General features: G+C 41.0%; 2 protein-coding genes and 1 long non-coding RNA gene across 7 annotated transcripts; 1 reads left to right on the top strand and 2 right to left on the bottom strand.

Annotated features, from left to right (window-relative positions):
• Positions 1–2791: 2791 nt before the first annotated feature.
• On the bottom strand, positions 2792–42158 carry EPHX4 (epoxide hydrolase 4). 2 transcript variants are annotated; one of them, XM_062191728.1, is made up of 8 exons: positions 41915–42158; positions 39413–39498; positions 30319–30476; positions 27506–27634; positions 21534–21637; positions 17548–17696; positions 4038–4184; positions 2792–3184 (listed from the first exon to the last, which is right to left on the bottom strand). In XM_062191728.1, the coding sequence occupies exons 1-7, from the start codon at positions 42143–42145 to the stop codon at positions 4055–4057; spliced, it is 987 nt and encodes a 328-aa protein (XP_062047712.1). In that variant the 5' UTR covers positions 42146–42158; the 3' UTR covers positions 2792–3184; positions 4038–4054. The 2 variants fall into 2 exon arrangements, with proteins under 2 accessions (XP_062047712.1, XP_062047711.1); XM_062191727.1 differs by lacking the exons at positions 2792–3184; positions 4038–4184 and adding an exon at positions 7914–8588.
• Positions 42159–42357: 199 nt separating this feature from the next.
• LOC133760847 (uncharacterized) lies at positions 42358–80206 on the top strand. 2 transcript variants are annotated; one of them, XR_009866010.1, is made up of 3 exons: positions 42358–42454; positions 62002–62104; positions 79066–80206. It is a non-coding gene; the product is annotated as an uncharacterized LOC133760847 (long non-coding RNA). The 2 variants fall into 2 exon arrangements; XR_009866009.1 differs by having other exon boundaries at positions 61998–62104.
• Positions 59451–93419, bottom strand: BRDT (bromodomain testis associated). Of its 3 annotated transcripts, XM_062193436.1 has the most exons (19): positions 93187–93375; positions 92295–92432; positions 90420–90545; position 88364; positions 87547–87710; positions 85913–86266; positions 82507–82635; positions 81376–81564; positions 80301–80473; positions 79930–80219; positions 79732–79845; positions 79162–79320; positions 72471–72532; positions 71756–71809; positions 69181–69352; positions 64829–64929; positions 60471–60676; positions 59789–59969; positions 59451–59519 (listed from the first exon to the last, which is right to left on the bottom strand). In XM_062193436.1, the coding sequence occupies exons 1-19, from the start codon at positions 93373–93375 to the stop codon at positions 59451–59453; spliced, it is 2871 nt and encodes a 956-aa protein (XP_062049420.1). The 3 variants fall into 3 exon arrangements, with proteins under 3 accessions (XP_062049420.1, XP_062049422.1, XP_062049421.1); XM_062193438.1 differs by lacking the exon at position 88364 and having other exon boundaries at positions 90431–90545; positions 93187–93419; XM_062193437.1 differs by lacking the exons at position 88364; positions 92295–92432 and having other exon boundaries at positions 90431–90545.
• Positions 93420–106346: the final 12927 nt, after the last annotated feature.

The following is a 106346-nucleotide window of genomic DNA, read 5'->3' as shown; positions in this document are numbered from 1 at the left end:
TCATTTCAGGCATTTTGGGAATTCATCCACAAGGAAACTAAGTAAGGGGATATAGTAGTTTGGGTTAGTGAGCTATGTGTATTGGTTCGCACTCACTTCTACATCCATGTAAGTTGTTGCGTCCCGTCCTGATGTAGGAATGCTTCCCACGAATACTTTGCTGATTCATCCTACATGGTGGCAAGGAGGCAGGATAGAAATAGGACACGCAGGGGCCAGTGTCCTGGCAGAGGGGAGTAAGCTGCTGCTTGTAATGTCCAGCATCCCGTATCAGAGTGCTGGGTGGAGTCCCCTAGTTATTCCACTTCTGATCCAACTCCCTGCTAATGCTCCTGAGAAGGCAGTGAAAGATGCTTCCTCCCAACCATGTGTGAGTTCCAGATGGAGTTCAAGACTCCTGGCTTTGGCCTAGACCAGCCTCTGCCAATGAGGAGTAAACCAGCAGATGAAAGACCTCTCTCTCTGGGTCACTTAATCAAGGAGCATCTAGGCTAAGGGCAAAAGACTCCCTACGGCCTGTTGGGAACGCCCCAACCCCCACCTGTATGCATACCTAAAATACACCAGTGTGACCCGTATATAACCACCCTGCTAGAGGGCAGTAACACAGTCTGCCATTTTGAGTGTGTTGTGTGCAAAAGGAACTGTGCCTGTGCAGAACATCAAGCCAGGGGCAAACCAAATGCTGTGTGCCTTGGGGGTTGAGCCAGAATTCAGCAGGTTGCAGATCAAAGTTCCACGTGTGGTAGGAAACTGCCTCCCTCTCCACCCAATAAAAACCCCTCCCCAGCTCCCCTTCTTCAGCCAGTTGGTGGGAACTGTTTCCAATATACTATCTTCCTTGTGTTTGAGCATAGGCCCCTAAACTTCTTGTCTGGGTTGCACAGTGGCCTCTTGTCAATTTCTGCTTGTGAGGGAGCCAAAGAACCTAGAGTCAGTAACAACATGCAGGGGTGGGACCCAAAGTTTCGTCACTATATGAGATATTTTATAACAAGTGCTATTGGAAGTATGTGAGTAAGTAGAGGCTTCAGTTCTTATTGGTGCCTGCTCAAAAAATGAAAGGAATATTCTCAGCAATGAAGACTATGCAGTAATAAACATATTTTTGTGTGTTTCAATGAAAATTATGCAAAATAAAAGTGTCAGAGTCTTTGTTAATAGTCTGTTCATAATGTTAGTCAACTTCCCAAAAATTGTGATTATATGCTATTTTCTTTTTTTTTTTAAGATTTTATTATTTATTTATTTGAGAGGTAGAGTTACAGAAAGTGAGAGGGAGAGACAGCGAGAGAGGTCTTCCTCTGTTGGTTCACTCCCCAAATGGCCACAATGGTTGGAGCTGTGCCTATCCAGAGCCAGGAGCCAGGGGGTTCTTCTGGGTTTCCCATGTAGGTGCAGGGGTCCAAGGACTCGAGCCATCTTCTACTGCCTTCCTAGACCACAGCAGAGAGCTGGGTTGGAAGAGGAGCAGCCAGGACTAGAACTGGCACCCATACGGGATGCCGACGCCGCAGGCAGAGGATTAACCTACTGCGCCACGGCGCCAGCCCCTGATATTCTATTTTCTTATTCTAAATAACTACTTCAATACTTAAAAAGAGGAGGAGGCAATCATACCACATATAACTGTTTCATTGTGTTCCCAATACAGCATTTTACTGGGACATTTTACTTTTTTTATGGGTTAAGCTACCATCTGCCACGCTGGCATCCTAGGTGTGCTGGTTTGAGTCTTGGCTGCTCCACTTCCAATCCAGCTCCTTACTAAAGCACCTGGGAAAGCAGCAGAAGATGACCCAAGTGCTTGGGACCCTGCATCCATGTGGGAGAGCTGAAAAAAGCTCCTGACTCCTGGTTTCAGCCTGGCACAGCCCTGGACACTGTGGCCGTTTAGGGAGTGAACCAGTGGCTGGAAGATCTCGCTCTCCCACTCTGTGTCTCCTCTCTCTTTGTAACTCCTTCAAATAAATTTTTTTAAAAAATAAATCTTTTAAAAATAGAAAATTTAGGATAGTTTGTGAAGGAATAAAGAGGCATTTACCTATTAGATTCTATTGTGGAGGAAATGAAAATGGTAATTTAGTGAATTTTTTTATTTCAATGGAACTCTTTTTTTTTGTTTTTTTTTTTAAGTTTTTTTATTATTTATTTGAGAGGTAGAGTTACAGAAAGAGAGAAGGAGAGACAGAAAGGGGTTTTCTATCCTCTGGTTCATGCCCCAAATGGCTGCAATGATTGGAGCTGGGCTGATCCGAAGTCAAGAGTCAGGAGTTTCTTCTGGGTATCCCACCTGAGTGCAGGGGCCAAGGACTTGGGCCATCCTCCACTGCTTTCCCAGGCCATAGCAGAGAGCTGGATCAGAAGTGAAGCAGCCAAGACAAGAACTGGCGTCCACATGGGATGCCGGTGCCACAGGCGGGGGATTAACCTACTGGGCCACAGTGCTGGCCCCCTTTCAATGGAACTGTTGATGAGATATTTCTTGTGCAAAAGTGAGGGAAATGTAATAGGCCATAATGTTTCTCTGGCCTTACTTTAGCACTAAACAAAATAAAGAATTTGTGCTGAAAGAATAAGATTTATGATTAGATCATTTGTTCTTCCATATTTAGGACATATTGATAGAAATATTATTTTAAGAAGAAAAATAGGTACCAGAATATCCATTCAGCATATTCTTCAGGGATATTTAAAATATAATTAAATGCTCATGTCACTGATAGTAAAAACTATTTTTCCCTCAAAATATAATTTTTATTTCAGTAATAGTTTCTAACAAGAAGGTACTTCCAATGTTTTCAAGGCTGACTTGAACATTTGAATACAGTGGCTAAAACTATACTGCTTGTGGTAATGAATATATAGAGGATGCCTAGAGGTCTAGGTATGAATTAAATATCTTGGCGCAGGCTGGATGCTTCAGGGAGAATTTCCTAAACCTCTTGAACGAAACGTGTGAATTCCGTCCAGCTCTTTCCTGAAAGAGTCTGCAAACGGCAAGATCTGGCACTCCAAAAGCTGCCTGCGGAATAGCAGGGAATTGCTGTTCCATTATGAAACCACCTTCACCAAGATGACAAAGTTTAAATGGCATTTGCAGAATCTTTTCGTGCTGGCGGGATTGCACAGGACAGTCGGAGTCATCACATTCCCTCTGAAGTCTATGCAGCCATCATTATTCCTGCCAAAAAGGGCAAAAAGGTGTTGTAAGGGCTCTGAGACAGGGGGTTTTAAATAATCTGCAAATTTTCAATTCCCAGCTTCCCCCCTTTAGAGGCAACTGCAGTTGTGGCATGTTCATCCCAATGCTGATGCATATCATCCCAATTTGATTTCAATTTCTGGCTAATTCTGGGAAATTCTATAGATAGCTGAAAGTCACGGGCAGCAACCAGTGTGCAGTCTTCCTAAGTGTGTTCCGTCACAGGTAGCCCCAGAACGCTTGCCATGGTAATGCACTGTGCTGGCAAAAAGAAGGGGGTTGTCTTTTTTCCTTCATTTAGGATATAAATAAGCATACACTCAACTTGCATCCTGGTGAATAGTTGACTCAGTCATCATACAGGCTTGGAAGCCTGTAAACCCCTGCCAAGTCCAGGTCACTGGGTCCACCGTGCAGCCACGCGGGCTGCACAGGAATGTTGGGACAGGAATGCCGGGACAGGAGGCCCAAAGTTTAGGAGTGACCAGACAGGAGAGATTGGTGTACACTCCTTCCGGAAAAACCAGGATCTGTGGCCACTTCCAATGAGAGATCCTGTGCTTTGGGATTTCATTCCAGGTGTTCTTAACAGGGACAGGAATTTACCATTTCCCAGTCAGTGGGATCTTGGCATTTTGTCTGGTGGAGAGTACCGAGGATAATCTCACCACCTCAGGGGTGGTTGCTTCAAAGAAAACGGGAAGCAGTGCTCTCAGGTAGATGGAAGTCTCTCTCTCTGTATTTCTAATAATTAATTCATTAATAAAGAAACAGGATTCACAAATCACAGCTATACACACACACACACACACACACCCTGCCTCCCACTCACCCTCTTCCCTTTCATCTTCACAAACCCAGAGAAGAACATTGCCTGCAACAAGAATTTGAGGACTGGCTTCCTCGGCTTTCTCCTCCAGCTCCTGGATGGCTCGGCGGGGTGAGTGGGATGGCCAATGGTGGAAAGCCTCGCCACGGGCTAGAGGGAGATGAGGAAGAAGGTGACGCACGACATCCGCCTGGCACCAGCACGACCCTCAGGAGGACGATGCAGGCCCAGTGCCACGCACTGATGTGCATCTACTGCATGAAGGGGTGCAGGCCTCTGGGGACTGCTCAGCTCCTGGGCCACCCAGGACTCCCACAGCTCAGTCGCCATGAAGCCAGCTCATCTGTAGACTCAGGATGTGGACAGCCTGCATGGGGTAGGGGTGGCCCTCCCCACCCATGTGTACCCCTTATCCCATCCCTCCAAGTGCTCTTTCTATTTGCAAAGAATTAGAACTCTTACAGGCAATTGTGGGTTAATAGGAAATGATGTATTACTTTAAAACCAGAAAAATCAAAGATGTTAAATGATTTAACAGGAGAGTTAGAAGCACATTAACAAAACAACTTTTTTTCATTTTTTGCAAACCTCTTGCTTTTAACATAAATGCTTAAGAAATTATTTTCATATAATTTCTTATGTTCATATCATGCACATATTACATACCTACTAGAAACATATTAATTTGGATAGATGACTGTTAATTGCAACTTATTAATGTAAATGCCATTGCCAGTAAAGTTTACTTACTGGGAACTGCTTTGGCAGCTGGTAGGTCAAATTCATTTACTCTCCCTACAAATTGATTTCTACAGACACAGTAATATTTCTTTATCCTAAGAGGTTTAACTGATGGCATCCTTGAGCCTTTACATCTGTTACAGGCAGTTTCAGACATCCACTGAAAGTTTAGAGTACGTTCATTATCATAGGCCAGAATTGGCCATGGCACATTCAATTGATTCTTGATATTAGCCCACAGGAGCCAGCCAGCATTCCAAATTCACCAAAGTAACAACTATAAATCTTACTTTCACTTTTGTCTGTAACAAATCTTCATTAAAATAAGTCAAGATTACTTTATTAACACACACAATCAACTAGTCCTATTCTGGCCTTTGCTGCTGGCTTAGGAAGTGATCAACAAGAAAGTACAAAGTTGATATGAACAAGGCTTTCTTCTATGCCTTTTAGCATTTGCAACTCTGATGATGCTATGTATTCTTGGGTTTGCTAATTGCTAATTTGAATTCTTTTTCCAAAATTAAAAATCAAATCATAGGTTGCAGTAGATGCTTCTTTTCTTGAAGTACACTGAGTTACTACTACAGAATGTGTCTAAGTGGAAAGTGCACTGGCTTCACCCCCGGATGGATGTAGGTCAGGTCCTGGCTCCAGTGTTTTGAAGTGTAGGCATTGGCAAAGCTCTGTGTTAAATTTCATTTTCACATCTATAAATTGGTGACACTCCATACCTTCCAATATTGTTATGAGGCGCAGGATAAGGTATATGGAGAATTGGGCTTTTATTATAAATATGAGTTGCTATGATACAATTATGAAACTTCTTAGAGACAGTCCATTTTCTTCCGTCACTGTTAGAACTGTGTTCCTGAAGGAAATGTCCCTTTCACCATCATTGGGCTTATTTTGGAACACAGTGTATCTCTAAGGTGCCATGATTCAGCAACGTTACTAATTGTCTCCATGTCAAAGGAAAGCAACCAAGAGAATACCAAATGGTAATCCCTTGAGTTGGCATTGTTCTCTATGAAGTAACTCATTTCCCACTCTTCCTTGTGTTCACTTTTACTCTTAAACCCTTGCTTAACTGCAATCTGTGCGTGCTTTTTTTAGGGAAACTTTATGTCACTATGCTACCTTCCTTTTATGTTCCCCCACAATGCCCAGCAGTGGGTCTCATATATTCCAGTAGGCTCTCCTTGACTGTGGTTTTACTTTCAGTTGCCTGTGGTGGTCAATAACAGTTTTGAAAATATTAAATTTTCAGAAACAAACAATTCATACATTTTAAATTGCAAGTCATTCTGAGTAGTGTGATGAAATATCACACCATCTAGTTCCTTCCTGGGATATGAGTCATCCGTTTGTCCAGCTATTTAGTCTGTGTACACTAACTGCTCATTAGCCATCTCAATTATCAGATCAACTGTTGCTGTATCAAAGTGCTAGTGTTCAAGGAATCTTTATTTTACTTAATAATGGCCAAACCACAAGAGTAGTGATCTGCAGTTTGGCTACACCAAAAGAGAAGCCTCAAAGTGCTCCCTTTAAGTGAAAAGCAGAAGTTCTTGACAATAAAAAGAAAATTGTATGCTGAGGTAGTTAAGATCTACAGTAAAAACAAATCTTTTATCTGTGAAATTGGGAAGAACAAAAAAGAAATCCATGTTAGTTTTGCTATTACACCTCAAACTGCAAAAGTTCTAGCCATAGTGCTTAGTTAACATGGAAAAAGATATTGCTGTGTAAGGTTTTTTACCATCTGTGGGTTTCCAGCATCCACTAGGGTTTTAGAATGCATCCTTTGGGCCGGCGCCGTGGCTTAACAGGCTAATCCTCCGCCTTGCGGCGCCAGCACACCACTTTCTAGTCCCGGTTGGGGCACCGGATTCTATCCCGGTTGCCCCTCTTCCAAGCCAGCTCTCTGCTATGGCCGGGAAGGCAGTGGAGGATGGCCCAAGTCCTTGGGCCCTGCACCCGCATGGGAGACCAGGAGAAGCACCTGGCTCCTGGCTTCGGATCAGCATGATGTGCCGGCCGCAGCGGCCATTGGAGGGTGAACCAACGGCAAAAAGGAAGACCTTTCTCTCTGTCTCTCTCTCTCACTGTCTAACTCTGCCTGTCAAAAAAAAAAAAAAAAAAAAAAAAAAGAATGCATCCTTAAGAATGCATCCTTTGTGGATAAGGAGGAGGCTCCTGTATTTATTAGTTAAGCAAATACTTGAATGCTTACGATATATCAGGCCCTTATTTTAGACTTTGGGTATTTACCATTTAACAATACAATTAAAAATCGCTGCCACAGAGAGCACAGGTTCCAGTGCACACAGGAAATACAGTATTTCAATTCTTGTTGTGCAAATGAGACAAAAAGGCATTTTGATCCTTATCTGAAATCTCTGACCAATTCAGCTGGAGAATTAAGGCAAGTAATTTAATGAATCCGCTTCCATACTCTGCAGTTTTCAACCAATACAAACATACTTACACATGACATACATATAGGAATCTCTAGATCATCTCTTGGCTGTCAATTTTTTTGTTACTACTGTGATAATTATTACAAAAATCTGTTCCAGATATATATATATATATATGTGTGTGTGTGTGTGTGTGTATATATATACTGAAAATATTTTCTCTTGCAGTCTTGCTGAATATAAGTACAGTACTTTGGAGACACTGGAGGGATGTCAATTTAAAAAAAGTTAATTTTTCAGTATAAATAGTGTTTATGGGGCCAGCACTGTAACATATTGGTAAAGCCGCTGCTTGTGATGCCAGCATCCCATATGGGCACCAGTTTGTATCCTGGCTGTGCCACTTCTGATCCAGGTACCTGCTAATGGTCTGGGAAAAGCAGCTGGAAATGGCTCAAGTGTTTGGGCCCTATACCCATGTGGGAGACGCAGATGAAGCTCCTGTCTCGTGGTTTCTGTCTGACCCAGCCTTGGTCTTTGTGACCATCTGGGGAGTGAACCAGTGGATGGAAAACCTCTCTCTCTCTCTTTCTCTTTCTCTCCTCTCTCTGTAACTCTGACTTTCAAATAAATAAATAAAACTTTTTTAAAAAAAGTATTTATGTACCATTTTAAAAATGCATATTCACCAATAACATTAACCTTCAAACTAAGATATACTATAAATCTCAGATATTTGACAGTAGACTTTTTTAATGGTTAAAAAATGGTAAAAAGAATTTTTAAACAATAAAATGAAGAGTTATACCATTGCAGATTTGCCTCTTCAAATGGCACAGCTCATCTTTGACATACACTTGTAAAAGGCACCATAAGTTAACAGGGTAAAGACAGCAAGAAACCCAAACTGAGCCACTTTCCCCAACTTTCTTTTTGTACAAGTATATACATTTTAAGGCAGACACTTTTCTGTGCAAAATACAACAGATGAAAATCAACATATATTACATGTTTACACATTCTTGGATTTTCTCATTTATTCATGATAAAGAATATTAAAACAGTTTTCCCTAATAAAACATAAATAAGTTGGTGAATAAATTTTTAAAAATTATTTAGAGACTTCATTACAGACCCCTCATAGAAGATAAATAACAATCAATCTTTTTTTCTTGTTTCTTCTTTCAGAAATGTCCATATCAATTTGTTCACTATGTCAGGTTGGTCTTGCTGGAGCCAGTGACTGGCTTCTGACAAAATGGTTAGCCTGAAATAGTTTTTAACATAGATCTTCGTGACTTCGGCCATTTCAACGTCCATAAATGCGTCTTTCTCGCCCCACAGTAGTAGTGTTGGAGTGGTCACCATGTGATGTTTAAGGGGCAGGCAGCTACAAAAACAAAACACGCAGGCTTGGAATTCACGACCAAAGTTAGAATAACATAATGTTTTAGCAGGCCATGCATTCCCTAAGGGGGTAATATCACCTGCAAAAGGGTGAAAATTTCTTCTTGGGAGAGTGAAAAAGTCATACTTTTTATACATAGAGCATAGACATACATACTGTACAAAAGCATACATTAAACTTTCATGAGGTGAGGTGGGGCGATTAGGGAAAAAATGTCTTAGAAGTGCTCCCTGGGGAGGTGATAATGAAAAAAATGGTTGAGAAACACTGCATTAGGCAATCAGCCTATACAATGAAAAATTTAAAAGGCCATTCAAGAAAGGGTCCAATAAAATTTTAAATTGGATGAGGCTAGCAAAATTTATAAGGAAGGCTATAAATTAAATATGAAATTCATCACTATGAGGAATAATATGCTTTAAAGGATACGAGAATTTCTGAATAGTGTGATGAGGGATAGCTTTAAATTGTGTTAGTGTTTACTTACATTTTAAGCTATTCTTAGATAATCTGATGTATTTTATGTGAAAATTGGAGCTGAAAAATTAGCAAATGTATTTGGACTAAGCTTTAATATTATGTGATATTATATTTACAAGAAAGTTCATTTTTTGTATAGTTTCTTAAACACAGAAAAGTAGAAAGAATAAAAATAAAATCATGAGTAATTCCTACATCAAAAAATAATCTTTTGTTCATTTCTATGATTACAGTTGAGACCATACTGGAAAGACAATGTAATAAATATATTCAATCTACACAGAGTGTATGAATGTAAATTTAATATTTAATTTTATCTTAAGGACTTTCTCATTTCTGAACATTAAAAATTGTAAATTATATAAGGTATTATCTTATGGTATTACAACCCATAAATGACTAGATTATCCCTTTATAACTGAATATTTAGCTGCTGTGGTATTTTCCTTGTTTTAACTGATGCTATGTTGAGCATTTGGTGTCCAAATCTATGTTGGCGTTTCAAAAAATTTCCTTGGGCAAGAGCCCTGTAAGTGGAATTCCCGAGCTAACGGGTTCAAATATTTTTAAAGCTTTTGACACCTTCTGTTACACTGCTTTTTAGAAAGGTGACTGGTGTTAATTAGACTCCTTTTGACTAAGAATGAGAATGAACATCTAATTAGAAGCTGTCCAGCACTGAGTCACATTTTTGCTTGTTAATCAAAAAATCAGACTTGTGGCTACTTGAGTTGATAGAATGCTGCAGGAATATACAGGATATCACATATGTAAATCAAGGACTTAACATTTGATGCCCATATAAATGGCCATCATTTGGTTGTTAAAAGGCAGCTAAAATTAAGTTCCTTATTAACACATAAACTGACAGAAAAAATATACATTCTAGAGCACATAAAATGTCCAAACCTAAAACATTATCTGTACATTGTAGCAATATCTGTGCAAATGATAACTGAATTAGCAAGGTAAGGGGAATTTTAAAATTAGACAAAGAGAAATGCAAATTGTTCATCAGATCAAACTGGGGATAATACGGAGAAGTTCCCAGAAAAGTAAAAGACAAACATATTCTCTGGTCCTGAGGCCACAAACCGCTAAATTTCATGTGAAATATAAATTATATCTAAAATAAGGTAAAACATCACATATCTTAAGAGAATGGGTTGTCAGGATAAATAACTTATTGGGAAATACTAGATAAAATATTTCTGACTAAATGAGCAATCTTAGTATAAGAACAATTTGGAAAACCTAAAAAACTGAAGCAAGTAGTAGTGATTGTTGCTTCATATCGTTAATTGTTTAGCCTATCAAAATGCTTTTAACATGCTGATTTCAAATTTTTAGTGGCAATTTAACGTTATTCCTCCAAAGTCTTGAGTTATCAACTGATTTACAAGTATTTAGGCAGCAATTTACAGACTGTTACACACTTCAACATTACATTTTTATAAGAAAATATTTCATTACTTTAATTAAAAAGTAACATAAAAAATCATAACACCTACACACCCATCTCTCAGCTTAAGAAATACAGCACTGCAGATATAACTGCATCTTTTTTAAAAAATTTTTTTTTATAACTGCATCTTTCTCCTTACCTTACCCATTTCTTTTCTTCACCTCGCCCTAAAGCAGTGGTTCTTAAAGTGTGGCCTCATGACCAACAGCATCATCATCACCTGACACTTGTTAGAAATGCTGGTGGTTGGCTCCTCTACCAAATCTACTGAATTGGAAACTCTGGAAATGGGGCCCAGTTTGCATTTTAATAAGCCCTCCAGGTCAGTCCACCACACACTAGAATTTAAAGACCACTGCTCTAGGAGTCACGATAAGGCAGGAACTGGTTTCTTACCATCCACATGAAGGCTCTCTCTTTCTCTCTCTCTGTGCCTCTGCCTCTCTCTAACTCTGCCTTTCAAATAGGTAAATAAATCTTTAAAAAAAAAATGCTATGTCTGTCATAGCAAGTTCCCATATATGTGATTCTATTTTTGGGCTTTCTTCTCTATTTCATTAGTCAATGTGTCCATTATAAAGTGAATACCATATTTTATTTATTTTATAGCCTCATTATAAGTCTTGATATCTAATAGAGATAGACACCTACCTATTCTGTCTTCAAAATGACCTCGGCCATTTTGGGGTCTAACTTATTTCTGGTCCACTTCTATATCTTCCATTTCTAGATTACTAAGAGGTCTTTCGTGAGAGTGTGTCAAATTTTTATTACGTGCTTGTTAAAAAATTGAGATGATTCTCTTTTTCTCTTTAGTCTGTTACTGTGGTAAATTAAATTAATGGGTTATATATATATAATCTCATACATATGAGGCAAGGAGACAGAGAAACAAAGCATATCTTCTTTTTATAATACCTGAAAGAGCCTATTAACAGTGGGATTTTTCCATGGAAAAACTTACCTGTAAAACCATCTAAGTCTCTACATACAGGTGTGCATTTGTGTATGCCTGTGTTTTTTTGCATATATGCTTTAAATTAACTTCCCAATTTCTTTAATGACTATAAATCTATTCAGCTGTGTAGTTCTTCAAGAGTTAATTTTAGGTAAGTTTTTTCCTTCAAAACTATCATTTTGTCAATGTTCTTAGATTTGTTAACCTAAGATTTTATATTTTAATGTTTATTATATTTGTGTATGTTTATTTTATGTTTTCTGATGTCTAATACTGTTTATTTGTGCCTTCTGCTTTTTTCTTGACCAATCTTCCCTAAAGTTTATCTATCTTGATAGTCTTTTCAGAGAATATGCTTTTGCCAATTCTCTCCAATGTGTCTTTATTTTTTGTTGTATTATTGCTTTTCATTTAATTTAAATTATTTTCCTCCTAATTTATTTTTGTTTACATGTTCTTTTTCTAACTTCTTGAATTGGAATTTTGCTTATTAATTTTCAATCTTCTTTTCTAACATTAGCATGTAAAGATATATATTTCTTCCTAAGTATTGTTTTAATTGCATTCCACATGCTTTGATATTATCATTTCTCTAGGTTTCTACTAATTTCTGTTATGATTTTTTGATCCATGAGTTATTTAGTAATGTTTTTTTCAAATTTCTGAATATGTGGAATTTACCAAAACTTTTTTTTTTTTTTTTTGGACAGGCAGAGTTAGACAGTGAGAGAGAGAGATAGAAAGGTCTTCCTTTTCTGTTGGTTCACCCCCCTAAATGGCCGCTACGGCCGCATGCTGTGGCCGGTGCGCTGCGCTGACTGGAAGCTAGGAGCCAGGTGCTTCCCCCTGGTCTCCCATGCAGGTGCAGGGCCCAAGTACTTGGGCCATCCTCCACTGCCTTCCTGGGCCACAGCAGAGAGCTGGACTGAAAGAGGAGCAACTGGGACAAAATCCGGCACCCCAACCAGGACTAGAACCTGGGGTGCAGGCGCCGCAGACGGAAGATTAGCCAAGTGAGCTGCGGCGCTGGCATCAAAACTTTGTTTTTATTAATTTCTAATTTCTTTGTGTTCACAGACATAATCTGTATGATACTGATTCTTTGGTATTGGTTAGGACTTGCTGTGTAGTCCAATTTATAAACAATCTTTGTAAATATTTCTTATACCCTTGAAAATAATGTATATTTTTAAAAAGATTTATTTATTTGAAAGACAGATTATGTATATAGAGAGGGAGAGACAGAGAAAAAGGGCTTCCATCTACTGGTTCATTTTCCAAATGGTTGCAACAGCCAAGGATGGGCCAGACAGAAGCCAGGAGCTTCTTCCAGATCTCCCACATGGGTGCAGGGGCCCAAGCAAGTGGGTCATCTTCCACTGCTTTCCCAGGCACATTCGCAGGGAGCTGGATTAGAAATGGAGCAGCTGGGACTCAAACCAGAGCCCATATGGGATGCTGGCATGACAGGTGGTGAATTTACCTGCTATGCCATAATGCCAGCCTTGAAAATAACATGTGTTTTATAATTGCTGGATAGAGGGTTTTAGAATTTTTCAAGACAGAAAATATATTAATAGGGTTGTTCAAATCTTCTATATCCTAATCCTTTTTTTTTTTTTTTCTGTTTTATTGATCAGCTTCTGAGAGAGGTACATTAAATTTTCCCAAAGTCATTATGGATTTTGGCCATTTTTCCTTATAAATATGTTTTTCCTTTATTATTTGATGCTTAGTTAGAAGTTTATTTTTACAGTGTAGATTCAATAGCCAATGTGATTCCCAGTTCACTCTGGTTCCTCAGTTTCAAATTCTGGAGAGTTCTTAGAGGAGGCTGTGGTGCTAGGTAGGCTGGGATGACAAATGAGGACTATTTTCATGCCTGAGCACAAGAACTTCACCATATTTATAGTGCTATTATATATATATATACATGCATACATATATATATATATAATAATCCTGTTTTTAATTGTGTGCTTTGCTTACCCTACATAATGAACTGCTCATAGGGGTCAGTTGAGCTTTCAGAAGGTCTGAAGGGACCTTCAGCCAACTAGATTTAACCTATAACAATGCAGTTAGAGCTCTGTCTTTTGCCTTTATAAACTTGAGTGCTGACATTCACAGACCTGCTTTTCTCTCTCTCTCTCCTCCCCCAACCCTACCTCTGCTCATTAACATGCTCACTCTAAATGCTTACTCCTGGGAATGAAACTCCTAATGAATCTCAGAAAGATGAGAGTATTTTCCCTCTTTCTCCATAGCTACTGAAAGCATACTCCTCTGCATCTCAAAGATAGCACTGATAAAGGAATAAAATGGAACATTTTAAAAATTATCATTCTAGTCTCCTGTCCAAAATGGAGACTTGTCTAAAAATATATCATTCTTTTTGCAAATGTTATTTGTAAACATCAAACAACAAACAAGAAAACACGGACTTCAGTCATTATTGTTATATCCTATAAAATATAATGTACAGTTTCTGCAGTCATTTGTCTTGTTTGATAAATTGTTACCTGCATTTAAATTAACAGCCCTATATGCCCCCCTACAAACACACAAGGGGTCTTCAAAAAGTCCATGGAAAGTACTTATTATGAAAAACTGTACATGGATTTCAGTTTTTGCACTAACATAAGTATCTTTTTTTTTTTTAGAAATTTAATTTAATTTAATTTAATTAATTAATTTATTTTTTTTGACAGGCAGAGTGGACAGTGAGAAAGAGAGACAGAGAGAAAGGTCTTCCTTTTGCCGTTGGTTCACCCTCCAATGGCCGCCGCGGTAGCGCGCTGCGGCCGGCGCACCGCGCTGATCCGATGGCAGGAGCCAGGCGCCTCTCCTGGTCTCCCATGGGGTGCAGGGCCCAAGGACTTGGGCCATCCTCCACTGCACTCCCGGGCCACAGCAGAGAGCTGGCCTGGAAGAGGGGCAACCGGGACAGGATCGGTACCCCGACCGGGACTAGAACCCGGTGTGCCGGCGCCGCAAGGTGGAGGATTAGCCTAGTGAACCGCGGCGCCGGCCAACATAAGTATCTTTTAATTGCATTTCCCACGAACTTGTAGAAATACCTGTGGGGGGGGGGGGGCATGGCATTTGCGAGTTTGTTTCTGCTGTTATTAATCAGTAAAAGTTTGGATTTATTTCTTCTCCCCTTACTGATATGATTTAATGATGTCATGACTCCACTTGGATTCCATATTCAAAGAATTTGAGAGATTTTGTTTTATTTAAGCCAACATCTGCTAAAACTTTTTCCCATCCTCTTACTTTCAATCATTTTGTGTCATTATACTTTAAAATCTTTTTAAAAATTATTTTCAGTTTATTTAAAAGGCAGAAAGGGAGAGAGACAGAGACAGAGAAAGATCTTTCATTCACTGGTTTCCCATACAAAGGCCTACAACAGATGGGGCTGGGTCATGCCAAAGCCAGGAGCCCAGAACTTAATCTGGGTCCCATACATGGGTGGCAGGGACTCAAGTTCTTGAACCATCATCTGCTGCCTCCCAGGAAGGTGCATTAACAGGAAGCTGGCATTGGAAGCAGAACTGGGAAGCTGGCATTGGAAGCAGAACTGGGACTCAAATCCATGCACTCTCATTTGGGATGTGGGTATACCAAGTGGCATTTTAACTATTGGGCCAAATGCCCACCCCGTCCTATATTTGCCATCTCTTGTCTTCCCATCACATCTAACTCATTGCCAAGCCCTGTAGATTTTACCTCTTAAATCTACCCACTCTCTCCAACTCTGTTTTCAGGCTCATTCAAGCTATCATCTTCTGTAGCCCATACTGCTGTAGCTTCCCCACAATCACTCTGAATGTCTTTCAAAATATTCTGTACACCATGGCTTGAATCAACTTATTTAAAGACATTTGGATCTCTTCTGCTTTTCTGCTTGAACCTCTCATTCATTAGTTTCCAATTCATGGCTCTTTTTAAAAAAAAAATGTTTAGGCCGGCGCCGCGGCTCAATAGGGCTAATCCTCTGCCTGTGTCACCTGCACACCGGGTGCTAGTCCCAATCAGGGCGCCGTATTCTGTCCTGGTTGCCCCTCTTCCAGGCCAGCTCTCTGCTGTGGCCCGGGAAGGCAGTGGAGGATGGCCCAAGTCCTTGGGCCCTGCACCCGCATGGGAGACCAGGAGAAGCACCTGGCTCCTAGCTTCAGATCAGCACGGTGTGCCAGCCGCAGCGGCCATTGGAGGGTGAACCAACGGAAAAGGAAGACCTTTCCCTCTGTCTCTCTCTCTCACTGTCCACTCTGCCTGTCGAAAAAAAATGTTTATTTACTTTCTTATTTTGATCAATTTGAAAGGCAGAGAGAGAGAGAGAGAGAGAGAAAGAGACCTATAACAGCCAGAGCCATGACAGGCCAGAACACCATCTGGGTCTCCTACATGGCCAGTAGGGTCCCAAACATCTGAGCTACCATATACTGCTTCCCATAATACATTAGCAGGGAGCTTATTTAGAAGTAGAGCTGCTAGGTCTCCAACTGGTGCTCCAATATGGGATGCCAGTGTCCCAGACAGTGACCTCACCTGCGGCACTACAGTACCTGCTCCTCGTGACTCTTACAACTTTAATAATGTCTCCTTGGCTGTGTATGGCCAGCTGCTACCTACCTTGGGGACCTGTCTTCGTTCCACACTCTTTGTCTCACTCTTATTTTGTGCTCCAGCCACTTTGGCTCTAATTCTGTTACTTGAAGCCACAACCCTCTGTCTGCAAACACAGCTTTGGCAGCTGCCATTTCCTTTTTCTGAACTGCCAAGTGTCTCTGGCTTTGTCTAGTCAACACCTAAATCATCCTTTACTTCCTTGTTCAGACATCATCTCCTCAGTGCTCATCTCTTTCTTTCAAAGCCTTTCTTTTAGCTGATACTCATACACTCACCACTGTGGTTATTTTCTAAATGTCTGTTTCCCCCACTAGTTCAACTTCATCTAGTGTTGCTCATTACTGTATCCTGAATACTTACACAGCCTGGAAAAAAGAAAGTGCTTAATAAATATTTCTTTAATGAATAAATGTACATACAAAATATGACTAAAATAGAGGCCAGAGTTGTGATACATTGGGTTAAGCCACTGCCTGTGAGTCTGACATCCCACCGAGGGCCAGTTCAAGTCCCAGCTGCTCCACTTCTGATCCAGCTCCCTGCTAATACACTTTGTAAATCAGTGAAAGATGACCCAATTGGTTGGGCCACTGCCACCCATGAGGGAGACCTAGATGAAGTTCCAGGCTCCTGGCTTCAGCCTGGTCCAGACCTAGTCTCTGTGGCCAACTGGTGAGAGGACCAGCAGATAGAAAATCTCTCTCTTTTTTTTTTCTTTTGACAGGCAGAGTGGACAGTGAGAGAGAGAGACAGAGAGAAAGGTCTTCCTTTTTGCCGTTGGTTCACCCTCCAATGGCCGTTGCGGTAGGCGCGCTGCGGCCTGCGCACCGCGCTGATCCGATGGCAGGAGCCAGGTGCTTCTCTGGTCTCCCATGGGGTGCAGGGCCCAAGCACTTGGGCCATCCTCCACTGCACTCCCTGGCCACAGCAGAGAGCTGGCCTGGAAGAGGGGCAACCGGGACAGGATCGGTGCCCTGACCGGGACTAGAACCCGGTGTGCCAGCGCCGCAAGGCGGAGGATTAGCCTATTGAGCCGCGGCGCCGGCCAGAAAATCTCTCTTTCTCTCTCTCCCCTCTCTCTCTTTCTGACTCTGTCTCTCTCTGTAGCTCTGACTTTCAAATAAATAAATATTTTATATATACATATATATAACTAAAATAGAAATCTATTCAAAATAATCTAAAGGGAGAGAGAATTGAATAATTGTTAAAACAAGTGACATATGGGGGATCTATTACATTAGTTACTCTTCCATACATTCAAAATTTTCTGTGAAAAAAAATCAGAATGCCTTATTTCAGTCTTTGGATAAGTAGTGAACTTACTCTTAAAAATAAAGTATTATCTCTTTAGGGTCATATTGAAGTATTTTACTTAGCTAATAAGAAATCAGACTGACCTGAAGATATTTCGGTAATGATTAATTGGACCACTTAATGCTCCAGGCTGAGAAAAGACATAAAGATAAGCCTCAAGGTCTTCTGTTGTCAATCGACATCCTCTTCTTCCAATGCCAGTGCTGTGACTGGTAAACAGGTGTTTCAAAGCCTAATCGAAACGAAAAGAGAATAATCAGAACCTCTCAGTCACTGAGTAATCATCTGCCTCCTCAGCATTTAAACAGCCATGCTAGATACCTCACTATTATATACTTCTGCTTTTCTGGCTTTACTGTTTTTTTTTTTTTTTTTTTTTGACAGGTAGAGTTATAGACAGAGAGAGAGAGAGAAACAGAGAGAAAGGTCTTCCTCCCATTGGTTCACTCCCCAAATGGCCGCAATGGCCGGAGCTACACCTATTCAAAGCCAGCAGTCAGGTGCTTCTCCTGGTCTCCCATGCAGGTACAGGGCCCAAGCACGTGGGCCATCCTCCACTGCCCTCCCAGGCCACAGCAGAAAGCTGGACTGGAAAAGGAGCAACCAGGACTAGAACCCGGCACCTATATGGAATGCTGGTGCCGCAGGTGGAAGATTAACCAAGTGAGCCACGGCACCGGCCCCCCTGGCTTTACTTTTAATATTGCTCTCTTCTGCTCTCCTGTGCACACTTCACTCTTATGAAAAGCATTCTGTCTTCCTGGTGGCTGTTCATACACTACACAGCCCAATTCCAGCTATGCCTACTGACAACTAATTCTCCCCCTACAAACCCATGAAATTGTTCATATTTCTTGTTTTAACCATAATTTGGGATAATGAATACATTTTACATCACCACCCAATTCATATCAGTTTCATGTCTATTTGAAATATATGCTATACATATATATGTACAAAAGTTAAAAAAACAGTTCTTATTATAATGTACACTATTTTAATTCAATTCTATTCTACTTAATTTGTAAAAATTCTATTCACAAGTCACTAAATCAATTTCATGACTCCCTGAAAGGTCCCATTGATAATTTGAAAAACACTCTTCTATATCAGCATTGCTCAAAGTACAGATCTAAACCACATGCACCAGAATCACTGGGAAGCTTGTTGAAAATGCAGATACTGGGGCCAGAATTGTGGCACAATGGGTTAAACCACTGCCTGTGCTGACTGGCATCCCATGTGAACACTAGTTTGAGTCCAGGCTGCTCTGCTTCTGATTCAGCTCCCTGCTAATGTGCCTGGAAAGGCACATTATGATGGTCCAGGTGCTTGAGCCCCTGGACCCATGTGGGCTATCCAGATGGAGTTCCAGGCTCCCAGTTTTGACCTGACCCAGTCACGTTAACGAGAATTGATGAGAATTGTGTTATAGTAATTATCATGCACTTGCTTGACCCAGAGAATCTAATATATTAATAGACTCCTTAAAAAAAAAAGAAAAACTCTGTATGCTGATATGGAGTGATCTCCAGTTGTTAATGAAGAAAAAGAAAAGCAAGGGTAGAAAATCAATGTCATTTCATGCAGAGGATGGAGCAAACAGGCAGGCAAGACCTCTGTAAATATGCTTTGTTTTAAAGCTTTGACTTGGAACCATATAAATGCTTTATACAAAGTCACAGAAATAAGAAAAGGCTCTCTAGCCTTAAATTTCTTTTGGAAGCATAAGAACTTGCTATGGCTTGAGTATGATGTGAGTCCCAAATTCATGCAATTTATTCCCCAAAGTCTTACGTTAATGCTACTGAGAGCCACAGCATTTGTAGGCAGGGCCTTTTAAAGCAGATTGAATTAGGTTGTTTGGGTAAGACCCTCATGATTGAATCTTGGTGGCCTTACATGGATAGAGACATAGACGGGCATGCTCCCTGTCTCTTGTCATGTGATGCTTTGTGCTGCCTCAGGACTCGGTCAGCAAGAAAGTCACTACTAGCTGCTAAACCACTGGGATCCATCTAATCTTAGATTGTGAATCTCTGGAACCATGAGCCAAAGTAAGCCACTTTTCTTAATAACATTAGACTATCTCAGATATTTTGTTATAGTAATAAAAAAACTGAACAATACACAATGCATGATTTATTTATTCTTTCTAAAAAAAAGTGTGTCCAAATCCTGTCCAATGGAAAGATCTAGAAGCAATGAAAACCCAATTATAAAGATCACCTTGACACTCAGGCTGCAGTCACTAAATATCAATTCCTACTAAAAGGAACTACATGACTGATTCCACACTGGGAGCAGAAAGTAAAAGATAAACTCAGGACATAAAGAAAGCAAGCTACCCTTAATTTAAGGGATTATGTCATAAGGAGTCAACCTGAAGGGTTGCCTAATATGGGACAATCCAAGCATCAAAAAGAATAATGATTGTAACTGCATGGTAATATCACCCATGTTTTCATTACTCTGAAAACACTTCAGTAAAGAATGAAACATTTATCCTGCCATTCTTATGCGAACTGTATTTCAAAATAAGCAAAGTAAATGTGGGAAAATTCTTCTTTGTAGAATTCCAGTTAATAAAAGCAGAAAGAATGACAGAATTAGAAAATCACCATTTTGTACACATTAACGTGATGATAGGTCTAGCCCATGAATTAAAACTCAGTCTAATTGAGCTTCTAGATCAGCAGCACCATGAAGTGGTAAAAACAAGGATCAGAGGAAGAAGTGGAATACCATCTCAACAAAGCAATCAGCCAACTCTCAGGACAAATGGCCAAATCTGCTCAATAGGTAAGTGGCATTAAACAGAGTGAAGGAAGTGTTCTAGATTTTACAAGCCTTGACAACAAATACGATATGTGGACCTTATTTGGTTCCTGAATCCAACTAGTGAAGTATACCAAGGCAGTGAGACAGTTAAGGAAATTTGAATCTGTATTAAATATTAAGTTATTATGTATTTGTTAGTTTGATAGTGGCATTAGGTTATGTAAACAAACAAATTCCTCATCTGTCAGACATATGAGGGGTCTTCCAGGGAAATGTATATTATGAGAAAACGATAAACAAATTTCAAAAACTCTTTGAACCAAAGTATCTTTTAATTCCATTTCCTATGAACTTTTTGAAGTACACTTGTGGATGCAGAATTATTTCCAAGTAAAATGATATTATGTCAGGGCCAGCGCTGCGGTATAGTGGATGAAGCCGCTGCCTGCAGTGCCAGCATCCCATATGGGCACTGGTTTGAATCCTGGTTGCTCCACTTCTGATCCAGTTCTCTGCTATGGCCTGGGAAAGCAGTGGAAGATGGCCCAAGTCCTTGGGTCCTTGCACTCACATGGGAGACCCAGAAGAAGCTCCTGGATCCTGGCTTCAGATTGGCCCAGCTCCAGCTGTTGTGGCTATCTGGGGAGTGATCCAGCAGATAGAAGACCTCTCTCTCTCTCTCTCTCTCTCTCTCTCTCTCTCTGCCTCTCCCTCTCTGTAACTCAACCTTTCAACTAAATAAATACATCTCTAAAAAATTAAAAATTAAAAAAATCTAAAAACTTTAAAATGATATCATGTCTTTTTTAACCTTCTCCAAATGTCTAATAACAAGAAGCATTCAATAATCTTCTAAGATACTTGTGTATGACTCCTGGTGTCAGGTACACCAGTGCCTGCACGCTTGCTTTGTGTAGTGGTTTAGTTTCCTCCCAAGAACTTTTCCACCTCTGCTGCTGTGCAGCTCTCATGTGGTATTCCTGTTCCTTCATCTCCCTGTGAGATGTTCTCTAAAAAGAGGTATTCCCATAGGGACACAAGTGCTCACACAAAAATTGAACAGCAAGGCAGGCATTCTTATATGTAAACAGAAGCTATAAAAATAAATAAGTCCTTAGAAACATTTATTAACCTTTAACATTTTTCTTTTATTTTTACTTTTTTGTAAAAATAGATTTTAGTTAAAAATATTTTTCTATCCCCTAAATATGTACAATGATTATTATCAATTAAAGTTTTCAGAAAACTTTTTTGTTAATCATAACAACACTTTATTTATTTCACTTACCTTGAAGTCATTTATTGAGAACATAAATTCTGGGAACCGAGGTATTTGGAAGAAGTAGTAATAGCTGGATTTGAACATCTGGGCAGGGTGTCGTAAAATATATTCTGAAATTAAAATGCTGTGTTAGTCTTTTCCAAGTGACATAAAGCACTTACCATTGAAAGAACTTCTTTTTAGGAAAATTACACCTTAAAGAAAACCCATAAAAGAATAAAATAAACAAATAAACTTCTGTACATTTCTCTTTGGACCAATTTTCATGTTATTAAATTTTGTTACAGGTATTTCTAGTATTTTGAACGTTTATAACACTTTAAATAAAACGGAAATTCCAGTTTATGAAATCTTGACTCAGAAGGGAACTAGAAGCCCAAACAACACTGTTTTTCCTTCAAACTCATTATCAGTGACCTAATATTTTTCTTAGAAATACATGATGATGTCATTTCTTGTTTAAAATGATTCTTCCTTACAGATTATATGATTTGAATACCTTATTCATTTGGCCTCAAAAGGCACTGAAGTGTTTCAAATAAATGCACTCATATGTCTAGAAAAGTTATTCATTCAAAAAATATTTGAGTATCTACTGTGTGTCAGGGGATTTAGCAATAGAGAAGACAGACCAGGCCCTCAGGAACAAGGAACTTACACATAAATAAGTAACAGATATTTAAGTGATCACTTTAGAAAGTAATAATGCCGGGGCCGGCATTGTGGCATAGAGGGTAAAGCTGCCACCTGCAGTGCTGGCATTCCATATGGACCCTGCTTTGAGTCCCAGCTGCTCCACTTCCGATCCAGCTCCCTGCTATGGCCTGGGAAAACAGAAGATGGCCCAAGTCCTTGGGCCCCTGCACCTGCATGGGAGACCCGGAAGAGGCTCCTGGCTCCTGGCTTTGAATCAGCCCATCTTTGGGTGTTGTAGCCATTTGGGGAGTGAAGCGGCAGTTGAAAGACCTCTTTCTGCTTCTGTCTTTGCTTCTCCGTAACTCTGCCTTTCAAACAAATAAATAAATAATAAAGCAAGCAAGCAAGCCATGAAGAAATAAAGCAAGGCAGTCTGACTGTCAGTGATGGGGGGAGGGACTCCTATTTAACAGAGGTGGTCAGAAGAGGCCCCTCTGAGGATATTACATGTGGGCCGAGTCCTGGGTGGTAACAGGGAGACAGTCACACAAAAATATAAAAAGAGCAGCATCCAGGGACAGCAAGTAGGTCCTGGGCTGGGACACTCAAGAACCAGAAAGAAGACTAATGTGGCTGATGTGTAGAGTGAGGGGGAGATAATGTGAAATGAGTCCAAAAGAAAAGCAGAAGCCTGATCACATAAAACCAAAATGGTAAGGATTTTATTTTAGGCAGTTTGGGAAGACACTGAATTCATAACCTGGGGAGTAACATGATCATATACATCAGACATGTATCCGAGGTTACTTCAAAAATTCACGGAAAACCAAAAGATAAATTTTGGTGCAAAAAAATTTTGTAATCTATCAGAGGGTTGGGTGTTTAGCATTAAGATGGATGAGTCCCTATCAGAGTACCTAGGTTTGCTACTCAGTGTTGGCTCCTAACTCCAGCTTCCTGTTAAAGCGGACCCTGGGAGGCAGAGGTGATGGCTCAAGTGACGGGGTTGCTGCCCAGTCCCACCCACTTGAGCCACCTGGATTGAGTCACCATTCCTGGCTTCTCTATAGCTCAGCCTGGCAACTGCAGGCATTTGGGGGAATGAATCAGCAGTTAGGACCTGTATCTGCCTCTCAAATAAATTAATTGATGACATTTAGATTAGTTAATTAAAATTTTTTATAAAGTTCATGAAAAAGTTATGAAAAAACTATGTGTGGGTTTTAAAAAATTTTTGTACCAAAATAATCCCACATTTTAATTTTATTTTCCACAAACTTTTAAAAAATATTTATTTATTTATTTGAAAAGTACATCAACAGAGAGGGAGTTGCTGCTTTACTCACTCCCCAAATGGTCACAACAGCCAGATCTGGATCAGGCTGAAGCCAGGAGCCAGGAACTCTATCCAGGTCTCCCACGTGGGTGCCAAGGCCCCAAGTACTTAGGTCATCTTCTGCTGTCCTCCCAGGCACATTAGCAGGAGACTGCATTGGAGGTGAAGCAGCTGAGTTTTGAACTGGTGCTCAAGCTATGGGATGCTAATGTGAGCGGCAGCTTAACCTGTTATGCCAAAACACTAGACTCTTCCCATAAACCGTTTTTCTTTTTCTTTTTTAAGATTTATTTATTTCTTTAAAAGAGTCACAAAGAAGGGATGAAAAAGAGAGATCTTCCATCCTACTGGTTCACTCCCCAGATGGACACAACGAGCAGGGTTGGGTCAGGCTGAAGCCAAGAGCTTCATCTGGGTCTCATGGGCAGCAGAAGCTCAAGCATTTGGGTCATCTTCTGCTGCCTTTTCCAAGCCATTAGTAGGGATCTGGATAGGAAGTGGAGCAGCCCGGACACAAACCGGCACCCATATGGGATGGTGGTGGCTTTACTGCTATGCCACAACACCCGTCTCTGCCCATAAATTTTTTGAAGCATCCTTGCATTTGTGTATTGTGCACTACACTCTTATTTTCCTTGCTACAGAGGCTGTTTATTATTATTATCTCTCATTTTATAACTATATTCACCATGGTTGGAGTTTTTAGAAATATAACTTTTAGGTAATGTATCATTGTTTATGCTGCATTTTTTATGAAATCATCAGTGAATAAGATTATTCACTCCTGCATTGAGATACCAATACTGTTAAGGGAAAATTATAGTATGTTACTCAAAAACCTCATATTAACCTAAGAAGGTCAAAACTATTATTGACCTTAGTTCCAGGAGGGGCCAGTGCTGTGGTATAGTGGGTTAAATAAATCTTTATTAAAAAAATTAGTTCTAGCGGGCCATCAAAGAAGGAGTTACCTTTCTCTGAATGGAGGAGAGAACTTCCACTTTGACTATGACCTATGACCTATGGCTCAGGCCCTTGGGCCCCTGCATCCATGTGGGAGACCTGGAAGAAGCTCCTGGCTCCTGGCTTTGGATCGGCGCAGCTCCAGCTGTTGCAGCCACTTGGGGAGTGAACCAGCGGATGAAAGACCTTTTTGTATCTCTTTGTCTATCTCTCTCTGTAACTCTGCCTTTCAAATAAATAAAATAAATCTTAAAAAAAGGAAAAATACAAGAAAATAACATTATTTATTAAAAAAGAGAGTTCCCACTACCAACAACAACAAAAACAATAAAATTTAAAAAAAATAAGAACTCCCACTAAAGCAGAAGTTCTCAAGGAACAGCCAGTGTGGATCCCTGGGGATCCCCAATGTGATTTTAAGGTATCCTGATGGTCACAACTGTTTTATAAAAAGACATTATTTGCTTTTTTTCACTGTGTTGATATCTGTACTGATGACACAAAAGCAATAGTGGATAAAGCTGCAGGTGCCTTAGCACAAATCAAACACTAAACCAGACTGTAGTCATTGTATTATTCACCACTGCACACTTGTGGCAGATCAATCAGCCAGCCCATTAATTTAATAAGTGCCAGCATCACTTAACAATGTCCTTGATATAATGGCAGAAATTACTAATTTTCATAAATCTTGGTCTTTGAGCACATATCTTTTTAATATTCTGTGTGGTAAAACAGAAAGTAGATATACAGCAGTTCCGTTGCACATGCAAATATAATGGTTGTCTGAAGAAAAAGGACTTTCGCAATTGTTGGAGTTGATGGATCGAATTAGCTGCATTTTAATGGAACACCATTTTTATTTGAAAGAATGACTAATAAACTCTCTTCAGTCAGACAAGTGTATTTTGCAGATAATCTCTTGTAAATGAAGAAAGTTTGTGCCTGCATTGTGGTGTTGCAGGTAAAGCCACTGCCTGAAACACCAGCTGCTCCACTTCCAATGTGGTTCCTTGCTAATAGCCTGGGAAAAGCAGCAGTAGACCACCCAATTGTTTTGCCCCCACCACCCACATGGGAGACTGAAAGAAGCTCCTGGCTCCCAGCTTTGGCCTGGCCCAGCTCCAGTGAGAATTTGGGGAGTGAACCAGCAGATGGAAGATGAAAGATCTGTCTCTTCCTCTCTCTCTGTAACTCTTTCAAATAAACAAATAAATCTTAAAAAAAAAAAAAATGAACAAAGTCAGTCTGTCACTTTAAGGAAAAAAATCAACAGTATTTTTTGCCATTGATAAAATTTAAGCTTTCAAATGAAAATTAGAATTTTGGAAGACTTGTATTTGGTACTGTGAAATGACAGCTTTGCAACTCTTAAAGGTTCTTCTTATTAGATTGAGGTGATGTAAGTGAGTGTAATTGCTGTATAATGAAATATGTCAACTTATGGAAAGCTGCATAACTTAGTAAACCAATAACTTCCAATGTATTCATGATGATACAAAATTGTGCATGGATAACAGATCCATTCAAAATGTTAGGGAGCCAATGGATTTCAACGCAACAAAGTATGGAAAGTTCATTTATATGATATCACACTCCATATTGTTACTAAGCTTTAAGAAACCATCAATTTTTGAGTAAAGTATTAAGGAAGAAAATCCAGAGTTAATGGAAAAGGTTATTAAAATAATCCTCCCTTTTCCAATTGCAAATCTGTGTGAGGCCATATTTCTTCATCTACTTCAATTCAACAACATATGGCAACAGACTGGATGCAGAAGCAGCTATGAGAACCCAGCTGTTTTCTATTATGCCAAAAGTTAAAGAGATTTACGAAAGTGTAAAATAATGACATTCTTTTCATTAAAACTTTGTCTTGGAAGATGCAGTTAGTTTTCATTAAAAATGTGTTATTTGTGTTAACAGATAATGGATTTTTTTTTAATGAATCAGTACATAGATTCTTTTCTTTTTTTTTTTTTTTTTTTTGACAGGCAGAGTGGACAGTGAGAGAGAGATAGAGAGAAAGGTCTTCCTTTGCCGTTGGTTCACCCTCCAATGGCCACCGCGGTAGCGCGCTGCGGCCGGCGCACCGCGCTGTTCCGATGGCAGGAGCCAGGTGTTTATCCTGGTCCCCCATGGGGTGCAGGGCCCAAGCACTTGGGCCATCCTCCACTGCACTCCCTGGCCACAGCAGAGAGTAAAATATGTCTCAGTTTTAGTTCCCTATACAGTGAATATTTAAATATAAAACTCCTATAAACAGGAGTTCATTGGAGGACCCCAGTGCTGTGGAGTAGTGGTAAGGCTGCAGCCTGTGGCATTGGCATCCCATTTGGGCACAGGTTCAAGTTCTGGCTGTTCCACTTCTGACCCAGTTCCCTGCTAATGCACCTGGGAAGACAGTGGAGGATGGACCAAGTGCTTGGGCCCCTGCACCTACATGGGAGATCTGGAAGAAGCTCCTGGCTTTGGATTAGCCCAGCTCTGGCCATTGTAGCCATTTGGGGAGTGAACCAGTGGATGGAAGACCTGTCTGTCTGTCTGTCTCTCTCTCCCTCTCTCCAACTCTGCCTTTCAAATAAATAAATCTTTTTTTTTTTTAAAGAGTTCATTGGAGGCTTTAATTGTTTTAATTTAAGAAGTCTGGAGACCAAAAGTTTGAGAACTGCTACTTTAAAGAGCACTGCTATTCCTGATAGGTAAAGCAGTCAGGAAGGAGGGGGATTTACTTCTAGGCTGTCAGGATTCATTACTGTCAAAGTAATGTCACTGCATTTTCTCCTTTATTCCTCCCCAAGTTAACAGTCAAATATTTTTTTAAAAAGAATAAAATCTGCAAGTAAACACGAAGCAGTATTTCCTTAGGCTCTAAGAAGATTTAAAACCAAGGTATCTGGCTTTCTCATGTGCTATCATGGTTTAGTCATTTAATTTTTAAAAGACTATGCTAACCGAATGTCAAAACTTTTAATCCAAAACGTCAGCGATAACAGTGAATTGCCACATTAGCAGAGATTTTTAATGAAAACTTAAAACCAACCTGTAAATACATTTGGATGAGGGAAGTTAATAACAATAAGCTTCATCACCATTTCAGGATAACAGATGGCAATTAGCCAGGCAATCATGCCCCCCCAGTCATGGCCAATTAGAACACATTTGCTATACCCTGTAATGGAGAAATAAATGTTGACATCACTGAAGACAAACAGACAGGCACATCATTACCTCATATAAAATAGTTACACATCTCAAATTCCTCTTTGTGTTATCTTACCCTATATAAATGTACTCCCAGAAGTTCACAAAAACAGAATTGAAAGATAAATTTATTTTGCTGCAAAAATGTTTGGAGATTCATGCATAGTTTTTCATACTTCATATTTTTCATGAAATTTTTGAAGACCCTTTATATACCCCAAAATTAATACATTGTACAAATACACTGAGTCCACTGGTTCTAAAACTTGTCTCTGTATCTGAATCATTAGACAGCTTTTTAGAAAATTTAGATGCCCAGGTCCATTGTAGACCTATTGAGTCATAATCTCTCTCAGGAATTCTTCCTTGTTTTTTTCTAACATGAAATAGCCAGCTCACCTCTTGTCACATGGACCTGAGTTTAGAAACCATGGCAAAGACTGCTCATAATTAGGTCATAAGTAAGATTATTTAGAATATTTTCTGAGAAATTTCTACTTAAAGTAAAAAATGCTCCTTCTATGCCCAACTTGTAAATCTGTATTTCCAAGAAGCATTAATTTTTCTTCCTAATATTACAAATCTAATGTTACTCTCAGTACAATAAAACATTACTAATTTGGATGCCAGTGTTGTGGCTCAGCAGGTTAAGCTGCTGCCTGCAATGCTGGCATCCCAAATGAGCATCAGTTCAAGTCCTAGCTGTTCCACTTCCGATCCAGCTCCCTGCCAATGTGCATGGGAAAGTGGCAGAAATTGGTCCAAATACTTGTGTCCCTGCCATTCACATGGGAGACCCTGATGGAAGATCCAGGCTCCTGACTTTTGCAAGGTCTTGTAGGCATTTGGGGAGTGAACCAGCAGATGTAAGATCTCTCTGTCTCTTCCTCTTTCTCTGTAACTCCACCTTTCAAATAAATAAGTATTATAAGAAACCACTAATTTGGAATGACATCAAACTGAATTAGTGAAAAGTCTTAATTGTTGTACCAAAGATATACAAGCTTTATTTCAAGCAATCATTATAGTAATTCGAATTAGGCTAAAACATTGATTACTAGAGATTTCTACAGAATCTATTTAGTATAGATGGATAAGATTCATTTGAACTTACTCTTGTAGTACTCAAAAATAATTTTTTCAAGTATTATTCACCATCATTCTCTACCACTATACTAACACACACAGGCACACTGTGTTTACACTATTGATTTGTCTAGAAAATTTTATAATGGCAAATTTAGGCCAGGTTGGACTAAATTATCACAAGATCTGAATGAAATACAGCTGTTCAAAATAAGTGAGTCTGTTTTACTCAAACAACACTAAATGACAATATTGTGTGTTGACACTTCCAAACCCCATCTAATTTTTTCTCCTTTAAAACTATTAGCCTTGGGGCCGGCACCATGGTGTAGCAGGTGGAACTGATGCTTGTGAAGCCAGCATCCCAAAAGGGCATCAGTTCGAGTCCTGGCTACTCCACTTCTGATCCAGCTCCCTGCTAATGCCCTGGGAAAAGCAGTGGAAGATGGCCTAAGTGTTTGGGCCTCTGTCACCGACGTGGGAGACCTGAGGAGGCTTCTGGCTCCTGGCTTTTGCCTGGCCCAGCCCTGGCTATTGTGGCCATTTGGGGAGTAAACCACTGGATGAAAGGCCTCTCCCTCTATCTCTCTCTACTCCCCCCCTTCTCTCTGCAATTCTGCCTTTCAAATAAATAAAATAAATCTGTATAAAGGCAAATATACTGATAGCATCAGCTAGGTTCTAGTTGAAGAAGTTGTAGCCAGGTTCTAGTCAAAGAGATTGTAGTAGATTAGATTATTGTTAAAAATATTTACTCTCCCTTTCCCCACTGCCATAGAAGGAGTAAACTTTGTGGTGATGTTAGATATCACCATGTGATTTGCTTTGGTCTCATGTTGGATGACTTTTGGCTGCTCCATAAGATTTGCCTTGGCCAATGGGCTGCTAGTAGAAACTTATGGAGCTTATCTTTGCTCTTGTCAATTCTGCCATCAGCAGAAGAGCTCCCCTCAATCCCATGGCTACACCCCTTTAGCTTGGCCTCCAGTCCAATTCACAGTGAGAGGCCAATTCCAGCAGGACATGAGCCTGAGGCAAAGATACAGAGGGACCCAGCCTACAGGTGACCTGCAAGTCCATGAACATATTAATAAATGGTTGGGACTGTATGTCACTGAGTTTGGGGTAGTTTCTTAAGAGAATGATTTGGGCACTAGCTGACAGACACAAGAGGGATAATGCAAGTGCTTTTGCATCTTAAAAAATGAATTTTAAGGGTGATATTTTAAGTCACATTTTAAAATGAATATTTAAGGGTGGATTCTGAAGAAATTAAGTTTCTTTATGCAAGAATCAAATTTTCAGTAATTCTGAAAATAATAAGCGCATACATTAGGTCTATTTTTAAAAGCAAAAGTCCCTATTGGCTGGGGGCTGAATGGTTACTCCAGATGCATTATTTTAAATTTCCTGTCTAAATAGTTCAGCCTGTATCCTGATGACAGGATTCAGAGAATGCTCTGCTGGGTGAAAAATGCAGACTCTCCCAAAAGAAGCCATCATTTCAGTATGGCGAATGTTAGTTCCTTAAAAAGAATTAATATATATTTAAAAAAACTAACCTACCTAGAGAATCTAGAATATCCTTTATGTCAGTAATTAGACAGTCTAATTTATAACTTCCTTGGTGAATAGGGGCGTCTGTTTCTCCATAGCCTCTTAAGTCCAAAGCCACAACACGATATTCACTTTTAAACTCCCTCAGTTGATGACGCCAAGAGTACCTGCAAGAGAAAAATTAAATAGAAGAAATACCATATAGCCATCACAAAGAATAACATTACAGAAACTTTAAGAAGTAACTTATTTAGAAATATTACATGGTTGCATGTCGGCAGGAAAAAGAGACCTATTTGAAAAGGAAACATGGACATTCTCTGTTAGAATTGTTTTATCTCTTTTTAAACATCTATCAATTCTTTGTGTTGGAAACATTCTGGTTTTTTTTTAAAATATTTATTTATTTATGGCCGGCGCCGTGGCTTAACAGGCTAATCCTCCGCCTTGCGGCGCCGGCACACCAGGTTCTAGTCCCGGTGGGGGCACCGGATTCTATCCCGGTTGCTCCTCTTCCAGGCCAGCTCTCTGCTATGGCCCGGGAGTGCAATGGAGGATGGCCCAAGTGCTTGGGCCCTGCACCCGCATGGGAGACCAGGAGAAGCACCTGGCTCCTGGCTTCGGATCAGCGCGATGCGCTGGCTGCAGCGGCCATTGGAGGGTGAACCAACGGCAAAAAGGAAGACCTTTCTCTCTGTCTCTCTCTCTCTCACTATCCATTCTGCCTGTCAAAAATATATATATATATTAAAAAAAAATGCTGCAGATAATCAGCCACACCTGAAACCAGCATTTATTACCTAGGTGTTTAAAATATATATATATATATTTATTTATTTAAAAGGTAGAAATAGAGAGAAGGAGAGCAAGAGAGAGAGAGAGAAATCTTTCATCTGCTGGTTCACTCCCCAAATGGCCACAATGGCTGGCGTTGGGCCAGGCCAAAGCTGGAGCTGGAGCCAGGAGCTTCTTCCAGGTCTCCCACGTGGGTTCAAGGGCATAGGCACTTGGGCCATCTTCTGCTGCTGTGCCAGGCACATTAGCAGGGAGCTGAATAGGAAGTGGAACAGCTGGAACTTGAACCGGGGTTCACATGGGATGCTGACACTGCAGGCAGAGGCTTAACCTTGTACACAACAGTGCTGGCACAGGAAACATTCTTTTTAAAAAGTTTATTTATTTGGGGTGGGCACTGAAGCACAGTGGGCAAGGCCACCACTTTCTTTTTTTTTATTTTATTTATTTTTATTTTTTATTTTTATTTTTTTGACAGGCAGAGTGGACAGTGAGAGAGACAGAGAGAAAGGTCTTCCTTTTTGCTGTTGGTTCACCCTCCAATGGCCGCCGCGGTAGCGCGCTGCGGCCGGCGCACCGCGCTGTTCCGATGGCAGGAGCCAGGTGCTTCTCCTGGTCCCCCATGGGGTGCAGGGCCCAAGCACTTGGGCCATCCTCCACTGCACTCCCTGGCCACAGCAGAGAGCTGGCCTGGAAGAGGGGCAACTGGGACAGGATCGGTGCCCCCACCGGGACTAGAACCCGGTGTGCCGGCATCGCAAGGCGGAGGATTAGCTTAGTGAGCCGCAGCGCCAGCCAAGGCCACCACTTTCAATGCCCACTTCTATATCAGAGAGTTGATTTGAATGCTGGCTCCTCTGCTTTCCATCCAGTTTCTGGCTAATGCATCCTATGAGGCAGCAGATGATGGCCCAAGTGCTTGCAGTCCTGTCACCCTTGTGGGAGGTCTAGATAGAATTCTGGGCTCCTGGATTCATCCTGGCCCAATCCTGGCTGTTGGAGGCATTTGGGGAGTGATCCAGAGCATGGACAATCTCTGTTTCTGTCTCTCTGTCACTCTTCTTTTCAATTATTATTATTTTTTTACTTGAGAAGCAGAGAGACCAACAGATAGCTGTCATCATCCATTGGTTCATTCTTCAATTGCTTGTGACAACCAGGGGGCAAAAGCCATGGCCTGGAACCAATGCAGGTCTCCCACATGAGTGATAGGAACCTAATTACTTGAGCCATCACCACTGCCTCCCACTGTGAACATTAACAGGAAACTGGAGTTAGGAGCTGAAGCCAGGTAAAAAACCCAAATACTCAGATATGGAAAACAAGTGATTTAACTGGTGTCTCAACCACTAGGCCAAACACCCAGCTCTGCCTTAAATTTTTTGAAGATTTATTAATTGATATATTTGAAAGCTGAGAGAGAGCGAGGGATGGAGAGAGAGAGGGGGAACTTTCCATCTATTGGATCACTTCTCAAATGGTTGTAATGGCCAATGCTGGTCCTGACTAAAGCCAGGAGCATGGAGCTCCATTCTGGTCCATGTATGGCAGGAACCTAAGCTCTTGAGACATCTTCTGCTGCCTTCCCAGGTCAGAAGTGGAACAAGTGGGACTCAAACCAGCACTCCAATATAGGCTGCTGGTGTTGCAAGAGATGGCTTGGGCTGGCACTGTGGCATAGAGGATAAGCTGCCACCTGCAGTGCTGGCATCCTATATGGGCGCCGGTTCGAGTCCCGCTGCTCCACTTCCAATCCAGCTCTCTGCTATGGCCTGGGAAAGCAGTAGGAGATGGCCCAAGTCCTTGGGCCTTTGCACCCATGTGGGATACCTGGAAGAAGCTCCTGGATCCTGGCTTTGGATCGGCATAGCTCTAGCCATTGCAGCCATGTGGGGAGTGAACCAGCAGATGGAAGACTTCTCTCTCTTTTTCTCTCTCTCTCTCTCTGCCTCTCTGTAACTCGGCCTTTCAAATAAATACATAAATCTTTAAAAAAAAAGGGGGGGGGGGAGGGCTTAATTTGCTGGCCACATGCTGACTCCCTGTCTTTCTTTTTCACCAGCTTCAGTGGGGGTATAACAAAGGGCCAATATTTACAGAAACCACACAATACCAGATAGTAAAATTGGTATAGATGTACTTAAGAAGTCAATTTTCTAAGCTTTTCTTTTAAAGATTTATTTATTTATTTGAAAGGCAGAGTTACAGAGAAGCAGAGGCAGAAGCAGAGAGAGGTCTTTCATCTGCTGCTTCACTCCCCAAATGGCCGCAATGGCCAAAGATGGGCTGATACGAAACCAGGAGCCAGGAGCTTCTTTCAGGTCTCCCATGCGGGTGCAGGGGCCCAAGGACTTGAGCCATCTTCCAATGCTTTCCAGGGTCATAGCAGAGAGCTGGATTAGAAGTGGAACAGCTATGTCTTGAACCAGAGCCCACACGGGATGGTAGCACTGCAGGCAGTGGCTTTACCTGCTAGGCTGCAGCACCAGCCCTTAAGCTTTTTTAAAATATGCTTACGGTCATCAGGGAATCCATACTATGAGCAGTGAATTACTTTGTAGTCTGAATTTCTAGACAGAGTGAATACATTATAAGGTTTAAAAAAAAAAAAAAAGAAAGTGAGAAGGAAGGTGAGCTTGAGAGTCTTACCAAAATATCTGACTGCTTATCCAGCCCAGGCCTTTGGTGGAGTTATGTAAGGAAGACACTTCAGATTCTCTGAAAACATTGACTACATGGAAATTTATTTCCATCAAGAGTAGCTTTTTACTCACTTTACTTCACTGACAAATAGGACTTAGTGGTTTAGTAATAAAACAGCTTAGTTATGGGGAAAAAGTCTAAAGATTAAAAAACAATAACAAAGATTACCATTGAAAGAATCCAATAAAACAACTACGTTACATAAACTTCTGCTTGCTAAAGAAAAAAAGTCTTCTGTAGAGAAGATTCTGAACCATGAGTACAAGCAAGAATGGCAATGTGGGAGTCAAAGCCCCGGCCTGCAGGGCTGGCATCCCATATGGGTGCCAATGAGTCCCAGATGCTCCATTTCTGATCCAGCTCCCTGCTAATGCACCTGGGAAAACAGTGGAGGATGGCCCTAGTCCTGCACCCACATGGGAGACCAGGAAGAAGCACCTGGCTCCTAGCTTTGGATTAGCTCAGCTCTGGCTGTTGCAGCCATTTGGGGAATGAGCCAGTGGAAGACCTCTCTCTCTCTCTCTCTTCTTCTACTTCTCTTAACTGTCTTTCAAATAAATAAAATAAATCTTAAAAAAAAAAAAAACATTATTAAAAACACTGAACAGGCGCCTCCGGCATTGTGGCCCAGCAGGTAAAGCCACTGATTGTGACTCCAGCGTCCCATATCAACACTGGTTTGAGTCCTGACTGCTACACTTCCTATCCAGCTCCCTACAAATGCCCCTGGAAAGCAGCAGAAGATGGCTCAAGGACTTAAGCTGCTGCCACCCAGGTGGGAGACCTGGATGGAGTTCTAGTCTCCTGGACCAGTCCCAGCTATTGTGGCCATCTGGGGAATGAACTGGCAGATGAAAGATTTCTCTCTCTCTCTCTCTCTGTAACCCTGACTTTCAAATAAATTAATAATAATAATAATAATACATTTAAGAACCAAAATGGCACCAGCACTGGCCAATTAGAATGGGCACGGTGCTGCAGCCAAGTCCCGTAGGCCTTTGGTGGACCAGGCATTCCCCGTGTACTTGATAATGGAACTGTGAAATAACTGGAGTGCAGACACCATGAGATGTTCCTTTTCAAAGAAGCAAACTCGTTTTGGATAACTAATAGAAAAGAGACATGAACTTTTTCAAAATGACTCATTATGCTATGGAACTCAAAATACGCATTTTTTAAAAAAGCATCCGTGTGCACATCTGTTCACGGGAACACAGTGCAGAATTCTCTGATGCAAGCCAAGTAGAGGATCACTGTCTAGAAATACTGCCAGAGAATGACAGGCAAGTGGATACAGTGATGCAAGATTATAAGCCAGTCATGAGAGGGGTGCTGCAGTGTGAAGCAAAAAGATCAATGTACAAGGCCGGCGCCGCGGCTCAATAGGCTAATCCTCCGCCTAGCGGCGCCGGCACACCGGGTTCTAGTCCCGGTTGGGGCACCGATCCTGTCCCGGTTGCCCCTCTTCCAGGCCAGCTCTCTGCAGTGGCCAGGGAGTGCAGTGGAGGATGGCCCAAGTCCTTGGGTCCTGCACCCCATGGGAGACCAGGATAAACACCTGGCTCCTGCCATCGGAACAGCGCGGTGCGCCGGCCGCAGCGCGCTACCGCGGCGGCCATTGGAGGGTGAACCAACGGCAAAAGGAAGACCTTTCTCTCTGTCTCTGTCTCTCACTGTCCACTCTGCCTGTCAAAAAAAAAAAAAAAAAAAATCAATGTACAAGTCAATTTCCTTACATCAATATATAGATGGACTGGAGGGTGTCAGATACGCATTTGGAATTATGAATGGATACAAAATCTTCAGTTTGGTACTAGAAATCTGACTTGCAAAATCTGTAAAAGTATAGTCAATTAAGATGGATTGAAAATGTTAATAAATCACATCTTTTTTGGGTAGGCCACAGTAATTTTCTTAATGTCTCTGTGAACCAGTTTGTTTCTTTAAATGTACTCATTTGTCAACACATATGAGAATTACTGTATTATTTTTCATTGGTTTTACCTCATTTTGAGTTTTTTTATATCTTTTTAACTGAAGTCCAACTTTTTTTTTTTGACAAAACACTATATTTGCAGCAAAACTGAGGCACACAGGCATTTCTTTCTTTCTTTCTTTCTTTTTTTTTTTTTAATTTTAGCCCCCACATTTAAGGGAAACATGCAGTATTTGTCTTTCTGTGTTTGGCTCTTTTTTTTTTTTTAAAGATTTATTTATTACTCTGAAAGTCAGAGTTACACAGAGAGAAGGAGAGGCAGAGAGAGAGAGAGAGAGAGAGAGAGAGAGAGAGAGAGAGAGGTCTTCCATCTGCTGGTTCACTCCCCAGTTGGCCGCAATGGCCAGAGCTTCGCTGATCCGAAGCCATGAGCTAGGAGCTTCTTCCTGGTCTTCCATGTGGGTGCAGGGACCCAAGGACTTGGGCCATCTTCTACTGCTTTCCCAGGCCATAGCAGAGAGCTTGATTGGAAGAGGAGCAGCCGTGACTGACCTAGCGCCCATATGGGATGTCGGCAAAGCAGGCGGCGGCTTTACCTGCTATGCCACAGTGTCAGCCCCATGTGTTTGGCTTATTTCATTCAACATGATGTCCTCCAATTCCAACCATTTTGATGCAAATGATATAATTTTATTCTTTTTTATAGCTGAAAATTTTATATATGTGTGTGTGTGTGTGTATATATATATATATATATATATATATATATATATATATATAGCTTTTTATCCATTCATCTGATGATAGACACCTCGGTTGATTCCATATTTTGGCTACTGTGAACAGTGCTGATATAAACATAGTGGAGCAGGTATACAATATATTCATGTCTTTTGGGTATATACCCAGTAGTGACATTGCTGGATCCTATAGGCAAGTTTATTTCCCAACTTTTAAAGAAACTGAAATACTGTTTTCCACAGTGGCTGCATTAATTTACATTCCCACCAACAGTGTTTGAGTTCTCCTTTCTCTACATCCCCCTCAGCATTTGCTGCTCTCTATCTTTTGGATAATAACCGTTTGGACAGTGTTGAGGCAATATCTCATTGTAGGTTTGAGACAACAACTAAAGATCACAAATTTTGGGGGGAGAATTATATTCAAATTCTATTAAAGCATGTGCTGTTTTAATATGTTAAGTATTATTCATTTAAAATGCACTTAATTAGAGATTTCAAGGTAGAAATTTGACTCAACATAATGTGCACAATTCTGCAAAATTTTACATTATAATTGTATTAGAAATCATGCAAATATGATACCTCCATATGTCATTATATTGTGAATTATTTAAATTACCTTAAATATAAATGTAACTACTATTGTTAACAAGGAGTGCAGCCAAATAATATCCTAAACATGCTAAGTAATAGGGCAACTGCATAATTTAATAAATTATAAAAGACTATTTTTAAAATATTATCTTCCTAGAATTCATAAGTAAATGCATTTGATTTACACTTTAGCCCTAAACTGAAAAAGAAATTACCTACAGGCATTCTAATGGTGAAGATGGCGCTTGGGACACTTTTTTGCATTCCTTATTGGAATGCCTGGGTTTGAGTTCCAACTCTGTTGGATTCCAGCTTCCTTCTAATATGCACCCTGTGGGAAGCAGCAGATAATGGCATGGAAGACCTGGGTTGAGTTCTGGGTTCCTGGCTTTGGCCTGGATCAGCCCCAGGTGTTGCAGGCATTTGAGGAGTGATCTTCCATCTGCTGGTTCACTTCCCAGATGACTACAATGGCCAGCACTGTGCCAGACCGAAGCCAAGAGCCAGGAGCTTCTTCTGGGTCTCCCAAGTGGGTGGCAGGGGCCCAAGCACTTGGGCCCCATCTTCCGCTGCTTTTCCCTGGCCATTAGCAGGGAACTGGATCAGAAGTGGAGCAGCCAGGACAGGAACTGGTGCCTATATGGGATGCTGGCATCACAAATGGCAGCTTTACCCACTACACCACAATGCCAGCCCCATATCATCTTTTTTAAAGGAGTTCATTAAAAAAAAAAAAAAAGTTCAATCATATGTTGCTTTCATCTGTGTTTATTTGGTCCTGTGAAGTTCATGGAGAATAGAAGAATTAATTCACCCCTGCGTAGCTGCTATGGTTTGAATGAATACCCCAAAATTCATATGTTGAAACTTAATCACCAATGTGATAATTTTAAAAAGTGGTGCTTTTAGGGGTGATTAAGTCATAAGGGTGGAGTGTGAATAGTGACCTTGTAAAAGGGCTGGAGGGAAGCAGCTGGGCCCTGTTTGTCCTTCTGTCTTTTCACTGTGTGAGGACACAGTGCGCATCCCCGCTAGAGACAGCAATGAGGTACTTTCTTGGAAGAAGAGACCTAACCCTGGTGCCCTGATCTTGGACTTGCCAGCCTGCAGAGCTATGAGAAATAAATTTTTGTTCTTTATAAATTACCCAGTCTCAGATATTTTGTTAAAGTAACATGGACTAAAACAGTAACTAACAACTGTGTATTTCTGTCTTTAGATTTTCTTCCCAATGTGAAATATCTAGGTCCTTAATTCATCCTGCATCAATAAGACTCTGTTGCTATGTGCATAGGAAATAGCTCATTTTCAGTTTCCATGGGTCCTCTTCTTTCTGCCTTCTCCAAAAATTTCCTGGTAACAAACACTCCAAGCCTTTGATTTGGAGAAACTCCTTTCCCCGGTCACTGTGATACTTTGTCCACAGTAGGTATTCTAGAAAATCCAAAAAAAACTGTTTTGTGACTATTTCAGAAATTTGAAACGTTAAAAGATACTTCTTTTAATCCTCAAAAATGTACAAATTTAGGATGGCAGCATGTAGGTTTCTTTAGGAAGAAAACCATTGCTGAGATGAAGGAACATTCAGGCATGGTAGCAGAGTCTGTCAAGTCATTATAAGAAAACGATACTGAAGCTGGCACTGTAGGGTAGCTGGTTAAGCTGCCACCTGCAGCACTGGCATCCCATATGAGTGCCAGCTGGAGTCCTGGCTGCTCTACTTCTGATCCAGCTCCCTGCAAATGCTCCTGGGAAAGCAGCAGAAGATGGCCCAAGTGCTTAGGCCCCCACACCCACACAGGAGATGTGGAAGAAACTCCTAGCTCTTGGCTTTAGCCTGGCCCAGGCCTGATCATTGCAGCCATTTGAAGGAATGAACCAGTAGATGGAAGATCTCTCTCTCTCTCTCTGCCTTTCAAATGAATAAAAAATAAATACTAAAAAAAAATGATACTATGGTAAATGGTAAGGTCTGAATGCTTGTCCTCTCCAAAATTGAAGTTGAAATTTAATTGCCATTGTAACAGTATTAATGTGTGAGACTTTTAAGCCCTGATAGGAAGGTACTATGTACTCTTGGGAGGAATTAATGCTGTTACAAAGGAACAATTTCAGCCCCTTCTGTCTTTCTGCCCTTCCACCTTCTGCCATGTTATAAACAAGAAGACGTTTGCCAGAAGCCATTGCCTTGTTCTGGGGCTCCCCAGCCTCCCAAACCATAAGCAAATAAATTTCCATTCATCACAAATTACCAGTTTGTGATATTCTGTTATAGCAGCACAAAAGAGACTAAGACAAAAAGCCAAATTTTAATGCGCGTTGGTAAGCTTACCAGAATTCTGGAAATCCATGAAGCAGCAGCATAAGGCGCTTCCCTCTTTCTCCAGCAGCAACATAGTGAAAGCGTAACCCCGAATCCTGAAAATGGAGGGCATGGGATTTTAGCAATGTTTTGTGTCATAGGAGCATATCTAGTATACCTATTTCATTTAAAAAATAGTCACTTGCGTTATTTTTAATATCAAGAAATGTCAGTAACTTTCAAAAAGGAAAAAATCCATGATTTATCAATAGAATAAAATAAAGATTCACTTTCGTTGATATTCCCATCATAGTACCCTCCTCCTTCCTAATTCTACTACTACAAGGTCAACTTAGCTTCCAAAGCAAATGTCACAATTTGTAGCTTCCATCTTACCGATGTGTCACTTCTCATCTCATTCAAATTCTGCAGGACACGTAAATGATTCTGAATTTATAATCCTGCCAAGTTTACCTCCTAGTCATGGACTTTTCTCAGCTTGCCCGTCAAAAGCTGTGCCATCAGTTACATAATTCACACCTCCTTCCCTTATTTTTAGGTCTCTCCTTCCCCCGTTATTATTTTGAGTGTTGCGTGTACTGTTCCCCTCGCTGCCTGCTCCTCACGTCACGTCAGTGCGTGTTTCTAACAGCGGAATGCCCTGAGCACTCGAGGCGTCATCACTCTGCCGGTGGGAGGCCAGACAGCCCAAGGAAAATACCAAGCATGGGAATGAGAGTGGTCTAAGCTAACGGAGAAAACAGCCAGACAAGGAGAAACAAAAACTCTGAAAGAAAGCCAGGAGCGAAACCAGGAACTGGAAGCTGAGCACAGACTAGAGGTTTTATGGCAGGCAACCCAGGCAAATGGGTTTGCACAGATGAAAGAACCTTAAAAGGTTATTAATTGACCCTACTATTTCACAGAGTTAGCAAAACAGATCCAAACATGCGAACACAGGTCAGAAGGGTGACTGGGAACAGGGTGGTGACCAGCATCCCCCTCTTGTGCTCACTCTCAGGGCAATGTTCTTTGCACTCCTGGGTTCTGTGTCTCTGGGGAAGCTCTTTAGGCCTCCAGAGTCACAGGAAAGGTGTTCTGAGGAATTCCAGGTGATTCTTCTTCATTTTTTCATTTGAGAGATAGGGACAGGCACACAGAGAGCTTCCATCGACTGGTTCAGTCCGCAAATACTCACAATGGCCAGGGCCAAAGCCAGGAGCAGGGAACAGAATTCAGGTCTCCCACATGGGTGGCAGGAACCCAATTAGGTGAGCCATCACCACTGCCTTCCAGGGTCTACACTGGCAGGAGGCTGGAGTCAGGAAAATTGAACCCAGGTACTCTGTGTGGGATGCAGGCATCCGAATGGCTAAGCCAAACACCTGCTCCCCAAATGATTCTTACACCGCCTTTCCACTTCCCATTTGCCAGAGTTAACAAATCTGACAGCAGAACGCCTTCTGGCAGTTCAGTAACCTCTTCTTGGGTGGTGAGTCTTGGAGGCTGAAATGCTGGGGACACCCGACCGGATGTCACTAGCAGATGCTTCATTGTGCTGTGTGCCAGTGACTGTTGTAATTTGTCCTTTTGTTTTCACATCTACTAACTTATTTTCAGTTCTCACTTTAACTCCAGGCTGATTAAGAGCCAGAAAGAAGTTCCTCTTGCCCTCCTGAACTCCAGCTGCCTGCTAGTTTAGCTCCTCCTAGGCAATCAGGACGCGGTGACACAAACATGCCCCCATATGAAGCTGCTGATTTTGAAAGGCTTGTGAGTCAGCCTGTGGGGTGTATCACGGGGACTGTTTCCCTTCACCACCTGGAGCCTCAGGAAATAGAATACCCGTGGGCTGGGACAAAGGCTGGGGTAGGCATGGACAATTCAAATCCACAGGCACAGGTGACATTTACTTTTTATGCCATTCCTCTGGTCCCCGACTTCACCCATCTGTTCCCCTCCCCACAAACACACACAGTCTCTCGTTTCACGTGGCCTAGGGCGTCTGTGGGCAGAATGAACTCCCGATTTCCAAAAGACTTAGTCTCTTTGTCTATGAAATTCGGGCAAGGACAGCCTCCCGGGACAGCAGGGCGCCACCAGGAACAATTCCCCCCACAGCTGCTCGGGGCTCCTGAGGGCAAAAAGGTGACGGGAGAATCTCCCTTCACAAGGGAAGGAGAGGGAGCGGAATTAATGCGGGGTTGTTGCGGCCGAGGGTCGGGGGTCGGACCGCCACATTAAGGGGACACTGTAAGAGAAACTCCACATTCAGAAACCAGCCAAGGCACCTTGTCAGCGCTCGCTCGCTCGCTCCCTCCCTCCTTCTCTCCCTCAGACACGACCCTCTGCCGCCACACCTCGCCCCTCCTGCCGCCCCCTGGCGTCCTCCCGGAGCCTGCCGCGCGCCCGGGAGCCGGCGGACTCTCGGGGACGCTGAGCCGGGCGCCACGGAGCGGGCAGCCCGGCACCCTCCACTCTCACGGCCGTCACGTTCCCGCCCGTCACCGCCAGGCCGGCGCTGGCCTTCACCTTGATCCGCACGTAGCAGTGGGTCCCCAAAGAGGGGTCGTTCAAGCACGCGGGAGGGTGCTCGCGGGCGACCCGCCGGAAGGTCTGCGCGGGTCCTTTGCCGATGCTCCACAAAAGTTTGAGCAGGTGGACGGCGGCGCAGAGCCCGCAGTAGCAGTAGACCAGGGACCAGAAGAGCAGGGACCGGATCGCGACCATCAGGCGGGGCAGGCGGTCCCGCGGCCCCGCCATCGGGCGGCGGCGGGGCCCGCGGCCCTTCCTCCGCAGCCGGAGAGCGCGCGCCGCGCCGCGTCAGGCCCGCCCGCCGTCGCCGGCTCGGCGCGCGCCTCCCCCGGCCCCGGCGGCGGCGGCGGCAGTGGCGGCAGCGGCGACGGCGGCGGGGCTGCGTCCCGAGTCACGGCGGGGCCGCCGCGCCCGCCCGAGCGCCGCAGGGGAGACTCCCCCGCCGGGAGGTCGGCCCGGGACGAGGCCGGGGCAGGAGCCTCCGCGGGGAGAAACCCCGCTGGAAAATGAAGGGAAGACTTTGCCAAACCGTCCCAGGTACCGACCACCGGGAAGCGCCACTCTTGTGCCCAGGGTTCAAGTTCTCCATCTCAGGCCTTCTGCTGGGTGGTGAGACCGTGGGGCGCGGGGAGGAGAGGACGGTGACCTGTCTTGGGGCTACATGCTGGACATCACTGCTTTGTCACTGACGCTCTTGGGAGCTGTTAATAGCCTTCAGTCAGGTTCAAAGTCATCCGCCCAGCCAGCAAATGGCAAGTAGACAAGCCCTTGGCTACCACCAGTTTGTTTCCTGGTCCAGTAGTGCGTGTGTGTGTGTGTGTGTGTGTGTGGATTTTAACAGCACTTGGGCGACCCAAGTCTGGCCTTCTGGCTTTGCCTGTTGTGGGCATTTGAGGAGTGAACCAGCAGATGGGAGAACTCACTTGCGCTCTCCCTCTCTCTCTCTCTGCGTTGCAAGTCAATCAGTTGATAAGTCAATAAAAAAAGCATAGTGGATTCTTGAAAATCGGGAATTATACAATATGTAGCCTTTTGGTACAAGGTATTTGTGATTCCACCATACTATGGTATGTATTTTTTTAATTGCTGATTAAACATTCATGTAAAGATCTCTCTCTCTCTCTCTCTCTGTGTGTGTGTGTGTGTGTGAATGTATGTTTTCATTTCATTTGGATAAATACCTAAAAGTGGGTTTGCTGGGCCAGGTGCTAAGTGCATTTAGCTTTGGGAGAAACTGTCAAACTGGTTTCCCAAGTGGCTGTACAATTTTGAATTCACACCAGCAATGTGTGAGAGTTATAATTATGTAACATTCTTGAAAGCACTGGGTTCTGTCAAAAAAAAATTTTTTTTTAAATTTTAGCCATTATTCTAAGATGTCTGTAGTGGTATCTGATTGAAATAATTATTTGCATTTGCCTAATGACTAATAGTATTGGCCATCTTTTTTTTTTTCATTTATTAAACTTTTATTTAATGAATATAAATTTCCAAAGTACAGCTTATGGGTTACAATGGCTTTCCCCTCCCATAACTTCCCTCCCATCCGCAACCCTCCCTTTTCCCGCTCCCTCTCCCCTTCCATTCACATCAAGATTCATTTTCAATTCTCTTTATATACAGAAGATCAGTTTAGTATATATTAGGTAAAGATTTCAACAGTTTGCCCCCATATAGCAACACAAAGTGAAAAAAAAATACTGTTGGAGTACTAGTTATAGCATTAAATATGAGTGTACAGCACATTAAAGACAGAGATCCTACATAATATTTTTTTAATTAATTAATTTTCTATGCCATTTCCAATTTAACACCAGGTTTTTTTTTTTTTTTCATTTCCAATTATCTTTATATACAGAGGATCGACTCAGTATATACTAAGTAAAGATCTCATCAGTTTGTACCCACACAGAAACACAAAGTGTAAAAATACTGTTTCAGTACTAGTTATAGCATCACTGCACATTAGACAACACATTAAGGACAGATCCCACATGGGATGTAAGTACACAGTGACTTCTGTTGCTGACTTAACAATTTGACACTCCTGTTCATGGCATCAGTAATCTCCCTAGGCTCTAGTCATGAGTTGCCAGGGCTATGGAAGCCTTTAGAGTTCGGTGACTTTGATCTTATTCCGATAGGGTCATAGTCAAAGTGGAAGTTCTCTCCTCCCTTCAGAGAAAGGTACCTCCTTCTTTGATGGCCCCTTCTTTCCACTGATATCTCACTCACAGAGATCTTTCATTTAGGTCTTCTTCTTTTTTTTCTTTTCCATGGTATCTTGGCTTTCCATGCCTACAATACTCTCATGGGCTCTTCAGCCAGATCTGAATGCCTTAAGGGCTGATTCTGAGGCCAGAGTGTTGTTTAGGACATCTGCCATTCTATGAGTCTGCTGTGTATCCCGCTTCCCATGTTGGATCCTTCTCTCCCCTTTTTGATTCTATCAGTTAGTATTAGCAGACACTTGTCTTGTTTGTGTGATCCCTTTGACTCTTAGACCTATCAGAGCCATCAATTGTGAACTGAAATTGATCACTTGGACTAGTGAGATGGCATTGGTACATGCCACCTTGATGGGATTGTATTGGAATTATTGACCATCTTTTACATACCTATGTGACACTTGAATATAATCTTAACAAAATTTCTGTCCAATTTCTTTACTCATAAAAAATAGGTATTTGTTTTCTTTACTATTGAGTTTTGAGAGCTCCTTACATATTTTGGTTACAAATATTTACCATATTTCATGTAATTTGCAAATATTTACCAGGTCTGTATCTCTTCTTTTCATTTTTGTAACAGATGTTTGAAGAGCAAAACTTCTTAGTCTTTAGTCTAACTAGCCACTTTTTTTCTCTTATTGCTGGTGTTTTGATCTCTTTTACAAGAAATCTTTGCCTAACACAAAGTCAACAAGGTTTTGTTTTTCTTAAACCTGTTTTCTTCTAGAGGTTTTATGTTTTTCTGTTGAACAACCCCTACCGCCATTCAGCTTCCTATGCAGCTTCTTGCTAATTTGCCTGAGAAGTAGATGATGGAAAAGTACTTCAGTTCCTGCCACCCATGTAGGAGACCAGGATGGAGTTCCAGGCTCCTGGCTTCCACCTTGCTGCAACATCTGGAGCTACTCTGATCCAAAGCCAGGAGCCAGGAGCTTCTTCTGGGTCTCCCATGTGAGTGCAGAGGCCCAAGGACTTGGGCCATCTTGTACTGCTCTCTCAGGCCATAGCAGAGAGCTGGATCAGAAGTGGAGCAGCCGGGACTTGAACCAGCGTCCATATGGGATGCCAGCACTGCAGGCAGCGGCTTTACCCACTATGCTACAGTGCTGGCCCCTTAATTTAGTCTTAAGGAATAGCTGATAAAAGTTTTTCGTAGATTTCTTAGGATATTCTACTAGAAAATCATGTGTCAGAATTATCAATTATCCCTTCTTTAGCTTGTTGACATAGTGAGTTACGCTGATTTTCAAATGTTGCACTGACTGCATACATGGAATAACTCACATTAGGCATGGTCTGTAATTCTTTTCTTTTCTTTTTTTTTATTTTATTTATTTGAAAGACAGAGTTAGAGAGAGAGACACACATACACACACACACAGAGGTCTTCTATCTGCTGGTTCACTTCCCAGATGGCCGCAACGGCTGGAGCAGTGCTGAACCGAAGCCAGGAGCTTCTTCCGGGTCTCCCATGTGGATGCAGGGGCCCAAGGACTTGTGCCATCTTCTACTGCTATCCCAGGCCATAGCAGAGAGCTGGATTGGAAGAGGAGCAGCTGGGACTAGAACCAGCGCCCATATGGGATGCCGGCGCTTTAGGCCAGGGCTTTAACCCGCTGCGGCACAGTGCCGGCCCCTTTGGTCTGTAATTGTTTTCATACATTGATGGATTTGGTTTGCCAGGATTTTGTTGGAGGTTTTTGTGTCTAAGCGCATTTAGAGATATTGATCTATGGCTTTTTTTTTTTTAATGGTATTATTTTGTTTTAGTAAGGTTAATAGCCTCATACAGTTAGTTGGAAACCACTTCCCTTTTGCTACATTTTCTGAAGGAGATTTTGTTAAATTGATATTAATCCTTCTTTAAATGTTTGGTGTAATTCTCTAGTGAAACCATTATGGCCTGGAGATTTCATTTTCAGAAGGTTTTACATTTTTTAAAAGATTTATTTATTTGAAAGTCAGAGTTACATAGAGAGAATAAGAGGCAGAGAGAGACGTCTTCCATCCACTGGTCACTCCCCAATTGGTCGTGATGGCCGGAGCTGCGGTGATCCGAAGCCAGGAGCCAGGAGCTTCCTCCGGGTCTTCCAAGTGGGTACTGCTTTCTCAAGCCATAATAGAGAGCTGGATCGAAAGTGGAGCAGCTGAGACTGGAACCATAGCTCATATGGGATGCCGGCACTGCAGGCAGTGACTTTACCTGCTACGCTACAGCACTGGCCCTTAGCTTTTACATTTTGAATTCAATTTCTTTTATAATATAGTCCATCCAGATTATCCATTGTATCTTGGTTGGGTTTTGGTACTTCATGGTTTTTGAAGAATTTAATACATTTCTCCAAATTGATGAGTATAAAGTTATTTGTAGTATTCCTTTAAGTTTTTTTAACCTTTGAGAGACAGCAAAAGAGAGAGATATCCATCTACTGGTTCATTCCCCAAATGCCCAGAACAGCTGGGGCTAGGCTGGGATTGGAGCCAGGTTGGCAGGAATCCAGCTAGCATCTGCATTTGTTGGCAGCTAGAATCAGGAGCCAGAGCCAGGAATTGAACACAGGCACTCTGATACCCACTGCCCAGCTCTTTTATCTTTTGTAGGATCTGTAATAATATTCACAATTTCATTCTTGCTGTTAATAATTTGCCTTCTTTTTGTCAGTTTTTTTCTAGAAATTTATCAACTTTATTGATCCCCCTATACCGGCAACTACTCTTTTTAATTGATTTTTTTTTTTAAATTTTCAGTTTTGCTGATGTCTGCTATATCATTTCATTGATGTCTGCCTTATGTTTATTTTGACTTTTTTCCTAAGTTCTTGGGTTAGGAACTTATTGATTTGTGGCCTTTTTTGTTTAAAAAATATTTTTAAAGACTGAGCCCCAAAAAGGGCATTTATTCTCCTTCTTCTTTTTTAGATATTTATTTATTTATTAGGAAGGCATAGTCAGAGAGAGAGAGAGAGAGAGAGAGAGAGAGATGGTTCATCCACTGTTTCACTTCCCAAATGGCTTCAACAGCCAGAGCTGGGTGGCTCTAAAGCCAGGAGCCAGGAGCTTCTTCCTCGTGGTTTCCCTCATGGGTGCAGGGGCCCAAGGACTTGGGCCATCCTCTGCTGCTTTCCCCGGCATGTTAGCAGGGAGCTGGATCAGAAGTGGAAAGCTGGGACTGGGACTGGCGCTCATATGGGATGCCGAAGTCACAGGCGGCAGCTTAACCTGCTATTGCTACAACACCGGCCCATTTTAAATTTCTTAAATTTATTTCATTTATTTGAAAGGGAGAAAAGGAGAGGGATATATATAGAGAGATCTTCTTTTGGGTCATTGCTCAGATCCTGCAACAGCTAGGGCTGGGTCGGGCCAAAGCCAAGAACCAGGAACTCTAAATTGGGATTTCCCATGTGGATGGCAGGGACCCAATCAATCCAATCATTTGCAGGCCCTGGGAATGCATTTGCAGGAAGCTGGAATTTAAAGAGGAACTGGAACTCTGAACATTGCTATTCAAAATGCTTGTCCATTTTTCTTCTTTTTAATGGAAGCATTTAGCACTCATTACTTTTTAACAGCATTACATATATGTTGATATGTTGTATTCATATTTTCATCCTTGTATTTCTGAAAATTTTCTGTAAAATTTCCTTTTGTCCCATTAATTATTTACAAATGTATTGCTTAATTACACGTTTGGAAAACAAATATGCATTACGTTGTTGGATGGCATGTTCTACACATACCAATTAGATTAGTTGGTTACTAGTATCCTGCATACCTTTAAAGAGAAAATTCCTCTTAAGTTCATTCAGACAAAATAAGTTTCTCAATTTCTGAATAATAATGTGAAATTTGATGAAGATAATACAAAAATTACAGGGTAGATGAATTTCATTAAAAATTATTTCAATAATTCCAAATAAGTGGCTCACTAGGCTAATCCTCTACCTGCGGCGCCGGCACCCCGGGTTCTAGTCCCAGTTAGGGCGCTGGTTCTGTCCCGGTTGCTCCTCTTCCAGTCCAGCTCTCTGCTGTGGCCCCGGGAGTGCAGTGGAGGATGGCCCAAGTGCTTGGGCCCTGCACCTGCATGGGAGACCGGGTGGAAGCACCTGGCTTCTGGCTTCGGATCGGCGCAGCGTGCTGGCCGCAATGTGCCCACCGTAGAGACCACTTGGGGGGGTGAACCAACGGAAAAGGAAGACCTTTCTCTCTGTCTCTCTCTCTCTCTCTAACTCTGCCTGTCAAAAAAAAAAAAAAAAGATATGAGAAATTGAATCTAACAGTGTAATATATGAATAATATAACTACAGAGACTTTATTCTAAGGAAGTTAGAATGACCCAACACTAGGAAATCTATCAACATAGTGCATTGACATTTGTAGGAAAACCGCACAAAATTATATCAGATGCCCAAAAATGGACATGCTAAATTTCAGCAGCTATTTATCAAAAGCTAAATTAATTCAGAAGAAAACTGCTTAAGCATTACAGTTACCAAAACAAATAAAAACCAGTAACCTATGGTAAAGCTATAGCTACTTACTTGAAATTTTGGAATAAGAAAGAATGATTGCTGCCGGCGCCGTGGCTTAACAGGCTAATCCTCCGCCTGCGGCACCGGCATCCCAGATTCTAGTCCCGGTTGGGGCGCCGGATTCTATCCTGGTTGCCCCTCTTCCAGGCCAGCTCTCTGCTATGGCCCGGGAAGGCAGTGGAGGATGGCCCAAGTCCTTGGGCCCTGCACCCGCATGGGAGACCAGGAGAAGCACCTGGCTCCTGGCTTCGGATCAGCGAGATGCGCCGGCTGCAGCGGCCATTGGAAGGTGAACCAACGACAAAAAGGAAGACCTTTCTCTCTGTCTCTCTCTCTCTCTCACTATCCACTCTGCCTGAAAAAAAAAAAGAAAAAAAAAAAAAAAAAAAGAAACCCACCATTCATCTGTTCTCACACAGACATCACACCTTAAAAAAAAAGAAAAGAAAGAATGATTGCTATTAGTTCTATTATTTAATATTGTTTTTTGAAAGTTGAGCTAAGAAAATAAAAAGAACCCAAGCAACTCAAAAATTACCATAAAAATTAGAAAAGAGACAAACATACATGTTTGCAGACTATAATAATATTTTTAATGATTTTTTTATTAGACAGATAGAGTTATAGACAGTGAGAGAGAGAGAGAGAGAGAGAGACAGAAAGGTCTTCCTTCTGTTGGTTCACTCCCCAAATGGCCACTATGGCCGGTGCTGCACTGATCCAAAGCCAGGATCCAGGTGCTTCCTCCAGGTCTCCCACGGGGGTGCAGGGCCCAAGCAGTTGGCCAATCCTCCACTGCCCTCCCGAGCCACAGCAGAGAGCTGGAAGAGAAGCAACCAGGACTAGAACCCTGTGCCCATGTGGGATGCCAGCACCGCAGGCAGAGGATTAACCAAGTGAACCACGGTGCCGGCCCCTATAATAATATCTCTATAATTCTCACAATATTTTGGTTAATAGAACAGGAAACTCACAAGGTGGCTAAGTACATGTATACAAAAATCAATCATTTTCTCATATTGCAGCATTAACCAATTAGAAGTTGAAACTAGACTCACAAAGGAGAGGCTAACATTATATCCTTGCCATGTATTATTTGCACGTAGCTATGGTTAATTTATTTTTAAAACATATTTGAGAGGCAGAGAGACAGAGACAGACCGAGTTCTCTGTTGCTGATTCATTTTCCAAATGCCTCAAAGGGCAAGAGTTTGGAGGGAGGGAGGCAACGAAGCTGGAAGCCAGGAACACAATCCTGGCTGGGTGGCAAGAGCAATCATCACTGCCTCCCAGGGTCCACATTAGCAGGAAACTGGAATCAAGAGCCAGGTATTGAACCCAGGTACTCTGATGTGGAATGCACGCATCCTAACTGGTGGCTTAACTGCTAGGCCAAATGCTTGCTACCATGGTTAATTTATTTTTGATGCCAACATTTCATTGTTTATTGTGAGATTATGCTGTTTATTCATTTTTCAACCGTACTTAGGGATCTGTCCTCCTTTCATCCCTTTCCACTCCTTGTTTTATTATGATTATTTTTGTACATACTTTTGGTATGCTCTTGTACGTGTCTCCTCCTGGTTTGTAATAGTTTCACTTAGATACTTGGGTGGGAATTGCTGAGTTATGACTGCACATCTATTAAGTCTTGCAATATGAAATTGTTTCTGAAATGGTTATATCTATTCACAGTCCTGACCACAGTATATGAATCCCCACTCAGCCTATCCAATATTTGATAATGGTATAGATACCATCTTAGCTAATATTTTGGGTAAAAACTGATGTATCCCACAACCCCAATTTTCATTCCCCTTAGTATTAAAGAGGCTGAGCATCTTTTCATATCTATTAACCATATGCATTTCCTCTGAAGGGAAAGGGCCATGTGTGGCAGATCATCACCAAGACCCTTGTGTTCCTCTAAATTTTGCAAGCTTGCAGTCAGGTGTGTTGCCAGGTCATCAGGTTCTGATACAGTGTCCATCTCACTAAAATTTTATGGATATAGTTTCAATTTCTAATTGGTTAATGCTAGGATATGAAAAAGCTGTTGACTTGTAGGTATATACTTACCTTGTGAGTGCAAGAGGTCCAAATATCAAGCCTGGCCATTAAAACATTCTGTGGGATCCCCTGACTCTAATCTATCATCCTGTGCTGCCTCAGTATTAGAGACCACGTGTTCCAGGTGGCTACAAGTGGAACAGGGTCAGACTGCTCTCCTTTCCGTAAGAGTGAAACACCCCTCATACATGCCTATAGGGTAGAACAGTTTTTATTCACCCTTATTTTGGTGGTTTTGCTGAGCTCATGATTCCAACCTGACTCTTTTCCTACCTGTTTGCCTTCGTATTGAGCCAAAGACTGATGGATAAACATAAACACAGCACAATTCTGGTATATCATTCTTCATAGTGTGTACTCACAGACCTATGAATGCATTATGAAGGAAACCTGCAGTCAACAATCAAATACATACAGCTTTTCACTCCACCACTCAAAGTAAGTTCTAAACTACACAAACTTAGAATCTCACCATCACTCTCCTGCGATAACTGATTCAGGCTTAAATAATGTGCAGAGATCATATGTAAGCATATGTTTAAGAACTTTGTTAATGAAAAAGCAAGGAGTCATGGTTAAGATACAGTTACTAATAACATAGAGGTACCCTAAGGGGAATTGCCAAGAGACATATACAGTATACATATACAGTCAGCTCTCAGCATCTGCAAGTTCTGCAGTCATAAATGCACCCAACCATAGGACAAAACTGTACAAAAAGAGTTGTGTCTATATTGAATATATACAAATAATGCCTCTTGTCATTACTCTCTAAACAATCCAGTTTAACAAGTAGTTACACAGTTTTGCATGGTATTAGGTACTAGAAGTAATGTAGAGATGATTTAAAGTATACAGGAAGGTATGAGTAGGTTTTATGCAAATACTGTGCCATTTTATATAAGAGTCTTGAGCACTTGCAGATTTGGGTATGTGTGGGACATCTAGGAATGAATCCTTGGTACTTACTGAGGGGTGACTGTATGGGTACATAATGAGAAAACATGAGATTAATTCATGCAGGTCTAATACTGGGAAACTTCACATTTCATGCTGATAGTTATTTTTCTTTCAAACTTGTGAACATTAAAATCCTACTGTTTTTGGTGTTCATTTTGTTGACAATGCATTCTTATCTCTATTTGGTAAAATGAAAATAAGCTCCTTGGGGCCAGTGCTGTGGCACAGCGGGTTAATGCCCTGGCCTGAGGCGCCGGCATCCCAAATGGGCGCTGATTCTAGTCCTGGCTACTCCTCTTCCAATCCAACTCTTTGCTATGCCTGGGAAGGCAGTAGAAGATGGTCCAAGTCCTTGGGCCCCTGCACCCATGTGGGAGACCCGAAGGAAGCTCCTGGCTCCTGATTGGTGCAGCTCCAGCCGTTGCAGCCATCTGGAGAGTGAACCAGCGGATGGATTTGCCTCTCCTCTGTGTAACTCTTTCAAATAAATAAATAAATCTTAAAAAAAAAAAACTCCTTTATAATTCATTTTCATTGGATTCTTGCAAAATTTTCTTTGCTTATGGTTGTGTAGGCCACTAAAAAATGTCTTAGTTATGGACTATCTTAAATAGCCCCTGACACCTGTGTGGGAGACCTGGATGGAGTTCTTGGCTCCTAGCTTTGGCTTGGCTCAGATTTGGCTGTTGTGGACATTTGGAGAGTGAACCAGCAAGATGGAAGATCCCTTTTTGACTCTCCCTCTGTCATTCCGTCTCAAAACAAACAAAACTCTTAAAAAAAAAAAAAAAAAGAAAAAAAGAAAAAGGCAGGGCTGTGGCACAGTGGACTCAAGAACCAGTCTAGCGCAAGCATCCCATATAGGTGCCAGTTGGAGTCCCAGCTGCTCTACTTCAGATCCAGCTCCCAGCTAATGTGCCTGAAGAAGGCAGCAGAAGATAGCCCAAGTCCTTGGGCCCCTGCACCCATGTGGGAGACCTGGAAGAAGCTCCCGGCTCCTGGCTTCATATCAGCGCAGCTCCGGCCATTGCGGTCATTTGGGGAGTGAACAAGCAGATGGAAGATCAATCTCTCTCTGCCTCTGCCTCTGTGTAAATCTGACTTTCAAATAAATATATGTTAAAAAAAAAAAAAAGACTATGTTCAGGGGCTAGTGCTGTGGCATACAAGGCCTCCACCTGCAGTGCCAGCATCCCATATGGGTGCTGGTTTGGGTCCCTGCTGCTCCACTTCCCATCCAGCTCTCTGCTAATGCACCTGGGAAAGCAGCGGAAGGTGGCCCTCCCATGTGGGAGGCCTGGAAGAAGCTCCTGGCTCCTGATTGTGCCAGCTCCAGCCGTTGCAGCAATTTGGGGACTGAACCAGTGGATAGAAGACCTTTCTCTTTGCCTCTCTGTATGTAACTCCGCCTTTCAAATAAATAAATCTTTAAAAAAAACAACGAAGGTCTGGGGGCACTGTTATGGGTGCTCTGTCTCTACCTCTCTCTGTAACTATTTCAAATAAATAAAATAAATCTTTAACAAAAAAAGGGGGGGGGGAAGTATCGTGGCATTGTAGGATAAGCCTCCACCTGTGGCACCGCATCCCATATGGGCACCCGAAGTGTCCTGGCTGCCTCACTTCTGATCAGGCTCTCTGCTATGGCCTGGAAAAGCAGTGGAAAATGGCCCAAGTGCTTCGGCCCCTGCACCCACATGGGAGATCCAGAAGATGCTCCTGCCTTCGGATTGGCACAGCTCTGGCCGTTGTGGCCATCTGGGAGCAAACCAGTGGATGGAAGACCTCTCTCTGTCTCTCCCTCTGTCTGTAATACCTCTAATTTTTTTTTTTAAAAAAAGGAAAAGATAACTACAATTATTGTCTCCTCAAATAATGATCCTCCCTGTCCTCAGGGTCAAAGTCTGATTGGAGATCATATACATATGACCTTTTCATTCATTTTAATTATATATATATATATATATATATATATATATATATATATATATATAATTAACCTTTCATTCTGTGCAGTACATCGGGCATTGCAAAGCTTTCTGACACTTTCTCAGGTCACACAGTACCATACAGTATGTACTGCAACTACTGAACTCTGCTATTACAGCACAAAAGCAGCGATAGACATGACATAAATGGACACAGCTGTGTTCCAATAAAACTCGATACTTGACTACAGCAAGCTTTGACCTGTAAACAGTACCATACCAGAGTTTGTCAACTCCTACTCCAAATTTCTCAACATCTTTTTCATTTTTCTTTTCCTTAGCTCTGTCCTTGTATATATGGATATATTTTCTAATTTTCTCTACACCTGTGTCTAATTGTTTTAACCCAGTTATTGAGATTTTTAAAAACTGAGTCTATTTCAGCACTGTTTTCTAGAAGTTTTTTTTCCCCCCCCAAATATGTTCATTTCCCCCCAGTCCTATTTCTTTAAATATTCTGCAAGCAATTGTTCTACTAAAGGCCTGGGGAGAATGAGGTGAGAGGTAGCGGGTCATGGCTGTTGTTCATTGTTTCTGTATTCACTCATTTTGACCTGTTCTGTGCCACTCATCTTTCATCATGACCTAATCTCTTAACAATCTTAACTTGTGGTGATCTTGCTTTGGCCGAGAGCCACCTTAAGACTTTTATTCTTTTGAAGAACTTCCTTCAACTTCCTCAATTCACCATGGCCCATGACACAGTACAGTAAGCAGGTTAACATGGCTTGAAGCATCTGACTTCAGTAGGTCCTATCATCCCAATTTGCTACTGCTTTGCTCTCACCTAATTTTTGGGTGGGAAGAAGACCTGAGGGAGCTTGCCAATCTCTTTTATGACTGACAATGCCACAAAAAAATGATCCCATAAAAGATATATTTGTAAAGCTGGATATAAAACTGGTAGGTCTTTTTAGCTTGAATCTAATCTTAAGTCAAAAAAATCCCAATGGTGTTTAAATTCATACAAATTAGTTAAAGTGATATATTTGGGCACATTTCTTATAGAGTGACTGTTAATACAATTCAGAGGTTCATAAAAGAAAGTTGGCCTTCTACCTCATGCCATTCGAAATTTTAGTGTATTTTTAAAAATTACATCTGGATTTTAAGTACAAAAAATGTATAATATTTTACCATCTTGATATTGGGCTATGTTCCTAAACAAGGCAGAATAGCCAGACAGCATAAAGAAAATGTCAGACATAAAACTACATACAATATAAAATTTTAATGGAAGAGAGATAATAATAACCTCAAAAGACAGATTATGAAAAAGTATTTCCAAAATAAAAAAGACTAACATCTTAAAAAAAATACAAATTGATTAAGAAAAAAAAAAAAAAAAAAACAAAAACAGGATAACTCAAAAAGAATGACTAGGTAATAAGGCAAAGATTATCAATTCTACTTGTAGCCTTGGGAATGCAAATTAATCAAATTATAACTTTTTCATACAGATCAACAACAAAAATACATGGATAACAACAATCAATGCGGATGAAGATTGATGGGAAAGTAGTAGTCTCAAACTTCTCAACTGCTGTAATTTTTAAACAGTCATCTGGCACCAAACATAAAACTGAAGTGCTGCCTTTGATTTTACCTGCAACCCCATTTTAGGAGCTCTATCCTTTAAAATAAAAGCACAATTATGTAAAGCTATATAGACAGGATACTTATTTCAGCATTGTTCATGGTAGGAAAAGGCTGCAATCAATGTAATCAAGAGGGCTTATACAAAATTATGGTATAGCTATGCTAATAAAGGCTATACAGTCTTGACAATATTGTATACTTATCTAATGATCTAGATGGATGGTCACAATTTACTGAGAAAAATCAGTTGCCAAGTGACAAATAGGAGTCTTCAAAAAATATGAAAATACATATGAAAAATTTTTAAATATTTATTTTCATCTACATGAAAGGCAGAGTGAGACAGATCTTCCATCCACTGATTCACTCCCCAACTTTATCTTTAAATCATATCTAAAATCTTTGTAATAGGAAAACCATTATAAATTCATAAATGAATATAACATTCATATATAAATGACTTGTAACATGACTTTTGGACCAGCAAATTGGTATCAACTGTTGACTTCTACACAATTCTGAACAAATTAATAAATTAACAAGTGACATAGACAATATTTTTAACACAAAATATTAAACAACCAGAGTAAAGAATTGTAAATAATTTCTGTATACTGATATAGTAAAACTCATTGAATTGTACACTTTATTTATTTGAAAGAGGGAGAGAAAGAGAAAAGAAAGATATAGATATCTCCCTTCTGCTGGTTCCTTGCCAAAATAGCTGGGGCTTGACCAGGTCAAAGCCAGGAGCTGGGAACTCAATCCAGGTTCCCAGGTGGATGAAAAGAACTCTAGTATTTGAACCATCACCTGCTCCCTCCCAGAGAGTATCTTAGCAGGAAGCAGGATTTCAGAGTAGAAGCGGGAAGGAACCCAGGAACTCAGTAGTGGGATGTGGGCATCCTAAGGAGTGGCTTAATGTGCCAGATGCCTGTCCCTGAGTTGTACACTTGCAGACGTGGGTAAACTTTTATGTCAAGGGACATTTGGATATTTATAACATCATTCACAGACCATAAAAAATTGTCACCTTAAAAAAAAAGCCTGCTATAGATTGATTTCATGGGCCTTATATGTCTGCGGGCTAGATACTCCCCACACTGCAACAGAGTGAATATTATCTTAATAATTTAAAAATGAATTACAGTAAACACAAAACAAATAATGGGCCAAGGATGTGAGGAGCCAACTTAAAGATGAAAATCAAGTTGTCTTCTAATTAGTCCTCCAGAAAAAAGTTTGTACTCGTAATTATCTATAGGGAAGAATCTTAATGATAGAACCAGGATTGCTAGAACCACCCTTAGGGAGCTAAGAAAGACTTACGAGAATCTCCTGACTTGAAAGCATGGATGGCTCATCCTTGGAGTAAGAGCAGAGAGCAGAGCACAGGACAGTAAAACTCGTGAATGTGGGATAGGAAGTTTGCAGAAGGTATCCTCAGACTGCTTCTGTTAAGAGAAGCAACGGGTAGCAGAGACCGATGATAGGGGAGGTTGGTATTGGTTTGAGTTCTAAGTAGAAGTCAAGGTCTATACAAGTCTATAAACTGATAAAGGAAAAAAAAGGAAAAAGGGCCTGTTGTTGGGTGGTGGGCTAAGCTGTCGCTTGGGACACTGACATGCCTTATCAGAGTGCTGGCTTGAGTCAGCTGCTCTGCTTATGATCCAGCCCCCTGTTAATGAGCTTGAGAAGGTAGAAGATGGCCCAAGGTCTTGGGCCTCTACTGTGCAGGTAGGAGACCCAGATAGAGTTCCTGGATCCTGGCTTTAGCCTAGCCCAGCCCTGGCTGTTGCAGCCATTTAGAGAGTGAATCATTGGATGGAAGGTTTGTCTCTGCCTTTCACATAAAATTGTTAAATCTTAACAACAAAGAGGAAGTAGTAAGAGAACAGGATGTTTGAAAATGATACTAACAAAGGGTTTTAGAATTTGATAATGACAAGAGTGACTAAGGCTGATCTTACTAATCAAAGTCATTAGCAGAGGGGTCTAGTGTCAACTGGAAAGTGAGACACAGTCAAAAATCTCTGGGAACAGGGAGTGAATCAGTGATGGTGGATGACTGTTGCCTGGTGATCATGAAGAATTTAATGCTGAGGGTTTTCAGAGGAAGGAGGGGGCGAAAGTTCTTTGGATATTTATAACACCATTCACAGACCATACAAAATTATCACCTTAAAAAACAGCCTACTATAGATTGACTGATTACATGGGCCTTGTATGTCTGCGGGCTGGATACTCCCCACCCTGCAACAGAGTGAATGTAGCACTACAAAGCTAAGAAAACCCCTGAGAACCAGAGCACCGAATGAGGCTGCAGGAGAGCACGGGACAGCAAACTTTGGTGTGTATGAGAATCGCCTGGAGGGTTTGTCCAACGACAGACTGCAGCACTCCATGCCCCAAGTTCCTGACGCGGTAACTGACGTCTGAGAATAACATTTCTAGTTTCCAGATGATGCTGATACAGCTGGTTGAGGGACCACACTTTCAGAATAACACAGATCAAAACGAGGAAATAAATAAGCAAAAATGTTGACCATATGAAGTGTGGTTGGCGACTTATAAATCTCCAGAAAACACAATGAAAATGATTTAGGAGCTGGACAGTGGTGAGAGGTAGGGTCAGAAAAGGTGTCCTCACAAAATCAGATTTTTGGTTGATGACAGTTATATGTAAGAAAAGAAGCCAAACAATACTTTCAAAAAAATTATAATGAAAGAAGAATCAGTTACAAATCAGTATTTTTCTCTATGAAACTGACTTCAGCCAGCAACATGCTTCTAAAAATAGGTTAAGTGTCAAAGCATAAAAAACTATAATCTTTTATAATACATATATATGTACATAATATATAATCTTTCAGGAAAATAACATAATTCATACCATTTAGTATATACATATTGATTTCTTGGTTAAAATAAATATAATTAAATAGGAATAATGTTCACATAAATCTGCTTTATGAAGGTAACATCACCATTTTAGCTCGGTGCTGTGGTATAGCAGCCTATAATGTCAGCAGCCTATATGGGAGCAGCTTTGAGACCCAGCTGCTCCACTTCTGATCTAGCTCTCTGCTGATAGACTGGGAAAAGCAGCAGAAGATGGCCCAAGTGTTTGGACCTCTGCTACCCACGTTGGAGACCAGGATGAAGCTCCAGGCTCCTGGCTAATGCAGCCATCTGGGCAGTGAACCAGCAGATGGAAGATCTCTCTTTCTCTGTCTCTCTTTCTCTGTAACTGACTTTCAAATAAGTAAATAAGTAAGTCTTTTAAAAAAATGGCAGCCAGCTCAAATGTATTTTAAGAACTTATCACATTAATTATAAAGTCAGGAAAACATCTTTTCTATCTGTAATACACATAGTTTGAATTTTTTACTTTAGATGGTATGAGAATAGTGCCTGAATCATGTTACACTTCAAGAGTTCAAAACCCTAAAACACATGAAGCTGATATATACATAATTACAACTGGAAAATGATAAAAATATTTTACAAAATATTTAAAAATTCATTGCTATCACATATGCATAGTAATAAATCTCTTAAGTTCCTATAGAAACTTACATACATAATTAATTTACTCTTAGTTACTTTGTCTCAAAATCAACATCTTTCGAAAAAACCACAGTTAAAATTATTTCTTTAAATTTCAACATAAATTTCGAATATGGTACCAGCAGAGACATATACAACTGGACAAGGAACCAAATATTAAATAATAAACACTTTTGAAGACAGACAAATATTTGTTTTAAAAGTTAAAAACTCAATAGGACTTATTGTTTTTGGCATTTTCATGTATTCTTCAGCTTTAAAAGTTGCAAAGACTATCTCGTATTTTCATTGCTTAGAATAAGGCCCTATAAAACACATCAGACAATTATTTATAAAATGAATAACATCTGGGAAATTACTCAATTTTTTGGAATCTAGAAATTATAAATTTCCTATGAACTGTCATTAAAAAAAATGAACATAGAGCTATTAAAAATGTAAGTGAAAATTGTTTAATCATTTTAGAGCAGTCAAAATACAATGAGATTGATATCTTGGTGTCTGAAAGCAGTCATTTTACCATATGCATTTAAGTCTTTTATATCATCCATTTTAAGTTGATGGTTAAGTAAAAAGCCGAGTTTCAATCAAAGTTGTTTTCAAACATTGTCATAATGTCACTTTGAAGAGTCATGTCAATGGTACCCGCCATCTGTAGAAAAGAGAAAATTTTAGTGTTACTTTAAATATGTATGTCATTATCACATCTATATAAAAATGATAACGAAACATTTTGGAACTGATCATACAAAATGAAAGCAATTTATTTAACATAATGCATTTGTATATGTGTTTTTATTTCTGTTCTAATACTACTAATTTTTGTTAAGATGCAACGGTCACTGACAAACCGCCCCGAGTGCATCTTTCAGCATTCCGCTGAATCCTTCCTTTAGACTGAGTAATCTGAAGTTCACTTACTGCTTCTCTCCTCCTCCGCTCTTGCTCTTTCTCTCTTGCTAAATTCCGGTCTTTGAGAAGCTGCTGTTTGCTTTTGTCTTGAGCTTCCAATGACTGCTGCTGTTCCTTCTGCTTTTCTATATGGCACTTGTTTTGCATTTTATTTGAAAAAGAGTCTAGAGTCAATCCACTTCCAAGGTCCCTTAAAAAAACAGAACAGTTCAAAATAAGTTTCAGTTTCCTTAAAATGGTATTATAAAGGTACACAAAGCAGTGTAGTAGTACATACTTATTTTTATGTTATGACATTGCTTTTAAGCTTTATTTCTGGAGTCTCAAATTTTACATAGGGTAATCCATGTTAATAAAGCAAAGGTGTTAGACCTTGGAATTACTTTTTTACAAAAGAATGTAAAAATTACTTTTTTACATAAAGAATGGAAAACTTTTAATGCACTAAAGGAAGATTAATGTCTTAATAATTTAGTAATGTTAGTACCATTAGTAGTACTTGAGTATTTCTATCTTCTTCAAAATAGATACTATTGCTTAGCCAGGGTATCAATATAAATATACTTTTTGCCATTACAACTTGCTCTGTGTCCTACTAAAGAGTTGCAGTCTGGTCACAACAAATATTTAATACATTTGAAATACATCTCCATCCCACTGAAACCTTCCTTTAATCCAGGAAATTACAGACCTCTGATTTCCTTGAGATACTTTTGGTTCCTTCGTGTTCTGTTCCAGCTGTTTCCGTATTAGTTCCTGTGTCCGAGCTTTTACTTCCTTTTCTATTGCTGCTTGTCTAAATTGGTTGAAGAGCTTGTCAGATGGTTTTAGCACACTTGACGTTTTCACTGGTTTGCCCAAACTTCTCCAAGAGTCTGCATTCTTAATCTTTATATCCTAAAATAAATATGTGATTTAGTCTATGTCTATATGTCAATCAAATTCTAGAAGGAAGATGACTTTTTTTTTTTTTGAAAGGCAGAGTTAGAGAGAGAGAGAGAGAGAGAGACAGACAGAGACAGAGATAAATGTCTTCCTTCCGTTGGTTCACCCCCCAAAATGGTCACTATGGCCGGTGCACCGCACCGATCCAAAGCCAGGAGCCAGGTACTTCCTCCTGGTCTCCCATGTGGGTGCAGGGCCCAAGGACTTGGGCCATCCTCCACTGCCTTCCCAGGCCACAGCAGAGAGCTGGACTGGAAGAGGAGCAACCGGGACAGAATCCGGTGCCCCAACTGGGACTAGAACCTGGGGTGCCAGCGCCGCAGGCGGACAATTAGCCAAGTAATCTGCGGCACTGGCCAGATGATTTTTTTTTTATATAGTAATATATCAATTAAGATTCCAAAAGACTCTGTATACTCTTGCTAAACTTAAAGGTTGCTAAAGTCAGGGGAAAAATGAAAATATGAAAACTGATCAACTAAATTCAGTTATTCACTCAACACCAAATTAAGATAGCATGCTTGCCAGCTATTTTTTTTTTTTAAGAAAGCGTCCTAGAATTCCACATTTTTAAAAAAATTATTTTACTTGGCATTCAGAATTTCAGAGAGGCAGAGGCAGAAAGAGAGATGTTCCATCTGCTGGTTCACTTCCCAAATGGCTGCAACAGCAGGAGCTGGGCTAATCTGAAGCCAGCAGCCAAGAGCTTCTACTGGGTCTCCCATGTGGGTGCAGCAGCCCAAGGACTTGGGCCATCTTGTACTGCTTACCCAGGCCATAGCAGAGAACTAGATTGGAAAGTAGAGCAGCCAGGACTTGAACTGGTGCCCCTAAGGGTTGCTGTCACTGCAGGCAGTGGCTTTACCTGCTATACCATAGCACTGGCCGGACCAGTTATTTCAATTTAAGATATATGAGTATATGAGGTCACTTCAAAAGTCTGTGTAAAATGAAATTAAGGATTCCTTGGTTGCTATAGCCATATTTCATGGGCTCAGTAGACACATGTGACTAAAGGCTACCGTATTGGATATTACAGGTGTAGATGGCCCTTCTAAGAGTTAACATCTGTGGCAAGGAAACAACATTACATGATACCTAAACATTCTTTTCAAAAGTTTTTAGAAGATCTCTCTCTCTCTCTACCTCTGCCTCTCCTTCTCTGTAACTCTAACTTTCAAATAAATAAATCTTTTTTTAAAAATTGTCTAAGTTAAGACTGAGAAGCTTGATTGGAATCCTAATGTAAAGGTGCTTAATCTTTATTCTGGAGACAGAGGTTGGAAATCACTGAAGCCTTCATACAGATGAGTAACATGAAGCAGAGCGGCACATCAAGACTCTTCAAGGAGGAATGGATCAGAGCAAGGAGAGTCTCAGGTGAGTCAGACTTGGACCAGTTATGAATATTAAAGGAGGTGAAATTAAGGCACTAAAGCCTGGTTTCTGTGGTGGGGAGGAAAATGGAGATCTTTCCAAGTAAAACTTAGGCAACTCCTTTGCTGTAGAAAACTATGAAATTGTTAAAAAATAATGAAACTTATAACAGGTCAGGTATAAAATTATATATTTGAGTTCATAACTGTAATTACCCTAGTGGACATTCAATCAAAAAGTAGAAGACCCTCATCATACACCTTATCAAAAAGTTAGAAGAATTCATCTACTTCAGAAGTTGCTGGTTCCTATGAGAGCACATATTTCATGCATAGAGGGATACTCAGATGTTAGCTAAAGTTGACATTGGCTCTCAGCTGAGGATGGAGGGACATTTGGTAATATCAATAGACATTTTCAGTTGTCGCCAACACCTTTATTGTGAGAAAGGGTGCTACCAGCATCTAGTAGGTAGAAACTGTGATACTTGTTAAGCATCCTACAAGGCACAGACTCACTAAAACAAATATCTACTAAATCTAAAATTTAAAAGGTCAAAAGTGCCATGGTTGAGAAACTCAATTTAAGATGTGAACAGATAGTAGGAAAATAAAACAAAATAAAAAAATGAGGAGACCCAAAATAAATTTGTTGAATGAAATAAAATTAAGAGGGAAGGGTTAGTCTTAACAAGAGGAGACCTTTTCCTGGGTTAAAAGTTAAGAGAAGAATTTCAAAGCTATGGGTGTTGAGTATAAGATGAGAGGTTGAGAGTTTGTTGAGATCCTTCATATCAATGCCAGCTCTTACTGAGGCAAGTTGTGTCCACCATGTGGGCCACCATGTATTCATAAATGCTAATTCTCAAATATTTCTTTTGCTACCAAAATTTTCAATAAGCGGTCACAGTACTGACAGTGGGGGAAAAAGGTAGGAAAAGATGTCAAATGGAAAGTTTCTTTGTCCATTTCTTTTGAAGAGAACAAACTACACTATCCTATTTCTTCTTAAACTTTCATCTCAACATTATAGGTCCTACTATGTGCTACCCATTGAGAATAAAGACAGCAGACATGTCACTTATCTGCAGCACAACTGTCAACAGATGACACATACTTGATGTTTTGCTATTGGCTTTTGCTGTTGTCTCTTTGCCCCTTGAAAATCATATTTTCAAACATTATTTTTGGACTACTCAAAATTACAGTGTTGTTAATTTAGAAACATAAAGATTATAGTTTACAGTAAACCAAATATTTAAGAAACTATACGCATGCTAGAGAGAGTGGATGACAAGTAAAACAAGAAACAAAATTTAAAAATTAATGTTCTCACAAAACACAAATTTAAAATGGTTCTTTATCCATACCTATTAATAATAAAGCTCCCACACTAGACATAGTCTTAAAGCACAAAGGCTAACAAAGTACAATGACCAAAGCAATACGCTCCTCCCAGCGAAATGATGTACTTCATAAATGCATCCAAGTAATCTCAAACACTATATACTAAAACTTATTTTCTGACTTATTTGTAAGAAAGGAAATGGAAGAGAAAGAAATGAGACTTTATGTATATATATAAATAAATAAATGGTAGGTTACATATATAAATTTATATGTAATATATATGCATAAAACTTTTTTTTTTTAATTTTTTTTATTTTTGACAGGCAGAGTGGATAGTGAGAGAGAGAGACAGAGAGAAAGGTCTTCCTTTTGCCGTTGGTTCACCCTCCAATGGCCGCTGCGGCCGGCACACCGCGCTGATCCGAAGCCAGGAGCCAGGTGCTTCTCCTGGTCTCCCATGGGGTGCAGGGCCCGAGCACTTGGACCATCCTCCACTGCCTTCCCGGGCCATAGCAGAGAGCTGGCCTGGAAGAGGGGCAACCGGGACAGAATCCAGCGCCCTGACCAGGACTAGAACCCGGTGTGCCGGTGCCGCTAGGCGGAGGATTAGCCTGTTGAGCCGTGGCGCCGGCCGCATAAAACCTTTGTAGTGTTTGAGAATTAGACTGAAACACCTACAACAGTACCTGATGTACACAATGTATCCCAAACATCTAGCATATCTGTTGAAAGAATATCAGTGTATTGTTTGGAAACTGCCCGTAAGATTCCATCGGGGGGGGCTGGCACTGTGGCACAGTGGGTGAAAGCCCTGGCCTGAAGTGCTGGACTCCCATATTGGTGCTGGTTCTAGTCCCGACTGCTCTTCTTCCAATCCAGCTCTCTGCTATGGCCTGGGAAAGCAGTGGAAGATGGCCCAAGTCCTTGGGCCCCTGCACCCGCATGGGAGACCCAGTAGAAGCTCTTGGCTCCTGGCTTCAGATTAGCCCAGCTCCTGCCATTGTAGCCATCTGGGAAGTGAACCAGCAGATGGAAGACCTCTCTCTCTGTCTCTTCCTCTTTCTGTAACTCTTTCAAATAAATAAAATAAATTAAAAAAAAAATTCCATTGGGATATCTCCTAAAAGAGGATCTCAAAGATAGTTTTATGAAATGCTTTAAAATTGGTAGCAGACAAATGTCAATGTGATAGAATGTGTAATTAAATACATGCATTAGGACTTAAGGTAGTGGGTAGGTTTAATTAGATAGGCAAAAAGGAAGCTTGCAGATCCAAAACCTTATTGAAGACATGGCATAAAATACCTTTTATCCCTTCTCCATATTCTATTTTAACTTCCTTCAAGATTTGTGAGGAAAAAAATAAGATTACTTTTACCTTCGTTCCAGGAACTTGACATTCAGATTCTACCACCATTGTAGCAATATCACCAGATGGATGCATCGCAGTTGGGCCATTCAAGAGTTGTTCAGAACCACCTAGATGCAGAAATTTTGAGAACAGTATAGTAAAAAAATTCCTCTCATCCAGAATTTGATCTTTCTCATTCCTCATCATACAATATGAAAACAAAGTAACCAATTTTTTGCTGATTCTAAACTTCAGAGTATTCTTTGTTGGGGACTTGTTATATGTGAAGCTGGAATTTTGCTGTTGTTTTTTGTCAGCAAAGAGTATAGCTGACAATGTGGCTGACCCACTAAAATCTGTTTCATCTTTCCTCATGTTATCACAGCTCTGCAGTTGGCAGACTAACCTCAGCTCCAGAGACGAATCCAGATTGGCCACGGCAGCCACACCATTCCTATCATTCTGTCCCCCTACCGCTAACTCATGTAGGAAGAGCAGGCTGGTCCGGGGCTTCTAGTGAAAGATACTACCTGGGTGGCCAAACAATAAAAAGCAGGACATGGAAGAACCAAGACAGCAGACAAAATAGCTAGTGGTGATAGCTTGCCAGCGGCCAGAGAAAAGTATAAAACTTGACTCTGAGGTACAGAATAAACTATGCAAACTTGTTAAATCTGAAGTTTTCCATCTTAAGTGCTGCATCAAACGCCAAATCCTCAAGTGAAGCGAATTCCAAAATGATCGCCAATTTGCTGCCTTTAAGCTGATAAGTGGTTAACAGTGTGATCAGCAACAAACAAAGGGGAAATTAAAAAAATCTTGGGATCAAAAAAGAGGAATTCACTTTTAACATGCTGGGTTTAAAATATCTATCTGGTAAATAAAGATTTCCAGGGGACTTGTATAAACATACCTGGGACCTGAGCTGTAAAAATGAGATTAGAGGCCACAGACACCGAGATTACCCCCTGCTGCTCTGCAGCCTTTGACTTGCTATGAGGTGCAGCATGTGGTCAGTGAGGGGTACACCTGCCCCAAGCCCACTGCTGGGAGGACTGAGGGGAAGCCTGGACTGAGGAACGTGGTTGAGAAGTTTGAGAAGAACAACAAAAGAGGTTGACAGTTAAGGCTATAACTCCAGGTATTAGCAACATCTAAAGGTAGGCAGAAAAAAAGAGACTTGCAAGGAACATTCAGAGAAAGGGGAGCATCAAGAGAACAGTGTTATAGAAGCCTAGGCAGGCTGGCACCGTGGCTCAATGGGCTAATCCTTGGCCTAGCGGCGCTGGCACAACGGGTTCTAGTCCCGGTCGGGGCACCGGATTCTGTCCCGGTTGCCCCCCTTCCAGGCCAGCTCTCTGCTGTGGCCCGGGAGTGCAATGGAGGATGGCCCAAGTATTTGGGCCCTGCACCCGCAAGGGAGACCAGAAGCACCTGGCTCCTGGCTTCGGATCAGCACAGTGCGCCGGCCGCAGCGGCCATTGGAGGGTGAACCAACGGCAAAAGGAAGACCTTTCTCTCTGTCTCTCTCTCACTGTCCACTCTGCAAAAAAGCCTAGGCAGTGTGTCCAAGGCACACCTCTCAGAAAAACATTTTTACACAGATGCCACTGCCAACAAAAAAATCCAAAGCATCTAGATTGCAAGGTTCTTCATGACCTGAAGCTGTTGTATCTTTCCAACTGTAGATGCCCATATTCCTGTTGATTTGACCAAAGCTTTAATCTCACTTGACTATTAGTTGCCTAAATGCCTTCATATTCATGTTCCTCCATCTAGATTGCCTTTCAATTCTAGATATACATATATAGGAAAATCTTATTTCTCTAATTTTCAGCTCAAAAAATATTTATTCTGTAAATTATGCCTAAGAGATCAGGTATTTCTGCATTCCTCATCTCCTTAAATTTCACTTTTGCTTCTTTTGCGGCTTATTGTTTTTATTTATATAACAGTTGTTTAATTCTTCTAATATATGGCAAACTCCTTGATTTACATTGTCATTAGTCATGTGAATTCATAGTGATGAGAGCATAAGTGCTTTTGTTTTGAAAATACAAAAACAATTCAGCAACTTTTTATGAGATGACAAAGAGGAAAGTTATTAGGATAAAGTTAGTAATCATTTTTGAAAATACTTCAACCTACAATGAAAAGAAAATTAAGCATCTATTATGTGTGGCAATGATGAGGGAGGAGGGTTGAGGAAAACTATCATTAAAAAAAACCAATTTCATGGCTGGCAATGTGGCGTAATAGGTAAAGCTGCCGCATGAAGTGCCAGCATCCCATATGGGCACCAGTTCGAGTCCTGGCTGCACCACTTCTGATCCAGCTCTCTGCTAAGGCCTGGGAAAGCAGTAAGAGGATGGCCTAAGTCTCAGGCTCTTGGCTTCAGATCTGCCCAGCTCTGACGGTTGTGGCCATTTGGGGAGTGAACCAGCAGATGGAAGACCTGTCTCCCTCTGCCTCTGTATCTGTCTTTCTCTCTGCCTCTGTAACTCTGCCTTTCAAATAAATAAATAAATGTTTTTTAAAAATCCAATCTCTTAATTCTTTTTTATAAGTGAACATTTTGTCCAACTTTTTCCAATAAAAAAATTAGCATAAAAATCCATTAATCACTGCAATTTAAGGTAAGGTTTCAGCAAAAATTTATTTCTACTGAAATTAAACTCTAGATTATATATACCTGTGCAAGTGCCCTTGGGCACAGCGCCATCTACAGTTGACAAATATAGACCACTCTAGTTCTGAAAAGCTTGCAAAGTTTTCCTTTTATGCAATTTTATGTTAACTACAGGGATCATTTAAATTGAATTTGTTAAGTAATGAAATAAAATAACCTTTATTCAGGACTTAGGTACTGTGGCTAGCATTGTGACACAGTGACTGAAGCTGACGCCTGTGACACCAGCATGCCATACTGGAATGCCAGCTGAGTCCCGACTCGGCTTCTGATCCAGGTCACTGCTAATGTACATGGTAAAGATGTGGAAAATGGCCTAAGTGCTTGGGCCAGGGCCACCCTTATTGGAGATCTTGATGGGGTTTCATGGTCCTGACTTTGGCCTGGACCAGCCCTGGCTGTTGGGACCATCTGGGGAGGGGAGAGTTGATGGAAGATCTCTGTCATTCCGCCTTTTAAATTAAATAAACCTTTTTGTTATTTTGGATACTAAAATACTATTTTTTAAAAAAGATTTATTTATTTGAGAGAGGGAGGGACAGAAGAGATCTTCCATCAGCTGTTTCACACCCTAGATGGCCACATAAGCCAGGGCTAAGTCAGGTTGAAAGCAGAAGCCAGTAGCTCCATGCAGATTCCCCACATGGGTGGCAGGGGCTCAAACACTTGGCCATTTCCACTGTTTTTCCAAGGCCATTAGCAGGGAGCTGGATCATAAGTGGAGCAATAGGCCAGTGCCGTGGCTCACTTGGCTAATCCTCTGCCTGTGGTGCCGACACCCCGGGTTCTAGTCCCGGTTGGGACGCCGGATTCTGTCCCAGTTGCTCCTCTTCCAGTCCAGTTCTAGCTGTGGCCTGGGAAGGCAGTGGAGGATGGCCCAAGTGCTTGGGCCCTGTACCCGCATGGGAGACCGGGAGGAAGCACCTGGCTCCTGGCTTCAGAACAGACTGGCACAGTGTGCTGGCTGTAGTGACCATTTGCGGGGTGAACTAACGGAAAGTAAGACCTTTCTTTCTGCCTCTCTCTCACTGTCTAACTCTGCCTGTCAAAAAAAAAAAGTAGAAGTTAGAACGATATTTCCCAAGTCTGCTCAGAACTTGGCAGTAGCTATTTTTATAGAACTTACATATCAACTTGTATAGCTTACTTAAAAATAAATTGGGCATGAACTATATATAGAATGTTCTTTCTTTCAAATGTATTGAGTGTCTTAAGAGTATAAGACAGATCATACAAAAGTGTGCTTCAGTGACTCTTCTTAAAAATTATTTTAGAGGAAAAAAAAAAAAACAGAAAGAGTGAACTCACAAGTTCTACTCCCCAATTATTCACAACACTCAGGCAGTAGCTAAGAGCTGGAAACTCAACCCAGTTCACCCACAAGGGTAGCAAGGCCCCAATGACTGGAGCCATCGTTGCTGCCTCCCAGGGTCTGGATTAGTAGGAAGCTGGAGTCAGGAACCGGAGCCAGAGCCAAGCTGTGAACCCTGGTACTGATATGGGATCTGGCATCCTAGCTGATCTTGACTGCTAGGCCAAATGCCTACCCCTCAGTGATTATTTCCAACAAGGAATTTCCTAGTTATGATCGTATTCTTTCTTCCCAGAAAGAAAACAGTTGTTAATATTTTCGTACATAGGTGTGGATATCAGTTTCTCAATCACAGTTGTTTACCCGCTAAGTTCCTACCTGAGGGAGTCAGCACCTGTAAAGGTGAAATGTTTTTCACAGTCTGTAAGTGCGGTAGTTCTTGATAATTAAATGCAGACGGGTGGTGGTTCGGTGGCATTCCAAGCGAACGTGTGGGCTGTTGAACGAGCGGACTTTCAGCAGAGGTAGTGTCCTGCACAGAAGATCGTATCTGCTGAGACAAAGTAAAGTAATTACTCAGTGTTCAACCGCTTCAGGAGTATAACTAGGAGAAGAAAAACATAAGAAGAGTATAATTTAATACCACCTTTTGAATCCTACATGATTCGAGGCACACAAATCTATAGTTATCCCTATCATACCTCGTATGAGGAAGAGCTAGTCAAAGCCAATGATCTAAGTTACTAGTACACTAGATCTGCATTTATGTTATTAAACAGTGTAACTCCTTTTCAAAAGCTTTCCTGTGACATAATGAAAATAAAAACTGAGCTTTTATTACCAATCTAGAGACCAATCCACTTTCTTTACTCCTTTGTCCTTAAAGAATTACAGACTGTGGCCGGCGCCGTGGCTCAACAGGCTAATCCTCCGCCTTGCGGCGCCGGCACACCGGGTTCTAGTCCCGGTCGGGGCACCGATCCTGTCCCGGTTGCCCCTCTTCCAGGCCAGCTCTCTGCTGTGGCCAGGGAGTGCAGTGGAGGATGGCCCAAGTCCTTGGGCTCTGCACCCCATGGGAGACCAGGATAAGCACCTGGCTCCTGCCATCGGAACAGCGCGGTGCACCGGCCGCAGCGCGCTACCGCGGCGGCCATTAGAGGGTGAACCAACGGCAAAAGGAAGACCTTTCTCTCTGTCTCTCTCTCTCACTGTCCACTCTGCCTGTCAAAAAAAAAAAAAAAATTACAGACTGTAAGAGAGAGAATTAAAATCATATGTAGGTTGCCTCATGGGGCCACCAACAAATTCTTAATTGGTGGGGCCCACACCATAAGTCACTTGGTTAATCCTCCACCTGTGGCGCCAGCACCCCGGGTTCTAGTCCCAACTGGGGTGCTGGGTTCTAGTCCCAGTTGCTCTTCTTCCAGTCCAGCTCTCTGCTGTGGCCCGGGAGGGCAGTGGAGGATGGCCCAAGTGCTTGGGCCCCTGTACCCCATGGGAGACCAGGAAGAAGCACCTGGCTCCTGGCTTCGGATTGGGGCAATGCTGGCCATAGCAGCCATTTGGGTAGTGAACCAATGGAAGGAAGACCTTTCTCTCTGTCTCTCACTGTCTATAACTCTACCTGTCAAATAAATTAAAAAAAGAAAAAGAAAAAATTTCTTAATAGGCAACTATTAAGTAACAGGTACAATATAATTATAACATTTACTATGCTGTACAACATGTGAGGTAACAAGGGAAGTCTTTATTATATTTCTTCAATTCACAAAATAATCCTATAAATTGGCATGATCATTAACACTATTTGGAGTTTCCAGTAAGACTTAGAATAGACTTCAAATCTGAGATCTAAATCGTGGCAAGTTGTTAGAGTACCAAAGCCAAGTGATCTTACCCGTGAGGCTTGAGTTGTAAACAGAATGGAGACAAGAGAGGCTTTCTTGTCTGTCTATAGTGAGGGGCTCAGGTGAGTGGGTAGACAAGTGTCTGAGCCACACCTAGGCTTGTTGGCCTAGATAAAACCAATACCACAAAATGCTTATCCCAACAATAATGTAGCACAAATCTTCAAGATTTGTCCAATGTTCAGGATTAAATCAGCAAAAACATCATTTTCTGAAGTAAAGCATTCCTTCATGAACCTATAAATGAGTATTTACGCTCTTTATCATAAACGAGCATTTTACTCCTCAGTGAGTGAAACTGAAAAACTTTTTTGGTCATAAAAGTGGGATTATAGATGCCATCTAATATGAATGCTTCTTTATGAATGTTCCTTCAAAATGATGTAATTTTAAATTATTTTAAAAAAATATTTATTTATCTGCCTATTTGAGAGGCAGAGTGACAGAAAGCAAGCAAGAGAGCAAGGTCTTCTACCTGCTGGTTCACACCCCAAATGGCCTCAACAGTGGGGCTGGGCCAGGCCAAAGGCAAGAGGTCTCCCACATAGTGGCAGGGGCCCAAGCCTTGGACCATCTCCACTGTTTTCTCAGGCTCATTAGAAAGGAGCTGGATCAGAAGCAGAGCAGTAAAGGCTGGAATCAGCACTCCAATATTGGATGCTGGCATCACAACACCAGCCCCAAAATAATTTTAGATTCTACTAATACCTATGGCAGAACAGGCCAGCTAACTCTGGAAAAGAGTTCTTTGAGAGCTCTGTCCTGCCTGCCAAATTTATACACTTCACTGAGTTATTCCAAACCCTCTCCATTTTATTGCCCAAGTTATCTAATCCTTTACAAAGACCCTTAACTGTCCTAACTCCTGCTATGGTTTTGTTGGTCTCCTCTTAGGCTATTGCCTTTCGAGAGAGAGAGAGAGACAGAGACAGAGAGAGACAGAGAAAAAGAGAGAGAATTTTTTTTTTTAAATGAATCCCTAAATCTGTATGTCAACCCATTAACCATTTCTTCCCCTGCCCTTTGAAACCCATTTTAGGCATTACCTCTTCTATGAAGCTTGCCCCTGTTTCAGGCTGTATACATTCTTTCTTCGTGTTCTAAAAAAGTTAAGAATATAGATTACTATGGCACTAATCATATGATCTCTTACTTGTGTGATTAATATATCCCTTTCACAACTTGCAGTTCTTTCAAATCAGTGTTAGGAGTTCCCTAACCAAGTTAGATGTTGTAGATATTTACTATACTTCTATATTTATAAAGGGTAAAAAAATGTTTATATGAAAAAGACAATCAGAATAAATAAAAAACAAAACAAAACTTCTATTCTTTTCACTGACCAACCACAGAAATGCCAAAATTGACAGCTGGCAATTCTATCTGTAGAAACCCTAACTTAAATTCTTTTTTTTTTTCCAGAAATTTTACCTTACTATACACACAAGACAGTGAACAACTGTGTGCACACTTGAGCTCATCAAGGCTATCCCTCTATATTTACATTCTCAATGCTACGCTGAGGCTTTTAGAATTCATTGTGTTCATCTGTTTGATTTTTTTTTTAACAGTTACATCTTATTAGAAAAATGATGTCAAACACTTTCTGTATTCAACGTTCTTTAGGAAGAAGTATTTGAACATTCAGGCCACAGCATTTTTAATGTAAATAAAATTTTTTTGTCAAAGATTCTACTATATCAGTGAGTTCTAACATATAACATACTAAGGTAACTAAGGTAAAAGAAAGAATTAACTTACCTTTACATTATCTTTGGATACAGAATCATTCTGTTTTACTCCAGTAAATTTAGGAAGCATTTCTGCAAATGTATATAAAAATAAAAATTTTAATATTTTTCAGCTTAAAATTTACAATTTTTCCACATCAGACATAAAGTGATTTCAAGACAACGCCTTTAGTATCAAACTTTTGCATCAAGAAATTCTTAAAATTGCAGGTTTTTGCCCTACTTGATTTTAGCCACAATTTCTAAAGGGATACCTGCTTTCAAGATATTTTCTTTTCCTATAATGGAATAAACATCCACTTACAAGTTTCAATTTGGATGATGTTTGGGCACAAAAGAACAGTATATTACTTTGCAGCAGAGTTTAAACAAGTGATAGTTTTAAAAGGAACAAATGACAACAGAGGTAAGATTTTAAACAAGCAGGATGGATTATACATAAATCATCTTTTACTAAGTGGTCATAAACATAAGAGGCTTAATTCAAAAATTATTTTAATTTCCTATAAATGAATTGGTGTGGTGTTCATCTGAGAGAAAAGTCTTTTATTAAAAGTGAAGCAATTTGATTTCTGAGTTCAGGTCAGCTCTGCTTGTGAGCACTAGGATAAAGTTCCCGTCTAATTTGTACACTCTTCCTTCAAGCTACTTTGCAGTCTCAGCTATACAGCAACAACTGGGTGTTAGAGTACTGCCTTTACCTTTGGAAACACCTGTACGGTGACACTGGGCAGGCGAAGCAGTTAAAGAGGTCTCTCAGTGTCAGGGTACTGAAAGATTCCTCTTTCTTTCCCCTAAAGTTGATTCTGGAGCTATCCCCAGCAGTGAAAAGCCTCAGTCAGAGAAAGCTCCGCAGTGGAAATTACCGCCTTGACCCACCTGGCCAACCCAGGTTCAGAAACCCGTTGAGTGTTCTTTGTTTTAGGCTTCAGGGCACCAAGGCAGGTAAACACCACATACCATTCAAACGTAAGACATTCTAATTTTAATAATTACCTTCTGCCTCCTGAAATGCCATCAGTTTCCACTGGATGTGTTACTGTTCTTCCCTCTCCTAAAATATTTGATGCTGGACACTGTTAAAATTGCTAAAAGCCACTCAGTGATGTGCTTTCACTTACAGAATTCAGGACTTTAAAATGACATGAGCCATCTTAGTGTCTCTCAGCTAAGTACCATTTAAGTGTTGGGGGTTAGGTGGAAGGGGATGAGGAGGACACAGACGGAAAAGACAGGATATGGATCCAGGGAGCTTTCACATTTAAAGGAGAAGTTATAGTTTGAGCTTTGAACAAAAACAAAGAAAACTTTATGCACTTCTATACATCTGTCTTAATTATTCAAACATGCACCTAAGCTACGTTATCCTACAATATTAACTGTTAAATATAATAAAAACATACCACATTAGTGTCTGCTAAAAATATTCAAGGTAATCACGTTAGTTCTCGAGAGACACAGAAAATTGAAGTTCAAAATTATTATAAAAATTAGCATCTAGCCGGCGCCGTGGCTCAACAGGCTAATCCTCCACCTTGCGGCACCGGCACACCGGGTTCTAGTCCCAGTTGGGGCGCCGGATTCTGTCCTGGTTGCCCCTCTTCCAGGCCAGCTCTCTGCCATGGCCCGGGAGTGCAGTAGAGGATGGCCCAAGTGCTTGGGCCCTGCACCCCATGGGAGACCAGGATAAGCACCTGGCTCCTGCCTTTGGATCAGTGTGGTGCGCTGGCTGCAGCGCACCAGCCGCGGTGGCCATTGGAGGGTGAACCAACGGCAAAGGAAGACCTTTCTCTCTGTCTATCTCACTGTCCACTATGCCTGTCTAAAAAAAAAAATTAGCATCTCAAAATCTGAAGACACTAACAAAAGGCATCAGAGAATTGTAACTAAAAACAAAGCCAAAGCCATCTGGTATATGTAGTGTCATAGAAATCTTACAGATTATGGACGAAGGGTGATGGCCAGCATTAGCTTCTCATTCTACTTTTACATGTCTGAATTTCCAAGAGCATAGTAAACTAATTAATGTTGACCAGACCTGACAGTGTCTCTTTATTAAAACATGATCTTGAGCTTAATAGGGGACACATATGCTAACATTTTAGTTTCAAAGGCTAGGGATTCGTGAACAGATGTGTGTAGCTTTAAATTGAGAACAATGATAACGAATTTCTTTAGAGATTTGTGGCAACATGAATACTTACCTTAGGCGGATCAAACTGAACAATGCTTGTAAACTACTAAACAAATGCCTATCATACACATCGTATGATACAAGTGATGCTGCCAAGATTGAGAAGCACCATTCAACAGTTTATTCAGGAAGCCCCAGTTTGAACAGAAATTTACAAACATGGGACAGTTATCATTATTTTATTAAGCGTAGGTCCTTAAATCTTACCCTTCTACAACTCTGAACTAAAACACTAAGTGTTAAAAAATTTACAAAAGTTGGCCGGCGCCGCGGCTCACTAGGCTAATCCTCCGCCTTGCGGCGCCGGCACACCGGGTTCTAGTCCCGGTCGGGGCACCGATCCTGTCCCGGTTGCCCCTCTTCCAGGCCAGCTCTCTGCTGTGGCCAGGGAGTGCAGTGGAGGATGGCCCAAGTACTTGGGCCCTGCACCCCATGGGAGACCAGGAGAAGCACCTGGCTCCTGCCATCGGAACAGCGCAGTGCGCCAGCCGCAGCGTGCCTACCATGGCAGCCATTGGAGGGTGAACCAATGGCAAAAAAGGAAGACCTTTCTCTCTGTCTCTCTCTCTCACTGTCCACTCTGCCTGTCAAAAATTAAAAAAAAAAAAAATTTACAGAAGTTAAAAAGATTTAAGTGATGAACTCGAATCATTTCGCTGAAACTTTCTAGCTTACATAGTAAAGACTAATTCAAGACTTTCATTGCGTACCTCCAGCCATTTACAAAACAATCCTCCCTGGCAAGTTAAAACAAAATCCAGTCTTGTACCAAGTTGTCAGTCTTCAAAACTTATATGAAAAAATAAAAAAACAACTTATATCCTTTTCACTCCATTAAAAGACACAGTTTGTACAAATTCTTCCTACTTTGATTAAATTTTTCCTAACCATGATTAAGAAAGGTTTAAAAAGGAAATGAATGTTAGGTAAAGAGTACATAAATTTCATTCTCTGAACATTACACTAAAGCCAATAAAAGCAACGAGTCTACGGATTAGGTAACAAATTTACTTTGTCTTAACCAGGTAAAGGGAAACAGTGGATTTATGTTGTAATTATTGAGCCTCTTTGTGTTTAACTGTATAATAATTGAAACTAAACAAATTTAAAAATATTCTACTTCACACTAATCATATATCTATACTATATCTATGCTTTTTCTCAGTATTGTTTGGTTGCCAGATTGAAACTAGCAGTCATATTCCTTCCCTATTATATTGCTTAAGCGTATTGAGCATTAGAAAAGTCTCAATCGTTTATATATGCATACTAGGACAGTGTGTGCATGCCAACACAGGATATGCACATTGGAATTAATTTTATTTTCAAGCTTCATCTACATCCTTGATTTGATATTTAATGTTATTTTGGTAGTTATTTAGGGGCCGGTGCTGTGGCACAGTAGGTTAATCCTCTGCCTGTGGCGCTGGCATCCCATATGGGTACTGGTTCTAGATACGGATGCTCCTCTTCCAATCCAATTCTCGGCTATGGCCTGGGAAAGCAGTGGAAGATGGCCCAAGTCCTTGGTCCCCTGCACCTGCATGGGAGACCCGGAAGAAACTCCTGGATCCTGGCTTCAAATCAGTACAGCTCTGGCCATTGAGGCCATTTGGGGAGTGAACCAGTGGAAGGAAGGCCTCTCTCTCTCTCTCTCTCTCTCACTCACTCACTGTTTGTAACTCTACCTCTCAAATAGAATCTTAAAAAATACAATTTAAAGAATAAAATCAAATGATTCAAATTTGTAATGAAGTACTGCTTCTAGCAAAATGATTTGTCACCTCTATTTTTCAAGAATTGGAATTTCATTGCAACTATGTATATGAAAAATTATTTAATATCTTTCTTGAAATGAGAACTAAATGAAACTTCAAAAGTGCATAAACTGAAGTTTGAGAGTGATGGAAGACAGCTACTTAATTCATGTAGAATAAATAACTCCAACACTACTTCCAACACAAATGTTTTCCTTGAAACATGTGCCATACCTGCACAGAATATTTTAGCAAAGAGGACAACTCATAAAACATAACCATAAGATGAAAAAGTCAAAATAATAATAATAATATAATAATATTAATAATAATATTGGAATATAGGAAAGGTAGTGCGGAGATCTGCCCTAACAATAGAAATTCGAAGACTTCAATTTGGATAGAAAAAATTGCATATGGTCAATTTGCTATAAAAATCCAGGAAGACAGTTATTAACAAATTAAGAAAAAATTGCTAAAGATCAATATTCTCCTGTCAGAATGCAATTTGTGACAGAAGTTTTCAGGAAATTTTTTTAATTAAAATATTGAAGAATTAAGACTATAGGTTCTATTTATAATAAATGAACCAAAAGCCTATGAACTAGAACTATTCTGTTTAAGTCAAACTCTTCAGTTCTTGATGAATCATGATTTTAAAACTAAAAGATCTTATGTGTATTTTTGGTTATTTTTCAATAGCCACAGAAGATAAAGCTTTTGTTTATGTACATAATTTTCACAAATTATATTTTCTCAGCTAATAGTCCTAATTCTCCCATCCATTTTGTTTTGACAAAGAATCTGCAACCCATTCATTGAGAATGTTGTGTTCATAATTTAAAAAATAATAGATGCCTTATTTTTATAATAGTTATTGTTACTGATATGGCCTGACTTGCATATTTTTCAAAATTTAGTCCCATTATTTGGAATTTTTATTGATGTTGTTCCCAAGGAAACAAAAAATGTTCTTAGCTTACACAATAGAAATTCAGAGCCTAAAAGTATTTTAATGGGTACAACTGAAGCAAAGGTAAGTGTTTTATCCATTAGATTTTGCATTTGCTATTTATAACATTCATAAAGTGTTTTTCTAATGAAGTATATAGTTTGAATGTTCATAAAATAATTAAAATACCTAAAACAATTCACACTGTCAGGTTCAAAGACAAATGAACCTTAGTGTCACAAACTGTATGCACATTTTCCATAACAAAGGTTGATATTTAAAAATTTATTTTCTTTTAATAATTATTTTCTAAAATAGCTGCTTAATTAGAAAAAGATGACATTCTACAGGAATGTCATTTATAAAAATTCAACACAGTGCTGCTTTAAGATTAGAATTCTAAGACTGTATTTCTCTGCAAGAAAGGAAAACACAGTATACATATTCCCACATTTTAAAAAGACATAGTTGATGAGAATCATTCTTTCCTCCAGTTAACATATTGGAATACTCTATCAGAAGCTAAAAATTCATATTAAAGTAATTGAAAAATTCTGTTTATAGTATTCAAGGCATCTATTGATCAACAGTCAATATTATAGATAATTCAAATTAACAGTTTATTGCTACAAATTAAAGACAAAGTGCTCTAACTCATTAGGCCACAAATGCTTTATTAGATGAAGTTACAAAAGCTAATTACAATTTAAAATGCTAAATGCAACTTAGATTTTTCCAGTATTACTTTACGCTTGGAAGTCAAAGGAAATATTAAGTAGGGCCCTAAATTCATTGTAAAATATTCCAGTATGACAAATCCCAACAAAAGTAAATATTTGTTCATTCTTACAAAAATGTTTCCTACTTATTTTAAAATGTCAGATCAAAATGTAGCAATCAGCACCACATAACAGAACCAAGAGTGAAACAGAAGATAATACTGCAAGCCAGAAGATCCTTACTACTAACTGAAAAACTAGGGCTGGCCTTTCAAATGGTAATTCCTAACTTCACAATATTTTGTGTGAGAACTGAATTTTATACAAAGAAACATCTTGCATAAAAACATCTAAAATAAAGCAGATTTTAAGCATAAAAGTGTCCTATATTCGGAATTTGCCTTTTGGTCAGTAATGATGGAACATGCCCAGATCAGTGTCCTTGAGCAGTGATGGTCATCTACGTAACTTAATAAAAAAAAGGTTCAAAGAAAGCCTGAATAAGCTGACCTCATACTACTCTACGAGAGAATATGGTTCTTTAGTGTAACTGAGGATCTGAATTTAAAGTATTTTTTTATAGATTTAAGTTATTAATATAACAGTGAAGAAACCAGGAAAGTGGAAAAAGAAAATCTCCCTTACAGCTCCTGGGATGTTTGCTTTCTAAATTCGAATGATTATTCAATTCAGAATGCTGTATCAGAGTGGGAAGCACTATGCAACACCATGGAGAATAAGGAGAAAGGTGCTCTCAAAATCTTTTTTTAATAAAAAGAAGTGAAGACAGTGTTTTGTTATCTGATATCTGGTTTTTCAGATCTGGGATTACTTATTAGAAACTATACTGCCTCAAGTAAACTTTCTTCAAAATTACAAACCTACAAGTAATATATGTATTGTTTTACATAGTATCTTTTTTAAGGAAAATAGTAAAATTGTCTACATGCAATGACATAATAAACGTGGCATCCAAACCATAGGTTCTGGGCAAACAACACATCTTTTCAAAATATGAGACTCCATATTACACGAGAAAGATGACCCACAGCAGAGGTGCCCTTAAGAGGACAGCTAACCTGGTTCGGAATCGCTGCTGTCTGAAGAACTCGACTCGCTGCTGCTGCTGCTGCTGCTGCTGCTGCCAGAGCCCGAGGAGCTGCTGCTGCTGCTGCTGCTGCTGCTCTCGCTCAGTCGGGAAACACTTCCAACTACTTTTGTTGGTTGTGCTTTCTCAGCTACAAAATTTGGGAATAGGAGTAAATGTTTAGTATAGCAACCAAGCTATCCTCACATCCCACATGAGGATGCATGCCTGGGGGTTCAATTCCCAGTTCTTGCCCTTGATGCCAGCTTCCTGCCAGTGCAGACCCTGCACGGCAGCACTTATCACTCAAGTCATGGCATCTTCACCACTCACATGGGAGACCAGACTGAGTTCCTGGCTGCTGGCTCCAGTCCTGCCCCAGCCTCTGCCATTGTGGGCATCTGGGGAGTGACCAGCAGGTGGAATCTCCGTCTCTCTCTTTCTCCCCATTTTCTCCCTTTTCTCAAATAAATAACGTTTTTAAAATTTTGTTATTACAAAACAAGAAATACATTAAAACGTCAACAACAGTCACAAGAACAACTGAAAGACAGACACCTACATTTTATTTGTCGTTTTCTAGAATTTAACTGATTGTTGACATCCAGTAATCGTCTTTCCAATTCCTGTTTTTTCTGTAATTGGAGTTCTTCTTTGGATTTCATTGTTTTTTTGGCTGTGTGATTTAAGAGGAAACAACGTGAGCACTGGCAAAAATTAACACAAACATCAGTGTTAATTAGTACACAGAAATACATACCATGAGATTTTAGTGGTCTTTTTCTCAGACATGCCGCAACATATTTTTCCAGTTCTCTTAATGTTGACGCTTTCAGTGTTTCAAAATCTATCTCTATCTCATCAGGATTGGAATCTCTCAGAGAAGGCTCTCTTGATTGTATTATGTGAACTACTCGGCCAAGCTTATCTCCAGGGAGTTTATTTATATCCAAACTTAATTGTCTTTTCTCGTCATAGTTCATAGGTTTGGAGTTACCTTCATCCTCAGATTTCACAGCAGAGACCTGTTGGTTCCTCTTCTTTGGTTGACTGTGACAAAAATTAAATTTAGTCAAATTAGCTTTGAGTAATGTCATGATTTTTTTCTCCACCATTATAAAAGATACTTACTTGCTCTTTGACGTTTCCTTTGGTTTCATTTGCTTAAACTTTTTCCTTGGATTTTCATCTCTGTTATTTACTTTCTCTTTTTTGTTTTCCCTTTGAGACTTCTCATTCTTTTTCTTTGGCTTACGAAAAGGTACTTGAGATAGAACCTGTAGCTGTTGATGAACGGCTTTAAGCTGATAAAGGGAAACATCTTTATTAACATCCATGACTAAAAATGAAGGCACTCTAAAAAAAGATGCTTTGTAAACTTCATTTCATATTACATTTCCTTCATGTTTTTATGCATTTCAAAAATTTATTGTTTTGAAAGGTATGCATAAAACTGCAAACACCATCATTTGCTCAAACAATAACCTCAAATATTCTTCCAAAAACAGATCAAGAATAATTAACATTTCCAGATAGTTTTTAATTAATGAGGCTTGGGCTCAGAGTAGTTGAATATTTCATCATGAAAAGTAGCAAATGTTAAATAAAACATCTCAAATTATATCATAAATCATTTCAGTGAGAACCAACCACTCATTGTGATCAGGAATATAAAATAGATTTATCTATTTAAAATATTTATTTATTTAAAGGCAGAGTGACATAGGAAGAGAGTTATCTTCCATCAGCCTGTTGGTTCACTACTCAAATGGTCACAATAGCAGCCAGATCTGGGCAAAGCTGAAACCAGAAGCTAGGAATTCCATTTGGTCACCCACAGGTGTGGCAGGAGCCCAAGTACTTGGAGCATCTTCTGCTGCCTTCGAAGGCACATTTACCAGTGAGCTGGATGGGAAGCAGAATAGCAGGAACTCGAACCCGCTCTCTGATATGGACGGCGGCTTAATTTACTGTGTCAAAACACCAGCCCCAGAATTTTTTCTTAAAATAATAACACTTTTATAATAATATACAGAAGTTTAAGTAGGAAAAAACTATCACATGTTATAAATGAGCTAATAAGTATATAAAGCCGCATTTGGTAAGTGATCAAAACTAACTGTAAATGTTTTAAATGCAGAGAGTTTTGTAATAGAGCAGCAGCTCCTAGAAAGACACCAAAACCTGCATCAACACAATCAGCTACCTGCTCCTGAAGTTTTGCAAGACGCTGAACACGTTCATCTTCAAAATCATCTGAAGAGTTATCTTCAGAAGAAGCTTCACTACTGCTTCCTCTACCAAGGGGTTTTGCAGTATCTGTTTTGATGTAACACATAGGCATATGTTCAACGGGTTCGTCTGGGATCCTTGCAAAATGCATTTCAAAAACATCCTGTAATAGAAAATTAGACTGTTAAGGTCTCCTGTCTGATTTAATGCACCAATAACTTTTTTTAAAAATTTTTTTATTTTGACAGGCAGAGTGGACAGTGAGAGAGAGAGAGAGAGAAAGGTCTTCCTTTTTTGCCATTGGTTCACCCTCCAATGGCCGCCACGGCTGGCGTGCTGTGGCCGGCACATCGCGCTGATCAGAAGCCAGGAGCCAGGTGCTTCTCCTGGTCTCCCATGCGGGTGCAGGGCCCAAGGACTTGGGCCATCCTCTACTGCACTCCCGGGCCATGGCAGAGAGCTGGCCTGGAAGAGGGGCAACCAGGACAGAATCCGGCGCCCCAACCAGGACTGGAACCCGGTGTGCCAGCGCTGCAGGCGGAGGATTTAGCCTATTGAGCCGCGGCGCTGGCCAATAACAACTTTTAATAAAAAGTACACTTAAGTGTCATATACTGGCCAGAATTTTGTATGAGAAATATGACTTAGTGTTTTTATTGTTTCTTTCTCTTTTTTTTTTTTTTTTTTTGGCAGCTTTTCCTCATTTTTCCAAGCAAGACAGACCTCTCGGGTTATAGAGGGGACCACCTTCCAAGGGCCCTGTGTTTGGAGCATCCTTTTCTCTCTCAATGGGTCAGCCTTGGATGTTCCCTTTGGGGGAGCCATGGGCTACAATCACCCTCTCTCAGGTAATTACTGTACCCTCTTCACTCATATTTCCCCAACTCACTCTGTATGCAGGGGCAATGGTATTAAAAGATTTGCTATTAAAGGATGCAGTAAATCAAAGAACAAACAACTTCCCAGTTTAAAAGCATAATTTACAAATTGTTTTGGACTACAAATAGGGATATGGCTGTTAGACTTTATCTCTTGAGTTACAGTTCTAAAATTTTCCAACTCTGTTCAGAAGAAAGATGTTTTTTGACTACAGGCTACAACTCACTTGTAGTGTTCTTGCCATGGTCACCACTTCATGATCTGGAGGATTGTACTTGTAGCAATTCATGAACATTAATCTAACATCGGATGCAAATTCGCAAGCATCCTTATATTGATGACTGTCCATTTTCCCCTAGATTAAGGAAAAGTTATAGAACATACAAACAATATAGTTAAATTCAATAATTATCTAAGTACCTATCTTGTTTAGTAACTCAGACATACACAAGAAAATAGAAGATATGTTTTCTATTTTTTAGACACTGAAAAAAATCCAGTGAAATCTGACACACAGAGATAAAGGAGGAGTGCATTCCAGGTAAAGAATAAGAACAAATCACAAAAGCTGAATAGATTATTTTCAGATAATTATTGGTGGGCAAGTTTGATGGTAGAAAAGTAGTGAAGGCCGGCGCCGTGGCTTAACAGGCTAATCCTCCGCTTTGCGGTGCCGGCACACCGGGTTCTAGTCCCGGTTGGGGCGCCGGATTCTATCCCGGTTGCCCCTCTTCCAGGCCAGCTCTCTGCCATGGCCAGGGAAGGCAGTGGAGGATGGCCCAAGTCCTTGGGCCCTGCACCTGCATGGGAGACCAGGAGAAGCACCTGGCTTCTGGCTTCCGATCAGCGCGATGCGCCGGCCGCAGCGGCCATTGGAGGGTGAACCTACAGCAAAAAGGAAGACCTTTCTCTCTGTGTGTCTCTCTCTCTCACTATCCACTCTGCCTGTCCAAAAAAAAAAGAAAAGAAAAGTAGTGAAAAGGTAATCTCCTAAACTGACCTTGAGCATATGAATGAAAGGTTTATATTTAAATTCCCCTGGTAACAGATGTTAAGAAATGTAACAAAGGAGTAAGAGCATGGGTTACATTTTTTATGTGGCTGCAAGTAAGATGGTTACTAGAACATAATGCAGAATAGTTGGTTAGGCAGTCATTACAAAAAGAAAAAAGACTAGCAAGAAAATCCTTTAGACTATCAGGCAAAATATATATATATTTAATAGGAAATTCACAAACTTAAAAGGCAAATAAACAAATGCAAGACATTAAACCCCATATATAATTGAAGAAATGTAAAAACTAAAACATGAGCCCTGATCACTGGCAACTGGTAATGATTTCAGAGAACTGAAATCACCATCAGCTTGTCCTTGTAATTCTGATATAGCCTCCTAACCAGTCTCCACATGGCTACCAGAGAAAACACTATAAAACTAGACATGGGAATTCCCTCATATTTAAGGGAAGTTCTTGACCTCTTTATGATGGCCTCTCTTGTTAAAGGCTCAGATTTATTTCAAGGATCATTTTCCCCCAATTTTAATTCATGCTCTCTATATGTTTCAAGTTGGCCAAAATATAGCAGTCTGAGTATGCTCCCTTCCCCTAAGGTATTCCTATCAATGCTTCCCCTTGCTGCAGTATCCTAGAACCTCCCAATTCCTATTTATTCTTTAAGATTTAGTTCAGGTATAACTATTTTAGGTGACGTCTCGACCTCTGATCAGAAGTTACTACACAGGGAAAAGTAGAATCCAGTGACTTCAAAAAAGTATTATTGTATTATTTATGCGAGAGAGAGAGAAAGAGAGGGAGAGGGAGAGGGAGAGGGAGAGGGAGAGGGAGAGGGAGAGGGAGGGAGGGAGAGGGAGAGGGAGAGGGAGAGGGAGAGAGAGAGAGAGAGAGAGAGAGAGAGAGAGAGAGAGAGAGAAAGCTCCCATCAGCTGGTTCACATTCTCAAATGTCAGCGAAAAATGGCCAGAGATGGGCCAAAGCTAGGAGTGGAAAGTCAATCCAACTCTCCACGGAGGGTGGCAAAAACCCAATTACCTGGGCCACCATCTGCTTTTTCCCTGGGGGTCAGGAGCTGCAGCTAAGTATCCAAGTTGGGAACTTTGATATGGGCATATTTGATGTGGGCATATTCACTTTCATCTAAACCACTAGGCCAAATGTCCACCCCAGGAAGCAGTATTTGGAAGACAGGATAATTTATTTTCAGATTTACTTGAAAAGCACAATGAGTCTTTAGACTGAAAGTGGCAATTTCCAGTCAAGAGGAATAAAATTAAATGTACAAATAAAAAAAAAAAAAGAAAGGCAGATTACCTACAAAAGAATAACAAGTAGAGTGAGAGCAGGTATCTTAGCAGCGACAGGAGATATCAACAAGTATCTTCCAAATGCTAAGGGAAAATAACTGCCATTCTGGAATCCTATAGTCTGCCATTCTAGAATTCTAGTCAGTTATAGAATTATTCAAAAATGAGGACTCCCTTGAGATATACAAGTATTAAGAGCTTACTACCTATAAACTCTCATAGAAAAATCACTAATTTTGCACTTCAACAAAAAGAATCACCCCAGGAGGAAAGAACAGAAGGCAAGAAATGACACTGAGGTGCCAGTGTTGTGGTACAGCAGTTTAAGGTACTGTTGGGACACTAGCATCCCATATGAGCACTGGTTTGAATCCAGGCTGCTCTGTTTCTGATCCAGCTCCCTGATAATGCTCCTGGGAAAGCAGTGGAGGATGGTCCAAGTGCTTGGGCCCCTTATACCCATAGGGAAGAGCCAAATGGAATTCTAGGCTCCTGGCTTCTGGCAGGCCCAGGCCCGGCTGTTGCGACCATTTGGGAGATGAACCAGCAAATGAGAACTCACTCTGTCATTCTGCTTTTCAAGTAAATAAATAGAAGTTTATTTTTTAAAAAATATTTACCAATCAGAAGATTAAATATAAAGGCAGGAACAAAGTTGGAAATTAAATGTCTTACCAAAACAAAACAAAAGCCAACTAGAATTATTCATTGAAATATTCTTAAAAATATGTAACAGAGGGGCCAGTGCTACAGCAATAGTAGCTTAAGCCTCTGTCTACAGTGCCAATATCCTATTTGGGCACCAGTTTGAATCCTGGATGCTCCTATTCTGATCCAGCTCTCTGCTATGGTGTGGGAAAGCAGTGGAAGATGGTCCAAGTGCTTGGACCCCTGCACCTGCATGGAAGATCTGGAAGAAACTCCTGGCTCTTAGCCTTTGCCTAGCCCAACTCTGGCCTTTGCGGCCATTTGGGAAGTAAACCAGCAGATGGAGGACCTTTTTCTCTGTCTCCCTCTCTCTCTCTGTAACTCTACATCTCAAATAAATAAAATCTTAAAAAATATACATACATATAAAACATCAAAAATGTCCATAATACACAAAGTCAAATTCAAAGTATAGGCTATATTAGATATGATAACTGAAATACTGTGATAAAGAACCAATGGATATGTTTAATGATTAAAAATGAGAAGATATGACTCTGTGGCTTAAATTTATGAATCTTTTCTGGATTTTTAAAATTCTTTATAATGACAAATTACTTTTATAATCAAGAAAAGTTCCACATATTATGACAATAATTACCTTGATAGTTCCAAGATCCATTGGATTTTTGACAATATCATAGTAGTTATGGAGTCCCAAAGCATTAACATCGACAGGATTATAAAAGGGCCATGCATATGATAAGTGCTTCTTTGCAAGCATTTCTTTAAGAATCTCACTACAGTGCCTTAATTGTTCAGTTACTTTAACACTCTTTAAATCTTTACATTGTTGCTGAGAATCTGGCAAAATATTCTTCACCACATTTTCTTTTATTTGTGGCATTCCTACTGATTTTTTTTCTGTAAGTTTTGGAGAAGATTCACTATTCGCTTTAACTCCTGAAGTTGTAGGAGTTGTTGTATCTGCCTTTCTCTTGACACCTCTTGAAACCTAAAACAAAACAGAAATTGTATTTAAAGTGATATTTAGAGCAATAGCTTTCAGAAACTTTTTATCGTTATTTTAAATCAGTTAAAAAAAGGAGGAATAATTTCTGGCACAAAGTCTTTATGTATACAGTTTACATATATTGTTGTCAATCAATATTAGAAGTTCATTTCTTTCTTATGTGCAAAATAAATAGTTTCAATATTTTCATCCCACACCCTGAGGAACTTGTCTTCCACAAACACTTAAGATAAATGAAAGATAGAAAACCAAAATTATGGTTATACTAAAAAAAGTATCTGAATACCTGAAATCAATGAGGGTATATAGTTTTATAAAGAAAGGAAGAGGGGCCGGAACTGTGGTGCAGCGGGTTAATGCCCTGGCCTGAAGTGCTGGCATCCCATATGGGCACCAGTTCGAGACCTGACTGCTCCATTTCCGAAACAGCTCCCTGTTATGGCCTGGGAAAGCAGTGGAAGATGGCCCAAGTCCTTGGGCCCATGCACCCTCATGGGTGACTTGGAAGAAGTTCCTGGCCCCTGGCTTCAGATCAGTGTACCTCCAGCCATTGCGGCCAACTGGGGAGTGAACCAGCAGATGGAAGACCTCTCTCTGTGTGACTCTGACTTTCAAATAAATAAATCTTAAAAAAAAAAAAAAAAAGAAAGAGAGAGGTATTTGTCCCAGTGGCTCAGATGAGACTTGTGATGCCCACCTCCTGAAACACAGTGTATGAGCTCAGCTTACAGTTCTGCTTCTAACTACCTGCTGATGTACAATCTGGGAAGCAGATGAGCACTCAATTACCCAGTGCCACATGGTAAGACCTGGAATTGGTTTTCCCCAGCTCTACCTATTGTGGGCATTTGGGGAGCAAACCAATGGATGGAAGATCTCTGTCACTCTCTGCTTTTTCAAAAAAAAAAAAAAGAAAGAAATGAAACCATGGACATGGACAACTTCAGATTCTTCTACTATCAAGATACTTTAACAGTTCAAATTCTACCTAAGAAATCTCTAAAACATGGTTAGCAACCTAAGTCTCTGTTCACAAAATTTATGGAGAGAGCCAGAAATTGTACAATTTAAGATTGCTATATGCTGGAAAACCAATTTTTATAGCAACTGTAACATAATACAGGAACTGCTAAAATCTAAAAGTTGTACCTATGAAATTTATATTTATTAGATGAAAGCTTTCTATAAAAAAATACAGGAAATATTCAATGTAATGCTGAAATAGTTCAGTAACCGATTCATTTATACCACAGTAAACTTACTTGGGCCACAGTTTGTGAGCTAGGATTGGGTGGAGCTCCTTGCATTGTGTTTAAGGGAGAAGTAGATTTCTCTGGAAACACAGAGCAACTCATTTGCTGCTTGGCTGTTGCTTTGGGGGATGTTTTTTCTTTAATAGAAGCCGCTGCTACATTATGTTGAGTGCCTGGTGGAGTATGAATCAGAGTCAAATACATAAGTGAGTGCAGTAGACAACATTTAGTATCCTGTTTTAATTCATTTATTTCAATTTTTTAGCAAAACACTTGCTCTCTCATTTTGTCTTGAAATCCACCCACACATACTGTTGCTCGCAGTGTTAAACTTATTCAGATAAAACATTCAAGATGCTCTACAAAAATATCCAAGAACTTGAAAATTGTTAGATAGCCCACCACTGATGCACACATAGTAAGAGATGTGAAGACAATTCTCTTTTCAATAAGTCTCATACGTTTCTGTCAAAAGAGCAATTGAGCATGTTCTTCCATCCTATAGGTTCCTACAGAATGCTATGACTTAAGATATTTAGATCATGCCACTCAGGGACTAGAACCTGGCGCCCATATGGGATGCCGGTGCCGCAGGCAGATGATTAGCCAAGTGAGCCATGGCGCCGGCCCCATTTCTCTTGAATTCAATATTCAGTCTACCAGCAAACCCTGTTAGCTCTATCTTCCTATCTGATGGCCAACTACTTCTTACAATTTATAATCACCATGGTCCAAGGCCATCATCAGTTCTCAACTGGACTACTGCAGTAGCTCATAAGGACCTGTGTGATCTGATACTCCTGCCCTATCTCTGACCTTTTTCCACCCTTACTCCCTATCACTCTCCCCAACTCCTTACTTCACTGTAGCTTAAGCATAAGCAGTCTCTAAGTGATCTTTAAATTTTTTATTTTCATTTTATTTGAAAGGCAGGAGGTAGATGGGGGGACAGAGAGACAAACAGAGAAATCTTCCATCCACTGGTTTGCTCTTCTAATGTTCACAACAGCCAAGGATGGGCCAGGCTGAACCCAACAGCTCAGAACTCATTCCATGTCTCCCATGTGAGTGGAGGGACACAGGTATTGAGCTATCATCTGCTGCCTCCCAGAGTATGCATTAGCAGGAAGCTGGATCGAAAATGACAGAGTCAGGACTTGAACCAGGCATTCTGATCAGGAAGTGGGCATCACAAACAAGTAACATCTCAACTGCTGTGCTAACACCCCGCCATGAAGACTCCTTGAAAAGTTCACTGAGGGCAAGAGGTGGGCAGGCATTTGGCCTAGTGGTTAAGACACTTGCATTCCACATTCCAGTGCCTGAGTTTGAGAGCTAGTTCTGGCTCCTAACCTCAGATTCCTGCTGATACAGATTCTGAGAGGCAGCAGGGGATGGCTCAAGAAATGGCGTCCCTGTCACCCACATGGAAGTCTTTCACTGCTTTACCAGGCACATTAGCAAGAAGATGGGTAAGAAGGGGAGCAGCTAGGTCTGGTGCTGTGGTGTAGTAGGTTAAACTTCTCCCTATGGCACTGATATCCCGTGAGTGCCAGTTTGTGTCCCGGCTGCTCCTCTTCTGATCCAGCTCTCTACTAATAGCATGGAAAGGTAGAGGAATAATGCAAGTGCCTGGGTCCCCGCATTGACGTAGGAGACCAGGAAGAAGCTTCTGGCTCCCAGTTTCAGCCTGGCCCAGCCCTGGCCACTGTGGCCATTTGGTGAGTAAACCATAGATAGAAGACCTCTCTCTTTTTTTTCCCTTTCTCTTTCTGTAACTCTGCTTCTCAAACAAATAAATCTTTAAAATTAAAAAAAAAAAAAAAAAGAAACAAAAAAACAAGGCATGAGGGGAACAGCTGAGACTCAAGCAGGTTTTCATACGGGATGCCAACATCTCAGGCAACAGCTTAACCTGCTGTTCCACAATGCCAGGCCCTCTTTTCCTGATATTATGGATGAGGAAACAGGGAATGATTAAGAAACTTAATCATGATTATACAACTTGAATTACCCAAATATAAGCCAACATTTGATCTATGACATTCTTGTTTAAATCTGTAAGCGATCCATCTAAATTTTTAGTATTTTATAATTCTGTATTTAAATAATGATTATTAGGCGGGAGCATTGCAATGCAGTAGTTTAAGCTACCACTTGCAAGGCTGCATCCCACATTGGAGCACCAGTTTGGGTCCTGGTTGCTCCATTCCCAGTCTAGTCTGTGAAGGCAGAAGAAGGTGGCTCAAGTACTTGGGCCCTGCCACCCATGAGGGAGACACAGATGGCAGACCAGGCTCCTAGCTTTACCTGGCCTAGCGCTGGCTGTTATGGCCATCTGAGGAATGAACCAGCAGATGGAGGATCTTTGTGTTTGTATGTTTGTCTTTCCCCCTTCTCTGTTCCTCTGCCTTTCAAATAAATAAATAAATAAATCTTATTCAAAAACGATGATTATTAGCTATAAAGACGTTTCTCTCTATATTTAAAAAAAAGACAATCTTCAGACCCAACAATAGCATTTCAGCATCAGTTTTAGGATCTTTTGGTACAGAGAACAGTGGCAAGTTGGGCCCTTTTATCAGTATAGCACTAAGGACACATCCACTGAAAATAATAACGGCAGCTATGATGTATTGAGTGCCTGCTACAAGAACATTGGTAGGCTGCAGGAAACCTGGCTCCCAGGCCACAGTCAAGGCAATCCTTTCTTGGGTGATCGTCAAATTTGTGATCGAAACTTAGACTGTGTAAATGGGACTTTCGTACTAAAGAGTAGGCATGGTAAGATGCAGAAGGACTTTTGGACATCTGCCGCCTATGAGGGATTTTCAGTTTGTTTCTAGTCATTACGCATACACACACATAGGGGAAAACTGTACCTGTAGCTTACCTTTCCTTACTCTTTCCTTACCGCCCACAACTTGTTCTTCCTGTGGCATTTGAGACAGTTTCTGCATAAACAACTTCTCTAGAGTTTGTGCCATAAGAACAATGTCGTCTCCAGGCTGAAAGATACATTAAATCCATCATAAGGACAACACGTTTGGTCTCTATGTCAAATGTCTTCACTACAGGCTACCAGACAGAAGGCAGCGACATGGCACTGCTAGACAGCATGTTTCTCTCCTGAATTAAGCTTATAAATCTAGAAGCAGCTAGTGCTTTAAATCCGATCTTCTGATCTTTCAACTTCCTTCTAAGTACTAGACAATTACAATCCACACAAAAAGGTGTTAGAAACTCAACTTCCTAGCCCACAGTTGGTGGAAATAAAATTTGCTCAAAGCTGTGGAAGTCACTTCATGGCTGGAAGCGAAGTGTTCTAGTTTTCAATTAGCTAAATACTAAGACAACACTGGAGTGCAGTCATTTTTGTAAATCTTAAACTTTCTGCTTAGAAGTCTTAGAACCTTACTGAGAAAAAACAAAGTAAATAACAAAGCAGCAGCCTGAAGCACAGAACACTTACTTCTAAGGCTGGTATCTTGGGAATATCACTCAACTTCATTAAAAAATGTTAAGAGTGAAAAGGGACCCTTTGGAACTGCTATTAAATTAAAATGAAGTTGACAATGGTAATGATAACCACAGATACAGATTTTTTAAAAAGTTCACATTAGCCAAATAGTTTTAAATTTTTATACATATAAGATGGCACTGGTAGTTACTTTAGTTACTTTGGGAATCAAATTAAAACTATTACATTTCAGAGTCACTAGTGATTGTGAATAACCTAAATACCGAAAACATATTTCTCATATTTAAGTGGGATATAAGCTTTAATAATTAGATACTGGGGAGGGCATTTAGCCCAACAGTTGTCACTTGGTATGCCCACAGCCCGTGCTGGTTCAAGGACCTACTTCTCCACTTCTGATCGAGCTTCCTGCTAATGCATGCCTTTGGAAGCAGCAGGCAATGGCTCAAGTTCTTTGGTCCCTGCCACCCATGAGGGGGACCTGGATTGAGTTCCAGGCTCCTGGCTTTGGCCAGGCCCAGCTTTGACTGTTGGGGGCATTTGGGGGATGAACCAGAGGACAGAAGACATATATAATCTCTTATCTCTATCTCACTGTGTCTTTCAAAAAATGAAAATAAAAATTGAATAAAATATTTAGATATGATACAAGAGCTTGAGAAGGATTCAGCACTCTTCTGAGGGATTTTATATGTAGTTCCACAGGAGCAGTAAGTGGAGGAAAACTCAAGCACACAAATGGATAAGAGCCAAGGTGGAGATTGCTTAAAATGTCTACAAACATCCATATAGGCTAAAAGCAAGTATACAGTAGGATATATCCATGTGTCTCATCTTTAAATCAACTTGTCATGAAGTTTAGAAATACACAATTTATTTACCTTCTTAGATTATGGCCGGGGACTCCTACCATAAAATTTAACCATTGATTAGTGTATAATAAGTTAGCCATTCAGCTTATAACTAAAATTGTAGGAATTCAGTAAAACATTCTAAAATACTTTACTTATAGAAACTAGCTATTATTCATATTTTATATCTTAAAAACTTAATAAGCCATTACAACTATTCAGGCAAAAATAATAGATTCAACAAATACTGACACGTGAAAATTATGAAATTCAGAAGACATTATTCTTCAAATTATTTAAAACTCCCCAAATTAAGACTTCAAATCTGAGATCAGCACACTCTTTTATACATGTAAATAGTATGTATAAAACTCTTCTAAATGTATTAGCAAAGAACTAGCAAGGCTACTCTGAGGTTTACATACCTTGTTATATAAATAACAATTTGAGAACATGGTGTTGAAGTCTTCTATGCATTCTGAAGCCTTCACATAATATTTATTCTCCAAGCGCTTCTTAATTGTATTTAAATCCATTGGGCTTTTTATAATGGTATAATAGTCCTGTGGTTTTGAAGAAATCCCAAATGTCATAAGAATAAATTTACTACAACTACTACACAAAGAAATTTCGTAAACTATACACTTTAATTAGAGCAGCTGAATACCTTTAAAGAACCATAATCTGGAAACCAGAACCACCAGCAATGGGAAACAAAGGTGATTCCTGTGGCAATATTTTTCAGAGGGGAAAAGAAAGCCAATAGGGACTAATGACGCATTTAAGAGAACTTTCATGGAAAATAAAAATGGAAGGACATGAGGGAAAAGAAACTAGTATTTAAGCATTCTGGAAGAGTTTGAGTAAACTCCCAGCTGCACTACTGACTAGCTACACATTACAAAGTAGTCAACCGTTCTGTTCCTCAGGGACTAAATGCTCCCCAAAGACCTGAAGTTGAATTCCACATGTTACACCACTCAATCTGCAACAAGCTATCAAGACCGACTCAAGGAGGAGGGAACTTCTGTGACTACCTTGCATCACCTGCCCAACTGACATATGCTATCGCAAGTCAACATACACTATGATCTACCCAAAGCTCTCAGAAGAAGACTGTTAATCTCCAGAAAAGTAACAATTTCGATTATGGGTAGAAATATTCATTGGGATATTCTTAATTATGCTTATTTTGTTTGATTTAGTGTTACTAAGGTATTTATTAAGTTAAATATATTTTATGATATTAGAGACTATTTCTTACAAAGTTGGACAGAATCTTTCTTGTTTAATTAGTGTAACTGTAAGGCTACTTACAGGCAACTTGAGCTTCACAGCATCCACAGGCTGTTGAAAAGGCCAAGAGAAACTGTGCTTCCATAGAGCCTTTAGGACAACTTTCTGTAGATACTGCAGTTGATTTGTCAGCCGCCCATTTTTCTTAGTGTTTATAAACTCTGGTGGAGGAGGGTTGACAAGGGCTATTTGTCGACTTGGCAGAGACATTTTTAACTGCTTCGAATCCCGTTATCCAAATGTTGTCTACACGTACATGTCCTGAAAGAGAAAAGGCCCAGTGCCTAAGAAGCACTATAGAAGTGTTTCCTAGGGGAGCTGCACAGTGGTACTCAAGAGACACAGCTGCCATATTTTAAAGCACATCACAGTCGGGGGGGGGGGGGGGGCGGGGAAGGGACCCTCCAAAGGATGACTAAAACGATTTTAAAAAATACAAACCTTTTTCTATACAAGTTGTACAAGTTGTTTCATTATGTATGCCTTACTTAGTCTTAGATGATTTAAATTATTTCAACATTTCACAGTATTTCTTTGTCTTTGAAAAACACAATTTGAGCTCTTAGCAGGAAAAGTCTATAAATTCCTAGTAAAAAGAAATTACAGGGAATGTCATTAGCTATTAGTATGTAAGTATTCTGCAATTGTTAATTCAATGAAGGGAGAAAATAAAAGATTTTTCTGGCTAATTTTAAAAGCCAATTCATTAGAAAAATGTCAAGGGGTAACATGCTATTCTCTGGCATATATTGCTACATCTAAAATAAACCTTGAGGCAGGCATTTGGCCTCGCACTTAAGATGCCAATGTCCCATTATCTGAGGGCCTAGGTTTGATACCTGATCTCCTGCTAATACATGTCCTGGGGAACAGCAATGATGGCTCAAGTGATTGGGGTCCTGCCATTCACATGGGAGACTTAGATAGGGTTCCAGGATCCTGGCTTCTGCTCTGACCCAACCTCAGCCCTTATGGGCATCTGGGGAGTGAAACAGTGGATGGGAGCTCTGCCTGTCTCTCTTTATATTTACTTAAACAAATAAAATGCTTTTAAATTGCATGAGTATTTCAGAAATAGAGTGCCTGAAACAATATTCCTAGACTACATTACCTTTGGAATAAAAGAGCAAAGAGACTATCAACGGACACACAATATCTCAAGTTCATCAGCAAGGTGAAAAGTATGGTCAACAAATGAATTGTCCACTTTTAGAGACTGACATTAGTACACCACAGCATATCTTTGTTTATATTGATAGTGTCAGTTCTTAACCTTTTGTTGCACATCATTCAATTGAGATTAAATATATTTGAAAATGTTCTGTCTTAACCATTTTTAAAAAAAGATTCATATATTTATTTGAAACAGAGATCTTCCATCCACTGGTTCACTCCAAGATGGCTGTACTAGCCAGGGCTGAGCAGGCTAACACAAGGAGCTTCATCCGGGTTTCCCATGTGGGTAGCAGGGTCCTAAAAGCTTGAGCCATCTTCCACTGCTTTCCCAAGCCATTAGCAGGGAGCTGTATAAGAAGTGGAGCAGCTTTATCCATTGTGACATAATGCTAGCCCATATCCTAACCAATTTTTTTTTTAAGTATGCAGTTCAGCAATCTTTTTTTTTTTTTTAATTTGACAGATAGAGTTAGCAGTGAGAGAGACAGAGAGAATGGTCTTCCTTCCCACTGGTTCACCCCACAAATGGCCACTACGGCCGGAGCTATGCTGATCTGAAGCTAGGAGCCAGTACTTCCTCCTGGTCTCCCATTCGGGTGCAGGAGCCCAAGCACTTGGGCCATCCTCCACTGCTTTCTCGGCCTACAGCAGAGCTGGCCTGGAAGAGGAGCAACCAGGACTAGAACCGGCGCCCATATGGGATGCCGTCGCCGCAGGCAAGGATTAACCAAGTGAGCCTCGGCGCTTTTTTTTAAAAGATTTATTTATTTATTTGAAAGAGTTACACACGGGGGGGGGGGGAGGTCTTCCATCAGCTGGTTCACTCCCCAGTTGGCTGCAAAGGCTGGAGCTATGCTGATCTGAAGCCAGGAGCTTCTTCCGGGTTTCCCATGTGGGTGCAGGGGCTCAAGGACTTGGGCCATCTTGTACTGCATTCCCAGGTCATAGCAGAGAGTTGGATGGGAAGTGGAGCAGCTGGGTCTCAAACCAGTGCCCATGTGGGATGCCGGTGCTTCAGGCCAGGGTGTTAACCCACTGTGCCACAGCACCAGCCCCAGTAATCTTACATATATTCATATTTTTGTGATATTAAACTGGGAAATATTTCATCCTACAAAACTGAAACTTTATATCCATGAACCTATACTTTATCCTTTGTTCCCCCATGGCAATCAGTTTTTGGTTGTGTGTATTCATGTAATTTCCTTTATCCATTTATCCAGATGGTCCTTTGGGTTGCTCTCATCTCTTGATCATTGTGAAGAGCGCTCTTATAAATGTGGGTATATAAATTTCTCAAGATCCTGTCTTCAATTTATTTAGGCTCACATACCCAAAAGTCACAAGTGGAATTGCAATAATATCTCTAATTTTTTGAGGAATCTCAACTCTTTTTTCAAAGTGGCTGTATCATTTTAAATTTCAACCAACAGGTTTTTTTGTTTGTTTATTAGTAGCTACCCTAATGCATATGAGGTGTGGATCATTTTTAAAAATACTAGTGGCCAGGGGCTGGCACTGTGGCACAGTAGGTTAATCCTCTGCCTGCAGCTCTGGCATCCCATATGGGCACCGGTTCTAGTTTTTGGGCTATTCCCCTTCTGATCTAGCTCTCTGCTATGGACTGGGAAAGCAGAAGATGGCCCAACTGCTTGGGCCCTTGTACCTGCATGGGAGACCCAGAAGCAGCTCCTGGCTTGTGATTACCGTAGCTCTGGCCATTGTGGCCATTTGGGAGTGAACCAGTGGATGGAAGATCTTTCTGTCACTCTGTCTCTCTATAACTCTACCTCTCATATAAAGAAAATCTTAAAAAAAAAAAAAAAAAAAAAAAACAAAAAAAACAAAAAACTAGTGTCCAGGCCCTAATGTTTGGAGACAGGCCTCAGCACATCAGTGTTTTTAAGTTTTCTGGTGCTGTGGATGTGCAGCCAGGGTTGATTACCACTGTGCTGAAATTAACTAACTGGAGGTGACTATCACTGTTATAATTTATTTCATCTTATGTTTTCACTTTTCATTTCACACATGTCAAACAGAACAATTAATAAAAGACAATAAGAAAGATGGAGGGGCTGGTGCTGTGGCACAGCAGTTTGAAGCCTTGGTCTACAGTGCTGGCATTCCATATGGATACTGGTTTGAGTTTCAGCTGCCCCACCTCTGATCCAGTTCCTGGATAATGTGTCTGGGAAAGCAGTGGAGGATGGCTCAAGTCCTTGGGTCCCTGCATCCATGTGGGAGACCCAGAAGCAGCTCCTGGCTTCTTGCTCCAGCCTGGCTCAACCCAGGTCATTGCAGCCATCTAAGGAGTGAGCCAGTGGATAGTAGATCTCTCTCTCTCTCTCCTTCTTTAACACTGCCTTTTAAATAAATTTTAAAAATGGAGATATTCCAGGGTATTACAACTAAACTGTCTCTCACCCTAGCTTTGTATTTTTTTTTAAGATTTATTTAGTCTTCCAAATCCACTGTTTTACTCCCCAGTTGGCCACAACAGCCGAAGCTGTGCTGATCTGAAGCCAGTAGCTCCTTCCAGGTCTCCCACACAGCTGCAGGGGCCCAAGGACTTGGGCCATCTTCCACTGCTTTCCCAGGCCATAGCAGAGAGCTGGCTTGGAAGTGGAGCAGCTGGAACTCAAACCAGCATCCATATGGGATGCCAGCACTGCAGGTGGCAGCTTTACCTGCTAAGCCACAGTGCCAGCCCCCTGCTTTGTATTTAAAACTAGCCTCATCTAGGGTGTCCCAATCACTGTACCTTCCATCACCCACAAAGGCTACCACATGCTGCCTTCTGACACACAGATTAAGTTGTTGCCATTGAAGTTCATTTGTTATGTATTATATTTTAATCTATTTCCTTTCTTCAACATTATATTTGTGAGATTCACCCATGTTTCTGCTAAAGGAGGTTGTTCATTTTCATTGCTGTATATTTTACTGTAGAATTATTGCTAGAATTACTGCTGGGTTATATGGATATGTTCAAATTTGATAGTACTGAAGAGTTTTCCAAATTATTGTACCTATTTATATACACACAGGTACACACACCCAGGAGTGTTACTCAGCTGCAACAAAGGAGGAGATTCTGTCATTTGCAATAACATGGGCAAACCTGGAAGACTCACTGAGATAAACTTAAGACAAATATAGTATGATCTCACTTGTATGTGGAATCTAATAAAGTCAAAATACATAGTAACATAATAGAATGGTGGTTGCCAGCAGTTGTCTGTATGTCTGGCAAGAGGGGATTATTAACACTAATGGGAGATGTTAATCAAAGGGGACAAACTTTTAGTTATAAGGTGAGCAAGTTCTGGAGATCTAATGTATGCCATGTGGTGATGGATGCATTCATTTCATTATGATAATAATGACAATGCATAACTATTTCAGATTATCACTCCACACCTTGAATAATATAATTATTGTCAAGTATTTAAAATTAAGAAAGTTTACACAATTTATTTTCTGCTTTGTCTTATGGTTTTTTTTACAATCACTTCTTTAGCTGGAATTGACTTGCTTCATGCTCTAATCAATGCCTTAAATTTTTCTTAAAAAATCCCTCTCAAACACAAACTTAGACACACACATATCTTTCAACAGCTTTATTTATAATCACCAAAAAGTGAAAGATGTCCTTCAGTAGGTGAATGGCTAAATCAACTGTGGCACATCCATGCAAGGCATTGAAAAGAAACGAGCCACCAAGCCAGGATAATACATGCAGGAAATGTGAATGCATATGACTAAGCGAAAGAAGCCAATCTGAAAAGGCTACAATTGTATTATTCCAACTGTATGCCATTCTAGAAAGCTATGAAGGCAGTAGAAAGATCAGTAGTTGAGAGGGGTTTGAGGAGGAATGGATGAATATGCAGCAGAGGATTTTTAGGGCTCTGAAACTACCCCATATCATGCAACCAAAACTCAAGGTAGCTACTCCCCCACAGGTGAACCCTAATCCCCCACAGGTGAACCCTAATATGAACCGTTGACTCTTGGAGATACTGATGTGTCAGTGTAGACACATTGATTGTAACAAATGTGGTGCAGCACAGCTGTTCATCGTAGGGGAGGCTGTTTTTGGGAGCAGAGGGGAGGTAAGTTCAGTCTATACTGGGTAAGTACAGACTGAAAACTCCATACTTTTGGCTCAATTTTGCTGGGTAGCTAAATTCCTCTAAAAAAAATAGTCTTTAAAACAAACCAAAGAAACCAAAAGAAAAAACAAAACCCCTCTCCTGTTATCTGCTTGATTAATTTTTTTTAATTTTATTTATTTATTTTTTGGACAGGCAGAGTTAATGAGAGTAAGGTCTTCCTTCCGTTGGTTCACCCCCCAAATGGCCGCCACGGCTGGCACACAGCACCTATCCGAAGCCAGGAGCCAGGTGCTTCCTCCTGGTCTCCCATGCTGGTGCAGGGCCCAAGGACTTGGGCTATCCTCCACTGCCTTCTCGGGCCACAGCAGAGAGCTGGACTGGAAGAGGAACAACTGGGACAGAACTGGCACCCCAACTGGGACTAGAACCCGGGGTACTAGTGCCGCAGGTAGAGGATTAGCACAGTGAGCCATGGCGCCAGCCTATCTGCTTGATTACTAACATAAAATCTTTTCACCCAGATTTTTTTTTTTTTTAAACACCTATCCAGCTTTTCCAACTCTTTTGAAACTTACTGCCTCAAATCATTCATCCCTTGAAGCAACCCAAATCCTCGCTGGTCTTTCTCAGTTCTCTCTTCACAGTATTTAACATGGCTAAATACATTGTACCTATATAGGTTTTTGCCAAAAATGTTTAACTGAAACTTCTCTTTCATTTAACAAGAGAATTCAGGAACTGGAATTGTGCTGGCCAATATGAAAACTCCTGACCATATGGAATTATTTAAATTATCCAAAATTTAAACAACACTTATCAACACTTTAAGAGCTAAATAGTTGCATGTGGCTATTATACAAGACACAAGCAGGCATGGAACATGGCAATCTTGGAAGAAAAGTTCTGTGGCACTGGACTAGAATAAATGAAAGGAAGCAGACAAATCTAGATTAAGGGATAGTCTACAGTACAAAAGGCATATCTTTTAGAATTCATGGCCATGAGCACTGTTTCGACTCCTGACTACTACACTTTCAATCCAGCTCCTTGGTAATGTGCCTTGGAAAGCAACTTAAGGTGGCTCAAGTGTTTGGGTCCCTGTCACCCATATGGGATACCCGGATGGGGTTCTTGGTTCCTGGACTGGTCCTGGACCAGACCTGGTTATGGCTATTTCAGGAGTGAACCAGTGGATGGAGATCTTTTTCCCTCTTTGTCCTCCTCTCTTGTAACTCTGCCTTTCAAATACATAAATAAGTCTTTAAAGAAAAAAGCTTTTGTTATTTATTTGAAAGATTGAGTTACTATCCACTCTGCCTGTCAAAAAAAAAAAAATTTTTTTGAGTTACAGGGAGAGGTACACAGAGAGAGAAGTCTTCCATCCACTGGTTCACGCCCCAGATGGCTGCAACGGCTAGAGCTGAGCTGATCCAAAGCCAGGAGCCAGGAGCTTTACCCAGGTCTAACTTGGGCACAGTTGCCCAAGGACTTGGACCATCCTCTGCTGCCTTTCTAGGCACATCAGCAGGAGGCTGGATCGGAAGTGGAGCAGCTGGGATTTGAACCAGCACCCATATGGGATGCTGGTGCTGCAATCCAGGGCTTTAACCTACTGCACCAGTGCCAGCCCTTTCTACCATATCTTGATACAATGGTGGGTCATAAACAATTGGGAAGTGTCAGAAGTAATTTGTCATTTAAACAGATTGATTTTTCCTGAAGTCACTTACACTCACACTCTAATAATACTATCCCCAGTAAAGGAAAAAGTCTGGAGTTATATTCACACCAGTAACTATGCCTCAAGTCCACAGTTACTCATGTTTGCAGAGTTGTCATTTTATTGTTATTCTGCTTTCAAAACTATTTTGCCCATGGATATATTTCTAAAATGAAAGATGTTGTGGGCAAAGTTTCATGCCAAGAATATAATGGGAGGTTGTTACCATTAGTCACCATTGTTCAAAGACAATGTATAATGGATGACAAGGCAGAGTTCTTATTTTTCTTTGAAAAACCATCCCATAATAGTGTAGCCATCCCCTTGTCAAACCATTCTATGATTCTATGCATAAACTGCCTGAAAAATCATTCCTTTGCCCACTCAGGAACTCATACAATAATCTTGGAAATTCTAGAAAACTTTTTAAAGATAATGCATCATAGAAAAAAAAAAACTTTATTTTTAAAGTTTGAATTGACATCGAGGTGACATGAAATTCTGAAAAAATTATATACAAAGTTTCATACTGTTCTATCCTTGTTCTAAGAATTGCATCTTTTCAAAAATAGTCTGTTTTTGTACCCAATTCATCTTAGAAATTTCTCAGAGCAGTTCATACATTACTGCCCATTTCTTTTTAAGAGGTGCATAGCATTCATCTGGGGATGCAGCTACATGGATATTAGGGTTATTGCCAATATCTCTCTAAATACATCTTGGCATATACATGTCCAAACCTATGGCTATATCCCATATATCCACTGCTTTGAAGTTTTTCTAGATCTTCAATTGTTTCCCAGGGGCTATCCCAGCTATGTCCACCAATAATGCACATGAGTAAAATTTTAAACTTCTAAGAAAATGATGGCCTTTGAGGTGGTTACGAATATTTCAAAATCATCCCTTACAACCAAAGATTTTTCTGAAATGCATACATAGGCTAAAAAATGTTTCCAAAATATTACAAGAAAGCATAAAGGTTCACTTCTAATTATAGGAACACTTGGGCATATCAGGAAGAGTCCAGCCTCTTCAACAAAGGTTTCCTCCTCTCAAAAACATCTTTTTTCAAATTGCTCCGTCACTACTAACCACAATAGAGCAGATGTTAAGTTGTGCTGCTCTACATGCCTACTGGAGTTAAGAGAATTGAAGAGGCTTTGAAGACTGTTTAAACAATATTCCATCTACTTCAGTAACTGGCAGAGTGGGTTACTGCGCCGTGTGTGCTGGGTACGACACAGTGGGTCTCACGCATGCACAGAGCGGTACAGGGAGAGCCTGGACTCTGGAGAGCTCTAAAGCTCGGAAAGGATGAAACTGACGGGCCCTGTGACGAGCTCAGCTATTTACTCCAAACTGCATCATCCAATGAGCAGCCTCCCAGTTAAGGGAGAAAATGTGTCCTTGAAGATTAGAACAGGCTTGCGTTAAGGTCAAAGAGGAAAACCTTAGAAAATGCAAATTATTCACAACAATTCAACCTCCTGCACTGCTCCTCCCTTCACCTGGGAGTCTTAGAATGAAGGGCCCTTCCTGTTTACAACTCTTCCAGGATCTGTGGGACACCGCCCAAAGACCCTTAGCTGCTGCTTTCCTGCATCAACTTTTATTGCTTCTGTTTTAGTTGAATGCCTGAGAAAATAAATATACTCTGTATTGTTTAAGAACTAAGACTAATAGGATTGGACTGCTGGAACAGCATAAAACTAGCGGTTTATGGGATCAACTTCCTTTGGTTTTTATGTTGTACATTTGTGCATCCTTCCAGCATCTTGAGTAATCTGGAGGGTGCCCAATACAAGCTCTGAATCTTCAACACTTCTATGCTAGCTTCCTTCCATATAAACTTCCTCACAAAATTCTTCCCTTAGGATGGCCCAAATGCTTGGGTCCTACACCCGCATGGGAGACCAGGAGGAAGCACCTGGCTCCTGGCTTTGGATCGGCATAGCTCCGGCTGTGGCAGCCATTTGGGGGGTGAACCAACAGAAGGAAGACCTTTCTCTGTCTCTCTCTCTCACTGTCTATAACTCTCTCTCACTCTCTCTCTCTCTCAATGTCTAACTCTGCCTGGCCAAAAAAAAAAAAAAAAAAATCCCTTAATCCTATTTTCTCATAGCCTCAGGCTTCTGTATCTCACCCCAGGGCATCTTAAAAAACTGTCTTGATTTCCCACTTCTCTCCTGGCTTTTCCCCACTGCCCTGAAACCTCCCTTTACGTTAACACTTGGGGGCCAGCACTGTGGCACTACGGGTTAAGCCACAGCCTGTAGCATGGGCATCACATATGGGCACTGGTTCACTTCCTGGCGGCTCCATTTCCCATCCAGCTCCCTGCTAATGTGCCTGGGGAAGCAGTGGGAGATGGCCCAAGTGCTTGGGCCCCTGTATCCACATAGGAGATGTGGAAGAAAGTCCTGATTCTCCCAGCTCTGGTCATTGTGGCCATTTGAGGAGTTAACCGTTGGATGGAAGATCTCTGTGTAACTCTTTCAAAATAAATAAATCTTTTAAAAAACAAAACAAAAGGTTAGCACTTACCATACTTAGGTATTAAATCCAAAGGATTCTTTTTAAAATCTTATTTGACTTCTCAGCAATACCTGTCTCTAGATTATTATTGTGACTCTCTTAAAACTCCTCTGGTTTCCAGGATACCATTTTCCAAATTCCATTAGTTCACTTATTAAATATTTACAGAGCATTGACAAGCAGGCCAATCAAGCTAGGCTCTGAGCTAGACTATTTTTCAAGACTTGTAAACTGGTAATTACAATGGAATATATAAGTAGCATGACACAGATGGGCCAACGGAGCAGGGAGGGGTGGAGTGGACTTCTTAATCTCCTTTCTTAATCTCATCCCCTGCTATCTTTTCAGGCCCCCAGGGCTCTCCCTCTTACCCACTCTTTTCTGATCCACACATCCATTTGTCCAATGCCAGTCTTAGCCACTCTAAAGTATCAAATACCTCCACACTAACGTTTGGCTGCTTAACACAAATAAGAGTATTTCTGGACATTTATTGTGTTCCTATTTTCCATCCCCAAACCACTGCTTCTGTTAGCTTACTTGTCACTTCCCACAAGAATTAACACGATGGTCATGTTCTGAATTTTGCTTAGCACCTTGCCCATGGTCATACAACAGGCCACTGTCCTTCATGACAGACAAACCGAGTTATAACTGCCTTGGCCATCTCACTAAACTCCTCTATTGCCACCGCACCAACCCCCAACATGGAGCCAGTCACTCGAAAGTCTTTCCATTTTCAACTGTCCCATCCTACTTCGTGCATACAAGTCCATGCCTTTGAAACATTCTTGCCTGGCTTCCTTCTCTACTCTTTAGCTTAGCTTCCATTTGTCCCGCCAGAGCCAGCTGAGTACTGCCTCCCTCCACTGTGGAGCCCCGGCATTCTCTTCCACTCACCCAGGCCCTCCCCCACGGACTCCGTGGCACCCTATACTCACCTCTAGCTGAATTCTTATCACAAGCCAGCGCCTGCCCGCATCCTGGAGCACCCATAAAAGGGTCCAACAGTTCCGAGGGCTTAACAAAGCTGGAGACCGGGCACATGAATCAGGGCGGGATTTCCCTGTCCCAAACGGTTAACACCCAGAGCACTTCAAGAAAAATGCCACAGCAGCTGCCTACTGTGCTTTCTGCACTTGACAAAGACAGCACAGACGCCAATCCACCAATTCAAGACCTAAGAGGACCTACAACAACCAAGAGTTTATTCCAGGATGGGAGGAAGCAATTTGACAATTCAACGCCCTCCTCCTCATCGAAACCTCCTCCTTCCCACCCTTTCCTGCACAAAACACAGGCATTTCGGGGGGGGGGGGGGGGAGGGACAAAACAAAAGGCCCAGTGGGGCTACAATCTTGCAGTTGGTAAGGCCAAAGCAAAGCAACCAGCGGCTTACCTGGGCTGTGGACACCCATTAGGAGGGCTTCCCCAACGGCCTTGCACGTTGCACAATGCCGATGGGGGAGGGGAGAGGTGGAGAACCGTTGTTCCCCGCGAAGGGCGCACCTCGACCCCAGCCAGGACTGTACCCCTGTAAAGGCTGTGTTACCTCTTAAGAAAAGGACTTCACGGGATCGTCCCTGGCAGACTGCACAAGATCAAGCGGTGCAGGGCAGCCGTTCTCCACCGACACTCGCCGCCAGCCCTCGCCGAATGGCTGCCACTTGAGGGCTGCGACAGGCGCTTTTATAGGAGGCGCGCCGCCGGCCGCCCGCCCATTGGCCTGCGTACGTCACGTGGTCGCGGCTGGCGTCTCTAAGCTCCGCCTAGAGGCGGTGGGGCCGATCAGGGTGGTTCCCGCGCCCAGCGCACCCACGTGTGCTGGGCGCTCCCAGATCGCCCACACCCTGCTGGGAGCTGTAGGGCTTGGGTGGAGGAGCGCCGCCCTGGAGGCTTTTGCTGTGAGAACAACTTCACTCATCCCAAACGCCTGGGGCTGTTACTTGGGCGATGGGGAGTTTTCCAGCTTTCCTCCATTGCTCTCCTCATCGCCTGTCTCTTGCAACGAGTGCTTAATAAAAACGAGGTAGCAGCTGAGGCTGGAGCCTGCAGGAGCTCATTGGTTTGAAAGGGCCACTTAAGAGCTGGTTCACAACAGCTGCGTGGTGATGGTGATGTAGGACTTGAGGCATCGTGGTGGCTACCTCCCAGGGCTTTACAGATAACTTGATATTTGCTAACAAGTAACAGACCGCTGTGTCTAGCACTGTAGTGGCCTTGAGAATCCAGTTTCACACAATGCCTTGGAATTCTTAGTGCTCAATTCTTGATGGATGAGTGGATGGGTGAGTGGAAGGAGAATACAGCTGACAGAGCAGCTCCTGAGTCAAAAGCAATCTCCAAGTTTGCTGAAGCAGGAATCGGGTGTAATTAGCAAGTGGGCCCGTCTACATCACCTCGATGTGTCAGTGTTCACCAGAATCAGCACCTACCTGCTTATGACACACAGCTACCCAACACACCGGGGTAGGCAGGCTTAAAAAAAAAAAAAGGCCGGCGCCGCAGCTCACTGGGCTAATCCTCCGCCTGCGGCACCGGCAACCCAGGTTCTAGTCCCGGTCCGGGCGCTGGATTCTGTCCCGGTTGCTCCTCTTCCAGTCCAGCTCTCTGCTGTGGCCCGGGAAGGCAGTGGAGGATGGCCCAAGTGCTTGGGCCCTGCACCCGCATAGGAGACCAGAAGGAAGCACCTGGATCCTGGCTTCGGATTGGCGCAGCGCATCAGCCGTAGCGGCCATTTGGGGAGAGAACCAACGGAAAAAGGAAGACCTTTCTGTCTGACTGTCTAACTCTGCTTGTCAAAAAAAAAAAAAGATTTTGTGTATTTGAGAGGTAGAGTTACAGACAGAGAGAAAGGTCTTCCATCTGCTGGCTCACTCCCCAAATGACTGCAACGGCCAAAACTCGACCCATCCGAAGCCAGGAGCCAGACACTGCAGGCAGAGGGCTAGCCTACTCTGCCACAGCGCCACCTCCATGGGCAGACATTTGTAATGTTAGGAAGGAACTTCTGGGGCCGGTGCGGTGGCATAGTGGGTAGAGCTGCAGCTAGCAGTGCCAGCTTCCCATGTGAGTGCCGGTTCGAGATCCAGCTGCTCCACTTCCAATCCAGCTTTCTGCTATGGCCTGGGAAAGCAGTAGAAGATGGTTCAAGTCCTTGGGCCCCTGCACCCGCATGGGAGACCCAGAAGAAGCTCCTGGCTCTTGGCTTTGGATTGAGCACAGCTCTGGCTGTTGCGGCCGACTGGGGAGTGAACCATTGGATGGAAGACCTTTCTCTTTCTCTGCCTCTCCTCTCTCTCTCTGTGTAACTCTGACTTTCAAGTAAATAAATAAATTTAAAAAAAAAGAAAGTTGTGCCTGACTGAACATGCGCACTTTTTTTTTTTTTAAAGGAATTTCTACTAAATAACAAACAAACAAAACCACTGAGGCTTCCTCTCTCTGCCATTGGTTCTCAGGAAGACAGCCAAAAATTTAAACAGGGATTATTGGTTTGATTGCCTTTGACCTTCCTTAAGCCTTTCATCACGTATGGGTCACACCCTATGTCTGCGCTCTCCTACCTCCTCCCAGAATAATAAGAGTTTAGACAAAAGACCAGAACATGGAAATCAAATCTCAACCAC

The sequence above is a fragment of the Lepus europaeus genome, chromosome 5 (genome assembly GCF_033115175.1).
Source record: "Lepus europaeus isolate LE1 chromosome 5, mLepTim1.pri, whole genome shotgun sequence".
Lineage (NCBI taxonomy): Eukaryota > Metazoa > Chordata > Mammalia > Lagomorpha > Leporidae > Lepus > Lepus europaeus.
This window is presented reverse-complemented; position numbering and strand designations above follow the sequence as displayed.

Excerpts from the sequence above, each read along its gene's own strand:
- EPHX4 (XM_062191727.1), bottom strand. The coding sequence starts at position 42,145 with ATGGCGGGGCCGCGGGACCGCCTGCCCCGCCTGATGGTCGCGATCCGG. Across the intron at positions 27,635-30,318 it reads GGATATTCTAGATTCTCTAG|GGTATAGCAAATGTGTTCTA; the intron begins GTAGGTTAGTTT and ends TCTCCATTACAG. Across the intron at positions 8,589-17,547 it reads CATTACCGAAATATCTTCAG|CTGCCTGCCCCTTAAACATC; the intron begins GTCAGTCTGATT and ends TTGTTTTTGTAG.
- BRDT (XM_062193436.1), bottom strand. The coding sequence starts at position 93,375 with ATGTCTCTGCCAAGTCGACAAATAGCCCTTGTCAACCCTCCTCCACCA. Across the intron at positions 82,636-85,912 it reads TGGATCTTGGAACTATCAAG|GGGAAAATGGACAGTCATCA; the intron begins GTAATTATTGTC and ends TCCTTAATCTAG. Across the intron at positions 80,474-81,375 it reads TTGCAAAACTTCAGGAGCAG|CTTAAAGCCGTTCATCAACA; the intron begins GTAGCTGATTGT and ends TCCCTTTATCAG.